Source organism: Eutrema salsugineum, unplaced genomic scaffold (genome assembly GCF_000478725.1).
Source record: "Eutrema salsugineum unplaced genomic scaffold, Eutsalg1_0 scaffold_5, whole genome shotgun sequence".
Classification (NCBI taxonomy): Eukaryota; Viridiplantae; Streptophyta; class Magnoliopsida; order Brassicales; family Brassicaceae; genus Eutrema; species Eutrema salsugineum.
The window spans coordinates 3,140,965-3,249,612 of record NW_006256612.1 but is presented as its reverse complement, the minus strand read 5'-3'; the positions used below and the strand labels follow the sequence as shown (position 1 = coordinate 3,249,612).

General features: G+C 33.9%; 16 protein-coding genes across 22 annotated transcripts; 10 read left to right on the top strand and 6 right to left on the bottom strand.

The window, feature by feature from the left end:
• Positions 1 to 1,165: 1,165 nt before the first annotated feature.
• Positions 1,166 to 1,522, bottom strand: LOC112083948 (E3 ubiquitin-protein ligase CIP8-like). The gene has a single exon (XM_024152171.1). The coding sequence runs from the start codon at positions 1,520 to 1,522 to the stop codon at positions 1,166 to 1,168; it is 357 nt and encodes a 118-aa protein (XP_024007939.1).
• Positions 1,523 to 2,458: 936 nt separating this feature from the next.
• Positions 2,459 to 3,568, bottom strand: LOC18991886 (F-box/LRR-repeat/kelch-repeat protein At1g09650). Its single transcript, XM_006415219.1, has one exon. It carries the CDS (start codon positions 3,566 to 3,568, stop codon positions 2,459 to 2,461), a length of 1,110 nt encoding a protein of 369 aa, XP_006415282.1.
• A 5,278-nt stretch (positions 3,569 to 8,846) lies between these two features.
• Positions 8,847 to 10,745, top strand: LOC18991885 (aquaporin NIP3-1). Of its 2 annotated transcripts, XM_006415218.2 has the most exons (4): positions 8,847 to 9,039; positions 9,430 to 9,654; positions 10,032 to 10,312; positions 10,412 to 10,745. In XM_006415218.2, exons 1-4 carry the CDS (start codon positions 8,908 to 8,910, stop codon positions 10,743 to 10,745), a joined length of 972 nt encoding a protein of 323 aa, XP_006415281.1. In that variant the 5' UTR covers positions 8,847 to 8,907. The 2 variants fall into 2 exon arrangements, with proteins under 2 accessions (XP_006415281.1, XP_024008861.1); XM_024153093.1 differs by lacking the exon at positions 10,032 to 10,312 and having other exon boundaries at positions 10,412 to 10,489.
• A 315-nt stretch (positions 10,746 to 11,060) lies between these two features.
• On the top strand, positions 11,061 to 14,401 carry LOC18991884 (phosphomevalonate kinase, peroxisomal). The gene is made up of 11 exons (XM_024152379.1): positions 11,061 to 11,188; positions 11,414 to 11,467; positions 11,785 to 11,935; positions 12,030 to 12,127; positions 12,273 to 12,379; positions 12,470 to 12,522; positions 12,651 to 13,028; positions 13,103 to 13,207; positions 13,326 to 13,553; positions 13,643 to 13,765; positions 13,944 to 14,401. The coding sequence occupies exons 2-11, from the start codon at positions 11,460 to 11,462 to the stop codon at positions 14,208 to 14,210; spliced, it is 1,518 nt and encodes a 505-aa protein (XP_024008147.1). The 5' UTR covers positions 11,061 to 11,188; positions 11,414 to 11,459; the 3' UTR covers positions 14,211 to 14,401.
• A 46-nt stretch (positions 14,402 to 14,447) lies between these two features.
• On the bottom strand, positions 14,448 to 16,457 carry LOC18991883 (pentatricopeptide repeat-containing protein At1g31920). Its single transcript, XM_006415216.2, has one exon. The coding sequence runs from the start codon at positions 16,333 to 16,335 to the stop codon at positions 14,512 to 14,514; it is 1,824 nt and encodes a 607-aa protein (XP_006415279.1). The 5' UTR covers positions 16,336 to 16,457; the 3' UTR covers positions 14,448 to 14,511.
• Positions 16,458 to 21,773: 5,316 nt separating this feature from the next.
• LOC18991882 (CRM-domain containing factor CFM3A, chloroplastic/mitochondrial) lies at positions 21,774 to 25,245 on the bottom strand. The gene is made up of 8 exons (XM_006415215.2): positions 24,136 to 25,245; positions 23,577 to 24,045; positions 23,363 to 23,493; positions 22,900 to 23,256; positions 22,640 to 22,796; positions 22,265 to 22,557; positions 22,132 to 22,191; positions 21,774 to 21,997 (listed from the first exon to the last, which is right to left on the bottom strand). Exons 1-8 carry the CDS (start codon positions 25,015 to 25,017, stop codon positions 21,908 to 21,910), a joined length of 2,439 nt encoding a protein of 812 aa, XP_006415278.1. The 5' UTR covers positions 25,018 to 25,245; the 3' UTR covers positions 21,774 to 21,907.
• Positions 25,246 to 29,396: 4,151 nt separating this feature from the next.
• Positions 29,397 to 33,590, top strand: LOC18991881 (extra-large guanine nucleotide-binding protein 3). Of its 2 annotated transcripts, none has more exons than XM_006415214.2 (9): positions 29,397 to 29,624; positions 30,134 to 31,229; positions 31,316 to 31,453; positions 31,545 to 31,649; positions 31,753 to 31,932; positions 32,019 to 32,193; positions 32,279 to 32,523; positions 32,602 to 32,777; positions 32,860 to 33,590. In XM_006415214.2, the coding sequence occupies exons 2-9, from the start codon at positions 30,264 to 30,266 to the stop codon at positions 33,452 to 33,454; spliced, it is 2,580 nt and encodes an 859-aa protein (XP_006415277.1). In that variant the 5' UTR covers positions 29,397 to 29,624; positions 30,134 to 30,263; the 3' UTR covers positions 33,455 to 33,590. The 2 variants fall into 2 exon arrangements, with proteins under 2 accessions (XP_006415277.1, XP_024008226.1); XM_024152458.1 differs by lacking the exon at positions 29,397 to 29,624 and adding an exon at positions 29,735 to 29,831.
• Positions 33,591 to 34,766: 1,176 nt separating this feature from the next.
• Positions 34,767 to 36,196, bottom strand: LOC18991879. Its single transcript, XM_006415212.2, has 3 exons — positions 35,838 to 36,196; positions 35,289 to 35,468; positions 34,767 to 35,168 (listed from the first exon to the last, which is right to left on the bottom strand). Exons 1-3 carry the CDS (start codon positions 35,901 to 35,903, stop codon positions 34,926 to 34,928), a joined length of 489 nt encoding a protein of 162 aa, XP_006415275.1. The 5' UTR covers positions 35,904 to 36,196; the 3' UTR covers positions 34,767 to 34,925.
• Positions 36,197 to 42,675: 6,479 nt separating this feature from the next.
• On the top strand, positions 42,676 to 45,735 carry LOC18991878 (DEAD-box ATP-dependent RNA helicase 5). Its single transcript, XM_006415211.2, has 13 exons — positions 42,676 to 43,229; positions 43,328 to 43,449; positions 43,541 to 43,648; positions 43,734 to 43,814; positions 43,951 to 44,029; positions 44,159 to 44,244; positions 44,335 to 44,391; positions 44,489 to 44,556; positions 44,642 to 44,710; positions 44,804 to 44,897; positions 44,994 to 45,158; positions 45,266 to 45,358; positions 45,464 to 45,735. The coding sequence occupies exons 1-13, from the start codon at positions 42,716 to 42,718 to the stop codon at positions 45,557 to 45,559; spliced, it is 1,632 nt and encodes a 543-aa protein (XP_006415274.1). The 5' UTR covers positions 42,676 to 42,715; the 3' UTR covers positions 45,560 to 45,735.
• Positions 45,736 to 56,811: 11,076 nt separating this feature from the next.
• On the top strand, positions 56,812 to 57,930 carry LOC18991876 (putative F-box protein At1g47390). Its single transcript, XM_006415209.2, is given in 1 exon segment — positions 56,812 to 57,930. A coding segment is annotated over 1 exon segment (1,119 nt).
• A 2,325-nt stretch (positions 57,931 to 60,255) lies between these two features.
• LOC18991875 (putative F-box/kelch-repeat protein At1g32430) lies at positions 60,256 to 62,612 on the top strand. The gene is made up of 3 exons (XM_024152170.1): positions 60,256 to 60,878; positions 60,927 to 61,413; positions 62,391 to 62,612. Exons 1-3 carry the CDS (start codon positions 60,256 to 60,258, stop codon positions 62,610 to 62,612), a joined length of 1,332 nt encoding a protein of 443 aa, XP_024007938.1.
• Positions 62,613 to 67,526: 4,914 nt separating this feature from the next.
• LOC18991874 (serine carboxypeptidase-like 18) lies at positions 67,527 to 69,950 on the top strand. Its single transcript, XM_024152383.1, is given in 12 exon segments — positions 67,527 to 67,666; positions 67,758 to 67,903; positions 67,990 to 68,066; positions 68,158 to 68,280; positions 68,375 to 68,477; positions 68,582 to 68,619; positions 68,697 to 68,798; positions 68,907 to 68,993; positions 69,069 to 69,215; positions 69,307 to 69,391; positions 69,487 to 69,755; positions 69,870 to 69,950. Coding segments are annotated over 12 exon segments (1,398 nt in total).
• Positions 69,951 to 70,752: 802 nt separating this feature from the next.
• Positions 70,753 to 75,094, bottom strand: LOC112084109 (COBRA-like protein 2). 3 transcript variants are annotated; one of them, XM_024153012.1, is made up of 5 exons: positions 74,845 to 75,094; positions 74,421 to 74,576; positions 71,637 to 71,727; positions 71,047 to 71,541; positions 70,753 to 70,953 (listed from the first exon to the last, which is right to left on the bottom strand). In XM_024153012.1, exons 1-5 carry the CDS (start codon positions 74,899 to 74,901, stop codon positions 70,877 to 70,879), a joined length of 876 nt encoding a protein of 291 aa, XP_024008780.1. In that variant the 5' UTR covers positions 74,902 to 75,094; the 3' UTR covers positions 70,753 to 70,876. The 3 variants fall into 3 exon arrangements, with proteins under 3 accessions (XP_024008780.1, XP_024008782.1, XP_024008781.1); XM_024153014.1 differs by lacking the exon at positions 71,637 to 71,727 and having other exon boundaries at positions 74,421 to 74,770; XM_024153013.1 differs by lacking the exon at positions 71,637 to 71,727.
• A 1,074-nt stretch (positions 75,095 to 76,168) lies between these two features.
• LOC18991872 (serine carboxypeptidase-like 18) lies at positions 76,169 to 78,714 on the top strand. The gene is made up of 12 exons (XM_006415205.2): positions 76,169 to 76,308; positions 76,416 to 76,561; positions 76,647 to 76,723; positions 76,822 to 76,944; positions 77,055 to 77,157; positions 77,263 to 77,297; positions 77,388 to 77,489; positions 77,574 to 77,660; positions 77,743 to 77,889; positions 77,991 to 78,062; positions 78,146 to 78,427; positions 78,548 to 78,714. The coding sequence occupies exons 1-12, from the start codon at positions 76,169 to 76,171 to the stop codon at positions 78,626 to 78,628; spliced, it is 1,395 nt and encodes a 464-aa protein (XP_006415268.1). The 3' UTR covers positions 78,629 to 78,714.
• A 2,475-nt stretch (positions 78,715 to 81,189) lies between these two features.
• Positions 81,190 to 84,813, top strand: LOC18991871 (serine carboxypeptidase-like 18). Of its 2 annotated transcripts, XR_002897981.1 has the most exons (13): positions 81,190 to 81,489; positions 81,590 to 81,735; positions 81,818 to 81,894; positions 81,996 to 82,118; positions 82,223 to 82,325; positions 82,441 to 82,478; positions 82,576 to 82,677; positions 82,781 to 82,867; positions 82,956 to 83,102; positions 83,189 to 83,260; positions 83,352 to 83,633; positions 83,769 to 84,023; positions 84,464 to 84,813. XR_002897981.1 is itself a non-coding variant. In XM_006415204.2 (12 exons), exons 1-12 carry the CDS (start codon positions 81,353 to 81,355, stop codon positions 83,847 to 83,849), a joined length of 1,395 nt encoding a protein of 464 aa, XP_006415267.1. In that variant the 5' UTR covers positions 81,190 to 81,352; the 3' UTR covers positions 83,850 to 84,141. The 2 variants fall into 2 exon arrangements, 1 of the variants encoding a protein (XP_006415267.1); XM_006415204.2 differs by lacking the exon at positions 84,464 to 84,813 and having other exon boundaries at positions 83,769 to 84,141.
• An 18,801-nt stretch (positions 84,814 to 103,614) lies between these two features.
• Positions 103,615 to 106,496, top strand: LOC18991870 (serine carboxypeptidase-like 18). 2 transcript variants are annotated; one of them, XM_024152401.1, is made up of 12 exons: positions 103,615 to 103,966; positions 104,070 to 104,215; positions 104,303 to 104,379; positions 104,489 to 104,611; positions 104,732 to 104,834; positions 104,932 to 104,969; positions 105,065 to 105,166; positions 105,261 to 105,347; positions 105,507 to 105,575; positions 105,656 to 105,727; positions 105,835 to 106,116; positions 106,224 to 106,496. In XM_024152401.1, the coding sequence occupies exons 1-12, from the start codon at positions 103,827 to 103,829 to the stop codon at positions 106,302 to 106,304; spliced, it is 1,320 nt and encodes a 439-aa protein (XP_024008169.1). In that variant the 5' UTR covers positions 103,615 to 103,826; the 3' UTR covers positions 106,305 to 106,496. The 2 variants fall into 2 exon arrangements, with proteins under 2 accessions (XP_024008169.1, XP_006415266.1); XM_006415203.2 differs by having other exon boundaries at positions 105,429 to 105,575; positions 106,224 to 106,468.
• The last annotated feature ends 2,152 nt before the right edge of the window (positions 106,497 to 108,648 follow it).

Here is a 108,648-nt window from a genome sequence, read left to right as displayed (position 1 = left end):
CATATGGCTATATCACATGTTACTTTGAGAGCTGATTTGAAAATTCTAATAATGGCTCCTATTAGTAAGCCACAAACCAATACTTTGAACGTTTGTATACAAGGCTGTCTTTCAGAATGTAAGAAAACGATAATTTATTTTATTTGTTTTGGTTTAGACTTTTACCAATTAAATGGTCTATTTTAATGATAATTTGGTTTATTTGTGCTTTAGAATTGATAATTTTTCTTTTTTATTTATTAATGGTTTTATTGATTGTCGAGAACCGATACTTTTATTAAACATAAAGGAAATCGATTATAAAACTATAATGGTGTTTAAAAGATACACACTAAAACAAACTATAACTTAAAGATCTGCAGAATTGGAATGTTGTACATCAGCAAATAACGATAATGATCATGTTTGATAAAGTGATGAGTTTTTCAAAAGTATCCAACTATCGAAATTTTTGGGTTTATTAACAATACAGATCACAATACCATTATTCAACTATTGAAATTTTCACCATTATAAAAAGTTTAAAGAAATAATTTATGATAGTTAGTATTATTAGAATAATAGAATATTAAAATATATCATTTCAAAATATTATATATAACTTACAAAATTCCTATTTATCAATAATCGCCTCTATAAATTTTGTAATTAACTTTGTATATATTGCAAAGCGCGGATCCCCACCTAGTCTAGATTACTCTAAAATCTTCTATAAACTAAAAAAGAATTATAAATTTCCGGTTTTAATAAAATAATATAGATATTTTTTAAAAAAAAATGACATATAAATTAAGAAACATGAATTTTCTACAGTTGAGTGAGTTCATAATTAAACAGAAAATTGATAAAATAATAATATAAAATTTTTATAAGAAATCTTTGTGTATATATATAATCTCAATTACATCAAAATAATTAATTCTGTAGCTTATGCATAGATATTTCTAAGATAATTTACTAAAGTATGAATCTAGTGTTGCTTGTGTTTTATTTTTTTTTTTAATTTTCTTTATGACATCAGAAACTCGTAGAGATTTTTCTTGATATAGATGAAGAGTTCTAAGTGATTTTTTGTATGCGCATAAGTTCTTTTTAAAGTATCTTAGGATGAAGAGTCCAATAAGTTAATAACACGCACATAATCTCGGCTAGCTAACAAAGTTTTTTATTCTCTTCGTCTCTTGCTCTCATACTCGGCATCATCAGTCTGAAGCTGGAATCTACAAAGAGGACAAGAGTTTCTTGTTCTTAACCATTGCAGAATACAACTCTCATGGTAACAGTGTCCACATGGAAGCTTCTTACCGATTTCACCCATCACCATTGCATCTGTACACACAGCACAATCTCCTTGCGAAGAAGAAGCAACCTCAAAAGTCTCTAAAGCCTCAATCGCTGATTTCGCAGCTGGTGGTGCTCCTCCTCTCCTTCCACGAATACCGTCTCTAATTTGCTCTGAAGTCGGATCGATAAGGAACGTGATATTAGCTATAATCCGAAGGAGATCGTTGTGGGTCGACATTGTTCCTAGCTATCTGTAAAATCGGTGTTTTATTTGGAATGTTCGGGTTGTGTTTATTTTTATATACAAACTAAAAGACTTTACTCTAAACCTAAAATTCTTAAGGCGAAAAGGAAATTACATAGAAAAGTAAAATACAAGAGTAATCATCTAAGATAGTATATTCTGTTCAAGTTTATCTTTTCCTTTATTAATTGGTTGATAGAAATCTGCAAAGCGAACCCAAAAAAAAAAAAAAAAAGAAAGAATAGATACTTAGATATTTTTGTTGTTATTGCGTACGGCATACGTAACAAGGAGAACATACAAATAATATGATTTTACCCTGTAAATTTTTAAATAGGAAGAATATCAATTCGTAACCAAAGATAACCATTTTTTTTTTTTTGTTAAAACCAAAGATAACCATACTGAATACGCATCCTGCCACATTTAATAACCCATATGTCTTGTCTTTTCTAATTCCCTTGTGTTATACACAAACGATGATTACTCAGATTGCACATTCTCACTGTCCACCCACCATTTTATTTGGGCGCTCTGTGTGACAATCAAAAGATATTCACACATTTATTTTCAGTAATTTTTTCTCAAAGATGAACTAATACAGTGATACATTTAGGTATGTAGGACGTCGATGATTATCAAGAATGCGGTAGGGAGAAAGACTCCACATATATGACTCCAAGATTGGTGTTAAAATCAAAAACTTCACTAGTTGTAGCACCTACTAGGTTTAGTTCCCGCAAATTATAACCAAATCTCCTTGTACATAACTGTTTCTTAAAGTATATCATTCCATTTACTTATACATTATTAAAATGATAAAGTAGATTATCAACCGATTACACAGAGTTGGTCTATTTGGAGTACATAGTCTAACCAGCACAACAATGAAACTACAACAATAATCTCAATAGAAATAAACCATAATTCTTAAGTGATTGAGATCAAGCTTTGAAAATAAGGAGCCACGTATACCACAAATCCTGCATCGACACACAAGGAATATGATCTCGTTTCCAAGTCATATATCACAAGATTTGGATTATCATCATCCTCATCAAAAAGCAATAGCTTCTTGTTATTCAGAACTGCGAGCGGACAAGCTATAGGCCACATCTCATCGCTTAGCAAGCCATCAGGACAAGAAGATAGATTCAATGAATACATCTTCTCCCATGTCATCATCATGTCTGAACACTTTAATGTCCATATGTCTTGTGTTGGCCACTTCTTTTCTGATACACACAGACGATTATTCAGATTGCACATTATGATCCGGCATTCATCAGCATATTGAGTTATCGGAGATTCTGAAATTTCTTGAAATATCTCGGTGTGGCAATCGAAAGATATTATTTTTATTTCAGTATTGCTTTTGAAGATGAACCAGTTGAGTAATCCATCCACGTATATAGGGTTTTGGTCACCAAGAATCCGGTAAGGAGAAGATTCCACATGCCTCCAAGTATTGATGTTAAAATCAAAGACTTCACAAGTAGTTGCACCCTCTAGATCTAGTTCGAACGAATTATACAACCATACCAACTTGTATGTTTTTGTGCGTATGTCTTTGCCAAAGCCTAATAAGTAGAGTTCGTTGTCACCGTACCTTTGGCAAAGAAGTGCTTGAAGATTTGCTCGAGGAACTTCTCGCATCCACTTGGTGCTTGGATTGACCATAAGGATAGATCTACGGAAATCGTAGATGCACACGAGGCCGTCACAACTTCTGGAAACATCATCAAAGGAGAGTTGGATACAAAACCCCGGCTCAGCTTCTCCAAGGTCTTCATCATCGTAAGGATCCATGACCAGTGTCCTAATCATCAACTCTTCATTGTCTAGAAGATCATCATCATCTTGATCATCTATGAGAAGGAAATCTGGCTCTCGTAATTGCCGACGGATCATGTGTCTCTCCTTGAAATGTTGAGATTCAATCGTAGTTTTCCATGTTTTCGACACTAATTTGAATCTGAGTAAAGATTTCACCGGGAGTCTCTCAAGAATGTCTTCCACTAGATCTTGCGCTAGACTCATTCTCGATGTTAAAGTAACTTTTTCTAGGATTAAAGTTTGGTTCTTGAGGGAAAAGGAGGCATGCACACTTTGGTTATTATTTAGGGTAACATATCTTTATAAATAGGATACTATTATTTTCCCATTTAATAATTATTTAAAATGACATGCTTATCTTGTTTTCAGTAGTTTCCTTTAAATTTTTTGTTGTTACTAGTTGGCTTTCTTTTAAACTTCTGTTGTAAATCCTATGCTGAGCACATAAAATTTATACCAAAAAAAGAGTTTTTTTTATTGATTTACTAACCTATTCATATATATATATATATATATATATATATTTATTTTTGTTAGTCAACAAATTTGATTTATATATGTTTTTTCTCGCGACTATGTTAAGTAATTAATATTAATAGATTATTTACTAAAACTAAAACACTAGCTGTTAGGTGAGTGATTGCAAATATAGTCCAAAAAAGATTAACACGTCAACTGTACTTATATCTATTAATAGTTTAAAAAGATTATCTTTTAACTTCGTTTAAAAAAAACTTATTCAAAAAAGAAACTTAGTTTTAAATATTTTGATTATAATAATATTTATAAATATATTTCAAGAAAAACTTGACTTTAGTTATTGATTATAATGTCTTAGATTTATTTCTCATATTTTGAGTAATATACTCATTAGTATAATATTTTGCTTTACACAGTAAATATTTATATTAGGGTGTGTTCTTTTGTGTGGCGCACGGAATATGAAGTATTAATAAAAGTTAGCTAGAAATTTTTATAACCTCAATGTAATATTTCTTATAAGCAAGATCTCACACGTTCTACTCGATAAAATTATATACTACTACTATATTATTTTGTCTAGTGTATTGGCTGTAGGAGAAACCAAACCAAGTGGTATAAAGCTCTTTAGAGATTATTGAAATAGAAAACGAGATTATAAAATCGGTAGCTAGAGCTTTATTGTGGTACAAAGGAAAAGTAGTATTTAAAATGGTAAAGTTTAAATGATCACCAAAATCACAATGTTTTTTAGATTAATTGATCTGAAAATGATAAATGAGAGGCTGCCCACGCAGCCAAAGTTACAAGAGAAGAAACATAACACTTATATATATAACAAAACCATTTGGAAAGAAACCCTAAACACAGAAGTTTGTTGGCACTTCTTTGGACTTTTTGTTGTATTGGGCTCTAAATATTGGCAGCTACACGAAGTATATAACACATTGTATAGCTACATACTAAATAATATCGTTTACACATTCAACAAAATGATTGAAAAAAAGTAGAAGTATGTTTATACACTATAATATATCAAACTATCTGTTTGACCTGCTCAAAAACGATATTCAACCTCAAAGATTTATCAGCGATAAGTATTTACCATTTTTGTAAATAATATTACCAATATTAAATTTGAAATACATAATATTTTTAACTTTTTTTACAAAAATCCTCATAAATATATATATATTCGATCTCAGTCTTTCCAATTTCTCACAAACACAATTTTAATTCGATTTAACCTTTTTAGTGGTAGTTTTTGGTTCTTAATAAAAAAAATTAAACAAATATAGAATTTTGAAGGGAAATTAGGTGGGATAGCATTCCTAAAGTCTTATTTAGGCCGAATAAAACCCATTTTTTTAATCGTGAGCAAAAACATCGAACCCCCTCATCAAATTTAAATCACACCTGTTCTTTTAAACCACACCAATAAAATTTTTATAGATTCTGACAATTTCTATTTTCAACACCACCATAATTTTGCTACGAAACATTTAGTTGAGCTTATTATCTTTCTTTTTTGAAAAAATTTTGAATTGACTCTCGTTCTTTCAAAACCTATCCAGAAAATCCCATTTCAAAAAATCTCTCAACTATTAGAAACTCAATTTCATTTTCAGACATCCACATAATTCTCTACTCTCTATTTCTACAGCGAGGTCTTGTCCGTCCATCTTATTGCTCCTTTTGTTTTCTACGACGAAGCTCTACCATCCCTCGTTTTCTCCGGTTCATCACTTTCCATAACATTGTTGATTTTTTCGCCTGCCAAGTACTTGTGCCAGGTACCGTTTTGATATTTGGTTTTCTTCTGCTTCTTTCTACTATTTCTGTTATGTTTATTGTTCTCATTTTTCTTCAGTATTATGACATTGTTCGCTATTTTTTCACATCACGGTTTCTTGATTTTGTAGATCTAGAATTTTTAAATCTTACTTTATGTAGTTAACTATTTACACTGTTTTTAGTAATCATCTACTCGTGATTCCTGCCAATTTGTACTCTGTATTTTTCCAGTACAATTGTCTTTTTGTTTGTTATCCACATCTGGTTTACAACATATTCAGATCTAGGATTTGTAGATCTTACCTTCGATATATAAATATTGTCATCGTCGTTAGTAAATGTCTACGCATTAGTCTACAGAACTACTATACATGAAAAATCAACTACTCTTTTGAATAACAATAGTTATTTACGTCACAGTAGTAGTTATTTAGTCAGTAGCTAACTATTTGACTGTTTTGTGTTTAAAGGGATATGTATACTCTTCAACAATCCAAACTCACACCGTTTGCAAATAATGTGCTCCCCAGATTCGCATGCACTCATTGATATTTTTGAAAGAGTTGGTAGGGTATCGACCAAAGATGCTTGTCCATTTGCTTGTTCATGTAATTTTTGACAGTTCCATCATCTTCTTCATTGTTATCGATATCTGTTTCTCTTGATTTTGTAGATCTAGAGTAGTTAACTATTTTTATATGCATACTGAGTAAGTAGTAACAACATTGAATATGGTCATTAGTAATCGTCTACTCTTATAATCTATAACAGATACAATAAATAGCTACTCCATATTCAGTTAGTCTACATAACTACTATGCACCTATAACCAACTACTAGTATAACTATCTGTAGTTAGCTACGTTACGATAGTAATCAGATTACAATAGTTAACTTTTTGCTATTTTTCCTTTGTATGGATATGTGTTTTCTTCGATGTGAACCCACACCGTTCGCAAATAATGTGCTTCTCCAGAATCACGATGCACTCATTGATGTCTTTGTAAAGGTTGCTAGATTCACGATGCACTCATTGTTATTTTAAACATAGTCACCTACTAGTAGTCTTCTACTAGAAATATATGAACACAACAAACATAAGAATTATAATTTAAAGGGACGTCTATACTGAAGTAATAGAAGACTAATTGGTATATGTATGTTTACTTTTAATTTGGTGCAATTATAGAAAGTATTGTCCATAATATATCACACTTTCAGAGTGAGAGAATGTTTGTCTGAGGGGGATGCAACTTTTTATGAAAATAGTTGTCTATTACATATCTACATACTCTGAGCTAATGATGTTCTATGAAAATAGTCAACTATGGCTATGAAGTTACCATTGTGACACCTCCTAAGACACCTGCTGCAAAGTTTTGTCGCATTCCACAAATTTTTCTGTGTCATTCAAACGAATTGGATCAACAACATTTCAACCACAACGTAGGCAACTATGACTCATTATATTAAAGCTGACTATGTTACAAACACAAAATAGTTGACTACGTTACCTTCATTTCTCCTCGGGATGGGATCTTTATTTTCTTTGGTCGACCATCTGGTCAACGCATTACTGGAGAAAATAGTTCTAAGACACCATAACATACATGAGTTGGTACTAGGTGGAATGGTTTTTCATAAAGGGATCTCCAAAAACTAGTTGTGTACACTTCTCCCATAAGCTTCTCGTTTGCAATGTTGCTATAAGAAGAAGTTGTCGATAACTTGTTATGTACACCTCTCTCCTATTCTGTTGTAAACTTCATATTCATCGTGGCCGACAACAACCACCTACATTTTAAACATAGTCACCTATTAGTAGTCGTTACTATAAATATATGAATACAACAAACAAAAGAATTAGAATTGAAAAGAATGGCTATACTGAAGTGATAGGTGACTACTAATATGTCTATTTACTTTCAACTTGGTGCAATCAGAGAAAGTATCGTCCATAATGTCTCATAATTTTAGAATGAGAAGATGTTCATCTGAGGCGGATGCAACTTCTTTATGAAAATAGTCGTCTACTACATAACCGCATATTCTGAAAAAATATTTTTTATGAAAATAGTTAATTATTTCATAGAGTTATCTCAGATTTTAAATGATTTGAGCAAAAGGACACCGTGTATAATTTCTTGAGAAAATACGAACTATAACGCTAAAAATCAGAAAGTTTGAATGTTTGGTTCATGGATGTTGTGTTAATGGCTATTTATCTAATCTACTAGGGTCCTCTCGAAATTAATCTAGTCATACACGTAGTACTAGACAACAACAACGTTTAAAGCTTACTAAAGTAACAATAAAGTTTACGTTGCTATTGTTCCAAAAAATAGATAACATCTGCATCTTGGTGAGTTGGTGTGGTCCCAACCTTGATCAGAAAAAGCAATGTCTAGATTTAGAGAATAAGGAGTGTAATGTCATTTTTCACATACTTTTTGTTGTTGACTTCTGCTACGCAGTTAATTGACTGTTTTTCTATAGTATTCACTTAATTTGTTTTTTCAGAACTATTATTAATGCAAATCACCCAATTTTAAATCCATGTCTTTCGGACCAGTATATGAAACTGGCGCCTTAGACCATCTCAGTCATACTATCCAGTCTCTGCAGATTCTTGGGGAGGAGAAACCATCTATTGACCGTTCAGATATATCTATCAATGTGGACCTCGTGGTTGAATTTTTACGATATCAACAAAAGATAAGCTCCACAACTCAAAATACTTCTTACTTTTTTAGCGATCTATGTTTTCAAAACTTTATGTTTACGTTTTTTTTTTGGATTTGTTGTATATATTGCTGTCAATAGACGTTTGAAAGTTTCTAGATTTGACCTAAAATATTTAGAAATAAAACTTGTTTTAGTGTTCCTATATATAAACTCCAATCGATTTTTATTGCTCGTACTAATTAACGGAGTTTTACATGCTCTACACGTTTTCTTAATCAAAGAGCCACACAACTAACAATCACCTGTCGTAATTTTTTTTTGTGACAAAATAGAGAAGTCAACTATGAAACCAAATATTATTTTATTTAGGCTATTCTTTTCACTCATTTGTGTCTTTAAAATTATCAAAATGTAGTTTTTACTCTAAAAATAATTGATCAACATGTTGATGTGTGGTATAAAATATAAAAAAAGTCAACTTTATTATCTGCTTATAACTTATAAGCGAATACAGAGTAGAGTTGACCATTTGAGTTTTCAGATGGGCAAACCATAAACATTGTTTGGAGAAAGGTCTCTCATCAATGGCAGAGATCTCTGATATTACTGCTCAGACTCAAACCGCCATCTCCGATATCGAAGATGGTGGCTCCGGTGGTGATTCCAGGTCACCCGATTTCTCTCGTCCTTTAGTATCTGTATCCTTTGTTCAAAAGGTAATGATTTACCAATTTTATTTTGACATATTTTCTTGATTTTATCGAGACATATTGATTAAGATCGTTAGGTATAGGTATATGCCTGTCAAGTCATGACTTTGGTTTGAGATTTTAGCTTTCGAGTTTTTCAAATTATAAAAGTACCATTGAATTCAAATTTGGTTTAATTTGAATATGGCATGTTGATTAAATTGAGTTATTGGTTCAATTCATTCCGATTGAATAAAAATCCGATTTTTTTCGATGTTGCAACATTATAATATAGAAATGTGTTTTTTTTTGTACTCAAATTTCGTAGATTAAGATATGAAATAGTTCCTAAACTATTGTGATCCACAATCTTATAGATATATATAGTTAAAAATCGCTATTATTTTTCTTCTCTAGTTGATTGGCGAGTTCGTGGGGACATTCACTTTGATATTTGCCGGTTGCTCGGCCATCGTTGTAAATGAGACGTATGGTAAACCGGTGACACTTCCTGGTATAGCTTTGGTATGGGGACTAACCGTAACGGTTATGATCTACTCAATTGGTCATGTCTCCGGTGCACATTTCAACCCTGCTGTTTCTATTGCCTTTGCCTCTTCAAAAAAGTTTCCTTTTAAACAGGTGATCCAAAGACATCTACTTGTTATAAAAAGAATTCACACTGTCAAACTCAATATTCTTTTTTTTTTGTAGCAATGTTATTTTTCTCTATAATGTTACTATTGCACCCTTCCAAAAGATAATATATGATTATATATATATATATATATATACATATGTCTTGCGGAATTGGGGAATAATAAAATGAAATATTGTGATTTCTTCAAGCTTACAAGAATCATGTTTTTCATTCAACCATTTCAAGATTCTGTCATATTCTCAGTAACTAAATTCAAAAGAAATATGTTTTTGCCATTTCTCATAAGTGTTATAGTACTAACCAATAACCATAACCATAAAGTGTATGTGTAATGTGGTTATAATCCATGTTTTCTAAGGTTCCGGCGTATATAGCCGCTCAAGTTCTCGGATCGACTTTAGCAGCCGCAGCTCTGCGGCTCGTGTTCCATTTGAACGACAACGTATGTAGTCTCAAAGGCGATGTTTATGTGGGAACATATCCATCAAACTCCAACACAACATCCTTCGTAATGGAATTCATCACTACTTTCAATCTAATGTTCGTTATAGCCGCTGTTGCTACCGATAAACGAGCCACCGGATCATTCGCAGGCGTTGCTATTGGTGCAACCGTAGTACTCGACATCCTCATGTCCGGGTAACTAAACCAAGTCCCTTACAACATTCTTATTATGATTGGTTTGTTAACTAAAATGTACAATATAAATGCTTTGTTTTTTTGTCGTAAATTGATTAGGCCGATTTCGGGAGCATCTATGAATCCAGCGAGAAGCTTAGGGCCTGCGTTTATATGGGGATGTTATAAGGACTTGTGGTTATATATCGTTTCACCGGTGCTCGGAGCATTATCAGGTGCATGGACTTATGATATGTTACGGTCTACAAGTAAATCATATGGTGAGATTATTCGTCCAAATTGCAATAAAGTTTCTTCGAGAGATCGTCAAGAAGCATCTCAAGAAGAAATTTGTGTTCTTCGAGTGGTTGATCCAACTAACGAGAAATATTTCATTTGTTCATCGACTACTGATATTAATGACAAATGTAATGTCATATGTAAGTTGGCTTAAAAGATTAATGTATTATCCAAAACATTAGTTTATCGCGTTTTCAAAATTTGTTGACAAAATATATGTACAGTTTTCGACAACTTTCATTTTTTGTTGTCTATATAGAAAGTTATCTAAAAATAATAGAAAAATAACAGTCATGTTAAAAAAGCTTTAAAAAAACTAAAGATTTTTTTCTTAACCAAAAAAACTCACGAGTCAAACTTATTTGACTAAAAAAAAAATCTGTTAATACGTTTTGTTGTAAGTTCCTATTTTACCCTCAGTACTATTTGGGTAAACCCATAAATATCCTTAACCACCCCTCACTTCCTTTCTTCCTCCCTGCGCCTGAGTCCAAAAACTCGATCTACCATTGCTCGTCCCGCCGGTCAATTTACTGCCGCCGATTGCAAATTTTCCGATCATATCCGGCGATATTGTATCGCAGACAGAGGTTATTGGTAAGTGTTTAATACTCTGCTGACAAATTGTTGTTCATATTTACGAAAGCAATCCAGCGAGTTTTAAAGGTCGCTCGACTTCTAGGGATTCTATCAATCTATACGATACATAGGTTTTGGAGTTCTATGAGTGTGTACATGTACGTATATACGTTGAGTCTCTGCATGCGATTTGAATTTATCTCGCTTTCGCTTCAAAGGAATTGCAATTTTGTTTGATCGTAGGTGATTCTGGGTTTGATCGGCGATCATTTTTTGTCACTCTTTGGAAATGGCTGTGTAAGTGCTTCTCCCCATATTTCTCGGGATGCTATGTTGTCTTTTATTAGAAATGTTGAAGACTCTCTCACATTCTTTTTATCTTTCCAGTTCTTGAATCTGCGAAAATGGCTTATTCAATTTTGTTAATCTTTCCGAAAATTTTCTATTGATTCTATATTCGTAATCGTGTTGGTTACACCTCCAGCTTCCTCAACTATCTACGTCCAAATTTAAGCTTACTTTGGTTAAAAATTGAAATCTGGGGAAAGTACTTTAAGATACGGTAAAATGGTATCAATCGTTTTGGATGTGTGTTTTGAAATTATTTGATGCAGTGTTGCTTCTGCTCCTGGGAAGGTGCTGATGACTGGAGGCTATCTCATACTCGAGAGGCCAAATACAGGGCTTGTGTTGAGTACAAATGCACGATTCTATGCGATTGTGAAGCCGATCAATGAAGAAGTCAAGGCTGAAAGTTGGGCATGGGTATGCACTTCCTCCAGAAGCATGCATCTTCTACTCATTTGTGTGTTTTTGGCTGATAAAAAATTGTTGGTTTGTTTATTTGCTTGTTTTCCAGCAATGGACAGATGTGAAATTAACATCACCACAGCTCTCAAGAGAAAGCATGTATAAACTTTCACTCAAACATTTGACTCTTCAGTGTGTGTCAGCAAGGCAAGATCCGAAATACTTTTTCAGATGCGCTGCATCTTTTTTTCTGTTCTCAGTATCATAAGTTGTACTGTAGAGACTTCATTTGTCGAATATAGGTGATGGAGAAACTTACACCTTTTTTTTTTCTTCTGAAAAAAAATTTCAGTGATTCAAGAAACCCCTTTGTAGAGCATGCTATACAGTATGCCATAGCTGCTGCGCATTTGGCAAGCGACAAGGACAAAGAAGCATTGCACAAACTCTTCTTGCAAGGCAATCTTCAAGTCTCCACTTTTTTTCCATCATTTTTATATCTGAAGTGGAGATTGGATATATAACGATTTCCGTAAATCGGTTTTGCAGGTCTTGATATCACAATCTTAGGCTCCAATGACTTCTACTCATATCGGAATCAGGTATTTTTTCTTTTTCTTTGCTGAAAACTGTTTAAATTACTTGCATTTGTTGATATTGTTTTGCTTATCCAAATCCTTCCTCTCGAGATGCTTGTACAAAATGTTGATAATCTTGTTTATGCTGATAGATAGAATCGCTTGGGCTTCCATTGACACCAGAATCTCTGAGTACCCTTGCACCTTTTGCATCAATCACATTCAACGCAGCTGAGTCAAATGGTGCTAATTGCAAGCCTGAAGTAGCAAAAACTGGCCTAGGTTCCTCTGCAGCGATGACCACAGCTGTGGTTGCAGCTCTGTTACATTATCTTGGAGTGGTTGACCTATCCGATCCTTGTAAAGAGGGAAAGTTTGGTTGTTCAGATCTAGATGTTATCCATATGATTTCACAAACATCTCATTGTCTCGCACAAGGGAAGGTTGGAAGTGGATTTGATGTCAGCTGTGCGGTCTATGGGAGTCAACGTTATGTTCGCTTCTCTCCAGAAGTCTTGTCATTTGCTCAGGTTTGTAATGATAAGTTCATTCTATATAACTATTCCACTAAGGATGGGAATATACTGACTACTAAGTTTTCCAGGTTGCTGTAAAGGGTCTGCCATTGCATGAAGTTATTGGCGGAATTTTGAAGGGAAAATGGGACCATGAGAGAACCGAGTTCTCTTTACCTCCACTGATGAATCTTGTAAGCAACCAATCAGACCTCAAATTTTACCTGAAAAGTGTGTTGTGAACCTCACGAACTTCCTATTTCCTTGAAATCTGTGGAACCTGGTGTATAAAAAAGATGTTGTCTTATATAGTTTCTTGGAGAACCTGGAAGTGGTGGATCCTCCACACCATCAATGGTAGGTGCTGTAAAGAAGTGGCAAATGTCTGATCCAGAGAAGGCACGAGAAAATTGGCAAAAGTTGTCAGATGCAAATTTGGAACTGGAAACTAAGCTAAACATTCTGAGCAAATTAGCCAAGGACCACTGGGATGTTTATCTGGGTGTCATTAAGTCTTGTAGTGTGCTTACTTCTGATAAGGTATATTTCCATTTGTTGAGTATTGATTTCATTAGATATTTTACAACAACGAGCAGCGTTGTTCATTTGCCTCTTTTTTTTCTGTTTAGTGGGTGCTACATGCTACTGAACCAATCAATGAAGCAATTATTACAGAACTCTTAGGGGCAAGAGAAGCTATGGTGAGGATCAGAATTCTTATGCGGCAGATGGGTGAGGCTGCTAGTGTTCCGGTAAGTTTTCCTTTTATTCTTTTTAAGCTATATTGACCATTTGTGCTGATGCATTAAATACTCGGCTTGCTGTAGAATGTTAATGGCATACAAGATATAAGGGTTCTCCAAATCACGCATTTTAACACATTGACTTGTTTTGCATCTTCACTGACCTTGAGTGACCATGGAATTGCAGATTGAGCCTGAATCCCAAACTCAACTTTTGGACTCTACAATGAATGCTGAAGGGGTTCTGCTTGCTGGTGTTCCTGGGGCTGGTGGATTTGATGCCATATTTGCAATTACTTTAGGGGATTCCGGCAGCACACTGACCCAGGCATGGAGTTCGCACAATGTTTTGGCCTTGTTGGTGAAAGAAGATCCACACGGCGTTTGCCTAGAAAGTGGTGATCCACGCACCACAGGTATCACTTCAGGCGTTTCATCAGTTCATCTTGAGTAAGCAACATTGTTTGGCAGTGCCCGATTAATTAGGTGCATCACCAAGTTCGGTTGAGTATACTGTTTTGCATATAGACTCGGGTGCTAAATTTCTTGGTGTAAGCACTTCACCGTGCATTTTTCACCCATTGTAAGTCTTTAACTCTTTGGAAAAACTCGCGGGAAGAAAATAAAGATAAGGTTGATTTGGAATGTTCTCATTTGTGTTTGTTTTCCATTTACTTCTTCCGTTATTGGTATCTTCATGCTTGAAAGAGTGTGGAACAGGAATTTTAACATTAGGGATATTGAAGAATCCAAATCTACCAATAATCTTTACAAGAGCAAGTTCCACCTTTAAACAGGTGAAACCTGTTCCTATCTCTTACAACAATCTCTCTTTCGTAGATCAAAGAGATTTTCTTTGTATATGTGTGACAGTCACTACACATCCTCAGGTTTCTAGCTATTCTAATGATAGACCCTGGAGGTGTATACAATAGTGCAAATGCAATAGCTACCTTTTGGCTGTGACCTTTTAGCCTCTCCCTTTTTTCTTCTTCATCTACATTTAGCAATATCTGTGTCGTGTCTGGTGAATATCCTTCGAATTTCAGCTGCCATTCCATCTGGTGTAGCATCTTGTATATCTCTTTGCAGTTTGGGTGAAACCGATCTTGTGAAACAAACCTGTGGGTTTTACCATCTACCTCGACGGTGCTAAAACCCGGGATTTGCTTCAAACCCTTGATAGCCGCCATTTCTGTTCGAGCTCTGGCTACATCTTCCCACATTTGAGCTTGTGCATACATGTTAGAGATCACCAAATAGTCACCTGAGTTGTGTGAGCTTAGCTTAAGCAGTTCTCGAGCTGCTATCTGGCCTAGTTCAACGTTCTGATGAACTCTGCACGAGCTTAAGAAACTTCTCCAGACAACATCGTTTTGCTCAATGGGCATGGTTTGGATAGTTTCCAAGGCTTCCTCGAGCAGACCGGCTCTTCCCAGAAGATCCACAAGGCAGCCATAATGCTCAGCCGTTGGCTCCACCGTACCTTCCTTTAACATTTCCTCAAAGACTCGACGGCCTTCTTTGACAAGACCAGAGTGGCTACATGCATTGAGAACACTCACATACACAACATGATCTGATTCTAAACCTTCTTCGATCATCTCTGAGAACATCCTTAAAGCTGCTTCTCCTTCTCCGTGCAAGGCAAGTCCTGAGATCATTGCGCTGTAAGTCAAATTGTTCCTGCTTTCCATCTTCCTAAATATATACAACGCTTTCTCTAAGCACCCGCATTTAGCGTACATATCTACTAGTGAAGTTTGGACTGCTATATTGAGTTCGCTTATGTTTCTCAACAGGAAGCCATGGATGCTCATTCCTAGATTGAGTGCATTGGTGTTGGCACAAGCTGAGAGAGCACTAACCATTCCGCTTTCTTCCGCCTTCAGATTCGTTTCTCTACACATTTCACGGAATAGCATCAAACATTCACTCCACATTCCCATGCCTGCACGAGCTGACACCATTGAGCTCCACGACGCAGCTGTTTTAGATTCCAGCTTCTCGAAAACCGCAGAAGAAAGCTCCATCTCTCCGCATCTTCCATACATATTGATCAAACTGTTCTGAACAAACACATCAACTTCAAACCCGAGCTTAAACACGTGCCCATGAATCTGCTTCCCTTCTTGAATCGACCTCAAACGAGTGCAAGCCTTGAGAAGACACGGGTACGTGAAATTATCCGGCTCAATGCCTCTCTTTACCATTTCAACGTAAAACCACAATGCTTCCTCGTAACCCGTTTCGTTAACATACCCTCTGATCATTGTATTGAAATCAAAAGTGCAAGGATCATCGATTGCTCTGAAAATCGATGCTGCGTAGTTCATACTTTTGTCCCATCCCGAGTGAGCGCAGGTTGAGAGAACGTTGCTCGCTGAGAATGAAGAAGAGCAGAACAAACTGAGCTTGATGAATCTGGCGTGGACTTGCTTGAACTCCTTTATGTTCTTGCATCTCTTCAAGATGTATAAACATTCTTGCTCTTTTGCTCTATAGTTGTTGACTTCTGGGTTTTGAGTTACATCGTGTCTAGAAGCCAATAGGGACTGTAGAATTGGTGACTTAATCATCCTTTCCTTGGAACCATTTAAGTGCCTAATAGAGACTGTAGAATTTTAGAACCTTTCTCTGATCATCGGAGAGAGATTTTAGAATTTTTTAAGGGACGGGTTTCGAATCTCATCCCGGGAGATTTTTCTGGTAAATATGAGCCACAAGTTAAAATTTTTGGAGTTATGATAAGTTTGTGATGAGTGAGAGAGAGAGAGAGAATGGGTGCTTTGGATTTTCTTGTCAGTTGTTGGGACCCACCTTTCCATACATATTCAAACACGAGTTTGCTCAATTCGGTTTGGTTCTTCTTAACCAAGCTAACCCTAACTTGAATTGGGCTTCTTTTTATTTTCTGTCGGAAAACAGTTTTTTTTTTTTTTTTTTTTGACAAATGAGTCCTCACACAAAACGATAGAATTAAATTAGTTCAGAAATTTTGGCCAAAAAAAAAAAAATAGTTCAGAACCAAGCTACTCAAACTAGTTTTTAATCTTTAACCGACTGGAATCACGATTATTATATCATGTATATGTTTATAATGTTTCATTTTTTTACGATATAATAGTGAAAGTAAAAGGATGGGTCAGCCATCAAATACAAAATTGACTAAGATAAATATATTTCATTTATTTGGGGCACACAATCTTTGTTTCTTTTTTTTTTCACAATCTTTGTTTCCTATCGACATTTCAACTCCACTACAAAAATAAAAAACGAATCCATTCTGCTTTCTATCAAATGTACTCATCAGAAATCTAAACATCGTCTAAAAAACGGCATTTTTGCTCAGGAGAACAAAATAATACGGCCAAAAACGTCACAACACAAATAATGTCATATCCTCACATGCTCTGATTAAAATTTCAAATATTGAAAATAGTCAGACATTTTTTTGACAACACTCATGCGCATACTTGGATTTCGAATGTTAATTACTTCTCAAGTCTCAACGGTTTTCAGAGAACTCAGTCCCCTCAAGTGGATAATAATATAAACTGAGAGTTATTTTAAAGTATATGCATTGTGAGTGGTTGTGTTTTCTTCTTGTAACTGCGTTGGGATGAGCATATTTAGTGTTGAAAGCAACATGAAGAGATAGTAATCTTGAGCCAGGGCTGAAATCTGGTCTTGTATTTCTTGTAATGCAGCCTAAGACTGTGGAGCTTATTTAGACGTTTTGTTGCATCTTATACTCAATTTTCGTGGAGAATTATTTAGCAATCAATTCCCTTTCAATTTTATTTTAATATTTTCCATAGAACTAGAATCCTTATTTGGCCAAGATAAAGGAAAAGGCATTTGACAAAAAGTTTGTGCTTATGACCCTTTCTATAGGTAAGACAAGCCTAATGCAAACCTCCAATGAAGTGTTTTACTTGGATTATCGGAGTGTTTGAAATTGGATTATATGGATGATTCATATACTACAATATGACATATTTTTTCGTCATTTTTATTGATCTGGTGGCGAATCGTCTTAGCAAAGTGTGTCTTAGCAAAGCTCCCAGATTTGAACGGTCTTGAAATCATCGTCTTATTCTCTAAACCGTTGGTTTGAACCAAATAATTGTACCGGTTGAGTTAAACCAGAGCATCCTATTGCAATACAATGTATTGCCATATGTTGGCTATATACATACTGTATATTGAGCTCTTCTCAACCTTACTTTAACGAAAACATGTGTTCCGATGAATGGTTTGCCTATTTGACGCAGTACATTCAAAAAAGTGTGTTACTATATTTTTCTTCATTTTTATAGATTTAGTATATATTCGTGTTAGTAGAGAAATGGTAACTATTGAACCAACTAAACACAAAGTATAGTTTATATTCCTTTCCTCTATGAAGTAAAATTTCTTAATCTCAACTATTAACTTTTTTTTCTTTCATTCTAGCATATATACATTTTTCTATAATACGTGGAGAGGAAGAACGGATGATACATATTACAATATGATATATTATTCATAATTTTTACTGATTTAGTATATATTCGTCTTAAGAAATAAAAAAGAAGTTATTAGTAGAGGAAATGGTAAATATGGAGCCATATAAACACAATGTAGTTACAGTAAAACCTCTATAAATTAATATTCGATAAATTAATAATCACTATAAATTAATAAATTTTACTGGTCCCAAGTTGGGCCAATGTAAAAATTCATCAAATTCGATAAGATAATAAGATAATAATTTTTTTGAAATCCCTATGTAAATATATGGTCCCAACAAAAACATAAATTAATACTTATATATATTTATACAAATATATGTAAATATAGTATTTTAAAATATGACTAATGTGTTTGCTTTTACTTAAGGTTGAAATCTCATTGGATCTTATTTATTTAATTATTATATCAGTAGCTTTTATTGATGTTTTACGATATACATTCAAAATTTATGATAACTTTTAGTGTGATAATTGATTTTCTTATCTGTAAATGTTTTTAAATGTATTGTAGTGATATCTTCAATTTTATCATCAATAATACGGATAGTAACCATAGTCTTTTTATAAATTTTAAACTTATGAACATGTATATTTTTACATGGATAATTCAATATGGTATTAAAAACTATTTTATTGCGATAGTTATGATTGTTAAACATAATTTACATTACGAAATTTGTCAAAGTTTTAAAATATAACATTATTCCAAAGAAATATTTAGAAAATTATAAGCGGAAAGCAAATTTTTCTCTATAAATTAATAATTATTAATTTATAGATAAATTAATATCACAATAAATTAATAAAATATCATGGTCATGACATTATTAATTTATAGAGGTTTTACTGTATATTCCTTTCCTCTATGATGTAAAATTTTCTTAGTCTCAACAATTAACTTTTTCTTTTCTTTCTAATTAACTTTTAATTTTTCTAAACTAAAATATTATCCAATATATATATATATATATAGTCTTCTGCTATCTTTATATATATTATACAATTCCTCCTCATCACTTGTCTTTCAAATTTTGATTACAAAAACAAAAAACACAGGCAAGAGGAAGCTAAAGTAGGATCTCTGAAAAAGAGATGGACATTTGGATTCAATTGGGAGCCGCTGTCGCTGTAATCATTGGCATTGCCTTAGCTGTATGGTTACATTGTGAGGGTCTTAAGAGGAGGGTTCCTGCAGGGTCTTAAGAGGCCGGATCCTGTTAAATGATCAGAAAATTATTTACGTTTTTTATTTATGCAACTAAGATTGTGTTTTTCCATATTATAATGTTTTATCTTTCTGAAACAAATTAGTATGTTTTGATATTTTCATTAATAAATTGGTTTATTTATATGAAAGAGTTTGTGTTCATTCATTATGTGGATCAAACGATAATTCTTCATACATATATAATAAAGTATTAATAAGTACATAAACATTTATGTATTAAAAAATTTTATTATGTAAAAAGGATATAAGTTCTAAGAAAAGAAAGAAAAAAAAAACGAAGTATGAAAGCAAAAAAAAAACGAAGTATGAAAGCAAAAAAAAAAAAACGGGAATGAATATGAAACAAAATCTAGTTAGCTTTATTTATGAATGTATTATTTTCATTTCATTAACTATGAAACTTGGATTTTTTACATTTCATTAATTTATAAAACTTAGATTGTTTACATCTCTATCCAAGATGCATGAGATATTGGAGGTTTGCTTCTAGTTAAGAATTGTTTACATATCTATCCAAGATGCATGGGATATTGGAGTTTTGCTTCTAGTAACTATTGAACCAAATAAACACAATGTAGTTTATATTCTTGTCCTCTATGACGTAAAATTTCCTTAATCTCAACAATTAATTTCTTTTCATTTTTCTTTTCTAGCTAAATTTTTTTGTATAAAAACGTGGAGAGTAAGGATAGATCATGGATGATACATATAATACAATATGAAATATTGTTCATCATTTTGAATTGATCTAGTATATATTTGTTTGAAGAATTGTAAAAGTAAAATTTTAGTAGAACAAATGGTATCTATTGAACCAAATAAACACAACGTGATTATATTCCTTTTCTCTATAACATAAAACTTCCTTAATCTCAAGAATTAACCATTTTTTCCCTTTCTAGTTAAGGGTTTTTCAATACTAAAAAAATAATATATATATATATACTGTATATAGTCCTCTTCTTTCTCTATAGTATCATTCAAATTTTGATTATAGAAAACACAGGCAAGAGGAAGCTAAATTTAGATCTTTGAAAAAGAGAATGTCAGAGGCTATGGGTTTGATAATATTTGTTGTTCTTTTACTACTTTTAATCATTGCCATTGCTGTTATGGGATAGTGTTTTTATAAAGCATGGCTAAGAAGAGGCCAGATCCTTAATCAGAAATTTATTTACGTTTCTTTTTCTTTTATTGTTAATTAGAGCCGTTGAGAAGAATCTAAGATTTTTATTATTTTCTTCTTCTTTTAGTTGAATTTTTCTATATTATGGTGTTCTATATCTCTAAAATAGTTTTCTGTATGTTTTGATAATTTCATTAATATATTGTTTATTTATATTTAATTAAAAGAGCTTCTGTTCATTCATTATGTGGATCAAACAACCTTCAACACGCATTTGTCAACATCAAAACTATACAAAACAGAGTTATCTATATTTAACATTAATTATGTAGACGAACATTTACATAGAGTCTTCCCTAAGATTTTTTAAAAAAAAACTAGTTGCAAGAAAAAAATTATAATCGTACAAAATTGATCACCCTCCAACTTTACTTACCTATATCAAACAATAAACATGTGAAACAATTGGTCCTCCAAAATTTTATAAACTCAAACACTTCAAGTACATGCTAGATGAATTTATATCTAAACCCGCTTTGGTTGGAAAATATGTAATACTGTATGTTTTTTAGAGAGATACTATTTTACCTTTATCTCACATGTATCTAGGATGGAAATCCATTGGAAAATAAAAAATACGCATGTCGGATGAAATTATTGTTTGGTTAATTAGTTTATTCAGTTTTAAGTAGATTGTGTAAAGAAAACTAATCCATAAATAAGTCTTAATAAGTTTTTGTAATAAATAAATTTCAATTTTGTTAGATAAAACCTATATTTCAAAGTTTCACAAACATTTTATAAACCAAAGTTACAATTTGATTATGTAAACAACATTTACTAAAGGTTAATGTGTTAACGAAAAAAAAATATTATGAACCTGTCGAGTAGTCTTTGGTTTGATTTGATTCAGATTAAAACTAGTTTAACTTTATAAGATGAACTTGAGAGAATATATTTAGGTTTCAAATTGTAAGTTAGAATATAAAAGCGTTTTTATGTATTCTGAATATATTAATAGACTTAAATTGAAAGGTGGACGACGATATAGTGTTTGTTTTGTTTGTTTATATTTTCAATTTTTTGTTTAGAAAAAACTAATTTGATTAAAGATAAAATACAAAAAAAATATGAGAAATATGATGATCACTAGTAAATAATATGATACATTTTCTATAGATCATCTTAACCAACTAGTCTTTATACAGAAAGGCTCCTAAATATATTTTAAATTCGAAGCACCCAAGATGGTCTTCTACCCCCAGAACCTCCTCTGCTTCTTATGTCTCCTCATAGCTAGAAGCATAAGCCACATCAAGCTTGTTGTACAACTCTTCATCTCCCTTGTCTCCTACTTTCTCTATCAGTTCCTGGTAGAATAATTGCAGGATTCCAAGTTAGCCAACCATTAGTTACCCACTGCATTCTTTTGTTTTATCAATGAATGAATGATATAAAAGAAAAATAAAACAAAAGCCAATATAAAAGAAGTTAGATCCATTACAATTTCAGCTCTCAGCTGTTCTGCCCTTGCATGTATAGCTGAAATGTGTTTTATAAGACTCTGCAAGCAGAATACAAATTAGTTAAACAAGTTCCAGATAAGAAAAACGATGATGGTTTTTATATCAACAAACCTCGCGTCTTTGGAGCTCAATGGAACGTGCTAAAGCCTTCCTCTTTGTCAGAAGGTTCTTTGGCCTCAACATGGGAGGACGCTTGTAGTCTTTTCCTCTGTACACGATAATGGCATAACCTTTTGAGACCTTGTCAATAGAAACCAGGATACCGCCACTCTCGGCTTCAAGAGCTAATGCTACTTTCTTTACACCGTCAAAAGTTTTAGCCTTCACTATAATTTTGACCAGCTCTCTGTATTTCCAGTGTAAGTGCATGTTCTCAACCCTACCATCAAACACTCCTCGCCTACCTGAAGCAACATTTTCAAGTTTCTTCAAACCGAAAATATGCAAAACACTACACACATGACACATCTGTTATTGATGACTTACCTAGAAGTAAGAATGCTTTCATCTTCAAACCGAGCTTGCGGAACATAAATCTCTCTTCATCAGTTATGCTCTCTTGGTCAGCTCTCTGCTCCGCTGGCTTTAGAAACTCTTCCACCTTAGCTAAACTACGTTCAGCTTTCAACAGCCTTCTCTCAGCCTAATGCCGAGGAAACCATCCGATTAATTTAAGGAACAACTCGTATGCGAATCTAATTTCACAGGAAGGGAGCAAAGAAACAAGGGTTAAGTAAAGAACTTACAAAAGCAAGTTTCTTTTCCAGCTTCTTGACAAGATTTTGATGCCTCAATTTCTCAACCTCTTGTTTTACTTCCTCTGCAGGATGATCATCATCCAGATTCTTTCCCCACTTACCAGTCGCGTCAAGAGTTTCACCTAGAGTACCAGCAAAAACAAATTTATTTGTAGGCTCAGTACTTGGGACAATCAGAGCCGAAAATCCTCTTAACCGTGCCTGTTCTTCATTGTCTTGCAAATTCCTTGCAAATCTTTCCTGCTCCACCAATGCATCAGCTACTTCTCGAGATAAAAAGTTCTTTCCTCTGTAGAAAACTAAGAAGTCTTTGTTCCTAGAGAGCATTACGCCTCCTGTCAACTTCTGCAGTTACTTACCAAGAACATGATATCAAATATTTGAGCTTCTCCACTGCAGATAAAAGATAAAACGAGCATAAATTTTTAAATAGTACGGGAATCCTTATCACCTTGAGATCTTCGGCCATTCTCTCACTGGTGGTTAATTGTACGCCACGTTTAAACGCAATCTTTGCAAGCATACTCTTTTCCCATAACTTAACCATTGCTGTTGCCAAGCCTTGGAGCTGCCTACTTCGACCTGGAAATCAAAAGATACTCCTACTCTTCAAAGACTATATCAGGCTCTCTGAAGAAGTCAAAAAAATGAAAAAACAATTATACCTAAAGCAAAGTGAGGAGGAAGAAATCTAGCAAGTCTTCTCAAAGCTGTTGCCTCTTTTGGTCCCAGAGATGATCTCACTCCATAAGGAAGTACCCTGAAAGGTGGTTCGTAACCAGGAATGGCGCCTGGAAGCAAATCAGCATCTATAGGTAATGGATTATCTCCAGTCCAGTCCATGAACCTAGGACCAAGACCATCTAACAGTTCATCAATTTCATCTTCATATTCTACTTCTTGTTGAGATGTCTGGTCTTTCTTTGCCACACTAGTTGTCCCCTGGTCTAGTTGAGGAAGATGCGCTTGTTCATCACTATTAGCAACCATATTTGTAGTTTCAGGTGAGGAAGAAGGTAATGTCTCCTCTCTTTTTTGCTTGTTCCATTTTCCTGCTGGAAGCTCGTAAGTGACACCTCTGTACAAAGAAATGGAAGTCCCGGACCTCCAAATCACCAAACCACCAGTTTTTCTCTACCACAAGATAAAGGAAAAGACTTTGATAAAATCTGACAAGCCTAATGCAACAAAATACTCTTATTCAGGGGCTCATAAGAAGCAAACCTCTACTATCTCGTGCATCTTTCTCATGTTAAGCGTACTTGCTCCTTCAATCTTCAATCTCACAATCTCTGAGGTCTTCCACTTCTCTTTAATCGAATCCACTACCACCTGAGTCACACCTGCTCCTCGAATCTTCATATTGCTCGTTGTTCTAAACGTCAAGTTCCTCAACCTCCTTAGCTCCGGTTCCGAAAGAGTCATTTCCGCCAACGAGTATCTACTCTCTTTCTTCACAGTCCACTCCGATTCCAGCTCCTTCCTCTCCTTGGCACTTATCTTCTCCCAAGGAATCTCCACTTCTCCATTGTTTTCAAACACATTTTCTCTACCAAGCAATGATTCTTCACTGAATCCACCTCTTGTATTTGGGAAATTCCCTTCTTCAACATAAAATATATCCTCCACTGATCCTTTCTCGATCCTTCTCTCTTGCTCAACTTCTTTATTCTCATCACCTTCCATGTATCCATATTTTTTCAACTTCTCTACAATCTTCTCCATTGTTCTACCATCACTATCTCTACTAGTAGCTTCATCACTTGTGAAGCCTAACCCAGAAAATCTCCCTTCTTTTCGGTAATTTACAACTATCTTTGGAGGTTTCAGTTGATTCTGTTTCTGGGTTCTGTTCCAATTCTCTAACCATTCTCCAGGACAACCCCTATTACTACTTTTTAGCTTGCTTACAGGAGAAAAGCTAAATCTTTTCGATTGGGTTTGATCACTATTCGACGCAGAGGCAATTATACTGTTTCGGGGACCTATTGAAACTGATGAACTGTACTTTAAAAAGCAGAAGTAGAAGGAGCTTTGAAATGAGTAGACAAGCTTCGTCTTCGTGATAATGGTTGGGCAAAAATGGCGACTACATTTCATCGCCATTGATGATGTAATAAAATTTACTTAAGTGGTGGGTTTATTCATGGAGAAATGTGTCTGTGTTCTAAAAATTCGATACCTAATCCATTAACCGGCCAATTAGACGCTCGGCGGCGCTACCATACCACCGCAATTTTAACCAAATTAGTCAAATTAATCAAAGACCGACTTTGAACCGGGGTTTACCACCCGATTAAATTATTAAACCCGGCTAACTGCCGGTTCAACCGGTTTAAATTTAATCATTGGGCCTCGTCCTACTGGACTTTTCATTGAGGCTTGCTCGATGTTTAGAGGTGTGAGCACGACACCCTGTATTTATATATATGAGATTTCAGATTCTTCTTTCTTAGTAATTGTCGATGTGGGACAATTATATAACAAATTTCCCTTTTTTTTTTTTTTTTTTTAATTTTTGTGGTTGTTTAATAACTTGTCGATAAAAACCCCGATTCATGCTCTATCAACCACGTATAAAATTATAATTAGTTAACTTTTCTGCGTCTTGCGCGGATTAATATAATTTCTACTTGATTATTTGAAAAAATGTAATAATAGTTTAGATTCATTGATTTTTCTTCGTGAGTCTATTTGTTTGTTAGATTTCTTTGCATTTTAATGTTAAAAGACATGATCGTGAAAACAGTATAAAATAGAAAAGAAACATAGTAGTATCCAAATAATTTAGTTTAAATACTTTTGAGATCTTTTGATCACTGTTCAATGTATTTTAGACGTAACTTTTTGAATGTTCGTATGAACTTATTGGATTTTGATCACTGTTCTATGTGTGTTTAAACATCACAAATACCGTCATTCCATTAGTTAGATATACTGTACATATATATTTTTTCTAAATTTTTTGTTAATTTTTTAAAAATTTCAGTTTTTTTTTGAAACGACATTTATTACTTTTTAAAAAGTTTCCTTTTTTGTTTCTTTTAACATTTTTGTTAGCTTTTTTTTTTAAATTTCGGAAACATAAAAAATGGTAAATACTAAAAAATATAGATTCTACTTTTTTATAAAAAAAATGTTTTTGTTAATTTTTTTTTAATTTTGGTTATATATAGTTTTAAAAACAGTTTAATTTGACTATAAAATTAAACATTAATATTTAGACCGATTTTTTTAAAGTTTTTTTACACATCATCAGATAAGAATCAATAAAAAAATGACATGTAATTGCAAAATAGTGCTAAATGGTCTGTTTATAGTCGAAATTCATTTTGGAGCTGACACGTAAGCGAAAAGCTGTGAAATTCGCTGCAAAACGTTTTTATTTTAATTTTTTTTCTAAATTTTGGTTGTATATAATTTCAAAAATGACATTTTATAGCTTTTTAAATAGATTTTATTTTTTGTTTGTTTTAACACTTTTGTTAGATGTTCTTTAAATTTGGAAACATAAAAATATTTTATGGTAAACAGTAAGATATATAAATTTTTTATTATTTTTTAGAAAAACGTTTTTTTAAAAAAAAAATTCTAAATTTCGGTTTTATATAATTTCAAAAACGGTTTGGTTGATTACGGAATTAAGTATTAAACCATATTAATTTAAACTGGTTTATTTTAATTTTTTTACATCTCATCAGTTAGGAACCAATTAAAAAATAATATGTAATTGTTAAATAGGATTAAAAGGTCTTTTTGCAGTCGAAACTCATTTTAGAGCTGACACGTAAGCGAAAAGTTGTGAAACTCGCTATGAACATGATACGTAAGCAAATCACTACACAAATAAGTATATAGATATAACAAATAATTTCATTAGTTACATAAATTTTTATGGTATTTATTACTTTTTCTAAGGAAAAAAATTTAATATATAAAAAATATTTAAAATTAAATAAATTGAGCTTTGGCTACATCTTCCCACATTTGAGCTTGTGCATACATGTTAGAGATCACCAAATAGTGGAATTCCAAGCCAAAACCCAAACTAATATAATCGGGACATGAAATCTGAATTTTTTTTTTGCTATTTACAGCATATGCAAGTGGTCAACCATATTTTAACTCACATTTTAGGATTTGAATTCAGGTCATTAACTAAGGAGGTGTCATTCAATCATGAATTTAAAATGAATTTTTTAGGTTTTATAATTTTCTAGATTTAAAAGTTGATATCATTTTTATGAATTCATTTGTTTATTCTGCAATATACATTATATTTTAACTCTAGTAATTTACTCATAAAACTCTGTTAGAAATAATTTGAAATGACTTAATTTAAAAACATCTCCAAAGACAACCTTAAATCTTCAAATATAAAGTTTTGTTCACTCCAAAAGCAACTTATTTTGAAGTTTTGAACAGTAAAACCTTATATTTGAAGTTTCACTATTCAAATCCTCAAATTTGAGGTTTGCAGTTTTTTTTTTTGCATTTTAGTCCTCACAGTTATATATTTCATAAACAATCATTTTACTTTTTATGTTTATCATTCTAATCCAAACAGTTTTATATCTCATAAATATTTTACATTTATCTTTATAAATTTTATATTTGTATATAAAATAAAATTAAAAACAGAAATTAAAAATACCAATATAAAATAAATATTACAGATAAAAACAAATAAGCTCATTTAGCACTTCCGAATGCATTGATTGATCATATTTGGGAGCATTATAAAAATAGTTTTGTTGAATAATTTGGTGTAATATAATAATTTATAATTTAGTTTGTGTATTTTAATTATTATGTTTATATATTTTATCTTATAATATAATGTTTTATTTTATCATAAAATTTATAGTATAATTTTAGTTAATGATATTTTTTAGTGTATGTTTTTTTGTTATTTATAAAGTTATATAATTTTTATTAATAATGATTCAAAGTAAGAACTATAGTGCAATATTTTAAATATTTGTGAGATTAAATTTGAAGTTTTGCCTTTGGACTTTTGAGACAAACACTATCAAACCTCAAATTTGAGGTTTGACCAACCTCAAATTTGAAGTTTGGTAAACCTCACATTTGAAGTTATCTTTGGAGATGCTCTAACCAAAAGTCGATAGCTCGACTGAAAAGGTAAAGTATTCTAGGGTAATCTAAGAGGTCACGTAATCGAGTGACAGCTGGGACGGATAATAATATTAAAGGCTAGTCCGGGCTTAAGGATGTATGGACTTCGGCCCAAAACCTCCTAGTTATCCAAAAAAATGATTTAATATACAAAAAAATAATAATTATTTAATTTTGAATAACACTAGATTATAGTGAAAATTTTGAAATCTTCATTGAATAAGATCAAACTTTAAAATCTCTTAAATATAATTTATAATCAAAAGATCCAATAACTCTGGTTTTGAAAACATCATTTACAATCATTAGTTGAATAATAGTGGATTGTGGTTGGATTTAAATTCTATAGAAAAACCATGATTGAATAAGACTCCCTAAGCCACTTACCATGAATTAATCTTCAACAGACTGAATGTTAAACCACTAAATTACATTGAAGTTTTTATTTTGTTAAAGCGGCTCTCAGATAGAACTGCATCACAGTTATTATATCATGTTTTTTTTTTTTTGAGCAAAGATGTTTCATTTTTTACTATATAATAGTGAAAGTAAAAGGATGGGTAGGCCATCAAATACAAAATTTGACTAAGATATGTATATTTCATTTAATTGGGGCACACAATCTTTGTTTCCTGTCGACATTTCAACTCCACTAAAAGAAACGAATCCAATCTGCTTTCTGCTGCTTTCTATCAAAAGCGCTTATCAGAAATCTAAACATCGTCTGAAAAAACATCATTCTTACTCAAAAGATCCACTTCAATATGTACGTGAAAATAGAGATTCTAAAGAGGAGAACAAAATAATACGGCCAAAAACATCACAACACAAATAATGTCATTTCCTCACATGCTCTGATTGAAATTTTCAAATATTGAAAAAAGTCAGACATTTTCCGACAACACTCATGCGCATATACCGTTATTGTATTTGAATGTTCATCAATTATTAACGATTTTCAGACAATTTCGTAGTGAGAGTAACTTTTTTTTCATCTAATTTTCATCAAAATATGAAAGAGATTAATAACAGTAAACGTTGACAAGAGAAAATAAAAACAAAAAACATTATTACGTCTCAAGTGTGTGAGTATGGGTCAGTGAGTGTAAATTTATTACATTGCACATTGGAGAGCGTTTGTGGTGTATTTTACGGACGCGTGATACAACACGCGCGTATATGCGCATGGGAAAGTGTAAGTAGAAACCAAATTATTACATTGGTCGTGAAAATACGAGCCACTCGCAAGAAAGTGGGCGTGTAAAACCCACGCGCTCTCACATATCCGTCTCCATCGTCACGAACTATGTAAGACTCGTGGGTCCTTTTTTTCGATTCATCTCTCTCTCTATAGATTTCACCGTCTCTCTGGAGTTTCCTTTCTCCAGATTTTCTCGGCTTTTTCTCGATTTTCTCACAGAAATACAACAATCACAGGAATCAATACAGATTCCTACTTCTTCTTCTGAGTTCGTCCTCTCAGATTCAGCTTCGACTTTTTGTTTGTTAATCAATCTGTCTCTCTCTCTCTCCACGCTTATTTCCACACTTTTGTGCTGTGTCTAGAAAAAAAGGTAAGTTTTTTCATCTTCTTTTACAAAAGATTTATTTTGTTCTGTCTCTTTAATTGGTGCCTTTGTATTCCCTTTCAGACAACTCATTTTGTTTCATTCACTCTGAAATTTCAATCTCCTCTCAAATTTCACGAATTTGCTTAATCTGAAATCGGCTGCATGTGTTCTCAAGAAATTAGTTGGTTCGAGATAATTGCCCCTGTTTAGGTATTTTTGTTTCTCTTCATTTCTAAGGCTGCGTTGATTGCTGAGATTTTTATTTAAGTGGGTTTGGTTAGATGTTGAATTATTTTCCGGACAATTGATTTGACCATGAATTTTTCAAAATCGCATTAAAAAACATTTTTTTTTTAGGTTTCAATGCCTCATGAAACGTCCATTTTTGCCGGCTATTTGACTTTGATTATAGTCTATACTCTATAGATATGTGATGTTAAAGCCAAATTGGTAACACATAAAATATCCTAATCACCTCTTCTTGTTTTTATCGTCTTTGTTGTCTGAACCAGAAACCTCGTTTTTGTCTGAAATCAGAGGAAAAAAAAGAAAACCCCTTTAGTGGCTGGAATTTTGACATGGTGATCTGATTTGGGTTTTAAGGATTCATCTTGTAATTTCTATTGGTGGTTTGTTTAAATTATGGAGAAAGATGAAGGAGAAAGCTGGAAAGAAATGGTGAGAAAGATGCTTCCTCCTGGAGCTCCAATACCGGAAAACCAATCGGAATTCGATTACTCCATAGCCATAGAGTACACCGGTCCTCCTCCGGTTCACGAAATCCCTAGAGTTTCACCTGTTGATGTGAACCCCCGACACAACAATCCGATCCCATTGCCTGTCTCTCGTATAGCAGAAGGAGTCATCACAAGCTCTTCAGGTCAGAGCCCAAGGGGCTCACCAGCTAGCTCTGAGTCTGTGGTCTCTGTGTTGCATAACAACCTCGAATCATCCTCTGGCTCAGCTTCTGTTTCACCAGTCTCTGCTCACAGACAAAACGGGAATCAGATCCGGAGACCAGTTGTGAAATTCAAACCTGTTGATGATAATGATCGGATTGAAAGCAAAGACGCTGAAGAAGAGGAGGAGGAGGAGGAGGAGGAGAACTATGTGGAGGAGGCAGAGACGGAGAGGGAGAGGAAAGGTCATGAGTGCACTAAGGGTACGAATATACAGAGGAAGAAGAAGAAGAAGAAGAAGAACAGAGAGTGTTATCGATGTGGAAAAGCGAAATGGGAACATAAGGAGACTTGTATTGTGTGTGATGAGAAGTACTGTGGAAACTGTGTTCTTAGAGCGATGGGTTCGATGCCTGAAGGGAGGAAGTGTGTGAGATGCATTGGTCAAGCTATAGATGAATCGAAACGGTCTAAGTTAGGGAAACAGTCGAGGGTATTGTCACGGTTGCTTAGTCCTTTGGAAGTTAAACAGATAATGAAGGCAGAAAAAGAGTGTAGAGCTAATCAGCTTAGACCTGAGCAGCTGATCGTGAATGGGTATCCGTTAAAGCCTGAGGAAATGGCTGAGTTGCTCGGTTGTTCTTTGCCGCCGGAGAAGTTGAAACCTGGTAGATATTGGTACGACAAAGAATCTGGTCTATGGGGCAAGGTAATATATATATAGACATATGATGGTTTTCTTCCTTTTTGAAGTTGAAATCGTTTTGTTTTGTTGATTATTGTTGTTGTGAACAGGAAGGAGAGAAACCTGACAGAGTCATAAGCTCGAACTTGAACTTTACTGGGAAGTTATGTCCACAAGCAAGCAATGGGAACACGGAAGTTTATATTAATGGCAGGGAGATCACAAAGCTTGAACTAAGGATCTTGAAGGTAACCTTTTGATATTGTCTTGTTTTTAAGTGTCAAATTTGCTGAAACAATCGAATGTAAACCTTTGCATTGGTGTATGTATATATCTCAGCTAGCAAATGTACAATGTCCACGAGATACTCATTTTTGGGTATATGATGATGGGCGTTATGAGGAAGAAGGGCAGAATAATATCCGAGGAAACATTTGGGAGAAGGTAATATAAGAAGATAATATAAGAAACTCTTTATCAGAATCTTATAAACTGTGGGTGTTTTGAAAGAAACATCACTGAGTTTATTTGGTTTGGTTTAAAACAGGCATCTACTAGGTTCATGTGTGCGCTGTTTTCTTTACCTGTTCCTCACGGGCAACCTCGTGGAACGGCACAACCATCGAGCACTTATGTTACTGTTCCGAATTATCTAGAGCATAAGAAGATTCAGAAGCTTCTACTTCTTGGTATCGAAGGGTCAGGAACTAGCACTATATTCAAACAGGTAATGTTATTTTAATGGACGTAACGTGGGAAAAAAATAAAATGAAAATCTGCTTAGTTATCGAGGTTCCTTGTTGAGTGAAACAGGCCAAGTTTTTGTATGGGAACAAGTTTTCTGTGGAAGAGCTTCAAGAGATTAAGCTGATGGTACAGAGCAATATGTATAGATATCTCAGTATCTTACTCGATGGAAGAGAACGGTTTGAAGAGGAAGCTTTATCTCATATGAGAGGTTTAAACGCAGTTGAAGGAGATTCAGGAGGTACCAAATTTTTTCTTGCATTTAAAAAAACGGTTTAAATTCTTCGTTTTATCGGTTTCTTGATTTTCTTGACATGTTCTTGCAGGCGAGGAAGCAAACGACACTTCTCCGCAGTGTGTCTATACATTGAACCCGAGGTTGAAACATTTTTCGGACTGGCTTCTTGATATCATAGCGACCGGTGATCTCGACGCGTTTTTCCCAGCTGCAACGCGAGAATACGCACCGTTGGTCGAAGAAGTCTGGAAAGATCCTGCGATTCAAGCCACATATAGACGAAAAGATGAGCTGCATTTCCTTCCTGATGTCTCCGAATACTTCTTGAGCCGGGTATGTTAAAAGAAGTTAAAAGTGTTATCGTTTTCATATTGATTTTAAAAATGTTAACTTTGAGGCTTCATTTTGCAGGCAATGGAAGTGTCTAGCAACGAGTATGAGCCATCAGAGCGAGATATTGTATTCGCAGAAGGTGTTACACAAGGAAATGGATTAGCTTTCATGGAGTTTTCACTCAACGAACAAAGTCCAACGTCTGAATCTTACCCTGAAAACCAGGACATTAATTCATCACCTCCTCAGCCAAAGTAACTATCCGTTAAAGATCATTTTAAGCATTCTTGAAAACGCAAACTTTTGGTACTTATTATCAAACTTCTTGCACTTTAGGTACCAGCTGATCCGTGTAAACGCGAAGGGGATGAATGATAGCTGCAAATGGGTGGAAATGTTCGAAGATGTAAGAGCAGTCATCTTCTGCATAAGCTTAAGCGATTACGACCAGTTCAGCATCACACCAGAGAGCAGCGGAACGGTGAGTTTCAAGAACAAGATGATTCAAAGCAAGGAGCTTTTCGAGGCGATGGTTAAGCATCCTTGCTTCAAAGACACGCCTTTTATCTTGATCTTAAACAAGTATGATCTTTTCGAGGAGAAGCTGAACCGTGCGCCGTTGACTTCTTGTGATTGGTTCGGCGATTTCTGTCCCGTGAGGACGAACAGCAACGTGCAGTCTCTGGCTTACCAAGCTTACTTCTACGTGGCTATGAAGTTTAAGCTTCTTTACGCGTCTCTCACGGGTCAGAAACTGTTTGTGTGGCAAGCTCGGGCTAGAGACCGTGCGAATGTTGATGAAGGGTTTAAGTATGTGAGAGAGGTTTTGAAATGGGATGATGAGAAGGAAGAGAGTTACTTGAATGGTGGAGAAGATTCTTATTATAGTACGGATATGAGTTCTTCGCCGTATGTTAGACCGGAGGATTGAAATATGTATATCTCTCTCGGAAGAAACTCTTTGAGATTGATGATTTGTTGTTTATCTTTTTAAGTAGAGAGATTTATGTGGGAAGAAGAGAAAAAAGTTAATTTTTTTATTTGAATGGAATAAGGTTTTTTGTAAATATGAAATGTGGAAGATTTAAGAAACCATAATTCATATTTGAGATGAAATTTGTCTACTGGTTTGTGCTATAGTAAACTTTTCTATAAAAAATGTTAAAGTTCTTCATTCATATTCTTTATTTGTCTTAAACAAAACATAAAAAGGGTGTATTTTCTTAATTTTGAATATGTTAGTTCATTTGTCTAGAGAAAAAGAAAAACCTTTTCTTTTAAGATGAACGATAGATATTCAGTGAATTGTTGTGATCTTTTTGGACAAAGAATAAGTTGTTGATATTTATATATTTAAATAATAGCATCAAGGAGTAGCAGGAGAAGTTTGGTGAACTTTACCAACACTATCATGTGAGTCATGAGAGTAACTTCAATTCAAAGCAAAGGTTTTTAATTTTCTTCTTATCCTCCTTTCTTCTATCTTTTTTAGCATTCTATTTATTGTCATCATTTCAACTCTCTCAAACTCATACTGCCAATTTAAGAAAACAAAACAAAGAGTAAAATGGGTCACTTGAAGCTCTCATCTTCTACAACAACTCTTCTTCTTCTTGTTCTCTTGATCCTTCACTTTCTTATGGTTTCTGCAGATTCTACAAGAACTCGAGTCAATAATGCAATGGACCGCGCAACCACTGGAGAAAAACAGGTTGTTGGATTGCATCGAAGAGCAAGGATAAACCACGGGAGCTACCGTGGGCCACGGAAACATCTAGCCAATCCCACAGGATCAAGTGTTTACACAGTTCCTGAATCTTCAGTTTGAATGGAAGAAAGATTTGATCTAGACAAGAGCAGTTGTTGCAAGCAATAGAAGAAGTGAAATAAAGATTCTTATGTATTTTCTTCATGTTGAAGTAAAAAACCAAAGTGGATAAACAAAGTTTTTATGAGTTGGAAAAGTACTTTTTCTCTCTTACCATTAAAAGGCTGATATAGTGAAACTTACTTGAGGAGAACTCAATGTAGATTACCCTACAAAAGTTAAAGCCTAAAGGGCAAAACAATCCTAAAAATACATGAATCAAGATCAGTTAAGTTCTCTGCTTACCGCTTCGACAACTCTAGCTCTTACCGGTTTTCTAAAACTGCGAAGAAACGAACAACAACTCGGTAGCTAAACAGCATAAGCACAATGAACCTTTCATTGTAGAAGATTGGTATAAAGAGCATAAGCTCAATGAACCTTAATTGCCTATATAATATATATAACATACACTATGATTTGGTTTTGTTCTTGCACACATAGAAGTAAAAGCGTAAACACGCAAATAAAACATAGATTCAAGAAGGAACAAGCTTGTATCGGTGTGATGATAATCTTATAAACTATTGAAAATTTACAGGGAACTTTGTTGTGTAGATGTTACCGGCTGCATCGCATTGCATTCTTCTAATAGATTAAGCAAGTTGTGTTCAGGTGCACTGAGTGATGGCAAGATGGAACGATTCGACGGGCTCGGACGAGGCGGTTTTGTTGCAGATCCATCAGATTCAGCAGCAGCAGATTCATCTTTCAAAATCTGCAAATCACCTTTCGTTCTCATAGACGCCGAGACTCTCTCCTTCCATATTCTTCCATCCTGTTTTGTTTCCATTGAAACCCAAAAACATTTACTAAAAAGGTTACAACTGTAGAAAAAAGTTAAGAGCTTTCTATAAAACAGCTACACTTAGATCAACAAAGGAACCATCTATGTTACATTTAGAATGGATGGTTCAGGCAATGGACATTGAATCGGTTGATCATTGTCCAAAGGCTCGACCGGATGTTCCACCGGTTTAAATTCGGTAGCTACTTCAATCCCATGAGTAGCAGTTGTTGCAGTTGTGGTAGTTGCTGTAGTAACATCAGAATTTGGAGCCAATACTTCCTTATCGTCCTGATTCAACAGAGACAATTTTCAATAACTCAAAAAAAGATGTTACATTCTAATCTAACAAAACCCATTTCATAAGCTTTTAAGGTATAAAGTCATTAATCAGTGACGAAGTAACCACAAAGACTAATCCTTTGGTCGAATCTGAAACGTAAACTAAACACGTTTTTCCAAGCATATCATGAACAGTATTGGAGAATCTAATCTGGGATTTAAAATCCGAGTAAAGGCGAGATTTTTACACCGACTTTGAGCTAAGCAAAGATCTAAACATGTTTTATTTGATTGAACTTCAAGAGCAGATGATCAATAAGAACCGATCCATAAAAGGGAAAAAAAAAGGTAAAAGTTTCCTCGAACAAGAAAGCTTACGATTGCACTTTGTGTTCGTCGATGGCTGTTTCTACCAACAGAGAATCTGGAAAAAATACCAACCATGGTTTGATTAAAGAGAAATCTTCTTAGGACCTTGAAAGATTTGATCTTTTGACTTTGAATATTTTCCCCGAGAATGAAACAACTAATAAGAACTAAGAAATCCCAAGAGTTTTATATATATTCTCTGAAGCAGAAGAAGATGAAGATGAAGAAAGAAGGGGGATTTGATTTATTGTCAACCACTTAAAGAAGGTTGCTTTTATAACTCCAGAACAGCGAAGTGAATGGATGATAAATGCTTTCTTTTCTTTTTCTTTTCAAAGCTTTGCTTAAGCAGATTCTTCTTTACTTATGCATTCATTCACTCTGTTTCGTTTACTTTTCTTTTCTTGTCCTTCAGCTTTTCTTGGATTTGGGAAATCTAATTTAGTATTGTTTAATAATAAGATTTTCGTGATAATATGTTGTGTCTATTTGATGAATAAGAAAACAAGACATTCAGCTAATATCAGAATTCTAAAACAAAGTAGTGGGATTATTTTAGAAATGTTGTTGAGTAGAGATAATTTTGTTATACGTCAATTTCCTATTTCGAAGCCTGGTTTAAATAACAGAAATATTTGCTTCGAAATTTAGAGATATAAAATAGTGTTTTGTGTATGGATTATGGAATATATGAATGTCAAGTTGTCAACCACCCAATCTCTAATTGTAGTTAAGATTTTTTTCTATGGATTTCCTACTTACTAGTCAACTAGAGACCAGTGGCGAATCTATTTAAAATTTTAATTTGAGGCATAATTTTATAAATAAAAAAAAATAATTAAACAATTTTTTTATTATTAAATTAAAAATATTTTGATTAAATTTACTTAAATTATATTAAAAATAAAAAATAGTAGGGATATGTGACCCTGTTAGACGTTTAATACGTATGTCCTAGTAAAGACTATAATGTTTGGTTTGTGAGAATTCGATATTAATCAAGTATATAAATATAATACATTCATTATTATTTTAGAATAAACTAAAAATATTTAAAAAGTTAATAAATCTGGCATATCTTTATATTATTATTTAAGCAGATATTTAAAAAATGAACATTATCTTATAAAATATTATATAAAATACCATTACAAATAATGAATAGATATTAAAAAATAATGAACATTATTTTGTAAAATATTATATAAAATACCATTACAAATGATAAAAATAATTGAAATAACAAAGGATAAAAATATCTTTTAAAATTATTAAAGATAATATAGACATAAATCAGAAATGTACTTAATTTTTTATTAAAACATTTAAATACTTTATTAATTTAAATAATAATTAATCTATATATAGTCAGTCCATATATTTTGAATATATATGGATTGATTATTATTTAGTAGACCATTTTATAGATCTTTTTTTTAATTTAAGAGACTTAATTGATCCAATAACTCACATATATACAAATATAATTCCAAATTGGCAAATTTTATGGAAAACCATCCTAATTGCTCACCTATCACCATTTCTAATAATTTTAGTTCTAAAGTTGGTCTTAAGTTTTTTACTAATCTTTTTGGGGGTTTTGATGTTCCTGATGTTCAAAAACATATATATTTTTTTCTGTATCTTCAATTCTTCATAGAACACTAAAATCATATTAGATTTGATAATAAATATATATTTATTCATCAGTGCACTTACAATCAAACCTATAGATTAAAAACATAATTAGCCAATAGACATGTCAAAAAAGTTTCTGTAAAATGAATAGATTGGTAGCAAAAAAAATTATATATGTATATATATATATATATATATAATTTTTTTGAAATTATGCTTTGGATTTAATAACAAGTTGGCCTCATTTTTTTTTTTAAATGATCAAATATGTTTCTTATATGAATCCGTTTTAGTTAAACTTGGATTTAGAACTAGAGAATTTTGCTTTATTAAATTTTTCCATTTTTGGGTTACTAATCTAACCCATACAATCTGGGGTAAATTGTATTGAGAATGACATTGTAACCAGTTTTTCCATGGATTTACTTCAGAATTTAAAAAGGTTTTATCTTTCATTTTCAAATAGTTATTCAATAATGATTTAACAATATAAATATCTCTTCAATGCAAATTCTGTATATATACATTAAAATTACATTTTTTAACCTTACATTAAATTACAGTTTAATACTGAGTTATTGAGTTATGTTTACCACACAACCTTATGTTACATACTTAGTTTATAGGAGTAAATACCTATACATTTGTATTAACTTACACTACCATATAACTCATGTATTTTTTTTTTCCAAAAAACTCACTTATATATTTTGATTTATTCGTTTGTCTTTTTTAGTCATAGTTTCATTATTTAAAAAAAAAATCAAAACATAAAATCGAGAAGACAATTTTATTTAAAAGGATCTAAACAAAAGATCTTTTAACCACTAATAGACGTCAAACTCCACATGTCCATGCTCATTTTCTCCAACCCTTCCTTGAGGTTGCTCTTGAACCCTCACTTGAACTTGGATTTGAGGTGTTTCATTCTCTAGCACAGAAAACTAAAAAAAAACAGTAAAATAGCAACAAACCAAACTGGATAACAAACCTACTAACAAATTTTTTTCCTCATTAGAATCCTTAATTAAGAGAGTTAAGAGAAGTCATCACCCATTCTATAAAGGTTCATCACATTTGACACATTAAATAAATATTAAAATAGAAGGCTATTGCGAAGCTATTCCATCCCTCATGTTCTTCTATTTTCAAACTATAATAGATATGCTTTGCTCAATAAACAAACATTATATTTCAATACCAAAATGTTTTTCAAGTGACAAATATGACTACGTTGAAAATAAGAATGACATAATCTAATATGAAACTCCATGAATTTACTAGGTAGTTGTCATTTGTACATCCTTTGTGTGCACTATGTTTTTTCCTTCTTTTTGTTCTTTTATAAATATGATTTTTTGTTTCATCCTAATTCATGTATTTATCCATCACGTTGACAATATGTGGGTCATCGATGGCTCGATCGATGTTTCAAATCACTACTCTGTTACATTATTTTAAAAGAACTAAAACATAAAATTAAACTGACTACTTTTTTCTCTTAAAAAGCCTAAACAAATGATCATCAAGTCATCAATAAGTCAACTCCACATATTCATGCTCTATTCCTCCAACCCTTCCTTCTGGTTGATTTGGAACCTTATCTCGAACTTGGATCTAAGATACTTATTTAACAATAATAAAACAATTGTTAAAACACCATTACATACCCAAAAAAAATCACCCATTCCATAGAATTTCATCACAGTTGACACATAAATTAATATTTATTTAGAAGGCTATTGCGAAGTTTTTTTCATCCTTCATGTTCTTCTATTTCCTTTATACTTTAACGTTTTGCATCGATCAAGATATGTTTTACTCAATGCAAACAAACATTATATTTCAATACAAAATTGTCTTTCAAGTGACAAATGGGACTATATTAAAAGTAAGAATGACATAATCTAATATGAAATTATGAACTTACTAGTTAGTTGTCATTTGTACATCCTTTGTGTACTATGATTATTCCTTCTTCTAGTTGTTTAATTTCATAATATATTATAATTTTTACCCTAATTCATGTATTTCTCATTAGGTTGACAATAGGCAGGTCATCGTTGGCTCGATTGATGATTTCAAATTTCTACACTAGTTCACATGCTAATCAATTTTTCTTACCAAAACACCATATAAAACATTAATCAAATCACATAATTCAGATATATCAAAGTTTTATGCGATAGTGGTTTCAAGGAGTATCATAATCAACACCCAAATTCCTAAATCTTGCTTTGGAAGTAAAACAATCCACCTGAGAAAGTCATAATCTCCATTGATAAGCTCTATAAGTTTTTCCTTAATAAAAATGTCAACAACTTGCTTTGGAATAACATTGTTAAATGACATTGCATCCATATGGGAGACATTCCATTCCCAATTTTTCAAATAGTTTTTTTAACCAATCTTGTAACATATCGAGTCATATCTACTGTTGAAAGAAATAAACTAAGTGCATTTTTTGTCTAACATAATTGTAAGCGTTGAGTAAGTCCTTAGTTATTATTATTACTAGGTGAGTATCCGCGCTATGCGCGGATTTTAGTTGTAAAGTTGTCATTTTAAATGTAATAGTCAACTAATAATCTTTATATTTATTAAAAATTATATATAACATTCTAAATAATTTGTACGTTTTCAATACTATATTCCTATATTTTCCTTACAACTATATTGCCATTTAGCATACATATATACATACAATCTTAATGAACAAAAAAGCGACCAAAAAAATTAGGGAAAGCTGTTTTGGGTACCAAAGAGCAGAGGAAGGAGCACACATAAAATTTTATTGTTTTGCCACATTTAAGTAGCCATAAATTCATCTTAAACCCCCGAATTTGAGTCCCTCCCATTGTGTTTTCATTTTGTACCGTCGTTTTAACAAACAACGAAACCAACCATTATAAGTTTTTAAGATTAATGGCTTTAATATAATGCAAGTGTGAAAGATATAAGTATTCATACAAGGAAGCATGATGGTATATGTTTATTCGAGAGTATAGACGCACACATACTACATAGTCGCATGACACTAAAATGTAAACCAAGGCCTTAATATGCGGGAAAACCTTGATTTCTAATAGATCATACCCAACTTCTAGTTACAATCTAAGAAGATCAAGAAGATGTTTAATATTTGAATCCTAAACTTTAGTGTTTAGATAATAGATATCTATGCTTTTAGTGTTTAGATTTTAAAAAATTTGAAGCTTGAAACTTCTTCTGGACTCTGGAGTCTTTGTTGCCATTTGATCTACGGCATGAACTACGTTCTGACGCTCCTCCCGAATGGCTTTGTAGACCATTCTTTGCATGCTCACTCTAGGTTGTCCCTCAGATGTCGATATACCACATAGATGCTACATAAACAGACATACATCAATTAGGCAATATGGTGTTAAGTAAGAGTCAAAGAGGTGGATACAATGCTCTGCTTGTGTTGTAGTTAGTCTTAGCTCGGACTCCAGTTTCTCGTGTTCAGTTATGTTCAAATTTTTTGTAGACAGAGGAGCAGGGTCAGCTGCCAAATTACTTGTCTCCTCGAGTAACTCATGTGTTGAAAATATCAGCTTCTTCCAAAAACCTGCAAGAATCAGATTGAAGCCGTGAGATACTAACCTTTTGTTTCTGCGTTAGAAATGAGAAATCCGAGGCTTGCTTGGGAATTCTTTCAAGAAACGTCTGGAGGTTGCTTTGATCCGGAATACAAAAGCTTATACCCTTTTTTACTCGAATGAAATGGTTTCTTGAAACACTGCAAAGAAAGATAACGGTGAAGATGAATAACAAAACAAAAACAGAGCTTATATGGTTTTTTAGATGAATCAGAGTATTAAAGGGCTTACCAATGTCGAAGTTTTCCATTTTGACAGCCAAGAACAGCAAAAGGAGAGTACTTTGGACTGTTGTTTAACCAGAGTTCATACAGCGATTGAAATCTCAGGACCTTTATTCTCATATCACCCGAAAATTTGTTACCAGAAAGCAACCTGGATTTGTTCAAATCTAAGGAGGTTAAAGTTACATAATTTACAGTACATTTTTGTTAAGTACGGAAGATTAAAATCACAAGTGTTTTAGAGAATTCATTGCTTAGGTCAGGTGTAATTTATCCTCTCAAATCTAGGACTTCCAGATTTGAGAAACTCCCATACTCCTTTAGAATTTAACCGGAAAAATGGTTCATGGAGGAAAAATAGTGGTTTAGTCCCATAAATCAACCAAAAGCCGAAAAGGGGAATTGTAGATATCCCTTACATTAATCTTAGGTTACTCAATTGGCTAAGCTCAAGAGCTCACGTTCCTTCCAAAGTATATCCACTAAGATCCCTAAAGAAACACGCAGAGATCTGAAAAAAAAAAATCAAAATTGGTCAGAATATAGAGACAATAATCATCCCATTCTTCATATCTTAGTGTAACAGAGGAACTTACAGAATATGTAATTTACCGTCAACACAAATAACCCCTGATCAATAACAGAGATCATTACCAGAAACATTCCAATTTGCAAGAGTTCCACGAGGTCCGACTTCACTCTTTCTCGGAATTTCAGTTATGTGAATCGTAGATTGAATCAGAAACCGTAAAATAGGTGGAACATGTTTTAGAGGCATAGATTGGAGTACCTTTCAGAAGTGAGAAGATGAGAGGAAATCCCTGAACCTTCTCCGTTAGCAGCGATACTTTGGCGATGGGAGATGCTTGACGTGGCTATGCCTCAGCTAAGATTTGAAATTAGGTTCTCTTTGAGATTTTGTACATCGGTGGTGGAGACATATCTGACGATTCATTTCCACATTTATATGCCACGAGAATTGAAGGTTTTGGAAAAATTTATATTCCGTTTGAGAATTGCAAAAGGCTTGAAGGGAGAAAAAAAAAGAAAGCGCAACAGTTAAAATTTTGGTGTACACATGGCGTTCTCTTAAGTGATGACGTGGCACAAAACTGGAGAGAATTGGTTAAGTTTTATAGTATAGATATTTTTCAAATCGGATTGATTTGGATTGGATCAGTGATTTGAAATGGGTCATATTGGGGTCTACTTTGATAAAATAAGAGTTTATTGAGAATCAGATAATAAAACAGGAGTATAAATTTTTATAGAAAATAACTAAAATATTTAGGGAAAATTGCAATTTCAGAAAAAATAACTTTCCGATGCTTTAAAACCCTAAAACCTAAATTGAACAACGACTCTCGTTCGGCCGTTTCAACTCTCCCCGTAAACAAAACAGAAAATGGCTGGACAAAAGCAAGAGCTTCCCGTCTCCGGCGAACCATTAGCCGTCGAGAGTCCGATGACAGATACGATTAAGAAGAAGAAGAAGAAGAAGAAGAGCAAGAAGAACAAACACTCAGAGGAAAATCTAGAGGTCGAAGCTCCTCAAGAGGTTACTAATGGTGAGGAGTTGAGCAATAAAGAGAAAAAGAAGAAGCGTAAGAGAGAGGAGAAGGAGATGGAGAAGGAGAAGAAGAAGAAGGAGGAAGAGAATGTAATTCCGGAGAAGAAGCCGGAATCTGATGACTCAGGTGTTGGCAACGGAGGAGAGAGTGATCAGAAAGTTGTTGTGACGGGAAAAGGTGTGGAGGAAGCAAAGTACGCAGCTTTAACATCTTTCGCTGAATCGAAATTGCCGGAGAATGTTCTTAGTTGCTGTAAGACATTCCAGAAACCATCTCCGATTCAGTCGCATTCGTGGCCGTTTTTGTTAGATGGTCGTGATCTTATCGGGATTGCCAAAACTGGGTCAGGTTAGTAATGCTCTGTGTTAGTTAGTTAATTTCAGAATTAGTGGGAAGAAGCATGAAAAGGTTTTGAAAAATTGTAACTTAATGATTTGGGTTTATAGGCAAGACATTGGCGTTTGGGATTCCTGCGATTATGCACATGATGAAGAAGAATAAGAATGGTAAAGGATCAAAGAATCCGATATGTCTTGTTCTTTCTCCGACACGAGAGTTAGCTGTTCAGGTAGATAACCAGTTTCTTCCATATTCATTAGTTGGAATGTGAAATGAGACATATTCTTAGCTTTGTGTTTGTTTTGGTGATGATTTGATAGATTTCCGATGTTTTGAGCGAAGCTGGAGAACCATGTGGTCTTAAATCGATTTGTGTGTATGGTGGAAGCTCTAAAAGGCCTCAGATTAACGCAATTCGATCTGGAGTTGTAAGGCTTTCTTACTATGTCATTTTTATCAAGACACTGTCTTGTGTTTGCGTATCAATCAAGTGAAGCTTTTTTTGTCTTTTAGGATATTGTCATTGGTACGCCTGGTCGTTTGAGAGACCTGATTGAATCTAATGAGCTTCGTCTCTCAGATGTTTCCTTTGTGGTAAGCAACTGAACATCTTTTAATCATTTTATTTTGACTTCCCCCCCTTAGGATCATGCAATATTGTATCGTTCTTGCATGTTCTGGATACGAATTTCCGAGTTATTAGACGGTAACAGATGTTCCTATGTGTCAGGTATTGGATGAAGCAGATCGAATGCTTGATATGGGTTTCGAGGAACCAGTCCGGTTTATATTGAGCAAGACGAATAAAGGTTAGTGGTTGAATCCCATTTTCATCTAGCGTTTCCCAACGATGAGGAACTGACTCATAAATCTTCTTCGATTCCGGTACAAGTTTTAATGAGAGTTCTTCTATTCTTTCTTACTTATCTGTCTTATAGTTCGTCAGATGGTTATGTTCAGTGCAACTTGGCCTGTGGAAGTTCACAAATTGGCTCAGGAATTCATGGATCCAAACCCTGTCAAGGTATGTTTTCCTCCTCAATTTTTCTTCTCTCTCACCTTCAAAACTCAAAAGTTGCAAGATTTTCCCAACGGTCATTTAAATTTCTTTCAGGTAGTCATAGGTTCTGTAGACTTGGCTGCAAACCACGACGTTATGCAAATCATCGAGGTATTTTCTCTCTCTGATAATTCCCAGAGCAAGTAGTGTTTTATCCTTTAGTCACACGCTTAACAACAGGTCTTTGGTTTGGTTACAAATAATGCAGGTCTTGGACGATCGTGCCCGTGATCAGCGCCTCGTCGCTTTACTAGAAAAATACCACAAATCTCAAAAGTAAATCTATTGCTCAATTTATCCAACCCCTTACAAGATCTTTCCTTTTTCACCATACTAATACCAATCGTTGTGGTATTTACAGGAACAGGGTTTTGGTATTTGCCTTATACAAGGTTGAAGCTGAACGTCTCGAGCGTTTTCTTCAGACAAGGTTTGATCTTTATGCCTGAATCACCTCAACCAAAAAAAAAAGGTGATTTTGCTCATAAGTTGCATTGATTCTAATCTTCACATAACTATTTAGAGGTTGGAAAGCTGTATCTATACACGGAAACAAAGCACAGAGCGAACGTACCAGGTCTTTATCATTGTTCAAAGAAGGATCCTGTCCGCTGCTGGTACGTGTTCATAGCATTTCGTATCTCCATGGCTTATAATAGTAATACCTTGGCTGGTTCTGAAACAGAGCATTGATTAATGTTTATAAATTGCAGGTGGCTACTGACGTAGCAGCAAGAGGGCTTGATATCCCTGACGTGGAAGTTGTGATAAACTACAGTTTCCCTCTAACAACAGAGGATTATGTACATAGAATCGGGAGGACAGGAAGAGCAGGTAAAAAGGGTGTTGCACACACGTTCTTCACCCAACAGAACAAGGTAAAACTAGTTTAACAATCTTCTCAGAGATTCTTCAAACAGCTGCTTTTCACAAAGTTTTTTTGACATTTTGTGTGTGTGTCTCCCTGTCTCTCTGTCTCTTTAAGGCTCTTGCCGGAGAACTTGTGAATGTTCTCAGAGAAGCTGGACAAGTCGTGCCTGCTGATCTTTTGAAGTTTGGCACTCATGTAAAGAAAAAGGTTTGATTTTCTAAAACCACAGTCTTGATTCTCCGCACACATTGCTTTTTCTTCTTCATCTGGAGTGTTTGATTTATGTGTGTTTTGTTTGATTAAAACTTGCAGGAATCAAAACTGTACGGAGCTCATTTCAAAGAAATAGCCGCTGATGCTCCAAAAGCTACAAAGATCACATTCGATAATTCTGACGACGAAGACTAGTTATTTGCTTTCAATCATTTTTAGTTTTATTAATATTATTAGAGTTACTTGGACATGAAAATTCCTGCCTTTGATTTTCTTCTTCTGTGTCGGCTCGGCCCGAACAACATATAATTTTGTATCAGCATTTTTCATTATATTTGTATGCTTTTTGTTATATTATTTATTATTCAAAATTCTCTATTCGTTTCCTAATAATGAATCAAGTATATAATACACTTGAAAATATTCTTTACTATGAGATGCATCAAGTAAATCTATCCACTGATTCAAGATTTGCTATGTTGATACAATAATCGACATGTTTGTTAAAAGAATACGTCAGAAGAAATTCGTGTGGTTTAAGAAGAGTTTCAAGGTGTCAATAGTAGGTGTAATTTTGTCTAAGCTAACGAGCAAGGATTTTAGCAAATATATATATATATATTTTTTTAAAACTAACGAAAAGGGACAAAATTCCTGTAGTTTTCAGCCTGCGTGTAATAATAAGACTGTTATTTTTTTCGCAAAAAAAAAAATTAGACTTTATGCCTTATAAAATCATTACATTATTTATTCACCATACATTAGATTTTTGATACCATACATTAGATTTTTGAGGCTGTTCATCCGAGTAATGCATCCAGATTCAACATAAAACTGTACTGATAAATTCATATTTAAATTAAGTATTTAGAAATAAACTTATTTAACCAAAAAAAAAAAAAAAACTTGAATCTTGGAAAAAGATTCATAAAATCTATGGATTGTAACACCTTATATATTAATTAATATTATGCTAAAATTTGCTAAAATTTATCTGGCTTTATCAGAATCGTATAATAATTATATTATATTAAAATTACTGATTTTCTGTAAAGTTAGTATATTTAGTAATCTATTCTAATTAAAGTTAGTAATAAAAAATGGAAAATATTCAAAGAACCAAAAAAAAGTAAAATTTTGAGAAGGTTTGATTATCACGTATATAAAGTCTAACAAGAGTTAGATTTTCTTTAGTCTCTCTCTATCTCCATCTCCATCTCCAGTTAGGAAGACACTCTAACAATTCCTAATTTTTTTTCTCTTTGGTTAATTCAAAACCCCTAATTAACAATTTCTAATTTCTCTCCTCTTTGGTAAGACTAAGCCGAGATTATTTAATGTAAGATTGCGAGCACTCTCTTTAACAATTTCGCTTATTCCCACTCTGTCTCTCTAATTTTCCTTTTTTTTTCTTTTCTTTTCAGAACTTCGAGTTTTCGGTCCAATAACAATGGCTAAGTATTACAATGATCATCTCGCAGCTGCGGAGAAGGACATAAGCTCAAGAAATTTCTGTAACTTGGTGGATGCCGCAGCTATGTTATACGAAGAAGAACAACGTAGTCATCTTCTTCAAGAGAAAGCAAAATCCAAATTCAACACGAGGATTCTCTCTGAAGAAGAAGAAGTGAGCGACAAGAGATTCTTCCATGTCTTCTCGAGGAACAGAAGAGGCTCGGTTGTTACTAGAAGAAACTCTGAGCAACAAAGCCATCAAAATCTTAATGGGGCTTCTACTTTTTCGTCGGTATCCGTTGACTCTGACCCACGACACTCTCAACAATGTTACTCGATTAACGAGTATCATCATGCCGCCGTGGAGGGGGACATAATAAGCTCGAGAGATGTTTGTAATATGGTCGATGCCACTGCCCAGGCTAGGTTATACGAAGAAAACAAACTTAAAGGAAAATCCAAACGCAACACGAAGACTCTCTCTGATGAAGAAGAAGAAGAAGATGAAGAAGAAGATGAGGAAGATGAGGATGACGAAGAAGAAGAAGAAGATGATGATGAAGAAGAAGATGAAAAAAAAGAAAAAGAAAAAGAAGAAGAGACCAAAGAGAGAAACTTCCATCTCGTCCTAAGAAAACGAAGGACTTCGGTGAAGAAACCTGTCCCACAAGAAAACCTAAATAGAGCTTGTAGTTCTTGCAAGAAAGGCGCCGTGCAAGAGAGATAGCGTACTGGTGGTAATTAGGGTTTAGTTATATAATTAGGGTTTTACTAGGAGTGTGATCTTTTTTTTTTTCGTATTTGGTTTATAACCATTGGAGTGCGATCTTTGCCATCGTATGAAGTTAACAGTTTGACATGAATCTGGTTTCTTGTTTTGGTCTACTTTAGTTACCGCATTGAATAATTTCTTTGATTTCTTGTATAAGTCTTAATTAAGTGTTTTGGTCAATTCTTCCAAAAAGCTCAATACAATAAAAACTAGGGTCTTTTTTTTTATATATATACTCAGTGAGAATCTGATTTTAAACTAAATATTAAGAGCGAAATGATATATGAGAATCAAAATTTGTTGCCAAGACAGTTTTCTGTTTTTGTTTTGGCAAGTATATATTCTCTAGTTTCAAAGAGAAAATCGAACAAGAAAGTGTCAAGACTTCTATTCTTAATCCACACACTATATCTACCTTTGAACTCACTACAGATCCTTTTGATCGATCTTTTTAAAAATCCTTTAGACCCATTTCCCATCCGTGAAAGCCATTGAAGATCCCAATCACTTTCTGTAATTTAGCCAGTAAGAAATTCGGAGAAGAGAATGTTTAGTAACAAACATTGAGGTTATATATAGATTGAGTACATGACACACTAACCACTACCTTCTTAGAGAATTTGGAGGAGTCAACAAAAGCTTTAGAGAAGCACAAAACAAATAGTTGACCATTGCAGTAGATGAGTTTATTACTATATACATAATTTTGTAACAAGAGCCAAATTTTGATTTCTTACAACAAAATCTGGCAACAACAAATATAGTAAGTCAGTAACTGTAATAACATTCTATTTTTAAATTATAACGTGATCTATGACAAAATGTTAAGTAGATGACTACACAAGTATTAGTATGTTAGAGTAAATAAACGTTTTGGGTAAGTGATCGTTAAAAAAAAATGTCATTTCACTACAAAATTAACATTACTATTTTTGTAACAAGAGCCAAATTTTGATTTCTTACAACAAAATCTGGCAACAACAAATATGTATAGTATGGCCCTCATCAGTCAGTAACTGTAATAACATTCTATTTTTAAATTATAACGTAATATATAACAAAATGTTAAGTAGATGACTACAGAAGTATTAGTATGTTCACTACAAAAAAAGTGTTGATAGCATCAAATAAATTATATCAGAAAAATAATTAATACTAATTAGAGTCATTTATTTACAAGTGACATAAATTATACAGTATTAACATCAGTTAATACAAATGATGTTATTATTAGTTTATATGGCATCGATTGCATAAAACTGATACTAATTTATTTTAAATCACATCACTTGAACAATATTGATACAAAACCAAATTTTACATCATTAGATAATTGATGTATATATTAACATCATTTGAATAAATAATGCAAATTTTGTAGCAATTAAAAAGTGATGCCAACAAAGAACTGAATTAAACAATTAATATATTTAATTTAATTTGGTCAAAACTTATCTGTCCCACATCGGTTAGGAGAACTTGAGAGGAGAGAATTGCTCCTCTATAAAATAAACTCATCATTGTTAATAATCGTATGATTTTATTAACCTCAACCAAAATCTTCGACATAAAAAAAATATTTTTAATAATAATTCTAGTTAATTATTGTATGAGAGTTCACAAAAAATATTTATATTAATAAAAAAACAAAACGGATTTTATATGAATTTTAAAAATAAATTAAAATTTATATCAAAATAGCATTTTTATACAAATATTAATATCATTTATAATAACTGATGTAAAATTTAATATCACTTAAAACAATTGACATATATTGATATCAATTATTCTAATTGATGTAAATATTTAAAATATTTACATCAGTTATTAATGAACTGATATAAAGTATTTGTATCACCACTTTCAGAATTATTTCTTTAAATGATGTAAAATTTGTTTGCATCAGTTATAAATAATACAAATAAATAAAATAAATGATGTATTATGATGTTTTTTTTGTAGTGGTTAGAGTAAATAAACGTTTTGGGTAAGTGATCGTTAAAAAAAATGTCATTTCACTACAAAGTTAACATTACTCTCCATTCTTCATAGTAAATGATATTAATTGACTGTTAACATGTGTTATGAATGTATCTTGTTTCACATAGAAAAAAAATGGATTTGGTGTATCAAAAATAAGTTTCTATTACTTTTTTTGAAAAATAAATCTATTTAATTTTGAAGTTTTTTTAGAAAAATTATTTTATAGAAATGATAAAAAAGAATCAAGAAAATTCATTTTAAAAGAAGAAAATGGATTACTGTTTTTGAAAATGAAAGAGGGTTATCTTTATTCACAATAATTTAGTTGATAATAATCGATAGTTAAAAATGAAATAAACATGATTATACTCATGAAAAGTTGAAAATATATTAAATGTTTTTGTAAGAAGAAACTAAGAAGGGATAAAGAAAATACGTATAAAAAGAAGAGAGAATTATCTATAACTATTGGTTACTGCAAACTAAAATATGTGGCCCTCCTTATCTACTCGTTTCCAATTTGCTATTTGGGACTCCCATTAACGACAAAGATGCTGACGAAACAGGATTACAATCCTCTAGTGGACCGTATCTGTGCGAGGATGTTTTCTTGGACGACAAAACATCTCTCTTATGCTGGTCGTCTACAACTTATCACCTCTGTCATCTCGAGCATTGTCAACTTCTGGTGTGTTGTATTCCCTCTTCCGATGAGTTGCTTGAACGAAATAGAGAGACTTTGTGGTGCTTTCCTCTGGTCTGGAAATCCTAATAATTCTATTGGTGCGAAGATTGCTTGGCTTGATATCTGCAAACCGAAAGAAGAAGGTGGTTTAGGTGTTCGCCGCCTTCGTGATGTCTCCAGGGTATTTGATTTCAAGCTAATTTGGCATCTTTTCAGTGCCTCATCCTCTCTCTGGGTTCTGTGGACGAAGCACAATCTCATTAGAAATCACACTTTCTGGCTCGCTCCTGATCGATTGCTGGGTTCTTAGATTTGGAGAAAACTCCTCAAGCTTCGAGACGAGGTTTCTCCTTTCATTCTGTGTATCGTTAGAGATGGCGCCACTGCTTCTTTCTGGTATGAAAGATGGCTCCCGACGGGTAGACTGATTGATATTCTCGGTACCACTGGTCCTCAGGTTTTGGGAATCCCGCTCTTGGCAACGGTGAAAGAGGCAGCTGGTCACAATGGGTGGCGGCTTCGCCGTTCACAGTCTCGACAGTGGGATCCCCTGTTCACCCTTATACGAAATCATCCTCTTCCCCGAGCTGATGAACGGCGACAGTTGGGACCTGACCTTTATCTTTGGAGGCACTCACATGACGTTTTAAAAGAGAGTTTCTCTGCTTATCACACCTGGAACCAGATCCGTTCGCATCATCCTATCATCCGATGGTGGAGGCTCCTTTGGTTCAATCATGGTATCCCTTGCTGCAGATTTATCACCTGGTTAGCTCTGCATAATCGGCTATCAACCGGAGACCGTATGAGGCGATGGGTGTAGAACAACCTTGTGTTCTCTGTGGTGAAAAAAATGAATCGCGTGACCACATCTTTTTTGCGTGCCCGTACTCGTTTACAGTCTGGTCGGATGTTGCGGGGAGACTTCTGCGAAACCACCTTGACCCTGATTGGACTGTTACAGTTGAAGCGCTGATCAACTACAGGGGAAGCGGACATGACACAATTCTGCTCAGGCTGGCATTTCAGGTGACTGTATACTCTTTATGGCGAGAGAGAAATTCCCGTATTCACCACACGGGATTCAACTCAGTCTTGCAGCTCGTTCGGCAAATCGATAGGGTAATCAGAAACCGAATCACTTCTCTAAACTATGCAACCAACCCGAGGCTACATCAGCTCTTACAGCGATGGTTCGAAGTGACACCGGACTGAGGCGCTGATTGTGGTTCTTATCCATTCTCTTATAGTATTACTGTGTCTTTTGATGAAAACTCTTTGTAAATATTTGATTGATCAATAAATTTCACATTTCATAAAAAAATATGTGGCCCTAATGAGTGTTTAATGTAATTGTGGCCTAAAGCTAAAGCTTTACATGCTTTATGGCAGGATCGGGCCTGAGAAGAATTGTCCGTTTTTTTAAAGAAAATAAAATTTCAAATTAACACTTTTTAGTTTAGTTGGCCAGCATTCAATTACGAGGCAATTATTCCCCTATCGTCGATTAAAAAATTAGGTGAGTAATAGTGAATATCTTATTATGGAGACAAAAATTAAGAAAGTAGCGCATTTTATTCATCTGGATTTTTATTATTGAAATTTGTAGAATTTTAGATGAAACTAAACGCCCTAAAAAGGAAGCAAACCAGCACAAGAAGTACAAATCCAAGATTTTAGATGGCAGAAAACGGAGCAATGTGCAGCCACAAGAACCATTGAAGCCATCAACAAGCTTCAAAGAAATCAGATCCGATCATATCTAGAAATTCGACACACACAGTGGGGTGAATGCCAAGTTACGCGATTCAAAGACGATAATGAGATGAAAGAAACTAAGCGAGCAAAATAAAAAGACAAAGAAAAGAAGTAAACCCCGATCGAATCCGAGTGCGAGCTTTTAAAGTTAGAGAGAAGGTATACAAAGTTTTCGAAAAACATTTCTCTCTATATATATATATATATATTTTTTTTTTTTTTAACGGGCTAAAACATGCATGTATGCTTACTTGTGCATGATTTTTAAAAAAAAATAAATCTCAGGTATTTTAGATTATATACTTGATTAAAAAATAAAATAAAATCTCTATAGATTTTTGATTTTAAATAAGATAAGTCCACTGTAAAGTTAGTACATTAAAAAAAAAATCACCTACGCGAACAATAAATTTTAGAAATACATATCAGATATTTGAGAATATTTTACTAGGTTCTATAAAAGGTTCAAAACAAATAAGATTTACAGAATTAATCAGATTTACTGATTTTTTAGAGTTTTACTCTTTATTCTTATTAATTACAGTATATAAACACATTCGACAACTCTCTAACAATTCCCGAATTCCACTCCTCTTTCGTTTCTTAAAAACCCTAACTAAATCACGAGAAAGACAGAGAAAAACACAAAAGACCTATAGAAAAAAGACTATGCCTAGTTACGAAGATCTTGATCTTTACGCTGCGGAGAATGGCAATCGCTTAACAAAGTTAGATATTTTGGCCTATGTCGCAAGTAAGATATACGAAGAAGAACAGCTTGAAGGAGAATCCAAACTCAACACGAAGACTCTCTCTGGAGAAGAAGAAGAAGAGGAAGAAGAAGAAGAAGAAGAAGAAGAAGATGAAGAAGAAGAGAAGAACAAGAGAATCTTCGAGCTCGTCCCAAGAAAACCAAGGAGTTCAGTGAAGAACCGTCCTACTTCTTCAATACTATTCGTTGAAAAGAAGGAGACAACGAAAACCCCACCAAACCCTAACTCCAAACCATCTCCGTCTCCGTGCAAAACGAAGAAGACAAGCCGCAAGAGACGTGCCGTGCAAGAGAGAAAGCCTAGTGGTGGTAAAGCCAAGAAAGCAAAGGTTGCTCCTTTCTCTTGGAAAGAGAGAGCGACTCCGGAGTGCCTAACACAGATGATGAATCACATGAAAGGACCCAGAGGATACGAAATAACCGAAGGTCCAAGGCTCATCTTGGAGAAGAAACTGACCGCAACAGATATTAGACCAGACCAGAGCCGTCTCTTGATGCCTTTCAACCAACTTTCCCGTAACGACTTCTTGAGCCCTGTGGAGTTGGCAACCATAGAGGAAGATGATGACGATGTAGAAGATGACATGAAAGATCAAGATGGCAAGAAAGTAGTCAGAAAGAAGGGAATTGGAGCGATTCTAGTGGATCAGCGGAATGTTGAGGTGGGTTTGATTTTTAAGAAATGGAATATGAAGAAAAAATCAGGAAGAGGAACCTGGAATTACTCTTTAACTTGCGGGTGGAACGATATCGTTGAGGGCAATGGATTGAAAGTGTACGACGATATCAGTATTTGGTCTTTCAGGTGCCATAACGTTCTCTGCTTTGCCCTTGTTCTTCCTCCTCGTGATGTATGACAGAGTACCTCTTCTCTCCCTCCTTGTCACTGACAAGTTTCTTGTGTCTGTTATTGATTGATAGATCTATTCGAAAAGTGATTTAATTTTCATGCGATTTTGGAGGTTTTTGGTCTAGTTACAATTAGGGTTTTTCTAGCAGTGTGATTATTTTTCCTATATTTTTTTTGTTTTTGCTTTTCGCAACCATTGGAGTGTGATCTTTACTATTATATGATTTATTATTTTGACATGAGTCTGGTTTTTTGCCTACTTTAGTTACTGCATTGATTTCTTGTAATATCGTATATTCGTATGTATGAAGTTCAACATTTGACATGAATCTGGTATCTTGTTTGGTCTACTTTAGTTACAGCATTGATCAATTACATAGATGGATTTAACGTAATTCCATAATGCAGTAACTAAACATTATTACCAACCAAAAAAGAGAGAGAGAGCAAATTGTAAAGATTTTTTTTTGTTAACAAAATTAGTTTTTAAAATCTAAAATTTACACGTTTGAATATCTAATAATATATATTATTTTTTAAAATCTCAATCTTTTATGGATATATATTCAACGAATAATTATCGGCTGAAACCCTAGTTAGAAAAACTCTATAATTAACCAAAGCAGTTAATCAATTTGAGACACTACAAGAAAACATGTCTGTATCCTACAAAATTTCGATAGAACATTTTTTTCACCATATTCTTATGCAAATACGACGAAAAAGAGAGGTACAAGGAAATTCGTAGGAAATTACCTACGAATAAAAATCGTCAAAAAACTGGTAGGAAACTTCCTTCCGATAACCTACCAAACTCAACTTCGTAGGAAAACATGTCGGATTATGGTATCTATGTCGTAGGTTAGGTTATGACTTTTAGATTTGTCAGTTTTTCGTCGGAATTCTACTACGCGTTTCTGACGAAAATGTTTTTGTAAGATTATCGTAAGATATCTGTAGGAATGTATCAGATGTTGCAAAAAACTTAACTCTGCTTTGTCCCACATCGGAAAATTGATAAAATTAAGCTGAGAAAACTGCACTATAAATAACAACTTTCTGTTTCCTCCATCTAACACTCACTTTATCAAGTGTAAGACCTATAGTGTAAAATATACATCAATTGGGCCTATTTTCAAACATGGAAAATAGTCATTCACGAGCGTGGATGTATAATGATAGGTGGGATACAGCTACCGGGAAAATTACAAATGAGTTTGTCATATGACTCACTGAGTTTATGCATTTTGCAACAAACCAGGAAACATGCTTAAACAGCGGTAAAATAGTTTGTCCTTGCTACGTTGTGATAATAAAAAATTTATTACTGTAGATAAAGCGTGGAATCATTTATATAATTACGGGTTTACGCCAAATTACAAATTTTGGTATTATCACGGAGAGAGAGATGTCGTGATTGACGATAGTACTATTAGACAAGGCAGTGAAATAGAGAGGTCTGAGGAACCTAGGATGCAAGTACAAAACATAAGTACGCTCCAGATGGTTAATGATGCGTTTATGGAATATGAAAATAGAGTAGAAGAGCCAAATTCTGAAAGAAGGCAATTTTTCAATATGTTAGATGCAGCAAAGCATCCCTTATACGGAGGTTGTAAGGTAGGTCATTCTCCTTTGTCAACTGCAACACGAATTATGAATATCAAGACGGACCACAATTTGTCTGAGGATTGTGTTGATGTTATTGCTGATCTTGTGAAAGATATATTGTTAGAAGACAATCTAGCACCAGCCTCATATTATGCGATCGAGAAGCTTGTTTCTGGTTTAGGTTTGCCATATCAGATGATCGACGTTTGCATTGACAATTGTATGATTTATTGGAAATCAACTGCTGACTACTTGGAATGTCGATTTTGTGGAAAACCTAGATTTCAGAATAATGGTGGAAGGGTAAGAGTGCCGTTTAAACGTATGTGGTATTTGCCATTATCAGATAGGATGAAAAAGTTATATCAGTCAAAGCGCACAGCAGGGCCTATGAGATGGCATCAAGAACATTCTAATGAGGGAGAAATAACACATCCGTTAGACGCAGAGGCATGGAAACATTTTCAAACAGTTTATCCATTGTTTGCATCTGAGAGCAGGAATGTATATGTTGGTCTATGTACGGATGGTTTCAACCCATTTGGGAAGCATGGGAGAAAATATTCTTTGTGGCCAATCATTGTCACTCCTTACAATTTGCCTCCATCATTATGCATGAAACGAGAGTTTCTATTCCTAACGGTACTTGTACCTGGTCCTGAACACCCAAAGCGGTCTCTTGATGTGTTTTTACAGCCTTTAATTCATTAATTGCAAGATATTTGGGAGCATGGGGTTCAAGCATATGATGTGTCACGCCAACAAAATTTTACAATGCGTGCAGTTCTAATGTGGACCATTGGGGATTTTTCAGCGTATGGAATGTTATCTGGATGTACAACACATGGAAGGTTATCATGTCCATATTGTCAGGACAATACAGATGCTTTCCAATTGAGAAATGAACGGAAGACTTGTTGGTTTGACTGTCATAGGTGCTTCCTACCAATCTCGCATCCTTATCGCCGGAACAGGAGGTTATTTATGAAAAACAGAGTTGTTCTCGAACCTCCTCCGCCTGAGATTGATGGTAATCAGCTATGGAAGCAATTTCGAGATTTTGATGTTGATACAACAGCAGAATGTGGGGGTAATGGACATGTCATGGTGGGCGGTTATGGAGAATTCCATAATTGGCACAAAAAGAGTATTTTCTGGAATTTACCATATTGGAAGCATCTTTTGTTGAGACATAATCTTGATGTAATGCATATTGAGAAGAACTTCTTCGACAACATCATGAATACCGTCCCAAATATCCCGGGGAAAACGAAAGACAATTTAAAGTCAAGGTTAGACTTACCACATTTATGTGCCCGTGAAGCTCTACATGTATTAGAAAATGGAAAGACTTCAATCCCGAGTTTCAGATTAGATGGAGATTCCAGAGATGAATTTTTTCATTGGATTATCAATAATGTGAAATTTCCAGCCGGTTATGCTTCTAACTTACACAACTATTTCCGTAGTAAACAGCCATTTCCTACGATTAACTGATAATATTTTCTGTAGGAAATAGCCATGTTTTCTTGTAGTGAGAATATTTAAAAGAACCATAATGGAGAACAAAGAGAAGCTTGCATGGGATTTGATTGAAGAGATACTCTCTCGTGTCTCTCCTAAATCTCTCGTCCGCTTCAGAATTGTATCTAAACAATGGAACGCTCTTATCAACGACAAGACGTTCATCAACAGCCACAAGAAGACGTTTCGATTCATCTTAACAACCAAATCCAAGATTTATTCGGCGAGCATCGATCCGAAGATAGAGGTGCGTGAGTTGACTTTAGATATTCCAGGTTTAGAATCTCAGGAACCTAAAAAACTGATAGATTGCAATGGGTTCTTGCTTTGTGTCATGGATAAAGGAGCCGTGGTTTGGAACCCTTGGTTAAGACAGACTAGATGGATCGAGCCCGAGGTTAACCAACCTAATTTACAATTCAATGGCATAGGTTATGATAAACATAATGGTTACAAGACCTTTGCGTCTTATCGAAAGGAGTTAGATCCAACCAAGACATTTTGGAAATTCCATGACCTTTCCTCAGATGCATGGAAGGACCAATCTGATGGTAGTAGTACTCAGGAAGGAGAACGATGTACTTTTCTCACTTCAAGTGGTGTGACGTTGGATGGAACTTTGTATTGGGTTGGTTCTTTTGCGAAAACCCAATACTTATACTTGTTCTTCCTACTTCTCCTTGATTCTTCGACGGACAAATTCTACAAATTTTGTGATCTACCATGTTTAGAGAATCATAATCATGATGCTATTGTTCTTCAGGTTTTTAGGGGAGAAAGGTTTTCTTTGTTAAAGCAGTGTAGTCTAACAAAGAAGATTGAGATTTGGGTGACCAAGAACAAGATTCATAAATGGGGTGGTAGAGATGTGGAATGGATGAGTTTCATGGAAGTGTCAATTCCTAGCTTGCCGGATTTAGTACAGGCTGGATCCTACTCTCAGCCAAGTTACTTCATTGACGACAAAAGGCTTGTCGTGTGTTCTTGCGATGAAACTGGTTGGGCTTGAATCTATGTTGTGGGGGATAATAAGTTGATCAGTAAAACCAAAATAGATCTTGTGGTTGATCCTTGGCCTTTGCATTGTACCTTTTTCCCCAGTTTGGTCTCGGTTCCTCAATGTCAAAGAGAATAAGCAGAACTGCAAGTTTAATTTCATTACGTTCCGCTTCTTGTGTGGTTCTTGATGAAGCTTAAATTGATTTGGATTTTGTTTTTTTTTTTATCATTCATTTTTTTATTATTATTCAGGACCATATTCTTTGTTGCGACTAGAGATGTTGCTAAATCTCCTTTTTCTTTTGCTTGATTTGGTATAATAATTTATTTTGGAATGTTTCAACTGATACAATCCTTGATCATAACTTGACAATCGTTTGCAACGCTTCACATTGCTAGTCTTCAAGCAGGCTGATACTCTGGTTCTCACCAAAGCTACTTCATTTGATCTCAGACTAAGTTACATCAAAATATCCTACGGCACATAAAAGATCTAACAAACATGAGTCATCAAAACGAATCCAACATCCATGCTACTTTTAAATATGACAAAAACTAATAAACATATGGGACTGAGCTTGAGCCCTTTTTTTTATCCAAACCCATAAACAACTAAACATTCATAGAAAACGGAACAATAACTTGAAGTCAGAACGCAATGCTAGGCTTTTTCTTTCCTCCTCAAAACCAGCAGCTCAAATTATCCTTGAGATTCAAAAGTTATTCGAAGTGAATATGCCAGAAGATCCGAACAAGCTCAACTTAAAGAATCTTATATCTCTACGTAGTTCTGATACATCCAATGGTCTCCCTCTTACCGAATCGATTGATTGATTAGTCATACTATATCTTCTTTTTGCCTTCAACGTGGGTCTCTCTTTCCTAGTTCCTATGTATTCTGGTTCACATTCCTCTATACTTGTTGCAAGATCCTTTTCCATTTTTACTTGTAAGCTCTAAATAGTATCTATGTCAAAAAGAAAATAATATCATTTTTACGTACTCTTACCGTTATTTGACATACTTGATTGACTGTCTAACAAACTTGCACGATTTCTAAATCTCAAGATTAGATCGAAAATGGGCATCGGTCATACAAAATAACATTACAATATACGTGCATATCATTCATATACTTACGAGTCTACTGTGTGAATATCTCACAATAGAAGCTTTCCAATCTTTCAAGAGAAACCAACGAAATTACACGAAAGATGTGTTATGCAAGTCCTTACTTTGACACATTTAAAGCAAAGGGAGGATATGTTTATGTGAACATTGTCAAATCACTCTTTTTTTGTAGTGCAATATCCCTTATCAATATCTGAAAATCTGAGCATGCCACCGCTATACTGTATATTGTTTATCACTTTGTTCTTCACTCTAGAAAAAATAAATTTCTGAAAAGTTTGCCACAATCTGCAAAAAAAAAAAGTTGAAGACAAAATATCATAATCAAACAGAAAGGTATGACCAAATTGTTTATCCTGTTTTTCATACTAACTTTGTTTAGATTTTCTTACCCAGATTAACAAAGAAGATTGAGATTTTGGTGACAAGGAACAAGATTCATAAACGGGGTGGTAGAGATGTGGAATGGATGCGTTACATGTAAGTGTCAATTCCTAACTTGCCGGATTTATTACAGACCGTGTTCAATGACCAACAGATCCAGCCAAGTTACTTCATTGACGGTAAAAGGCTTGTCATCTGTTCTTACGACGAAACTGGTCGGGCTTGGATCTACGTTGTGGAAGACAATAAGTTGATCAGCAAAACCCTAGTAGATCTTGTGGTTGATCCTTGGCCTTTGCATTGTACCTTTTTCCCCAGTTTGGTTTCTGTTCCTTGAGGTCAAAGAGAAGAAGCAGAATCATTTTCATTACGTTCGGCGTCTTGTTTTGTTTTTGATGAAGCTTAGATCGACTTGGATTTTGGTGTTTCTTATTCATTACCATATTCTTTGTTGCAACTAGAGATTTTGTTCAAAAAAAAATTTGTTTGGGGCATAATAAATTATTTTAGATGGTTCAGATAGCAAACTAAATTGAATGTTTAGCAAACTGAGTTTAACTATAGTGGTTTTGACTTCCATCCGGAAGTAATATTCTTTTGAATAAATTTGTCAGCCAACACTTGTTTAATTACTAAGGCTTAATGAAGAGTTTTCTTTTTTGATAAAGGAAAATAAAATTCTGATAAAAAAAAAGAGAAGGAAAAATCAAATAAAAGAAATAATAAAAAATTGAGAACATGGATCTCTTGTGAATATCAGAATATCTAATAACAGATTACAGTTTCTTAAAATCCAGATTCGTTGTAAATAAAATAACAAAAGGAGAAAAATATGGATCTTTGATTTTTGGAGAAATATTATTTCACGAACTATACTAGTTGTAACCCTAATTGAGAAAAACTTTATATAAGTAAAGTAGTCACTCAGAAAACAGTAGTGACTTAAATAAACTGAAAGATCCAAATGGCGAATAAGGAGAAGCTTCCATGGGATTTGGTGGAAGAGATCCTCTCTCGTGTACCTCCTAAACCTCTTGTCCGATTCAGAACCGTTTGCAAACGATGGAACACTCTCTTCGACGACAAGGCGTTCATCAACAACCACAAGATGACGTTTCGATTCATTTTAACAACGAAATCCAAGATTTATTCTGTAAGTCTCAATCCCGAGATAGAGGTGCGTGAGTTAAACATCCCTGGTTTAAATCTTCCTGACCAGGAACCTGAAGACTTGGTCGATTGCAATGGGTTATTGCTTTTTGAAATGAGTAGAGGAGCCGTGGTTTGTAACCCGTGGTTAAGACAGACTAGATGCATCAGCGAGCCCGAAGGTAACCAAACTAGTTTGCATTTTCTTGGCATAGGTTATGATCATAATAGTAGTAGAGCTGAGGAAATTGTTTACAAGACGCTTTCGGTTTATCGTAAGGACGTAGGCTATACCCATGCGTGGAAAATCCATGACTTTGCCACCGATTCTTGGAAAGACCAAGAGTTGGAAAAAGCAAAATCTAGAACACGTCCTAGTAGTAGTGGAGTTATAGTTAAGTTACACTCCAAAAGAGGTGTATTGTTGAATGGAAATTTGTATTGGGTTGCTTCTTACACGACTCGTCCCCGGTTCTTCCTAATTAGCTTCGATTTCTCGAGAGAAAAATACTCTAGATTTTGTGGTCTACCATGTGGGGAGAACCATGATCTCGATGCTCTTGTTCTTAGGGTTTTCAAGGGAGGCCGGTTTTCTCTGTTAAAGCAGTGCCATGTAACAAAGAAGATTGAGATTTGGGTGACCAAGAACAAGATTAATAACCGGTATGGTGGAGAAGTGAAATGGGTGAGTTTCATGGAAGTTTCAACTCCTGAGTTGCCGTATTTAGAACAGAATTATCGCAAACCCTACTCTCAGCCAAGTTACTTCATCGACGATAAAAGGGACGATAAAAGGCTCGTCATGTGTTCTTGCGATGTAATTGGTCGGGCTTGGATCTATGTTGTGTGGGGGAATAAGCTGATCAGTAAAATCCAATTGGATTCTGTGGTTGATCGTTGGCCTTTGCATTGTACCTATTTTCCCAGTTTGGTCTCGGTTCCTGGAACTCGAAGAGAAGAAGCAGAATTACAAGTTAAGTTTTCTTTCGTTTGGCTTCTTGATTGGTTGTTTCGGAAGCTAAAGTGTTGTTTTGCTTTTTTGTTTGGCAAAATAAATTATTTTTGATTGTTCAGAGCAGACTAGATTGAATGTTCAATGGAACCATTATAATTCTAGTAGTCGTGAGTTCGGTTCGGAAGTTATTAACTATCTAAGAATTTGTTAGCTTTCAGTACTTGTTGTTCGATTGCTAAGCTTTTGCGATAGTTTGAAAATGATGGTTTTGTTTAGATCTTGGAACAGAAGAGTTTTATACATATAGTATATGTTTGTTATCATCATGTGTTCCCAGTTTGAGAAACTGTATTGTGTCAACATGAATTATACAAATAGAAAATGAACCATTTGTATTAAAGAAACATGCATCATCACAATCAGTAACCACCACCATCTTCCCGATTGTGATTTACAAAATATTCATTGCATTTACTCAGTGCCGTGCGAAGATGTCTACAGGCTTGAGGCGAGTTTAAAAAAAGGGTGATTTGCATCAATATTACTTCTGCGAGCGCTAATTAGGCGAATGATTACGAAAAACAGTCAGTTAAGTTAGTAACAGAAGTCAACCAAAAAAGAGGGAGAGAAATTACAGTATACCCCTTGCTCCCTAAAAGTAGACAACGCTTTTTCTGAACGGGACAGGGACCACACGAGCTTGCTAATTCGCAGACGCTACCTTCCCTTTTTAACACTAACAACGTTAACTTTATCCCCAAAATAAGTTGTCGTGTAGTAAGAGTTGTACGGATAGGTTTAGGGAGGGGACCCTCAGGACCATCAAATAAATAGAGAAGAAGATAACAACTCACATAATCCGCCGCTAGTAAACAATTTACCTAGGGTTTGTCTACTTGTTTGTGTTCGAAAGGTATGACTACTTGTACGCCACTAATGTGACTACTTTTTATTTGTAGTTACATACTTATTGGACATTGGTCTTGTTGTTGTAGATGACAAGAAGACAAATGGTGTTGTTGGTGAAAGGAAAATGGTTCGAACAGAGCAACGGCATGTGGACTAACTTAACGGAACGGACTGGGAATACCAAAACAGTATTCCTTAGCGCGAGGATGACATTTCGTGAGGTAGTGAAGCTCGTGAAAGAGAAAATGGATATCACGGAAGATGTGGACGTAACTCTGACCTTCCAGTGGCCGTCATACATGCTTTGACAAACTGGACAGTACATCTTAGATCAAATATCAGCTTGAAATAGTTAGAGTAGTCGGTTACTTTGAAAAATGTCTATTTATAATTGACTATATGCAAAATGTCTATTTTTGACAAACTATACAGTACTTCTTAGATCGATAACAGCTAGAAATAGTAGGAGTAATCAGTTACTATGCAACATGTCTATTTATAAGTGACTATCAATAAGTTTAGTTAGAGCATGTATCGTTAGAGTTCTTGTATGTCTGATATACTAGGTTATAATGACCATCTACTAATAGTAGTCGCCTATATATATATGAATATTATACTGGGTGTGGTTATCATACCTTCTGAGACTTGTCAAGAGACTTGACATGCGGCATTGAGATGTTTACGGGTTTCATAGAACCAGGACGTATACTGGGGGTATCGTCGTCCTCATCCTCTTCATCCACCAAATTAGGTTCGCTTGATTTTCCTTTCAGATCCTTCTTGAGAATAGCGGGAGCACATTCCAAAATAACCATTTGTAATGCATGTATAAACCCCTGAAATGCACACGTCGGCTGGCAAAGGTAAGATGTCGTCGCCGTCCTTGTTTTGATGCTGTGTATGGTCAAATCAAAAGATTTCCGACCCCATGGGTATTCCAGGAATTTATCAACATCCTGCACCATCATAATGTGCTCGGCACTTATCTTTGCATTCCTAGAAGTTGGGCATACAATCCCATCGATAAGAAGTAAGCAAGCTAGCTTAAATCTAGTCTCTTTGTCCTTGTATGGTCTGCCAGCAAGTGTTGTTGCAATCCATCCAGGAGTCGCATTCTTCTCTGAACCAAACAACTCAATAGTCTCGGCATTGACCTGGTCTTCTTTGAGCTTTTTCGCAGGTGGCAACTTGGAGCAATCAAGGCCTGTCGTAATAGCAAACTCCCTAATAGAAAAACGGATTGGCTGGTCAGCGAATAGACACCAAAGCTCTTTTTTTTTCTTCGTAAGTAGCTGCCGAGACAAGATAAAGTGAAGGAATCTAACTGATGAAGCAATCTTGTTACCTGCTTCCATCAGTTTTCCAAACTGAGACAATGAAAGCTTCTCCATATGGTCTTCCTCGAGAGCAAAACTGATTGTGTCAAGATAGGTTAGCTGAAAGTAGGTGTTCACCTTCTTATTCTCCGGTTCGTTGCCTAGGGCAAACATTCTATCTGGAAACCTGCTCATAACTTATCAGCTGAAAAAAAAAACAATGAAACAACTGAAATTAGTAAAATGTATAACATAAACGTCTATTAGTGTTTGACTACTATATAAAAATATTCGGTTGTACATATTGACCGTATACAAAATTCGGATGACCTTATTGTCCATGGTTGTATCTGAACTCCATAACGAATTACTGCTAAACGAAAACTTTCCCTTTTAAATTCATGTTCACATGTAATTGGAAAAGTGATTCAACCCCATAAAAATTCGAAAAACATTTAACCCAAGCGGCACCAAACATAGATCTGTACTCCCGAAAAATCCCCAAAATGGAATAGGGTAATTAGGCTGACCCTACACATGCAACTTGGCGAATAAGCAACTACTAGGGTAATTAGATACTTGTAGACCATAAACCTTAAAATAACAGAGCCCAATTCGAAAAAAATGTAACCGAAGCGGCACCAAACATAGATCTGTACTTCCGAAAAATCCCCAAAATGAAATAGGGTAATTAGGCTCACCCTACACAAGCAACCTGACGAATAATCGACTACTAGGGTAATTAGATACTTGTAGTTCGTAATCTTAAAATAACAGAGCCCAATTCAATTGGGAGTTGTGCGAAGGCGGCGACGACGCTGGGATGTACGAGAATGGAAATTGGTCTATAAGCAAGAGAAGAAAACTAACCCGAAAGAGTGGCACGTGACCGTTGTCGTTACTCGGAGTGGCGGACGGCGCTTCCGGCGCAAACAAAAAAGACGAAGATGTGTGAGCGTCTTTCTAGGTTAAAGAAAAGGGAGTGGGAATGTGAAAGAGAACAGGGAAGAGAAAGAGGGAAATGACAGTTGCGAAAAATAACGTAGGTGTGAGAGGAGAAAGAGGCTATAAATGTGAGATTTTATTGCGGTTTTTTTTTTAAATAAAAAACGGTTACCTTTCCATCCCAAGCAGTTTACATCTCAATATAAAGTAATTAAACTGCCTAAAAACTTACAAATGCTGCAAATGATTTCGTTGGTTATGTTAACAGAGAGGATACCGTTTTACAACATGAAATAGCCAATTACACTAAATATAAAATCAACTGATATAATTTAGAAAGAGTATTCAACTACAAAGAAAGCAATTATAAATAGTCGACTACAATTAGGAAGTGACAACTACAGATAAATGTTTGGATTGTCCAAAACGGAATACATCCAACCTATGGATCTAAAGAGAATTTCACAAGGTGGTAGTGAACGTAGAGGTAGCAGAGTTCACAGTATCCGCCCTGGTGGTTCATACGGCAAGTGGGGAAATCAACAGCAATATGGGGTAAAGATGTATGCGCATCAGGCACCACCATTTTGTCGATCAAAGCCATAACTTCCTCACCAATCTGAGTCATATGCTCAATTGTTGCTCTCCAACCAAAATCACGGTCTAAATTTTCTATGCCTATGGGGTAGTGACCTAATGCGGTTACACATATGGCCATCATTAAGGTCGCCGGTTGAACTCCAGCTTTAGACGCTTGGTTGAAAAACCTTAGAGAACCTTCGATATCATTAGCCATAGTGATTCTGCTCATACCGCGGATATACATACCAAGTGGATTACCTGATGTCACTGCCGCCTCAAAGAATGAAGGGTAGCTCTGAACTAAACTGGGCCTTCTCACGAAAGCTGTAAGGTTGAGAAACCTCATCACAGATGGTTCGTTGATTGTTTGGCTAAAGAATTTGCATGAACAAGCAAATGAGCAAGCGTCTTTAGCAGAACTCCTACCAACTCTTTTAAAAATATCAACGACTGCATCGCGAATCTGAGGAAGAATATCATTTGTCAGTGGTACCAGATCGGGATGTACTTGGGACAACGCAGACCTTCAAAAACAAAAGCAACGAATATTAAGCTACCAAGTATATGGTTACCTATAACTAGCAAAAATAGTAAGTTACTCAGTATATGGTCACCAGTAAACACTTATTTACTACTTAAAATTTAAATGGCATACTTAGTGGTTAACTATTCAGATCTAAAATTTCAGATCTGGATGACGGATGAGAATGGTAGTGGAAAGCGTTTGAAAAAAAAAACAAAAACTGTGAATCAGGACAAATGGCCTAAGGAACCAAACGTTTATGAACCCAAAAATAGGAAGAATAACGACAGATCTAACTTCGAAAAATTAAGAAATCTAGCTCCTGGAAATTAACGACGACATATACCGGTATCTGCGAGTAAAGTCATATAACATTCAACAGACCAAACAAAAACAGAGGTTAACAGTTTACCTTTCAAGCTTCGCTGCGGACAAAAAAGACGGTGGTTCGCAAGATCGGTCCATCGTTGCCGGAGTTTCAGAGAAGAGCTAGTTAGGAATAACGACTGGCGTGGTAGAAGTAAGTGACTCGCCGTATCAAACTCCGGTTTATCGTGTCGGAGTCGGCGAAATAAGATGGAGAACCACAGAAATTATAGAAGAGAGGATCTGGGTGAGGTAGTAGTGTTTTGAAATTCAGTCTGAATTTCAAGGACCGAAGCTTGACTATAAAGACTCGATGAAAAATTTTGAATTAAAACTGATGAAAAAGAAAGATGTCAGACATAATGAAAAACACAAAAACGTATACGTTATTGTTATAAAGATATGCTAGAGTAGAATGCAACTGAGGGGGTTTTGGGTCCTTTCCACCCCATAAAAAAATTAGCTCCTCGACACCTAATTAGCTCTTGCCGTTACGGTACGACACCAAATTTCCCTTAAAATCGACATAATTTTTTAAACTAATAAATGATATAGATAAAATCTAAACTGTTAAAAAATATATTACATTTTCTCTATAAAAATTTTCTCCAAATTATTACAATCTATAACAACGTCTCTGGATAATTATGAAAGAGAATAGAAATCGTGACATAAAAGTGAAGGTCAAAATTATAGATCTACATGTTAGTGACTCCTAAAAGAATAATTAGAAAGTTGGGACTTTTGTTAGAAACTAATCAAACTAATTGGAGAAAAAAAAAACTATTTTTAAACAATAGGAAGAACCAAACTCAGTTAAAAACTCAACAAAAAATGTGCACGAACCATTACACTAAAATTAAATTTTGAGAATTAGGGACTCCAAAATATTTATATTTTAAGGGGTTTGGGGCAAATGCTTTTTTTGATATAACCATAGGCACGGCCCTGCATTTACTATAAATATGGTTATTATATAATTAAATAAATTATGGCTTATTATGATTTATTTTTTATTGGGATAAATGTAAAATTGTATTAAACCTTCAAAAGGAACTTCTATTTACAAAAGATTAAAAATATATATAAACAGCAGCAGAGTAAATATACTAGCTATATTGAAGCCAAATGCATACCTTAGGATGTCGACTGGAATTAGCGGCGATTATGTTTATGATTCTTCTATTGAGCTTTTGTTAATACATCTGCAAATCCGAAATATTCTGTTTTGAGCATCCAATGATACATTTTTAAATGGAACTGAACGACAAGATGAGGAAGAAAAGGGACTTTGCTTTGACAGTACTAGGAAGTTGTTATTATATTGGTACTTTGGCAGCATAATTAAGTACTCGTAAATCTGAAACATTATTAGAAAATGTAGTACTAAAGAGGAGAGAGAGAGAGGTTTATAGTTTAAGTACCATTCAATGTCTGTTTTGTTTCTTGAAATGAAATTAAGAACATACAAAAAGAGTTAATCAAGAATGTCTAAAGCATGGAAACTGAAGTTGCTTCTTCTGCTTCAACTGCTCCTCCTCTTGACTCAACATGGTGTAAATTCAGCCTCTGTGATTAGCTATCTTCCTGGTTTCGAAGGTCCTCTTCCTTTCCACCTTGAAACTGGGTCAGTTTAGTTACATCTTCCTCAGCTTTTTAAGACTCATGACTATCAGTAACACAACTGAATCAGTTTGAATCTTTCTATCTAATGGAAGATACATTGGTGTTGGTGAGGAAGAGAAAGTTCAACTTTTCTACTACTTCATCAAATCAGAGAAGAATCCTGAAGAAGACCCTCTTCTTCTCTGGTTAACTGGAGGACCTGCTTGTACTGCTCTCTCTGCTCTTGCTTTCGAGAATGGTAAATTTAACAAACCAACAAAAAAACAAACTAATAATATTTGACCTTTAATTTATTCTGAAAATCAAGATAATGGTTAATTCCAGGTCCTTTAACTTTCAAGACTGAGGGTTACAATGGAAGTTTACCTTCTCTTATCTCCACTTCATATTCTTGGACAAAGGTGGCTCCTTTATACATTGCCATCACAAACTAGCTTGGCGTTTGTTGCGGTTTTATCGGTTTTAATATTTTTTGATTGGATGATTTCTCAGGTAGCTAATATAATATTCTTGGATCAGCCTGTTGGGACTGGCTTCTCTTACTCGACAACTCCTCTTGCCGAGAAGCCTAGTGATACAAGAGAAGTTAAACAGACTTATGAGTTTCTTCAAAAGGTTCCAAAATATTCCATCGATATCTGTTTCTTTAAGTCGTCTATATATACCTTATTTAGAGTATTTTCGACCGATGTTGATGCTTCTAATGTAGTGGCTAGTGGAGCGTCCAGAGTTTGTGTCAAATCCTTTCTATGTCAGTGGAGATTCTTACGCCGGTATAGTTGTTCCAGCCATTGTTCAACAGATCTCAATAGGTTTGGCCTTTTAGTTTGTCACTTCTCTTCATTTGGTTTTACTAAGCCACTTTGGTCTTACTTAGCCACTTTATTACTTGTCTTACAAAATTACCGTTACACAGGAAATGAACATGGCTACAAACCTCTAATCAATCTTAAGGTTCATCATTATCTTCACTCATATAACTTTATATATGATAGACAGCACTTGTTTGAAACCATCCTTCCTATTAACAGGGTTATGTTCTTGGGAACCCGGCAACACATCTTGATCAAGATAGTAACTTCAAGATTCCATATGCTCATGGAATGGGACTGATCTCTGACGAACTCTATGAGGTATATTGAAGTTGTGGAACTTTAAACCTTCACAGAAGTCTTATTTGATCTCTTTACCATTAAAATGGAAGATTTTTTTCTTGAAATAGTTTCTTGAATGGTTTGCAGTCGCTTAAGATATTCTGCAAAGGAAATTATGTAGAAGTAGATCCTACTAATACACAATGCTTAAAATGGATGGAAGACTACAATAAGGTAAAATTTTACAAAAGGTCTAGTATAGTGGATAGCAAAGACTAATTTGGGACTTTTTTGGTTGATGATTAACAGTGTGTTTCAAGGATAGATGAAGGATTTATTTTGATACCATTGTGCGATATGGCATCACCGAATCCATTTTCAATAGAGAATGTTGAAAGAAGAAATCTTAGAAGACTTGTTCACTCGGATCTTTCTCTTCCAACTCCTGAGTGCTATGTAAGCCAAAGAAAATTAAAGAAAATCCACTTGATGATTGATTTAGTTATAAAATGGAAATCATGTAGTTACTAAACCATAGAGGTGACAGACGTACCGGTATTTGCTAGCTACACATTGGGCTAATGATGAAGATGTACGCAAAGCCCTTCATGTGGTAAAAGTATGTCTTCTTAGTTTTTACATACATAACACACATGTCATAGGCTAATTACTAATAAAGCAACTTACAGTCACTGAATGAATGTGAAATTTTCAGGGAAGTATAGAGAAATGGTGAGATGTGATTGGGATATGGCTTATGAGAAAGACATAAAGAGTAGTGTACCGTAGCATCTAAACAATAGCATGAAAGGGTTATATAGGTCATTGGTTTATAGTGGTGATCATGACATGATGGTGCCTTTTGTTGGAACCGTAGCTTGGATTAGATCTCTAAATTATTCGATCATTGATCAATGGAGGCCATGGTTGGTTAACAATCAAGTTATTGGATACACAAGGACTTACGCAAACAACATGACATTTGCCACTATCAAAGCAAGTCTCTCTTTGTTTCTCATCAAACTTTATTTCTTGTTATCTTTCGACGTTGACGTCGTTGCGTTTCACAATTGGAAACGGTTCTTATATATAATTGGTTTCATTTTACAGGGAGGAGGGTACACTGCAGAGTATAAGCCAGAGGAGAGCTTCATGATGTTTCAAAGGTGGATACGTGGCCAACCTCTGTGACATAGTGAGCTACAACTTTGAAAACCAAATAATAAAGATATGATTAATTTCCTCTTTTCCGTAACCACAAATTCGCCATTTAAAGTTGTTTGCTAATTTATGAAAATTTGCTACAAGGTATGAAGAACTTTAATAAAATGAAATTGAATAACATTAATGATAAAAAAAATGTAATGCACTATTCACGAATCATACAACTAAAATTGCCTCAGGAATGACCGTTGCAGAGTAACAGTCGATCCCTAGTGGAAGAGGATTTTTGTTTTCATGGTATTTTTTATGAAAATCGCGTTTTGAGTTTTCGATTTTGGCCAAGAAGAAATGGAAACCATGAGCATGAAACAGAAACGTCTCGTTTTGGAATACCATATACTGAATAGTATAATTCCTAGTTCCTGCTATGTAAGACAGAATAATACGTACTAGACATTTAAAAGATTTTTTATTTGTATTTTTGGGAAACATTCACATTTTAGTAAAACTAGAACCAAATCAATTTATCTACAATATAGTTCTTGAACCCCTATATCCGAACTACCCGAAACCCGAGTGAACCAAACAAAATACACAGACCTAGCATAAAAACCGGATCTGAACAATTTAGCCAAAACCAACACTAAAAATTTTGGTTCGGTTTGCTCAAAATACCCAATCTGTTATTGAGCCAGAATATTTTGCGTTTTGGTTCGGATAATAACCAAAACCCGAAGTTAAATCCGAAAAACCGAAAGCATGTAGATTTTTGGGTTTTTCAGTTTTCTTATCAGATTTTTTGGTTTTATCCACGTTTATTTTTTTCTCAGGTTTTTTCGGGTATTATTACCATAGTCGCATCACGTGAAAACTCCATAAACAAAAGTTATTTCTCTAAGAAAGCTGAAAAAAAAAAACAACAAAAGGAATAAACTACAACTCCCACAACTTCATCAGTCATCGTTGTTAAGAATCTTGTTGAACTTTTTTTCAGGTTTGTCGCGACGACCGCAACGCATACTCCACGTCTCTACAAAAGAAAAGGACCATGATTATAAAAGCTTATAGAATAATAGAAGACAACTGTAATATATAGATGTGCCAATAAAATCAATGAACTTACTCATATAACCCCGAGTTTTACTTGAAAAAAACAATGATTCACATATGTAATTCGCTCTTGGTGAGGTAAATTTGACAAATCTTGGCAGCTCAAAATATCTAATACCAAAACCGCGCGGCTCATTATATCCAATGCCAGCTCGGCCAACATTAATTTGGAATGATGATGAGCTTTTCGCAAGGTCGGCTTCTCTAAACCACGAAGGAATCACACAGCCCTTGCAACGGTTTGGTTCTATTTTCACATAATTGATGGTGTAGCCACCTGCCGAGTTATTGCCATGTTTTTTCTCTTTAACAGCCACATGTTGTTTACCTTTAACACCCACAGTGCTCAATAGGATTTCGTCTTCAGGCCATGCCCACCGTAGTTCCCATGGCCTTTCAATGTCGTGATTCTTCAAGTAGTTCAAGATTGTGATATTAGCCGAGTAATTGTCAGAACTTTCATTCATGATGTCCCACCTTACCGTCACATGTCCCTCTTGAAACCAATCTATATACGCCGAGAGATAACAAAGAAAAAAAAGCATGAAATTACCATACGATTTAGCTATAAGGAAGAATCACAATTACAATTATAAACCGTACTAGGCATATATCGACCCAATGAAGTCTCCATCAAAAGCAAGATCATAAAGACCAGTTTCGTTGTTGAATATGCACTCCACATTGTGAGTCCCTAGACAACAGACAATTTTCAGGGATTTCTCTTTCAGTCTCTAGTTTTATAACTGGAATTAAGAACATTCTCACTTTTCTTTATATAATTTTTTCATTACATCTGAGCCAAAAAAAAAAAGGTTTGAGGACCTTTTCCTAATGAAATTGAGGCAAAATATTCGGGATAATATCGTTTCTTTTTGTAATATCTATTAATTTACTTTAAAGTTCTAACTCTATCTTAACTCTAATCTTGTTATCGAAAACAGAGGCTACTCCACAATATATTGTTTTATAATATATATATTCTATTATATATCCTTAATTTATGGTTTTTATATAATAAACGTTATACAATGGTGATATTATCTAGTTGACATAGTCGGCATACATTGTTGTTTTAAGTATCCACTTGTAATTATCTCCTTAGATTCTGTAAAAATATATACTTGTAAAAGATTATTCTTAAAAAGAGAATATTTAGCTTCGACCAAAAACAAAAAAGAGAATATTTAACTGATTCTGAATACAGATTATAACTCCAATAATTTTAGAACCAAAAAAAATCGTACAAATTCTCTCTCTTGATTTTTTATTTTATTTAAAATCATTACGAGAGAACCTCCATGTATGCACGGATACTGTTTTTAATTTATATTTTAAATAATTTATATTGAATTTTATGTTTACTATTAATGTTATTTTATTTAAAATATTTATATTTTCTTCGATTTCTTTTTGATGATACATTATTTGTAATCTTTTCTACACTAGTTGTGTCAAATGGTCTAATTTTTCTCCCAAGAAAATAAGGGACTAAAACTCTACTATTTTAATTTTTGTATGAAGACGTAATAGTTAACTTAAAAATATACGTTGAATATCAGAGAAAAATATTTATTTGTTCTTCGATCTTCATATTCTTTTTATTCTTATAAATCTTACTAATATAATACTTGTTAACTTTTTTAATTTACCACTAGATTCTAACCCCTTGCATCCGCACGAGAATGTTTCATTTTTATTTCTAATATAAATTTTTTTAATAGAATTTCATTTTATTATTTATTTCTTTTTAAATCAAGAAATTTGTTATTATGTTTTAACTTTGAATAGTATAAATTTCTATATTAGTAGAATAAGAATATGAGTTAATTAAGTATATATTGATTTAATGTTAATTATGAACTTTGTTATTATGTAAATTTAGATTTACACATAAACAATCTACATATCTATGAATTGGCTAACTGGTCCGTTTAATTATCTCAAATTATTTTTTAATATTTTATATGTTTTGATAAAGTAATACAAATAAGACTGTAATTTATAAATGCATAACTCCAACTTGCTCCATCATATTATTGTATAATATAAATATTTATCAATATTAAATATTTTATACTTTAGACCGATTTATTATGATAAAATACAATAAGATATTCATTTACCATTTGTGTTATTATGAAAATTTTATTTAAAATAAAAAAAAATTAAATTAAAATGTAACCTGTATTTAAAGAATTCTCAAGTAACTAAAATTATTATATAAATTTTCGTAATAAATTTATTTATAATTTTTTTTAATGTTAAATTAAATTAAATCTAAATTTCGTAATTAAATTAATTAAAAAAATTTCGAATAATTTAAAATTTAAATTAAATATAATCTATATTTAAGGAAATCTAACAATATCTAAATTAATAATCAATTTTCGAAATATAATATAATATAAAATAAAATATTTTTAAAAAATTTAGGTCTGTTTGGAAACAGGCACTAAAAGTGCTTCTGTTTTAATATAATAGATTTTGAATTTTTTGGTTATATATATTTTATTGATTCCATCTTTTTTATTTTAAAAAAACCGTATATAACATTTTTATGTAGATATCTTTCTTTTTGCTATTATTTTTAAATAATTTTTATTTCTAATCATTTATTAAATATTCTTCGTGTTTTATAATTTTATTAGTTGGTTTTATATAAGATTAATTTGAAACTTTTTAACTTATTCAGTCTCATATTTTTTTTCCATTTGCATTAAAAACATTTAAAAAATAAAAAAATGATACATTCAAAAAATCTTGTATTATATAATATTTATAAGTTTTTATATATTTAAAATTAAATTTGAATTTCATTATAATACAAATATATATTAATATTTATTTATGTTCTTTAATGTGTTTTAATGTGTTTGCTTTAAATTTGATTTTTTATTTATTTTATTATTTTTTAATAGAAACATGTGGTACTCTCTCCAATACTGATGTGTCACTCAATTGGAGAAAGTTGATCAAATTTATTATATAAGATATATAATCTTACATCAAGACACATTCAAATTTGAGATTATGCTTTTAGTCTAACCCAAGCAGCCAATTTCATTCGTAAACTATAGAAGAAACCAGATGTAAACCTCGAACAAATTCATTTCTCAATAGAATTGATTTAGTCCAATACCAGAGATACAAAGTATCTACATTTCCCAAATTCCATTCACATTCGAGAGTGTGCTTATGCAAAACTCAAGCATACAATATGAACAAAACATCTTAGAATAACGTCACAAAACATCTTAAAAGAATCTCTCAATTATATCCAAAAAATCTGATCAGCGAAACAGATATATGAAGTTGTTATTTTTCCCAGTTAAATGTAGATCAAGAGATAGGACATGACTTAGTTAAAGAGAAGATATACATTACCAGAGTGGTTGTAGGAGTTAAGGTTGCGAAAATTGTTGCACTCCTTGCTGAATTGAACCTTAGCGTTGCCTCTTCCGAACGGTTTGACCAAGAAACAGTTGTAGGTCTTGACGATCTCCCAGAGCAATTGTCCTGGAACTGTTGCCATTTCGAGACCTACGGATACACCAAACCAATCAATACAAAAACGAGTGTTTTATCAAATCATCCCAAATGATAGATAGATGAGAACAATTGAATTGATAGATGAGAAAGGATCTAATCTTAGCGCAAAATTTCGCGGAGAGAGAGAGAGATAGAGAGAGTCGGTTTTAATGGTTGCGCCGGAGCTGTGTGATATGACGATGGAGCTATTGAAGAAATGCCAAACACAAATCAAGAGAAGAATATGAGATACAAAAAATTAAGACTAAAGGAATCTCACAACTGATTGGAAGTGAAGCTTCATCCTTAGAATTTGCTGGATAACTCCTCCAACCATTTGAGTAATGCTCGTAGAATTTTCTGGATAACTCCTCTAACCATTTGAGTAATGCTCGTAGGAAAATGATTCCTGTATCTCGTCCCTGAGTAGAAGCAATAAATCGTGAGGAACTTCGGTTGGTCCAGGGGAGTTTGAAATCACTTGAGAAGATTGTCGCACAAATCAATCAAACATATGGTGGTTAAAAGGTAATGGCCATTGACGGAAACCCTATCGGGGAGATTGGAAGGAATGAGGTAGAGAATGACAGGGTTTTTTTGTAGTTTTTTAAAGAAAATGTTATTTTTTAAATTTATGATTTTTGGAAACAGGTGTCAGCCTCTCCAATACTGACGTGTCAAGTAGCTGGAGAGAGTTCAACCTCTTTTATATATAAGATATAACACGAAAGTATAGTTAATTAATTGATATATGATGTTATTACCGTAATTAATTAAGTCATAGTTTGATTTTAAACATTCTAGTCTCTTGAATTGTGTTTGATGCATATTAAAAGACTGAACCGCTACAAGCTGTGATTCAAACTATACCCATGGACTTTATCCAGGAGATGACAAACAGCGATTTTTGTTCGTATATAGCTCAAATTCAAGATATTCAATAGTTATTGGACTCGGGATAAATCTTTCCACGTAAAGTTATTTTAGTATCATAGGGGGCTGGCTAGTAGTCTAGTGGAAGATCAGGTGATGGTCCAAGATCGTGGACTATATTATAATATCTTTATTGTAAACAAACGACAAGTTGAAGACTTGAAGTATTAATATATGCTTAGCGTAATTAAGTCCTCGGAGATCTTAAAGACCAAACCATAAAAAACAAAAAAAAAATAGTAAAAAGAAAAAAACTCGAACGAGGAGAGAGAATTGGTTTCTGGTTAAAGAGGTTAGAACCGGTTCAGCGCAAAGAGAGGTACGAAAAACGCTAAACCTTGATCGGTTGGCTTTTAAGCAGGTTTTAAGATTTAGTGTAGATCCGAACGGTTTAATCGGTTAAATCAATACCTAACGGAAGGGAAAAAACTATACAGTTGTTCGATTTGTCCAGTCTCCAGAGCGCTAAACGAAACCATACTTTTCATATGTTGAATCGATACCAAACCGGAAAAGACTAGCTGAACCAAAATTTATCAGTTGAATCGATACCAAACCGGAAAACAAACGATTTGATCGGTTCGCTTATTTTGTATTTAGGTAACCATCCTTCTTTACACCGTTTTGTTTCCTAAAATGAAATCAAGAACTTGAAAAGGAGTTAATCAAGAATGTCTAAGGCATGGAAACTGAGGTTGCTTCTTCTGCTTCAACTGCTCCTCCTCTTGACTCAACATGGTGTTAATCCAGCCTCTGTAATCAGCCATCTTCCTGGTTTCGAAGGTCCTCTTCCTTTCCACCTTGAAACTGGGTCAGTTTCCTGATCTTCTTCTTCTTCATCCTCTGCTTTTCAATATTCATGACTAACAATAACACAACCGAAATGATTTAAAATCTTTGCATATTTCTTATGAAAAGCTATATTGGTGTTGGTGAGGAAGAGAAAGTTCAGCTTTTCTACTACTTCATCAAATCAGAGAACAATCCTGAAGAAGACCCTCTTCTGATTTGGCTAACTGGAGGACCTGCTTGCACTGCTCTCTCTGCTCTTGCTTTCGAGATCGGTAATTTCAAGAAAGAAAAAACCCTTAAAAAGATTTGGACTTTAATTGATTCTACTCTTGTTTTAGCCCTCTTGGTTTAGTGCAGGTCCGTTGACTTTCAAAACTGAGGGCTACAATGGAAGTTTACCTTCTCTTATCTCCACTTCATATTCTTGGACAAAGGTGACTCCATAAAACGTTGACGTCACATCACAAACTTACTATAGGCCTTTTTTCGCGGTTTTATCGGTTTCAAGATTGTTGTGTTGATTATTTCTCAGGTAGCTAACATAATATTCCTGGATCAACCTGTTGGGACTGGCTTCTCTTACTCAACAACTCGTCTTACTTATAAGCCTAGTGACACAGGAGAAGCAAAACAGACTTATCAGTTTCTTCAAAAGGTTCCAATATTGCATCAAAACATGTGATTCTTTTTTTAATAAACAAAAAAAATTGATTCTTGAGCCTCTATATATCATAATCTTTTCAATTTTTTTTTTTTTTGTTTCAGTGGTTAGTGGAGTATCCAGAGTTTGTCTCAAATCCACTCTATGTCGGTGGAGATTCCTATGCCGGTATAGTCGTTCCAGCCATTGTTCAACAGATCTCTAAAGGTTTGACTATTTTTTTTTTTTGGGTCATTATCCATATTTTGATCTTCTTTGGATATTATTTTACTTATGCACTTTATTAGAGTCTTACACATTATGGTTACGCAGGAAATGAACATAGCTACAAACCGATGAATCTTAAGGTTCATTAGTTTCTTCACTCATATGTTCAACATCATAACGTTAATATAGATATAAAAAAACTTGTTTAAAAGCATCATTTATACCAACAGGGTTATATTCTTGGGAACCCATCAACAGATCTAGATCAAGATCACAACTCCAAAATTCCATATGCTCATGGAATGGGACTGATCTCTGATGAACTCTTTGAGGTGTTTCGAAATCTTATCTAGTCTCTTCTCTATAAAAATGTAAGAATTTTTATTGAGATCATATTTGAAAATCTTTTTTTACAGTTGCTTAAGAGAAGCTGCCAAGGAAATTATGTAAAAGTAGACCCTACTAATACGCAGTGCTTGAAATTAATGGAAGACTACAATAAGGTAAACACATTCTAGAAATGTCGATAGCAAAGACTAATTTGGGACTTTATCGTTGATGATTATGATGATTGATGATTAACAGTGTGTGTCAAGGATAAATGAAGGATTTATTTTGATTCCATTGTGCGATTTAGCATCACCAAATCCATTTTCAATGGAGAATGTTGGAAGAAGAAATCTTGGAAGCCTTGTCCGCTCGGATCTTTCTCTTCCAACTCCTGATTGCTATGTAAGCCTAAAGAAAATTATAGAAAATTAATTCACTTGATGATTGCTTTAGTTATAAAATGGAAATCATATACCTATAAACCTTAGAGGTGAATTATGCAGATGTATCGGTATGTGCTAGCAACGCATTGGGCTAATGATGAAGATGTACGCAAAGCGCTTCATGTGGTGAAAGTATGTCATTTTACATACATACATGTCATAGCCTAACACTAATAAAGCAACTAAGAATCAATGTATGAATGTGGAATTTACAGGGAAGTATAAGGGAATGGGTGAGATGTGATTGGGATATGGCTTATGAGAAAGATATAAAGAGTAGTGTACCTTACCATCTAAACAATAGCATGAAAGGGTTCTATAGGTCATTGGTTTATAGTGGTGATCATGACATGATGGTGCCTTTTCTTGGAACCCAAGCTTGGATCAAATCTCTAAACTATTCAATCATCGATGAATGGAGGCCATGGTTTGTTAACAATCAAGTTATTGGATACACAAGGACTTACGCAAACAACATGACATTTGCCACTATCAAAGCAAGTCTTTTTGCTTCTTTTTTTCTCATCAAATTTGTTTTTTTTTGAATAATATTTTCGTTGTTACATTTTACAACTGAAAAGGGTTTTTAACTTTTTATAATTGGTTTTATTTTGCAGGGAGGAGGGCACACTGCAGAGTATAAACCAGAGGAGAGCTTCATGTTGTTTCGAAGGTGGATACGTGGTCAACCTCTGTAGCATAGTGAGCTTCAAGCCTTCAACGAACCTAACATCATAGCTTCTTAAAGAATGTTATTTTCTAAATCTTATTTTCTTTGGAATTTTGTCAGTAATATAACACATGATTAAATGTTATTTCTAAAAATGTTTTTGCTTTAATAGTTTAAACTAGATTTTATCCCGTGCATCTGCACGGAAATTTTTTTTAATCAAAATTTGTAATCTAATTTATGTTTTCTTTATAAATATAAATTTTTAATAAGTGATATAAAAAAATTTGTATTTAGATATAATTTTTTTTAGTATAACCACCATGATCATAAAAACATAATTTTAACCCGGTTGTTTTAATAATCAAAAAGTGACCGTTATTATAAAAATATATTTCTAACTCGCTCATTTTATTAATCTGAAAAAAGACCATGATTATGAAGCCATAATTCTAACCCGCCCGTTTATATTACTTTATAATATAAATATTTAGTAATTTTGAAATAATTTTCTTCTAATATCTTGCATTCTTTGATAACCTAATCAGCATAAGACAATAATTATAAAAAAATTTAACTTGTCCCATCAAATTATTATATAATATTAATATTTATCTATTTTTAATATGTAAAATTTTAATCTGATAGAATATGATTAAAAAAATATATAATAAGATATTTGTTAATCATATGTGATATTCTGAAAATTTTATTTAAATTTCAAATGTTAAATTAAATCTAACCTATATTTAAGGAAGTCTATTTAAATTAATATCTATAAACTATAGATATAACATATATTTAAGAAAATTTTTAGTTATCTAAATTAGGAGAATTGCTAAAAATAGACCACAATTTGATTCCAAATGCAAAAGTATACCCCAAATTCAACCTATTGCAAAAATAGGTCAGAAGGGTAAAGAAATTACTATTATCTCCTACATGAGTAAACAAAAAACGGATGTCTCAATTACGATTATAACCTTGCGAAGTCTGCAAATATTAATGAAGTCTTCTCAGCAGACTGATAAAGAAGTCTACTATACTATTAAATCATATTTTAAATTTAAAAATTATATAAAAATAATGTAAACTGAAATTTGTTTTTATAAATCAAATGTCAACAAGTATGATCTATGAAAATTATAATTTAATAAAAATGAATCATTTTTAACCATCTAAGATAAACATAAAAAGTGAAAAGTTTTAAACTAGGGCTGCAGACTTCTTTATCAGTCTGCTCAGCAGACCGTAAAAGAAGTCTGCTATATTATTAAATTTTATATTTAAATTTTAAAATTATGTAAAAATAATATAAACTGAAATGTGTTTCTATAATCAAATATCAATAAGTATGATCTATATAAATTAGAATTTAATAAAAATTAAACATTTTAAACCATCTAAAATAAACATCAAAAGTGAATAATTCTAATTTAGGGTTACAGACTTCAAAAGAAGTCTACTCTATTTTTAAACTTTATATTTTAATTTAAAAATTATATAAAAATAATTTAAGCTGAAATTTGTTTTCATAAAACAAATATAAACAATGTTGATGTATATAAATTAAAAAGTAATATAACCAATTCAAATTAAACCAACAAAGATAAATATCTTTATTATAGGTTTTAATTTAGGGTTAAATATCTTTATTATAACCAATTCAAATTAAACCAATTCAAATTTATAGGTTTTAATTTAGGTTTTAAATTAGGGTTTTAATTTAGGTTAATTATAGGTTAAATATCTTTATTATAGGTTTTAATTAAAAATATCCGAATATTGCTATTTATTTTTGGTTTATGTACACATTTTGACATACATCCAGACTTTTGTATAGCACCGATAGCAAACTAGCTAAGTCGTTGTTATGCAAGAATCTCCAAAAATAGATGATTTATGAAATTGAAAATTATGAAAATGAGCATGAAAGAGTTTTTAAGATGAAATTGGAGAGAAATTTGTAAGTAAAATGAAGTTATAAGCGACACAATGAGCAGTTAGAGCTTCAAAATTGGTTAGGCAAACATTTAGAGCTTCAAAATTGGTTGGTAATGATGGTTGGCAAAATTTAAGAAGATGGCGTTTTCGTAAATAAGTGATATATTTTAGAATGGTTGTATATTTTTGGTATTTTTCAGAAAAAATAAAAATTGAAAACATGATGGCATTTTCGTGAATATATGTGGTTGTGAGGAGATAGTAGAGAGAAAATGGCATTTGTTGAAGAGGGAGAAAATAGATGTTAGATTTGCATTTGACTTCAATGTTGAGGTCATATGTGCAAGAAGCCCTCTAAATTAATATCTAATTTTTAAAGTTAAATTTATTTATATATAAAAATTAAAAAAACCTTTGTGAATGTTTTAAAACAAATACTAAGTTTCTGTTTTAATATAGTTTAAAAATGAAGGTACATTTGTAAACTTTACTTATTTTGACATCCCGTAAGACTTACAAATGTAAACCAAAAATAACAGATGTAACGAACTTTCTGGATAATTTATTTATTTATTTTTGACGGCAATTTTTGGATATATCTGATGAGAGAGAAAGTAAAAGCACAAAAACAAAACGAAGAAGAAATTGCTATAGAGAGAACAGGTTTAATCAAAACCAAATAAAGAAAGACACTATTTCGACTTGATCGGCTCGGCTATACTGCCCAGCCTTTAAGTAAACTCTTCCTTCTTTTTTCTGTTTTGTTGCCTGAAACGAAATCAAGAACTTAAAAAGGAGTTAATCAAGAATGTCTAGAGCATGGAAATTGAGGTTGCTTCTTCTCCTTCATCTGCTCCTCTTGACTCAACAGGGTGTTAATTCAGCCTCTGTGATTAGCTATCTTCCTGGTTTCGAAGGTCCTCTTCCTTTCCACCTTGAAACTGGGTCAGGTTCCTCTTCCCCTGCTTCTCAAGATTCATAAACTATCAATAACGCAACTGAATGGGTCTGAATCTTTGCATCTATCTTTCTTTCTTATGAAAAGCTATATTGCTGTTGGTGAGGAAGAGAAAGTTAAACTGTTCTACTACTTCATCAAATCAGAGAACAATCCTGAAGAAGACCCTCTTCTTATCTGGTTATCGGGAGGACCTGGTTGCACTTCTCTCTCTGCCCTTGCTTTTGAAATCGGTAATTTTCATTTTCAAGAAGAAAAATGAAAAAGATTTGACCTTTTTAGTTTGATTTTCTAAATCTATTCTTGTTTTTGTAGGACCTTTGACTTTCAAAACTGAGGGTAACAATGGAGGTTTAACTTCTCTTGTTTCCACTTCATATTCTTGGACAAAGGTCACTCCTTTAAACATTCACTATCACAAACTAGTTATAGGCTTGTTTTTTTGTTTCGGTTTTACCGGTATCAAGATTTTGTTTGTTTGATGATTTCTCAGGTAGCTAGCATAATATTCTTGGATCAACCTGTTGGGACTGGCTTCTCCTACTCAACAACTCCTCTAGCTGATAAGCCTAGTGACACAGGAGAAGCAAAGCAGACTTATGAGTTTCTTCGAAAGGTCTTTGCTTTCTTGAACCCTTTTCAGAGTGTTTTGTTGAGACTCTCAAGCATAGCTTCCATATTATAAATCTTTTTCTGAATTTTGTGTTGCTGTTGTTGTAGTGGCTTGTGGATCATCCAGAGTTTGTCTCAAACCCTTTTTATGTTGGCGGAGATTCTTATGCCGGTGTAGTTGTTCCAGCTATTGTTCAACAGATCTCAATAGGTTTGCTATATTTTTCCTTTGCCATTATAATCAATCCCCCAAAAATCAATCTTCTCTTGATTTAGTTTTACTTAGCCGTAGTTTATTACAGTCTTACACATTACCGTTAACGCAGGAAATGAGCATGGTTACAAACCTCTAATCAATCTTAAGGTTCATCAATATTCTTCACTCATATGTTTATCTTAACGTTATATATAGACTTATAGATATACGTATAGTTTGTTTGAGTTTCATTTTATACCAACAGGGTTATGTTCTTGGGAACCCGACAACAGATTATGATAGTGATTATAACTATAGGATTCCATATGCTCATGGAATGGGACTGATCTCTGACGAACTCTATGAGGTAAATATGAAGTCTTATCTAAACTAAAAAAAAAATATTGAAGTCTTATCACTAGTAAGTATTTTTTTCTATTGAAATAGTTTCTTAAAAATTTTGTTCGCAGTCGCTTAAGAGAAGCTGCGAAGGAAGTTATCTAAAAGTAGATCCTTCTAATACACAATGCTTGAAATTAGTGGAAGACTACGATAAGGTAAAAGTTGAACTCGAGTTTAGAATTGTGACTATCGAAGAGTACTAATTTGAGACTCTAATTTGTTGTTGGTGATGATGATCAACAGTGTATTTCAAGGATAAATCTCGCATTAATTTTGACACCATTGTGTGATCTTGAATCGCTGAATTCGTTTTCAAAATATCATCTTGGAAGAAGAGATCTTAGGGAACTTGTTCACTCACATCTTCCTCTTCAACCTCGTGATTGCTATGTAAGCAAAAATAAAATAAAAATCCATTTAACTGAGGTATAAAAGGGAAATCATTTAGCTAAACCATTAGATGACGAAATATGCAGTCTTATCGGTATTTGCTAGCTACAAATTGGGCTAATGATGAAGATGTACGCCGAGCACTTCATGTGGTGAAAGTATGTCACAATCATATACATACATATGCACATATATGTCATTAATTAATACCAAAAAGGCACTTATTTAAATGAAATGTGAAATATGCAGGGAAGTATAGCGAAATGGGTGAGATGCGACTGGGATATGGCTTATGAGAAAGATATAAAGAGCAGTATACCGTTTCATCAAAACATTAGCATCAAAGGGATTTATAGGTCATTGGTTTATAGTGGAGATCATGACATGATGGTGCCTTTTCTTGGAACTCACGCTTGGATCAAATCTCTAAACTATTCGATCATTGATCACTGGAGGCCATGGTTTGTTGACAATCAAGTTATCGGATACACAAGGACTTACGCCAACAATATGACATTTGCCACTATCAAAGCAAGTCCTTGTTCCTTTTGTTTTCTCATCAAATGTTTTTTTTTTTTTTTTTTTTTTGGTTTTTTGAATGTTTTTGTCGTTACATTTTACAATTGAAAAAGTTTTATATATATATAAATTGGTTTCATTTTGCAGGGAGGAGGGCACACTGCAGAGTATAAACCAGATGAGAGCTTCATGATGTTTCAAAAGTGGATACGTGGTCAACCTCTGTAACATAGTGAGGTTCAACGAATACAAACATCATGATATATATAGCTTTATAAAGATCAAATAATTCACCTTTCTCAGTTCTCTCACGAGGGCGAAGCATAGATAGAATGCTTCCAAACAGCTGCTTCCGGCCTTCACGAGTTTCTGAATATTACCGGCCAAACTTCATTAGATTTGGTATGGAAAGAGCAGAACTTTAATCACATTAGGTCATGAGTTGGAATCTTTCGTACTTTCGTAGTATTAGTACATGTTTTTATTTTTCATGGTTTCTTTGAATATTGATATATATTGGCCCAGAAAAAAAAAATATTTTGCTTCTAGCCCACATACAGGAAAATTATGGTTTAATATCGTATATTGCTTGGAGAATCTGGAAAATGAGGAATAAACTTGTTTTTGAAAACAAGAGAGAATTCATTCCTCAGGTTATCAATAAAGCATTAATGGATTATCACTTATGGGATTTGTCCAAACATGGAATGAAGAGAATCAATCCAATAACTGTCATCGTCGACAGAACCATCATTTGGAGAATGCTCATGATGGCTATCAGCTAAGTAATAGATATTGCTGATATGTAGATGCATCATGGACATCATCTGCTGTGAATGCAGGTATTGCTTGGTCCTTATACCGTATCAATGGAGAAAAAATTATGCAAGGCAGCTCATCAATTGAACCAGTACGTAGTATCTCCATTAGCAGCTGAAGCAAGAGCATTATTAAGGGCAATTCAAGAAATGAGAATACTAGCTTATGAAGAAGTCTTGTTTGTTGGGGACAACAATGTTCTTTTTAGGAGCGTTAATGCAATGCACAACTCGAGAAAGAGACAATATTGGTGTCACCCAGATATATCAATAGAAGTCAAAGACATTGTTAAGATATCATGTAGGGGTATGAGATGTTCATTTATGTATGTTAATCGTAATGTTGTATGGGAAGTTGATAGGCTTGCTAAGATAGCTAGAGAGCAAGTTCAAAGCTATAAAATATCTTGGTATGTAATGTAAACTTTGTATTCACAGTTGTTAATAATATAGTTTGCCGATAAAAAAAAAGCCCAATATATGTCAGGTTTGGCACAGCTTCCAATGCAAGGAAAAGAAGATAGGATGGGATGGAAAATCGAGGGTGAGAGCCTAAGACCTAAAAGGATCAGCAATGCAAGCACTCCTAATGGAGTACTTAAGCAATAAAATATTATTAACTGGATCTTAAGAACTTTAATTAAAAAACTAAGATAATGCTGTTTCCAATGGAAAAATCCTAATGTGGTTCTTAAAAAAAAATCCAGATCCTAAAAGAGTTGGCGGAGACAAACCGAGTCCAACTCGTGATGTTTCAGATGATAATAATCCAGACCCCAATTCGGTTTATAAGGCGGAGGCGGCGAAGGAAGGATTGGAAGCGAGTCACTCGAGCAAGTTAGGCGAGACGGTGATGTTGGGAAGAAAACGGAAACGACAGAAATTCAGTGCCGGCAGCAAGAATAATCACGAAGGTGGCACCAGCAGGATCAGATCGATGCAACTCGGTGATTTCATCGAACAAAACGAGGAGAAGAAGAGAAATGAAAATTTTTTTTTGTCAATGCAGCTTTTCCTCTCTGTGTATTAACTCATGCCACGTAGCCCATAAGAATTGGTGCTTAGAACATCAGCAATAGTAGTACCCTATTAGAGATGCTTAACAATATAATAATGTTAAATTTAAGTTAAGTACCTCTATTAAAAAAGAGTAGGATTCTGTTCTCCAATGCAAGAACCTCTGGGATAGTGGGATTCCTAAAAAATTCTAATAGAAGTCCATTTTCTGCGCCGGAGATGGAGATGAAGAAACCAGCGATCGCGAAAAAGACGCCAGAGATGGAGAGGAAGGCGGAGGAAACTGTGAGATGCTTATCGTAATCCATAAAGGGGACACACACCAAGCTTATTGAGTTAAAGGCTATATTCAGAAAACTCTGTAGGATTGAGGAGAAGCAGAGGAGAAACACTTAATCAAACCAAATCGGCGGCGGAGGTTGGCGATGCAGGTTGGCAGACAGAGGTTGGCGACCAAATCGGCGATGGAAATTAGGTGGTTGGCGACCAAATCGGCGGCAAAGTGAAGACGGAGAGATCAAGGAGGAGAAGCGTAGTCGCATAAAAGAAAATAGTTGTTTTTCTTTTCAATAAATCTAACCAATCATGAATAGACACCTAGCCCTTAAGAATCGATGCTTATTAACCAATTAAAAGTCTTAAATAAGAATCGATTCTTGAATTATTGACTAGTTTTGATTTAATTTTATTCTAAAAAATATTAAGTTCTCCTCTTTATAACTTGCGTTGCTGATGTTCTTATGAGTCTTATTTAAGTATTTGTATTTTATTTTGTTTTGGATTTTTATTTGGGTCTAAGCACCTCTTATTTTTGGGTTAAGCATCTGCGTTGTTGATGCTCTAAACTCTGATTGGTGATAATCTGAAGTGCGGTTTTAAAAAAAAAAATTGGAAAAACGCAAATATATACGAATCACAAATTTGTTTTAATAATTGGCATTTTACAAAAAACCTTCCAAAATTGATTCATGGTTTTCGAATGACATAATTTTCTCTTGCACCGTTTTTTTGAATTCTTCACCTATATCCAATGGTTCAATAATCATGTACTGATTTTTTTTTATGTTTAATTTGAAGATTTTTATATTAATAAAAAGCTGATGCAATTTGGTTTGGAAATAAGTTTTTTACAACACATTCGTTTACATTTACTTGGAAAAAACAAAAATACAAATCTTCTATTATTTCTTTTTGCAATCATTTTTTTTTGCTCAACATCAATTTTTATTTCTCCAAAAAGTGATATTAATTATATATATCTTAACATACTGAATGATCCAATTTGGCATAAGAGAATACAACCTAGTTTCTGATTTAAAAAAAAAGATATTTTTTAATAGATTAGTAAAATTAATTTTAATAAAGTAGCATATAATATAAAAAAATAAGTTATGTAGTAATCCATTTATAAATTTAGAATATCTAATACATGCAATTTAACTACATAATTTTAAACCCTTATTTAAAAATAAATTTATAATTTAAATTTTATAAATATATTGAAAATGTTTCTTTATCAATACAAAATAAATCATTTAATTACAATGATATTAATTATTTACATATATATTTATCATCTACAATTTATAATATGTACCACTTGTTGCCTTATTCGCCATTTAAACATTTTAATATAGACCGCAAGCTATATTTTCACTAATCAATCATTATTTTGTACCGCTTATTAGGTCTGATTAGTGAAAATGTTTTTAGTTGTGCGGGAAAAATGGTTTAAGAGTGTGATATGGTTCAATTGCGGTACATGCAGGAAAATAAATTTGCGGGATAAGTACGGTTTGTATATAATAAGCGGTACATAATAATATTTGATTGGTGAAAGAAATTAATATACGGTGTAAATTTTTTTTGTTAGATGTTATAAAAAAATAAACTTAATATTTTTGAATAGAACTGAATATCTCAACAAAATTAAAATATCTAAATTTTTTTATTTAAAAAATATTTTTTAATTAAAAAACGCACTAGATACAACAAAACACCATAAAAGAGGTGTGTAATTACTATACACTACGTATTTCACTTTTTCTTCACAAAACTGATTTATTATATTAATATTTTAATTAAAAAAGAAAAGACAAAAAACGCACTACAACTTGATCAAAATGGTTGAATGGTAACATATAAATGAATTCAAAATTTTCCTAAAAACCACACCATTAAAATGTCACCATTCATTATATACAAACTGCATTTGTTCTGTAAATATATTTTCCCGCATGTACCGCAGTTGAACTATACCACATTCTTAAACTGATTTTCCCGCACAACCAAAAACGCGGTCATCATTCGGACCCTAAGAGTGTGAATGGTGAAAAGTGAAAAACGTTTTTCATAAAGAAAAATGTAAAACCTCAGAAAAGTCACCAATCAGACAAAAGTTGTCAACAATTTACGTTTTTTTGTTAATAAATCACAGTTTTATCCAATGATTTAAAGGGTGGACCGCCTTTCAAAAAAACACAACTTTTATCCTGTAGTTCTTCGAAAAACGCAATGGATAATACATATTTTCTTTTATTTTAATTTAAATATTTAATTATAAAATTATACTATAAATATCAACCAATAATTATGCTACAAACTACACACAGAAAAACCAAAAAGAAAAAAAAAAAACGTAAAGAGAAAGAAGAGTAAAGAAAAAAAATTCTCATTTTTTTCTTCTAACAGCTTAATTTTCCATCAGGTAAGTTTTATATACATCAATAATTTTAATTTTATTTCTATACCAATCATAGATATGTTATAATAAAACTTAATTAATATTATTTTATATTATTGCATTACATCATTTAACTAATTGAATCATATTTACATTAACAATAAAATTAAATTGTGTTCTAAATTTGATTAATTTAAATTAAAATTAAAGTAATATAAATTATGATTTAAATATTAAAATTAGAATAAGTTTTATTTAAGTTAAATTAGTCATTTATATGTAAATAAGTGTGTTTTTTAATAAAATTAAGAATGATGTACTTTTCAAAATAAAAATCAGTTTACAATTTTTTCTAAAATTTTCCCTATATTTCAAGATCAATTTTTTTTAAAAAAAAATTCTGTGTTTTGTTATTTTTTGGTGTTAGTTATATATAGTAGACGTTAGTTAAAAAAAATTGAATTAAGTATAAACATTATTATTAAAATAAAAAAAAATAATCATTTAGAAATATATAATATTAGTTATTACGAGGTAATTATTTTTTTTATAATATTAATTATTTTTTTTACGAGGTAATTAATAATAGGGTGATTTGCATCAATATTACTTCTGGAAAAACGAATTAAATAACTAACATGGAAAAATAGTTAATTAAGTGGGTAGCACAAGTCAACGAAAAAAAGTAAGTGGAAATGACATTACACTCTTTGTTCCCTAAATCTAAACATCGCTTTTTCTGACAGAGATTGGGACCACACTTACTTACCAGACGCAAACATTACCTATTTTTGGAATAATAGTAGCGTAAACTTTATTCGTACTTTAGCATCCTTCATACGTTGTTGATGTTTTATAATGTATGTAGGACTAAGTTAATTATTATTTTCTCTCTCCACCATTCTTCTCTTTCTCTCCGTTATTCTTCTCATCTTCTTCTTTTCTGTTTTTTTTTTCTAAACACAATATTCAGAACGAGTGAATTTTAGGTAGTGCAGCACTGATTTGATTAATCTAATTTTGCAATTTAGCTTTATGATTTTTATTTTCTCAAGAAATTATACACGATACCTTTTTGCTCAAATCATTTGAAATATGAGGTAACTCTATAGCATAATTGCCTATTTTCAAACAAACAAAAAAATTGACTCAGAGTATAGGGTTATGTAGTAAACAACTATTTTCATAAAAAAAAAAACTGCATCCTTCTAGTTTGCAATTTAAGAACTTAAGAACTCAAGGTTTAAGAATAACTCTCTTGTTGCTTTAGAAAACTAACTAAAAAAATAAAGCCCTCAAACTCTATTAAGTTATATCACAAGTTGATATCTCATTATATAAAGAGGGATTAGATAACTCCTAATTCCCATAGAAATATAAATTTCCTTTCTTAGATAACTCCTAAGAATATTTCATATTCCTAATATCTTGCAAGTCAAGATAACTTCAAGCTTAATCCAACAATCCTCAGATGAACATCCTCTCACTCTAAAATTATGAGACATTGTAGATGATATTTTCTATGGTTGCACCAAGTTGAAGATAAATAGACATATACCAAGTAGTCACATATCACTTCAGTATAGACGTTTTTTTCAATTATAATTCTTTCGATCTTTGTTTTAATATATTTATAGTAGATGACTACTAATATGTGACTATGTTTAAAATGTAGGTGGTTGTTATCCACTACGATGAGTATGACAACAGTGCAAACGAGAAGCTTATGGGAGAGATGTACACAACCAGTTTTTAGAGACCCTTTTATGAAAGACCTTTCTACCCAGAACCAACTTATGTATGTTCTCGTGACTCGGAACTACTTCCCCCATTAATGCGCTGACCACATGGTCGATAAAAGAAAATAAAGATCCCATCCCGAGGAGAAATGAAGGTAACGTAGTCAACTATTTATTGTAACATAGTCAACTTTTTTAATATTGAGTTGTAGTTGACTACTTTGTGGTAGAAATGTGGTTGATCCAATTCGTTTGAATGACACATAGAAATTTGAGGAATGCAACAAGGCTTTGCAGCAGGCATCTTGGGAGAGGTCACAATGGTAAATCTATGGCCATAGTTAACTATGTTCATAGAAGATCATTTGCTCACAGTATGTGGTTATATAGTAAACAACTATTTTTATAAAAAAATTTCATCCCCCTCAAACAAATATTCTCTCACTCCGAAAGTGTGAGACATTATGGACGATACTTCCTATAGTTACACCAAGTTGAAAATAAATAGACATATACCAACTAGTCATCTATCACTTCAGTATAGACGTCCCTTTCAATTCTAATTCTTTTGTTTGTTGTGTTCATATATTTCTACTAGACGACTACTATTAGGTGACTATGTTTAAAATGAAAGTTCATTTGAATGACATGGAGACATTGACTACTTTATAACGTATTTTGATTAGATAGCTAGTACTCAAAATCGATAATTAGTAGTTGTTTATTTTCTCCATACAACTCAAAGTTGATTCTAATACTTAAGTAAGTATTAATAATTGTCTATTTCTATTAGAGACCTACTACTTAAAGTTGATTATTGGTAGTTGTCTATTTTCACTGACTCAAAGAATTCAGGATAGCGCTTCATCAAGCTGGGCCGTTTAATGAAGGCAGATAGGTTGAGCGCCCTGAGGACAGATGGTTCCTTGAATGTTTGGTTTAAAACTTTACATGAACTAGCAAAAGAATAATCATCTTCTGTAGATTCTCTATCAACCTTTACAAAGACATCAACGAATGCATCGCGAATCTGGAGAAGCACATTATTTGTGAATGGTGTGGGTTCACATTGTTGAAGAGAACACATATACCTACAAAGAAAAAATGGTAAAAAGTTAGTTATTGTAAACTAATTACTGTTGTAACGTAGTTAACTATCAACAGTAATATTAGTTGTTGGTTATATGTGCATAGTAGTTATGTAAACTGAATATGGAGTAGTTGTTTATTGTATCTATTATAGACGATAAGAGTAGACGATAAGAGTAGACAATTAATAATGACGATATTCAATGTAGCTATTATTTACTCAGTATGCATACAAAAATAGTTAACTACTCTAGATCTACAAAATCAAGAGAATCATATATCGATAACAACGAAGAAGATGACAGAACTGGGTGAATACAGAGAACAAAAATCAGAAGTACTAGAAATAAAGTTGATTATAGAGAATCAGAAATCGAAAAAGTGAGTGCTAATAAATAACCTTTCACTACTCGACGGAGAAGAAAAATTTAAAAATCCTAGTGATAACACCGTATTTTGACCACTTTTATGGATCGTTTTGAAATACTTTTTCTATGTTTTTAATTGCTTTTAAGTACTTTTATCACGTTTTTCTAGTATTTGTAGTTTCAAGACTATTTTCAGAAAACTTAGGGAAAAGCTTAACAAAATGGATAGAAAACCAGATTTCATCTCAGAGTCAAACCGTCAGAAGTTCACCCCCGATTGAAGGCCTTCTCACCGTCTGATCCAGTTCAAATTTGGAGACCTTAAAGATGGAAGTATCAGATTTCCAGTGCACTTTACAGCTTGGCAATCCAACGGTTCAATCAAAAGATACGCGAAGAGCAAGATGTCCCGTAAACCAGCTGGCAATCACTTCCACCCGCGGCCAACAAGCATTTTCCCGCGGTCAGGAGCATCCCGACCGCGGCAAACCACCCATTCCCTGCGGTCAGAGCACTCCCGACCGCGGCCTTCAACCTCCGAGCCCAAAAAGCCCATTTCTGAAGCCCACATTTGGAGAAACCCTAAGTGACGTCTAGAGAGGTCTTGAGCACTATAAATACATGTCTTAGGAGCCCTAGAAATCGTGTAACCTTAGAGAACCGAATTATTTACTTCATACTTTCATTGTTTTTGCTTTAGCTTTTAGGGAGAGAGAGATTTGTTCTCTTGAACCCTTGTTCTTTCTTTTTCAATTTCGGTTTCTATTCTACTTATTAGTACTATGTCTTTGATTTCGTTCATCATGTCTGAGTAGTTTTATTGTTGGGATTAAGGGATTTTCGATGGGGATTTATATGTTCGATGAGGATTCCATGAGCTTTTGAGCTGAATCTTAGAACTTTTTCTTCTGAATTCGTTTTTACTGCATGAGGGTAGCGTCATGAACTACAATCTGATCCAGATGCTTGGTGACACGAAAGTGTTCATCAGGTATCAGATCTAGTTTGGGAGAGCAAAACAAACATAGGAGTGGAAACCTACCTATGGGCGATTTGTGAATTAGGACGAGTCTTAAACATAATGCATCTCTTCTCTTCCAGGGCCAGAGTGGAAACCTACTGGTCAGGGTTGAGAGAGATAATTGTCTATGATCACGACAGTGGCGTATTCATACGTCCGTGACTCCAGTTCGAAAAGTTTATGCTAAGATCTTATCAATTTACTCTCTAGCAATGTTTTGAATCGTTCGTACCCCTGAGAAAACTTCCCTGAATCCCAACGCTTTCTTCTCCATTGATTTACACCGATTTTTCTTTCAGCCTTAGTTCAATATTGTCTTTCCTTTTTAGTAGATTTTCATTTAAGCATTAGAATATCCGTTTTTATCATTTTTAGTCATTTTCATTAGGTTTAGTTATTACGTCATTTAATTTCCGTATTCTCTTTTAATATTTCATTTTTACATTTTAAACACACTACCAAACCCCCACTAAACCGTTTTTGTTCTAGACTTCCTTACTTTAACTTATTTCAAAGGCTTTTTGCAGGAAAAGATCCTCCTTCCCTGTGGATTCGATCCCTAAGTACTACAATCGATCAGCTGTGCACTTGCGGCTATTGATTTCAATTAGGGTAAAACTTGACAACCCACAACACACACAACATCAAGTTTTTGGCGCCGTTGCCGGGGAAGGCACGCGTTTTCTTTTCTGCAAAACCCCGAGATAGGTTAGTAAATCGACTCTAGAAATTCCTTTTCTGCAACTTTCCATTTTTCGGTTATTTTGTTTCCATTTCAGAAGATATGGATCCTATAAATCGAAATATACACTATGAGGAAGGTTTCTATAACACTCCTCAAGCCACCAGACGCAGAGAGAAGCATCTACGCGATCTCTACGAAGAGACTCAACCCGAAGACTACAGAACGTTCCAGAAGGATCCCTACGCACCTCAAATGGCAAACCCTAGATACTCTATGTATCGCCTACCTCACCAGGTTCTCCAGCAAGATGAGAACGTCCAGCTCAGCAACAGACTGAGTCAGCTCGAAGGCGTGATCAGACAATTCATAGAAGCTCAAGCAACCGCTACAACTTCTCTAAACGAAAGGATTGATGGGATATCGAAACTTTTCAATGAAAAAATCGATAACCTAGCCTCACAAGTCAATTCAATAGAGGAACGTGCAACCAAGGATGCAGCTATGATTGCTAACAGGTTCAACAGCATGGAGAAAGAGCAAGCAAAGCACAACTATGAGCTTCACAACACCAAAAACAAAGTCATGGACCTGGATTTCAAACTTGATGACGTGGACAAAGCCCTAAACGAAGCCAAGAACGAGTCTTATGACTTTACAGTCGAAGTTTCAGAGAAGGTTTACAAAGTCATCGACAAAACCGAAGAGCTTGACTCAACCTTGGACAAAGTAGTCTATGCTCTTGATGAAGTTGAAGAAAAGGTTGAGGAGATCATGCAAGGACTTGGAGAGCAGATTCCAACAACCAAAACTAAAGACTCAAGCCCAGAGAGGAAGTACATCAAGCCAGAAGACCCAGGATACCACCAAGGAGGCAAAGGAGGAAGCAACAGCAGCAGAGCAATTCGGAGGCAAATCCCCGCGGTCGCGTTGGCTCCAACCGCGGCCAACAGGCGTTCCCCCACGGTCGTGATGGGTCTGCCCTCGGCCCATGGTCGCTTCCCCGCGGTCGCGTCACCTGCAGTCAAAGCCAACCGTAAAAACGTTCCAAAACAGTCCCGTTCAGCTCATACAAGCATATGTACGTCTGGTACACCTCCTGGGATGACTAAACCACTTCAACAACAACTGGTTTGCTCCATAAGCACCCAAAGATCTGAAGAAGAGGACAAGTCATGGCCTTGCAACATGGCTTTGTCTTGTGAAGATGAGTATGAAGAGCAATACTCTGAAGATGAAGAGTATGGGTTGTTTGTAGAAGATCCAAACGCAGGATATTCCTCAGAAGACGACTCAGGAGAGATTCAATGGATCACCAACAACATCAGTAGAGAAAAACTAATGGAGTTCAACAACGTAGTCAGGTCATTCCCTGCTCATTTAAGCTTTGATGAAATCTGGAAACTTGGTCGTTTGCAAGTCTTTTTCAGGTACTGCAAGGAGTCTAAAGAGGATATCCATAGATACTTTATGAGAGCTCGATACATGACAACACCAGAAACAGCTGTTTATGCGATTCACCTCAAAAATCCAGAAGACTGCAGCCACTACACCAACAAAATCAGCAAAGAAAAGCTCGATGAATTCAATGATGTGGTTCGAAATTTACCTGAAGGAATCACGTTTGCCAAAGCTTGCAAGGACTTCATGATAGGCCACTACTTCTGTGAGAGCAAAGAATCAATCCCTGAGATAGAAGACTTGTTCAATCATGCCAGAAGAGGTAAACCTGTTCGAACACTTCATAAAATAGAAGGTATAGGTCAGTTTCTTATCTCTTGTTCTATTAGAGGAGAAATGTTTAAAAACGTGCTATGTGATTCTGGAGCTTGTCTTAACATGATGTCCAAGGCAATTGCTTTGAGACTTGGTATCAAACACCTGCGCAGGACTAGAGCAAAGATTAGCCTAGCTGATGATTCTAATGCAACACCTCAAGGAATAGCTCATGAAATTCCTTTGAGAATAGGAGATTGCATAATGCCTGTCAACTTCTACATTGTCGAAACGAGAGATGCAACATATCCAGTGATTCTGGAATGGTCTTTTCTAGCAACTTCCGGAGCTATAATGGACTGGCCAAACCGGAGGATTTCATTTGCTAATATCGACAAAGATGTCTTCACAGAAGCTGTTTCATACAACAGCAAAGCAAGAAAACGTCCTGCAACAGAAGAGTTTGAAGAAGAACTTTGGAGTGACGAAGAACCTGCTAAGCAAAGCAAGGAGATGTCGAAAAAGACTTGTCTCATGACAAGGTCTTCTTCATTGGAATAAGTCACGTCCAACACCAAAAGTCGAGCTAAACGACTTAAAACAAAAGCGCTTAATGGGAGGCAACCCATTTAGGTATTGTTTTCTTTAGGATTTTTCTTTCTTTTTCTTTTGATCTCTTTCTTTTTCTTAGTTTCAGGTGTTTCTTATAAAACAAAAAAAAGCCAAAAAAAAAAAAATCAAAAAACCCGAAAAAACCAAAAAGAAGGATGGTACCTGACTGCTCGGCCCAGCAGGAACCAAGGAGAAGCAGGAAGAGGCCGCGATATAAGCCCCCGCGGTCGCAGACGTTCTGACCGCGGGAAACCTACTGTCGGTCGCGGTCGCGTAGTCCTGACCGCGGCCAAGTGCTTGATTGCCGCGGTCATGCAGCCCCTGACCGCGGCACTTGGTCGTTGACATCCAAGCACGACCCAAACCACCCCTTTCACCTCATTTCACCTCACCAATCACCCTCCACCTCATTCATCACCCTCCACCACCTTCATCACCACCTAATCACCTTCCCAAACCCCTTCGAATGAATCCGGTTCATCTCCACCAGCATCCCGGATCCAGGTAAGTTCTCTTTGTCCTTACCAATTCGATTATCTATGCATTTTTCTCATCCAATCTCGACTTGTTTCACACTGAGGACAGTGTGATTTAAGTCTGGGGGAGGATTTCATCCCTTTCTAACCACCTTTCTTTCATGAGTCTTGCATTATCTACATTTTTTTTATTTCCTTAAAGTTTTTCAAAATCGGTTTTCAAAACAAAATACGTTTTAAAGGGAATGGTGAACATGAATCAATGATAGTTGACTGTGTGCTTTAAACTGTTCCTAGTGACTTGCTCATTCATTATTTAGGACTAGACTAGGCGGTAGCTAAGCACATTTGAAACGAAGTACCCCAGAGGAATTTGAATGATTTCGATTTAGATGAAGGGATACACTAGCTCTGTTTTATTTGGACTTAATTTGGAGTTAATTTTCTCATTGAAGCATTAGACCAGGGAAACGAATCATACATTCAGGACTCCTTTATCCTTTTACCACTCTCTGTTGATCCTGAATGGCTAGTTCATCTTTAGCTAGTTCCCCACCTTAACCAATCCTCTTTCAAACCACATGCACTCTTGTTTTCTATTGTCTTATATGCAGATAAGTGCAAAAACGTTAGAGAGAAAGAGGAACGACGCAGTTTTCAGTCACCAAGGACAGAGACCTGCGATTTGCCGGAAAAGTTTCCGGAAGGATTCAATACAAGAGAAACTCAGTTTGCCTTAGAAAAATCTCAAACTTTGGTACAATCTCGTCCTCTAGTCTCTCTCTCTCTTTAAAAGGCATTTCCTTTCCTAAAAAAAAAAAATCCGAAAATAAGAAAAGAAAGGAGATAAAAGCCTTAGAGAGTCTAGAGAGGTCGAATTTTAAGTCCCAAGGCAACTGGAGTTCGATTTTATGGAGTTTTGGAGATTGTTTTCTGATTCCCGGAAAGAATCTAAGTCTGGGGGAATAGCTGTTTACAACAAAGGAGGAAGGATTATGCAACAACATTTGGCAAGAAGAAGTGACTGAAAACTGTGGTCATCAACAGGTCCTTATCTCTCTTGCTGTTTTGCATATTATCTTGCATCCTCCATATCTTCAGGTAACCCGAAACACTTTAACTCCACCACTTAAATAGCCCTTTAATGCCAAACGCCGTCTACCCTGGATGATGTCTTTAATGAGAATTCACTATTGAACTTAATGAATGTAGAGAGCTAGTTGACTGAAATCAAGATTTAAATTGTTTAAGTTTTGTATGACGGAAAAATTGGACTAGTATCTCTTGTGCAATAGTGAGAATTTTCTAGACTAAGTTGTGGATTGATGCACTATCTTTGGTCCTAGTTTAGGAGTTCATGTCTATAAGATTTGTGCATTCCCTATTTTTGTTTTCACTAACCAGTTTATGCTTTTGCTTTGTTTGAGGACAAACAAAGGTTTAAGTCTGGGGGAGTTGATAACACCGTATTTTGACCACTTTTATGGATCGTTTTGAAATACTTTTTCTATGTTTTTAATTGCTTTTAAGTACTTTTATCACGTTTTTCTAGTATTTGTAGTTTCAAGACTATTTTCAGAAAACTTAGGGAAAAGCTTAACAAAATGGATAGAAAACCAGATTTCATCTCAGAGTCAAACCGTCAGAAGTTCACCCCCGATTGAAGGCCTTCTCACCGTCTGATCCAGTTCAAATTTGGAGACCTTAAAGATGGAAGTATCAGCTTTCCAGTGCACTTTACAGCTTGGCAATCCAACGGTTCAATCAAAAGATACGCGAAGAGCAAGATGTCCCGTAAACCAGCTGGCAATCACTTCCACCCGCGGCCAATAAGCATTTTCCCGCGGTCAGGAGCATCCCGACCGCGGCAAACCACCCATTCCCTGCGGTCAGAGCACTCCCGACCGCGGCCTTCAACCTCCGAGCCCAAAAAGCCCATTTCTGAAGCCCACATTTGGAGAAACCCTAAGTGACGTCTAGAGAGGTCTTGAGCACTATAAATACATGTCTTAGGAGCCCTAGAAATCGTGTAACCTTAGAGAACCGAATTATTTACTTCATACTTTCATTGTTTTTGCTTTAGCTTTTAGGGAGAGAGAGATTTGTTCTCTTGAACCCTTGTTCTTTCTTTTTCAATTTCGGTTTCTATTCTACTTATTAGTACTATGTCTTTGATTTCGTTCATCATGTCTGAGTAGTTTTATTGTTGGGATTAAGGGATTTTCGATGGGGATTTATATGTTCGATGAGGATTCCATGAGCTTTTGAGCTGAATCTTAGAACTTTTTCTTCTGAATTCGTTTTTACTGCATGAGGGTAGCGTCATGAACTACAATCTGATCCAGATGCTTGGTGACACGAAAGTGTTCATCAGGTATCAGATCTAGTTTGGGAGAGCAAAACAAACATAGGAGTGGAAACCTACCTATGGGCGATTTGTGAATTAGGACGAGTCTTAAACATAATGCATCTCTTCTCTTCCAGGGCCAGAGTGGAAACCTACTGGTCAGGGTTGAGAGAGATAATTGTCTATGATCACGACAGTGGCGTATTCATACGTCCGTGACTCCAGTTCGAAAAGTTTATGCTAAGATCTTATCAATTTACTCTCTAGCAATGTTTTGAATCGTTCGTACCCCTGAGAAAACTTCCCTGAATCCCAACGCTTTCTTCTCCATTGATTTACACCGATTTTTCTTTCAGCCTTAGTTCAATATTGTCTTTCCTTTTTAGTAGATTTTCATTTAAGCATTAGAATATCCGTTTTTATCATTTTTAGTCATTTTCATTAAGTTTAGTTATTACGTCATTTAATTTCCGTATTCTCTTTTAATATTTCATTTTTACATTTTAAACACACTACCAAACCCCCACTAAACCGTTTTTGTTCTAGACTTCCTTACTTTAACTTATTTCAAAGGCTTTTTGCAGGAAAAGATCCTCCTTCCCTGTGGATTCGATCTCTAAGTACTACAATCGATCAGCTGTGCACTTGCGACTATTGATTTCAATTAGGGTAAAACTTGACAACCCACAACACACACAACATCACCTAGATCTACAAAATCAAGAAACCCAGATGTGGATAACTGCGAAAAAGGCCACTGTACTGAAGAAATACAGAGAATAATATACAAAAGTAGTAGAATGTAAAAATCAGCAGAAGAGAACCATATATCGAAGAGGTACCTTTCAAAATTCGCCGGAGTAGTAGCAGGAGAAAAAAGAAGGTCGGCGGAGTCTGCATCGTAATAAAGGAGAGAAAGCTGATGAGAAAGAAAAATCTGGAAACAAAAAATGAAGAGTGAAGCTTGTATGCTAAAATGAGATTGCTATTTGAAATTTGAAAAAAAAGAAAAAACAGATAATGGATGTTAGAAAAAAGATCTGTCGGAGAAAAAGTAAAATAAAAAAACGTAGATGCTATTCTCAAAAAGATATATTAGTGAAGATGCTGAGGAGATAAGTAGTATTTTCCCTTGAATAAAATAATCTGGTTTTATTGAGGTAAATAGTTTTTGTCTTGTTGCTACCACACCTAGTTTCTCTTAATAATATATATACGCACTGGTACCCAATATTATGGTACTAAAGACACAAACTTGGAAGTTAAAAACTGCACGAAATATCAAACATTTTATGTGGCAATATGTGATGGGTTGTGTCTCCACTTCTCTGTGGTTTCACTTTCCTCACTTTGGACGAGATAAAAGCTGTCCCCATTGTGGATCAGATGAAGAGACCATAAACCATGTTATCTTTGAATGCTTTCCATCGAAGCAAGTATGAGCACTCTCTGCTATTTCTTCAGCCCCAAGCATCTTTCCTCTACCCTCTATATTCAGTAATCTCGATTATCTATTTTGGCAAGCTCGTGCTCTTGGTAGTACCGAGGAGCATCTCAGAGTGTTTCCATAGATTATATGATTTATCTAGAAAGTTAAGAACAGGAAATTTTTGACAATGTGAATGAAACCCCCGCCCCTCCCCTGATAGCCTTGAACATGCAAAGCATGAGGAAGAGATATGGAGGAGTGCAAACGCGTTGGAAACTTTACCAAATGCTCCTTTTTTGAGTGGCGAGTAAGATTGTGAGCATCTCTTACCCCAAACAAGGTGTTACATCGATGATTCTTGGCATGCCTCTGACCCAACTAACGGCCATGGTTGGGGGGTTTCGTCGGGGGAGAATATTCACTTAGTTGGACTAACAGTTTCAAACCAAAGTCTGTCCCCGCTACACGCTGAGTTGAATTCTCTTCTTGGGGCAATGAGATGCGTCTGTGCGTTAATAACATCTGATTTTGACCCATTTTCATCATTTATTTCAAATGCTTTTTCAAAGGTTTTAATCAGTTTTAGGAGGTTTTAATCAGTTTTAGGAAATTTTATTATGATTTCCATGTATTTGTAGTTTCAAGGCTCTTTTCAGGAAACTTAGGGAATAGGATGGCAAAATGGAAGAAATCCATTTTTTCAGCTCAGAGTCAGACCGTCAGAAGTTCAGCCTCCAATGAAGACTTTTTCACCGTCTGATCCAGCTAAAATTTAGAGACAATCAAGAGGAGACAACCAGCTTTCCATAGCACTTTACATCACAAAGATCCAACGGTGCAATCAAAAGATACACTGGAGAACAAGTTGAACCAGTTCACCAGTCCCGGAAGACTCTCACCTGCGGGAAAACCATGTTTTACCTGTCCTGGAAGACTCTCACCCCCGGTGGACCTTAGGACGAGCCACAAGATCCAACATCAAAGCCCACTTCGCCATTCCTCTTCAGAGAAGCCCTAAATGAGACCTGGAAGACCCTATGACCTATAAATACATTTTTTAGCAGCCCTAAACGGGTGTGTGCTTCTGTAATGAGATTTTGAGCCACCAAACTTTGTTTTTCTAGGGTTAGGCGATGGAGATGGGGATTCTTCCCCAGATCCATTGTTTTTTCTCCTTTTTATCTTATTAAATTTTCTGTTTTATTCTTTTGCATTCTTCTATGTCTTTCATCATTCATTGCATCATGTAGATTTGTCCTAGAGAGTCAAATTGTTTGAAGATTTCGATAGGTACACATATCGATTAGGATTTCTATAGTTCTAAACCATATTCTGGATCTCATCTCTTCTAAGTTGTTCATATTGCATGAAAGTAGATTCATGACCTATTCTCTGAGCCTAGGATCGATCAAAACCACGAGAGTGTTGTATCAGATCATTTGTACCTAGCTTCAGAAGAACATAGTCGCTATAAGAGTCGAGAGCTACCTATAGAGAAGATGTGAGCAAACAAATTCAATGTCTAATGCATGATCTTATTTTTGACATGAGAGCGAGAGTTAATTGTCAGATCTGAGAGATTAGTTGATTAAGATGACGAGAGTTGGTTAATCATACACATGTCTATTCTAGTTCCATGCAGATCCCAGAAACAGATGAAGATAAATAGCCTGGAAGCTAATTGGAAATGGCATCATACATCGATTAGAGTAAACCGGAGAAGTCTAAGTCGCCACGTATGAGTTTAAGAGTTTATAGTTTGAGTCGATATGCTTGAGATATTCTTTTAACAATTCATCCTGCATTGCATCTTATTTCTTGTGAATATTAGATTAGGTTTAGTTTAGGATCTTTAACCAAAAACCCCATGAGTTATGACTTTGCTTACTTTCCCAGTTGTTGTTTCTCGCAGATTAGACATCCTCCATGTGGATCAACACCCTAAGTCCTACAACATACATCTGTGCACTTGCAAACACTAGGGTTTTATAAATTTAAAACTTTTGGAGGACCAACAGACTTGTTAAAAACAAACCCTAGGTCTACAAGCCCATCATTCGTCCAATGCAAGCTGCGAGATATTTGCAACAGACTACTCTAATCATTTAATTATGACGAGAACTCAGCAGAGTGGCATTTGTTCTCGTCAGAACTTAACGATTTTAAGAATTTAGCGGCTCTTTTTAGATATTTTAGCTTAATTTATATTATCCGATCTTGTAACGTCTGTGCGGATTGCAAAAGCATAAGGCCTAAATTTCTCCCATGTAAGTTCATTGGCCCCCAATTAGCTCTCTCTAGAGGATAGTCTATTGCCGTAATCTTAATAAAATAGTGTTTTTGAGGGGAAACAAAACATACACACTGATACCACTAGGACCTTGAAGAATAAATCATAACTACATTCAACCATATACGTACAGTTGTAGGCAGTTTGCAGTACCTGCACTTTACACGACTAGATATTACATTTGCTGTAAACAAATTGTCACAGTTTATGCACTTTTTTACTGAGACGCACTGGCAAGCAGCAAAACGGGTTTTAAAATACCTCTGTGCACTCGTGACCCAGTTATTTTTCTTTGCAATTGAAGGAGTAGAAGCAACTTCAGTTTCCATGCTTTTTTCTCATGTAGCTTTTGTAAATCAGCAGCTATTTATATATAAAAAATATATGTATATATATATAGTTTTTACTAAATTTATTTCGAATTACGAATATAATAAAATTGTACCATAACTGTTTTTAAAAACTAATTAATACCAACAAAAATTATGGGTGGACATTTCAGTTTCTAATTGGTATTCGACTGTTTTTGAAAACTAGTACCAAAATAACTATGGGCGTGCATTTCAGTTTCCGATTGGTTTCGATTCTATTTTTTTCTGTTTTACTAATTATTGTTTTTATAAAAACTTAACACACAAAAAAAAGTATTTGATTTAGTACGGTTTAGTTTTTTCGATTTACAGTTTATCGATTTTATAAATAATGAAATCATATAAAAACCATACACAATTCTGTTAGGTTCAGTTTCGATTTTCCTTTTATCCATGATTCAAAAAGAATAATTATAGTAATAACTTTGCTACAAAACATAAAGACATCTTTTCTACAAGTATTAATCAAAATTCAATTGAAAAGAAAGAAATATACAACTATCTCAAATTTGATTTTGAAAACTGTAAAAAAAAACTATTTGGTTTTACATTTTTTAACCAAACTAAACATAAACAGAAAACTTAATAGAAAATAATCAAATCGATTTTTAGGTTAGAGCATTACCAAACTATATTACTTACTTTGGTTTAGTTTGGTTTGGTTATTCCTCTCTCGTCAACAGGTTGGTCAAATTCGATTGAAGATACTATAGAGTACACTCTTGATTTATATAGAAAATCAAGCAACAATGGAAGATGTTAAGAGGAGCTATCTGTGGGTGCTATGGCCATCTGAAAAAATCGAAATGCGATCATCTAAGCAGGGAAACAAGAAGATCCCAAAACTCTGATCCAGAGAACCTTCAAGGCTTTATCTAAGCCGTCAAAATGGCCTCGTTATCAGTCATTCATTGAATACATCAATAGATTGCGGGCTGGGTGTGATAGTTGCAAGATATCGATCGAACATAATCGCTCGAGAGATCTCCAAGAATGTTACTAGAGATGTTACCATCATGTTCAAGATTGGCTTGGCTACGCGACAAAGGGCGAGGGCCAACATCTACTTATCCTTATCATTAGGGGTTTGATGTTGTTGTTAGAGCTAATGTTCTGTTTCTGGTTGTGTAAGAGAACAATGTTTCATTTTGCATTAATAAGACTCTCGAACGACAAAAAAAAAATATATATATATATATATATATATATTGTAAATTGAACGACGACAAGTCACAACATGTGCAGAAAAAGGGGACCTACTTGACAGCAGGAAGTATTAATATAATTAAATAATCATCGTGGTACTCGTGGATCAATTCGAAAGAAGGAGAAAGAATGGTTTCTGGATAAGTATGATGAGAGAGAGAAGTAAAAGCAGAAAAACAAAAACGAAGGAGAAATTGCTATAGAGAGAAGTGGTTTAATCAAAATAAGACAGAAAATACAGTATTTCGAGTTGATCGGTTCAGTTATACTGCCCAACCTTGAAGGAAACACTCCTTCTTTAGTTTGTTTAATCAAGAACATAATAAAAGAGTTAATCAAAAATGTCTAAAGCATGGAAACTGAAGTTGCTTCTTCTGCTTCAGCTGCTCCTCCTCTTGACTCAACATGGTGTTAATTCAGCCTCTGTGATTAGCCATCTTCCTGGTTTCGAAGGTCCTCTTCCTTTCCACCTTGAAACAGGGTCCGTTTAGTTTCCTCTTCCTCTGCTTTTCAAGATTCATGACTAACAATTTCACAACTTAACGAGTCTGAATCTTTGCATCTGTCTTTCTTTCTAATGAAAGATATATTGGTGTTGGTGAGGGAGAGAAAGTTCAGCTTTTCTACTACTTCGTCAAATCAGAGAACAATCCTGAAGAAGACCCTCTTCTAATTTGGTTATCTGGAGGACCTGCTTGCTCTTCTATCTCTGCCCTTGCTTTTGAAATCGGTAATTCGGTAATTTTCAAGAAGAAGAAAAATGAAAAAGATTTGACGTTTTTAGTTTGATTTTCTATGTCTACTCTTGTTTTTGCAGGGCCTTTGACTTTCAATACTGAGGGTAACAGTGGAGGTTTGCCTTCTCTTGTTTCCACTTCATATTCTTGGACAAAGGTCACTCCCTTAGACATTCACTATCACAAACTAGCTATAGGCTTTTTTTTTGTTTTCTTTTTCGGTGTTTTACCGGTATCAAGATTTTGTTGGTTTGATGATTTCTCAGATAGCTAGCATAATATTCTTGGATCAACCTGTTGGGACTGGCTTCTCCTACTCAACAAATCCTCTTGTGGATAAGCCTAGTGACACAGGAGAAGCAAAACAGACTTATGAGTTTCTTCAAAAGGTCTTTGATTTCTTGAACCCTTTTCAGAGTGTTTTGTTGAGACTCTTAAGCATAGCTAATATACATAAGTATATATAGCTTATAGATAAATAATCGTTTTGATTGTTGTTATTGTTTCAGTGGCTTGTAGAGCATCCAGAGTTTGTCTCAAATCATTTTTATGTTGGTGGAGATTCTTATGCCGGTGTAATTGTTCCAGCTATTGTTCAACAAATCTCAATAGGTTTGCTTTTTTTTTTCTTTGCCATTATAATCAATCCCCCAAAAATCCATCCATCTTCTCTGGATTCATTACAGTCTTTCACATTAACGTTACGCAGGAAATGAACATGGCTACAAACCTCTAATCAATCTTAAGGTTCATCAATATCTTCACTCATATGTTTATCTTAACGTAATATATAGAGTTATAAATAGATATATAACATCTTTGAGTTTCATTTATACCAACAGGGTTATGTTCTTGGGAACCCGTCAACAGATTCTTATATTGATTATAACTATAGGATCCCATATGCTCATGGGATGGGACTGATCTCTGATGAACTCTATGAGGTATATTGAAGTCTTATCTTGTCCCTTCTCCACAAAAATGCATGTATATTTTTTTTTTTTTATGGAAATGGTTTCTTGAAACTCTTGTTTGCAGTCTCTTAAGAGAAGCTGCGAAGGAAATTATGTAAATATAGATCCTAGTAATACACAATGCTTGAAATTGATGCAAGACTACGATAAGGTAAAAGTTGAACACAAGTTTAGAGTTGTGAATAGCGAATACTAACTGGGACTTTTTGGTTTGATGCTGATGATGGACCAGTGTGTTTCAAGGTTAAATTACGCATTAATTTTGACACCATTGTGTGATCTTTCATTGCCGAATCCGTTTTCAAAAAAGCATATTGGAAGAAGAGATGTTAGGGAACTTGTTCACTCGGATCTTCCTCTTCCAACTCATGATTGCTATGTAAGTAAAAAAAAATGAAATATACAAAATCCATTGAAGTAGTCTTCCTAATCATTTAGCTAAACCATTGAAATATGCAGACGTATCGGTATTTGCTAGCTACAAATTGGGCTAATGATGAAGATGTACGCAGAGCACTTCATGTGGTGAAAGTATGTCACAGTTACATACATACGTCCATATGCACATATATGTCATTATTTATAATACCTAATAATAAAGCATTTGTTTAATCAATGTATGAATGTGAAATTTGCAGGGAAGTATAGAGAAATGGGTGAGATGCGACTGGGATATGGCTTATGAGAAAGATATAAAGAGCAGTGTACCGTACCATCTAAACAATAGCATGAAAGGGTTTTATAGGTCATTAGTTTATAGTGGTGATCATGATATGTTTGTGCCTTTTCCTGGAACACAAGCTTGGATTAGATCTCTAAATTATTCAATCATTGACCAATGGAGGCCTTGGTTTATTAACAACCAAATTATGGGGTACACAAGGACTTACGCCAACAATATGACATTTGCCACCATCAAAGCAAGTCCCTTTTTCTTTTGTTTTCTCATCAATTTTTTTGTTTTTGAATATTTTCGTCGTTACATTTCAAATTGAAAATGGTTTTTGTATTTGGCTTCATTTTGCAGGGAGGAGGGCACACTGTAGAGTATAAACCAGAGGAGGGCTTCATTATGTTTGAAAGGTGGATAAATGGCCAACCTCTTTAACACAGTGAGCTCCATGAATAATCCAACATCATAGCTTTTTAAAGATCAAATAATAAAAATATTAATGATTTTCTCTTTTCAGTAACCACATTCGACCATTTAAAGTTGTTGCTATAAATTACATTTAAATCATTCACTATACTAGCACATTTTTATGGGGATTCCCATATATATCTATGTGGTTTTTGTCTAGCTTTTGGCAGCGTTTTTATCAGTCCGCAACTATTTTCAGAGAGAGTTTTGTCTAAAAGTTTGTTTTACAAAAATTATGAATATAATAAAATTGTATCAAATTCTTTTTCAAAAAGAACTAATAAAAACTATTTAAGGGATTAGATTGTTGTATGCCTTGGCCATTAATTGGTTACTAGAAATTAGTCCGCACAATGTGCAAAGTAATGTTTTTAAAATTGTTTTTAAAATTTAATTTTAATTTTTTGATTAAATTAAAAATGGTGCCAAAAATTTTTTGACAAAAAAATTAAATAAATAAAATTGATGGCAATTAAATAACAATACATATATAAATATCACATAGCTGATATTTCTTTGTATATATATCCATCGAATAGGAGTTTGAGCTAGTTTTGTTATGCAGTTTAATTATCAGTAGTTTTTAAATATGAAAATGATATGATGTTAATATATATATATAGATATATATATATATATACTTATATACATACCAACATAGATTATAATCTAAATATAAAATAAAAATTTAATCGTGAATACATTATTAGAGATCAAATTATCATTTTTAGTTAATGAATCCTATAATACATGTTAATAATGATTATATATAGGATTATCAAAGTAGACAAACCCATCTGCTTAATCTATTTCGTAATTTACTAAAATATTTTCTCGACCAACCCGTAAAAAAATAATTTAAATGTTGAAAACATATTTCAGTTTTTTTTATAAAAATAATTGAATTGATTTTTGAAAATGATATTAATTAACTATGAAAATACAAATGGAAAATATTAAACTAATATATTTTTCATATATATAGAAATTTAGCTGGTGTACTATTATGAAATTGTTCCCAAAAAAAAAAGCATCACTATAAATACGAGGAGGATGAATACAAAACCTCTATAAATTAATAATTATGGGACCATAATATTTTATTAATTTATCATGATATTAATTTACGTATAAATTATTAGTTATTAATTTATAGAAAAAAAAATATTTTTCGCATATAATGTTCTAAAACTTTCTTTCGAATAATATTATATTTAAAATTTTAAACAAATTTCTTAATACAAATTATAATAAACAGTCATATTTATCGCAATAGAATAATTTTTAATAACATATTGGATTGTCCATGTAAAAATATACATGTTCATAAATTTAAATTTATAAAAAAATTATGGCTACTATACTAATTTTTGATGATAAAATTAAAGATGACACTACAATACATTTAGAAACTTTTACAGATAAAAATTAATTATCACATCAAAAAAATCATCATAAATTTTGAATGCATATCGTAAAATAAAAATTAAAGCTACAATATAAAAATTAGAGATAATTGATCCAATTAGATTTCAACTTTAAATAAAAGTAAACACATTAGTCATATTTTAGAATAGTATATTTATATAAATTTGTATATATTTATATAATTATTATTTATATTTTTGTTGGGACCATATATTTATATAGGAGTTTCAAAAAAATTAGTATCTTATTATCTTATCGAATTTAATAGATTTTTACACTAGCCCGATTTGGAATCAGAGAAATTTATTAATTTATAATGATTATTAATTTATCGAGTATTAATTTATATACTGTATATCAAAATACAAAATTATTGACTCCTCTATATTTTCAACTGTAGCTCTAATTTTTCTATATTGATTGTATACTATAAAGTTGTACACTTTTACTGGATCATCACATATACTTGATGGTCACAGCCACGTAAACCCGAATAAACTCTTTGAAGATATCATGAGATGCATTTACTTTGTATATTGTACACTTTCAAGAAGCTCAATAAGAAGGAATTCCGCTCGTTTCTATGGTTCGCCGCTTTCTCATCACAATCCAATTATGGTGATAAATGGAGCCTGCATTGCTCTAGGGAGGATCAAGGCAATGTTTTGCCTTGTGGTGCTGTTGTAATTGTTTTCATTCTTTAAGAAAGAAAAAATACACTTAACCCCTATAGTCTCTTTGAGACTAAAAAAACAACGACATATAGATCACTGATCACCCCCTCGTTTCAGCAATCGGTGCTCGAATTTAGAACTTCTTAAAAACATCGATTGCCGTGTGACATATTTGGCGTCAATTTGCTTCTACAGTTTGGCGTAATCCA

Excerpts from the sequence above, each read along its gene's own strand:
- LOC18991886 (XM_006415219.1), bottom strand. The coding sequence starts at position 3,568 with ATGAGTCTAGCGCAAGATCTAGTGGAAGACATTCTTGAGAGACTCCCG.
- LOC18991871 (XM_006415204.2), top strand. The coding sequence starts at position 81,353 with ATGTCTAGAGCATGGAAATTGAGGTTGCTTCTTCTCCTTCATCTGCTC. Across the intron at positions 82,326-82,440 it reads TGTTCAACAGATCTCAATAG|GAAATGAGCATGGTTACAAA; the intron begins GTTTGCTATATT and ends CCGTTAACGCAG. Across the intron at positions 83,103-83,188 it reads TTCAACCTCGTGATTGCTAT|TCTTATCGGTATTTGCTAGC; the intron begins GTAAGCAAAAAT and ends CGAAATATGCAG.
- LOC112083948 (XM_024152171.1), bottom strand. The coding sequence starts at position 1,522 with ATGTCGACCCACAACGATCTCCTTCGGATTATAGCTAATATCACGTTC.
- LOC18991870 (XM_006415203.2), top strand. The coding sequence starts at position 103,827 with ATGTCTAAAGCATGGAAACTGAAGTTGCTTCTTCTGCTTCAGCTGCTC. Across the intron at positions 104,612-104,731 it reads CTTATGAGTTTCTTCAAAAG|TGGCTTGTAGAGCATCCAGA; the intron begins GTCTTTGATTTC and ends TTATTGTTTCAG. Across the intron at positions 105,167-105,260 it reads TCTCTGATGAACTCTATGAG|TCTCTTAAGAGAAGCTGCGA; the intron begins GTATATTGAAGT and ends TCTTGTTTGCAG.
- LOC18991881 (XM_006415214.2), top strand. The coding sequence starts at position 30,264 with ATGGAGAAAGATGAAGGAGAAAGCTGGAAAGAAATGGTGAGAAAGATG. Across the intron at positions 31,933-32,018 it reads CTAGCACTATATTCAAACAG|GCCAAGTTTTTGTATGGGAA; the intron begins GTAATGTTATTT and ends TGAGTGAAACAG. Across the intron at positions 32,194-32,278 it reads AGTTGAAGGAGATTCAGGAG|GCGAGGAAGCAAACGACACT; the intron begins GTACCAAATTTT and ends ATGTTCTTGCAG.
- LOC18991885 (XM_006415218.2), top strand. The coding sequence starts at position 8,908 with ATGGCAGAGATCTCTGATATTACTGCTCAGACTCAAACCGCCATCTCC. Across the intron at positions 9,040-9,429 it reads CTGTATCCTTTGTTCAAAAG|TTGATTGGCGAGTTCGTGGG; the intron begins GTAATGATTTAC and ends TTTCTTCTCTAG. Across the intron at positions 10,313-10,411 it reads CTCGACATCCTCATGTCCGG|GCCGATTTCGGGAGCATCTA; the intron begins GTAACTAAACCA and ends TAAATTGATTAG.
- LOC18991883 (XM_006415216.2), bottom strand. The coding sequence starts at position 16,335 with ATGATTAAGTCACCAATTCTACAGTCCCTATTGGCTTCTAGACACGAT.
- LOC18991875 (XM_024152170.1), top strand. The coding sequence starts at position 60,256 with ATGGCGAATAAGGAGAAGCTTCCATGGGATTTGGTGGAAGAGATCCTC. Across the intron at positions 60,879-60,926 it reads GTATTGTTGAATGGAAATTT|CTTCGATTTCTCGAGAGAAA; the intron begins GTATTGGGTTGC and ends CTTCCTAATTAG. Across the intron at positions 61,414-62,390 it reads GAGAAGAAGCAGAATTACAA|ATGACAAGAAGACAAATGGT; the intron begins GTTAAGTTTTCT and ends TTGTTGTTGTAG.
- LOC18991882 (XM_006415215.2), bottom strand. The coding sequence starts at position 25,017 with ATGGCGATGAAATGTAGTCGCCATTTTTGCCCAACCATTATCACGAAG. Across the intron at positions 23,257-23,362 it reads GAATGGCCGAAGATCTCAAG|AAGTTGACAGGAGGCGTAAT; the intron begins GTGATAAGGATT and ends AAGTAACTGCAG. Across the intron at positions 22,558-22,639 it reads GAAAGCATTCTTACTTCTAG|GTAGGCGAGGAGTGTTTGAT; the intron begins GTAAGTCATCAA and ends ATGTTGCTTCAG.
- LOC18991884 (XM_024152379.1), top strand. Across the intron at positions 12,380-12,469 it reads GCACAAACTCTTCTTGCAAG|GTCTTGATATCACAATCTTA; the intron begins GCAATCTTCAAG and ends TCGGTTTTGCAG. Across the intron at positions 13,208-13,325 it reads TACCTCCACTGATGAATCTT|TTTCTTGGAGAACCTGGAAG; the intron begins GTAAGCAACCAA and ends TGTCTTATATAG.
- LOC18991872 (XM_006415205.2), top strand. The coding sequence starts at position 76,169 with ATGTCTAAGGCATGGAAACTGAGGTTGCTTCTTCTGCTTCAACTGCTC. Across the intron at positions 76,562-76,646 it reads TGCTCTTGCTTTCGAGATCG|GTCCGTTGACTTTCAAAACT; the intron begins GTAATTTCAAGA and ends GGTTTAGTGCAG. Across the intron at positions 76,945-77,054 it reads CTTATCAGTTTCTTCAAAAG|TGGTTAGTGGAGTATCCAGA; the intron begins GTTCCAATATTG and ends TTTTTGTTTCAG.
- LOC18991879 (XM_006415212.2), bottom strand. The coding sequence starts at position 35,903 with ATGGTTGGTATTTTTTCCAGATTCTCTGTTGGTAGAAACAGCCATCGA. Across the intron at positions 35,469-35,837 it reads GACGAACACAAAGTGCAATC|GACGATAAGGAAGTATTGGC; the intron begins GTAAGCTTTCTT and ends CTGTTGAATCAG. Across the intron at positions 35,169-35,288 it reads CTGAACCATCCATTCTAAAT|GATGGAAGAATATGGAAGGA; the intron begins GTAACATAGATG and ends GAAACAAAACAG.
- LOC112084109 (XM_024153012.1), bottom strand. The coding sequence starts at position 74,901 with ATGGTTGGAGGAGTTATCCAGCAAATTCTAAGGATGAAGCTTCACTTC. Across the intron at positions 71,542-71,636 it reads ATTGGGTCGATATATGCCTA|ATTGGTTTCAAGAGGGACAT; the intron begins GTACGGTTTATA and ends CGGCGTATATAG. Across the intron at positions 70,954-71,046 it reads TAAAACTCGGGGTTATATGA|AGACGTGGAGTATGCGTTGC; the intron begins GTAAGTTCATTG and ends TTTCTTTTGTAG.
- LOC18991878 (XM_006415211.2), top strand. The coding sequence starts at position 42,716 with ATGGCTGGACAAAAGCAAGAGCTTCCCGTCTCCGGCGAACCATTAGCC. Across the intron at positions 44,030-44,158 it reads ATTGAGCAAGACGAATAAAG|TTCGTCAGATGGTTATGTTC; the intron begins GTTAGTGGTTGA and ends TCTGTCTTATAG. Across the intron at positions 44,392-44,488 it reads ACGTTATGCAAATCATCGAG|GTCTTGGACGATCGTGCCCG; the intron begins GTATTTTCTCTC and ends CAAATAATGCAG.